The sequence below is a fragment of the Dermacentor albipictus genome, chromosome 1, assembly GCF_038994185.2.
Source record: "Dermacentor albipictus isolate Rhodes 1998 colony chromosome 1, USDA_Dalb.pri_finalv2, whole genome shotgun sequence".
Taxonomy (NCBI): Eukaryota; Metazoa; Arthropoda; class Arachnida; order Ixodida; family Ixodidae; genus Dermacentor; species Dermacentor albipictus.
In genome coordinates this window covers 451,066,665-451,210,843 of record NC_091821.1, presented here as the reverse complement: position 1 = coordinate 451,210,843, position 144,179 = coordinate 451,066,665, and the positions used below count along the sequence as shown (strand labels likewise).

At 45.7% G+C, this 144,179-nt stretch overlaps 1 protein-coding gene across 1 annotated transcript; it reads left to right on the top strand.

Moving 5' to 3' along the window:
• Positions 1-52,890: 52,890 nt before the first annotated feature.
• Positions 52,891-140,311, top strand: LOC135911074 (uncharacterized). The gene is made up of 8 exons (XM_070532355.1): positions 52,891-53,107; positions 54,227-54,397; positions 63,468-63,594; positions 80,798-80,937; positions 100,547-100,715; positions 122,420-122,559; positions 136,978-137,098; positions 138,936-140,311. Exons 2-8 carry the CDS (start codon positions 54,229-54,231, stop codon positions 139,291-139,293), a joined length of 1,224 nt encoding a protein of 407 aa, XP_070388456.1. The 5' UTR covers positions 52,891-53,107; positions 54,227-54,228; the 3' UTR covers positions 139,294-140,311.
• Positions 140,312-144,179: the final 3,868 nt, after the last annotated feature.

Sequence of the window (144,179 nt, the reverse complement as noted above, 5' to 3'; positions counted from 1 at the left end):
AAAGTTCAAAAGGATTCAGCAGACTCTCATTAAATCAAGAGAAAAAATGTATATATAATATAAATGAGGCAATAAAGGAGAAATGAAATTAATAATACCGCCAACAATCAAATCGGTTTGATTCAATGATGAATTTTTCTAAGGCGATGCGCACATTTCAACTTCCCGCTCGCTCGCGCCCACCGCTTCGTTTTTCTCTTCCGCCAACCCTCGTGTCCTCTTATTTCCCATGTCGTACCGCATCCTCCATCATCGTATTTCACCACACCTTGTCTTATCAGCCCTGTCGTATTTTTCGTCCCAATAACGCACGTAATTTCTGTGCTGTGGACAAATATCCGCATGCAAATTTCTGGTGGGCGACCTGCACTGCTATGTGGTGGGTGTTTTCACCAACATCCATGTAGTGATAGGCAAATGTCTATTCCAATGCAGAAGATTGAGCTTGATTGAGCTTGATTGAGATTGAGTTCAAATTTCTAAGACATTTCCAGCGCTTGTAGAAATAAAAGGCCCTTGGGAAGAAAAAAAAGTAAAAATTCTCAAAGGTCTCTTACGAGCGCAAAGCGGGAATGTATATCCTGTAGGTGTTGTGTGAAACGAAAGAATAACGACTCGGGTTTCCCGAAGTAAAATTGCTGAAAAAACAGTTCTTCTGGGTGTTGGTCGTAGAGAATTCTCGTGGGTTTGTTGCGTTCTCCGGGTGCGTTCGCGATTTATCTACATTTATCCAATGCGACGGTCTGCTGATGTAGACTTATGGATATGACGGCGTGTACGGGGTCAGAGATGTCGGTGCAGTGGGCAAGTGTTTCAATTTCGTTGAGGTCGAATTGGTTTTCATTCTCGTGTTCTTTTTTTTTGCTGGTCATAGTACATATTTAGAACCGTTTCGTCCAGTTTGGTATTGTCGCGACTTCGGAAACTCAGGGCCAAACGCACCGATCAAGTGGAACACCATCCTTTAACACCGTTCGCCACGACGTTATCTTTTTCATTGTTTTTTTGTTTAAGTGCTAAGATCGTATTATTGTCATCGTCCTGATGTGCAACTTCAGCTTGAGAGTGGGCTCTACTCATCAAGACTCCCACGGACACACAAAACTATAAAACGTAAGTCACTTGCACAGGCACGCCTTCATTGCGCTCCCCATGCGCCACTAGGAGAGGGGCGTGGGTAACATGATCGAACCCGGGCTCGACAAATATCAGCGTGCTGCAGCTTGAACCCTTTCACTAATTCAGACACTGAGACTGGTCGGATCGGACAGCCTGCACTTTTAGAAAAACTTGACACAGCTTTTGCACCACATCGTGGAGATTGAACTTGATTTTTGTCTACCAGTCACGCCATAGAGTCGGGGGCATGCGAGGGGGCAACGATCCATAGTTTGCAATAACTAACGGAAAGGATTGGTTTAGTTTCTGCAGCTCCTATGCACCTGCGCATCTCCTCTTGTGGTGATGACCTTGCCATCACACGCGTCGAGCTTCACTAACGCCTTGCTGTACGTCACTTTTGGGAATGTTAAGTGAAATCTATTTCCTTCATGAGTGTTACCGAGACTTAGGCGCCTGATTCCACAGAATTTTTTTTTTTTGCTGTAAAGTATTACCTTTAAGCTTACGAGTGATGGGCTTCCTATTTGCGCTGTTTCGTCCGACAAATATTTGGCGGGTACTATTTGATTGCCTTTTCCTCGAGTATGTGTGCGGCCCTCCTCCTTTCCATAATTTCGTGACATGCGTGAACTTAAAACGCATGAAACAAGTACTGTTCAAACGCGAGCATTTCTCGGAAAGATGCACTGCACCACGTTTCTAACAAGTGTGAACAGTCGTGTGTCCCTTTTGTCTTCGAAGGCACAAGTTCATATTTTGAACATGTGCCCTCGTTGATGGCTATCGTTACCCTGGCGCCGTGCTATCTGCTGAACTTGTCGGCACCCCTTCGCTGATGCACGTCCATAGTGCCATCTACAAACACGCCCTGGGTGTCTCTTTGCACATAGTCCATAGCAGCGGCAAACTTGCAGACTTGCTACCAGGTGACTTATCACTGTCTCATATGGCTTGAAGGAAGCAGCAAATCATGTCCATCCTAAGGCAAGCAATATGGCGATCCCTTCGCACCTCTTTTAAATTTACTAACATGCATATGGATACCAGGTCTTCAGAGCGACAAGGATTTGTGCGATGCTTTAATTTTTTTTTTGGTTCCGATGATAGAATTGTTATCAATCTGTGACGGCTAACAAATTTGGAGCTTAATGCTACTGCGGAATGCTACTGTGTTGCCGCTTCTTCCTACTTTATGTCGGTGCGCTTCTTCGGCAGCAAGAGGTTACACAGTGTGTCGTAAGGCATTTGCCCCACTACGGTGACAAAATCTAGAATTTGTTACTTGCCTCTATTATATTTGCCACTGTGAAATGGTCGAACCTTTGAACATACACATCAACACTGCCGCTCACCTGCCAGAAGTTAGGCAGCTTTCTAAGTATGGAGGGCACAGCCCATGATTATGATGTCCCCGTCACCGATGAGGCTGTTCAGCCGTTTATTTGAGCTGAGCACAAAACTACACGTGGAAAATCTGCCGGAGCACTCAAGGAGTAGCGCAGTTTGTAGGAGACAAGACACACGGACCTTAAGATACTTGAACGCCACTCAAACGCAGAATGAGCCACAACGATGCCAAGGTGACTTGCGCTTATACAATAGACATTAAAAGCAATTTTTCTACTGCGTCATGTAGCTGCGGCGCTTGGCAATCTGTGTGGGATGTCGCACTCCACAGAAGGTGAAGGCGTCCATGTATGTTTTCCAGAAGCCAGAGCACACAACATTGCAAGGGGCATAGATGACATTGTGTACATCACAAAGTTGTCTTTTCTGTGATCAAGGCCTGTGTCCGCTGTGAGAGCCTGCTGCATGCTCTCGCAGTAAATTGGCCTGGAGGCAAATGAATCATTGAAGCCTGCCGACGTCTTCCGCTGAATAAGAAAGAGTTTCTTCTGCAATGTTTGCTGTGTTTACTGTCTGTGACATACATATATATAGTTGCTCATAAAACCGAGGCCCTCGGTATTCCTGATTGTCTTCGGTGATACGATAGGAGTGTACTGCAGTATACTGAAGTGAACACTTGTCCTCTTTTGCGTTTACTTTAGCTTTGCGATTCCCCATAAAACGCGAAAGTACCTGAAAGTGACAAATGAAATTAGGGCCACCAAAATATTTTATAGAAATATTGAAGTGGTACAGATTTATTCAGAATGAAAAATGCCAGAAAAGGCATTTCCTGATAGCTATCACAAAGCTGGCGATTTCAACAGCAGTGACTGTCTTATGTACAGGGCCTTTTTCAACGTGACCAGCGGTGCGAAAATTACTCTCACTATTCAGCACTAATTTAGAAATGTTCATTTATGGAGTTGTGTGCCGCAGCAGCCAATCGAACTAGTCTTAATTCAAGCATTGAGGTTCCTTCTCCAATGTACAGAAGAGGCCCCATGGCGTATCGAAATTCCTGATTACGCCAAGTTCCACGTGGCTACTTTTCAATACAGTGGTGCAAAATTATCCTGCAACGTAACTTTTGTATGCCGTGGAGACACAACGAATTAACGCGGGCGAAGTCTAACTCTGTTAGTTCTAGAAATACTGCGATCGGTATTGGCCTTGATATTATTACGAGAAATAATATATACAGGGAATAAATATATCTATAGTGATAATGCGTATGCTTCAAACCACAGGGTAGTGCGATACCCCTGAAGGATGTGAGCGTCGCCTCATATTCCTCTTCTCATAACGTAGTGACATAGCGGCAGAAACTACTATGTAACAATATGTGTTTGCTTATGGAATATAATTTCGTTAATGCAAAAAAGGCATAATATCAATAAATATGTGTATTTGCGTCTCCAGAAATGCATGCACACAGGCTAACACGCTCTAAAGGTAGACATGTTGAGTAAGAGTGGATTCTGTTTTGTATAAAGTGGCTGTTTTTTCGACTCCTTTTATACACTCTGAAAACAGGAAGATTGAAATACTCAACGGACATAATTCAGAATCACTAAGGTAATTAGTAAATGTAATGTGTTTGTCATTTTAATTATCGGAGAAATGTTGATCCGAAGGTGGAAAGCAAAAAAAAAATATTCACCTGTTACGGTACTCCCGAATGCAAAATTTGAGCGCACCGTTGGCGAGGACAGCCCACGGATAGAACTATTATTAACCGTCGAGAAACTTCTCATACATGCAGGCGCGTCGTGCGTCGAGGAATAATGTACAATATTTCGTAGCCGATGAGAAACAGTGACCGCGGAGGGATAAAGAAGTGTGCGCGTCAATATTTTGTAATATAATTCAATACGTACACGGTTTAACGTAGAAGTTCTGCGGAAACCCGCAAGGTGGAGAGAAGTAATGAAGGGAAAAAGAGACACCCACCCGTTCGTAGCAATTGCTACAAAGGAAACCCATACGGGTTCCTCGAAAGAAAAGCCTCATAGTTGAAGAAAAATTCGTCCTGGTCCGGGACTCGAACCCGGGACCACCGCCTTTCCGGGGCAGCCGCTCTACCATCTGAGCTAACCAGGCGGCTAGCAGATGGCAGGGCGAAGTCGAATTTGTCGACAACACGAAGCAAATGCAAGAGTTTGACGTAGTAGTTCTGCGGAAACCCGCAAGGTGGAGAGAAGTAATGAAAGGAAATGTACACGGTTTACATTAGGAAGAACGCTGTAGATTGCGTAGCTGTCACGGACATTCTGTCTCATGCGGCACGTTGCAAAAGGAGCGAAGTGGAGCGGGGCTGCCTCGCTAATCGGGAGATTTCGATAGGCAGCACGTGGGTGACGCGCGTGCGCGATTCATAGCAACCACCGCTTATGCAGCGCTTTGTTTTCATATATGGCACCGGTGTACGCGATCGCCGCATGCCATCGGTAAACAGACGACGGCGCGCTAATCTGGCGCCATATTGTAGCCATCGTCGCCGCAGAGCCCGTCTTGCATGTGACTACGCTTTTCTTATCACGCTTTCGCCATACCTTTCTCCTCTGCTGTCCACCTCGTGGTTCCACAGCATGTTCCTCCTTAGCTTTGCTCTTCGCGCTCTCTTCGTTATCGCCGTCGTTGATCCCAGGCTGCGCCCCGCGTTCACTCCTTCATCCTTCGCTGTGCTCGTTCTCTCGCTTACGCTGACGTCGACGCTCAACGCAGCTACGGGCGCCTATGATATCCGCTCTAAAAGATTACAGAGTAATTATGAATTAGGATTACCGTGGGAACCTTGATACTTCTATCAGAAGGTCTTGGTTTTTTGTACTTTGAATTGTTATGCTGCTAATGCTACCAACGATATGCGAAATACTGAGAATAGCAAATGCTTTTGAGGCCCCGCGTATTCGGCGTTGTATACGTTGTTTGATACTAACGTTTACGTAGATGGTTTGTTCCTTCCTTTGATGGTAGTTTACAAATGCAGCTAGGACTAGACCAGGAAGGCTATGTAATCGTACTGCTTATTTAATAACTGGATGTTGCGGAACAAAAATTATTTCTTGCTCGCCGCTTGCGAATTTCGCTCACTTTGGCTGCTGAAGCATCACCGACACTGTAGAGCCTATGCGTTTTTATAGCGAAGTTTTCTTTGCATCTCACCGCCGCTCTTAGGGCCATGAAAGCTGGTGGTCTTATATCATTAAGAAGTACGTGATATAGTACAAACAAACACACGGTTTTGCTAATACCGTGGCATATGATGTGAGCGAGCGTATGCGTACCATGGATGGTCATCCTGTCTAAGATATGAAGCGGAACGTCAAGACCATCATATATAAAAAAAGAAATGGCGAATTAAGTCGCCAACCACAATTTACACGAACTTTACGTGTAGTGGTCCAAGATTAGTGAGGCTGCGAAATAAAATACACATCAAGCATTAAGGGACTACCAATTGTCGCTTGAGTATATACGCATATCCACACGCACACGTCCGTGCACACACACACACACATATATATATATATATATATGTATATATATATATTGTCACTAAGCTATGGCAACGAAAACAGTTTACCACCGACAGATTGGGAAAAAACGTCTGCCTTTAGCGCTGGCTGGTCCTCGGAGGGAAGAAGAAGAAGACGCCGTTCGAAACGGCTGCGCTCACATCGGGCTACGCATGTTTGGTTTTTCGGGTGGACCACCTTCTGGGTCCGGCCCGAAACGATCACCACCATCTCCAAGAAGTAGTGCGGCGCCTGTGGAGACCAACTGCAGGTCAGTCGGACCATATTTCGGCATCTTACGGCCGATTTTCCACCTTCAGAACGTGGCGAGCTACCTTCAGTTAAAGAGCGGCGCCGGCGGGCGCGCGCGCATTTGAACATGGCGGCCTTAAGAACTCCGGCTGCGACATCGAACCCGCGACTTATTACAACGTCGCGCCTTGAAGAACAGATGGATTTCACTGCATCTCAGGTGGGTGTTGCTACACCGCACCACGAATGCAATGAGGCAGCCACGATCAACAACAACAAGCAAAGCGCTACCGTGGTCAACGAAACGAACGCAGAAGCCGGATGGGAGCGCGTTCTTTCCCTGAAGGAAAAGAAAAATCTCGCTCAGCAGCGCCGCTCCGTGCAAGGAAGCGCACTGCCATCAGGTCCGACTACCAACTAGTCTAAACTCATGGCGCATCGCGGGCACCCACGACTCAAGCGTCTTCCGCCGCTACCGAAGAGTGACCTGAAGGTGGTCATCAGACCACACCAAGGGCTACCACTCAAGAATGTTACCAGTCAGGCACTGGCAAGAGCCGTCATGGAGGCGTGCAAGGACAGAACCACTGACAACGATTTTATTCTAAGAATCAAGTCAGGCTCGAACATTGCAGTGATATCCACCCCGAATCGGGATACGGCCAAGATCATGCAAGCCATCAAATCCTTCAACATCAACGGACGACAACACCCGGTCAATGCGTACGTTACGGCAGGAGAAGACACGACGCGGGGAGTAATCCACGGGATAGAAGCACACACCCCTTCTGACGTGCTGCGATCGAACCTACGTATCCGAACGCAGGGACTGGAGTTGATCGACGCAAGAATGATGGGCGACTCACAAAGCGCCTTGCTCACCTTCTACGGCAGCCGAGTGCCAAGGTGTGTTTATTACTTCGGGGGAGAGAAACTCTGCACACCCTACCGAAATGCGGTACAATTCTGCCGTACCTGTGGCACCGTGGGACACCGCACCGACGTATGTCCACAGCCCGACACGCAGGTGTGCCGCTCGTGCGGGGTGCGGGAGCCTGCCGATGGACACACGTGTACCCCCAAATGCGCCATTTGTGGGAGTGAACATCCAACGGGTGACCGCCGATGTCCCAAAAGACTAAAGCCAGTCAGGCAGATATCAAGACCACGGCCGAAGAAACCAACGAAGACCCAGCTACGGTGGTTCGCCACCGAAGACGAGGACTCCGAGCTGGAGTTCCTTCCGGCCATGGATCGTCGCAGCCGCTCCAGAACCCGCTTGCCGTCGAGGAGCCGATCTTGTTCCGGGCAGCCGGGCCAGAGGAGACGTTCGGCATCCCGACCCAAGGTGCCTCAGCAGCAAGATCAGACGAAAAAGAAAGAGGCCCCAAGAAGCAAGTCACCAGGGATCCTACTGGCATGCAGCACCCCACAAAATAATCAGGTGAGCTGGGCGCAAGTCGCATCTCCCACTGCCAATCCTAAGAATACACCTACACCAATCACACAAAACCCAGAGTACAAGAAAATAGTAGAAGAAAACAAAATACTTCGAAACAGTTTAGCCGAGCTACGAGCCGAGTTTGAAGCTTTTAAGCGCATGGCAAACAACAGCACATCACAGCAACCAAAACCAATTGCGGACCACACTTCCAAATCACCACCGCAGACATCACTGCAACAAAGTACCGCCTCCAGCGCTCATTCGTTAACGCTGGAACAGTTAGCACAAAACATGCAACTAATGTTTGCAGAGCTACACAAACTCAAACGAATGGTAGAGGATGTGCAAACAAAAGCCGCGGCTGTCCCCCGAAAGAGGGTCAGTCAAAGTCCGGGAGCTCCTACCAGGACACCGAAAGCTATAGAGCACACTGATAGCGACAGTAATATCCATGGATAATATGGCAAACAACACAAAGACCGGACACATTGAAATCTGGCAATGGAATTGCTGCACGCTACGGACTAAATTGGCTAATTTCACGCACTACATAGAATCGGCGCCAATCCCTCCCGACGTTATCTGTATTCAGGAAATAGGGAAACAAAATCCAAAACTCAAAGGGTACGAGCTTTATGCTCACCCTGACTACCCTCAAGTAGCCACCTTTGCCAAGAAGGATGTCACGATTAGCGTAAATTATTCTTTTCGGGAACCTATTCAGCACCAGATAATCAAGATTTGGCCGCAGAAAAGGGGCAAACCTAAAACAATTATTGTCAACGTTTACAGTTCTCCCAGAGAAAAACAGGCGGATTTTGAAAACGTGGTGGCCACCGCGGTGCGACTCGCTCAAGGTAGGGGCAAATTAATATTGTTAGGCGACTTTAACGCACAACACTCAAACTGGGGCTACAATAGAGACAATCCCAAGGGCATATTGTTAGCAGACGTTGTAGAGCGCTACGGACTTTTCCAGCTAACTCAACCAGATCTCCCAACGCGAATCGGGAACAGCGTGTCCCACGACACTTCCCCCGACCTCACGTTCACCAACAACGAAAGTGAGACGCGATGGACGAACCTAGGTGAAAACCTAGGAAGCGATCACTATATCTTAAGCATAGCGGTTAGTGCAGCCAGGATTCGAAGAGCTATTGGCAAGGCAAGGCTATCCGACTGGACCAAATTTCGGGAAAAACAGGAAACAATCGGCAGCATAACAGACGTAGGAGAATGGGCAGAGCGGATCCGAGTTATTCACTCTAGGGTCACAAAAACAATTGAAACGACAACGGAGGCTCCAGCCGTGGATCGTCACCTCTTGCATCTCTGGGAAGCCCGGAGAGGCCTCACAAAAAGGTGGAAAAGGCAGAAGCTTAATCGCAAACTCCGGACACGGATAGCTCAGCTAGCGCAGGAAGCTAACGAATACGCACAAACGTTAAGCGACAGCAATTGGCGTCAGTTCAGTGACTCGCTTCGGGGCACGTTGACTACAAAGAAAACATGGCGCATTCTTCGAAGTATGATTGACCCGGGAGGAACAAAAACAGTCGCGAATCGCACACTCAAGCAACTTGAAAACGAGTTTGAAGGTCGGGAAGCTGACATGATAGACAAAATTAAAGAGATATACGTAGGAACTGTACCGACCGGGCAATCCACCAAACCCGTTTACGAAGGTCAGGACCAACCGGAACTGGACGCCCCCATAACCTTTGAAGAGGTTTACGCAGCGGCACACTCCTTCAAGAAAAACACGACCCCAGGGGTGATAAGGTCACGACCCCAATGATTCGCAATCTAAGTGATGACACGCTAAAGAGCTTGACCAAATTCTTTAACGACACGGTCTGGACAGAGGACGGCGTCCTTCCAAAAGAATGGAAGGAAGCAAAAATTATTCTTATTCCAAAACCAGGTAAGCCTCGTAACATCAACAACCTTCGACCCATCTCCCTAACGTCGTGCGCGGGGAAACTCTTTGAAAAGGTTGTGCAGGTCCGGCTCTCGAACCACATAGAGCTAAACAACATGTTCCCCTCCAACATGTTCGGTTTCCGACCCCACGTGTCAGCGCAGGACGTTTTTCTACTACTAAAACACGAGGTCCTGCACCCCAACAGAGGGTCGGAAGATAAATTTGTATTGGCATTGGACATCAAAAAGGCCTTCGACAGCATCTCCCACCACGCTATTCTGGAGGGACTGGAAGCGGTGAACTGCGGAACGCGAATTTACAACTACGTGCGCTCGTTCCTCAGCCACCGCACGGCCACAATCGGATTAGGCTCCACGAGGTCCGACACCTTCAACTGTCCCGACAGAGGTACCCCTCAGGGAGCTATACTCTCTCCACTGCTTTGCAATGTAGGGATGAGAAAGCTAGCCCTGGAGCTAGATAAACACCCGAATCTCGGTTGTGCGATATATGCCGATGATATTACGTTCTGGGCTCACCAGGGGTCCTACGGGGACAAGCAAGAAACCCTTCAAAAGGCCATAGACGCAGTCGTGGAATACGCGAGGGCGGCGGACATGGTATGCGCACCCGAAAAATCGGAATTCATTCGGGTGCGTGCGAAATACGCAAGAAAGAAGGACTGGGTGCCGGTCACTCTGACTCTCGACGGGGCGCCAATTCGTGAAGTGGATACACTCCAAATATTGGGGATGTGGATACAGCAGAATGCTGGAACATCTCACACCCTACAAAAACTAAAGGCGGTCACAGGAAACGTGGCCAGAATGATACGGAGAGTGGCAAAAAGCAGAGACAGCCTAACTGAGGGAGAGACCATCAGCCTGGTTCACGCATTCGTAATTAGCCGACTCACATACGCCCTTCCATATCAGGCCTTGACAAACCAAGAGAATAAACAGGCAAACGCAATAATAAGAAAAGCCTTCAAAGCCGCCCTTGGTCTTCCCGAATGCGCTAGCACAGAGAGATTCGAGGGACTGGGCCTGCACAATACTTTTGACGAGTACGCAGTCGCGAAGTTATATGCCCAGAAAGAACGACTTTGTTCTTCAACTCAGGGCAGGGAAGTATTGGCGAGGTTAGGCTTTCCCCTGAGACCCCAGTATTGCGGAGAGGAAACGGCACAGATAGACCGTAATGTTGGATCGCACATCGCGGTGGCCCCAATTCCCAATAACATGCACCCCAAGTACCATCCCGGACGACGCAGAGCAAGGGCAAAGACCCTTCACAAACGTTTCGGCATGGGACCGGGGGTGTATTATACGGATGCCAGTCGAGCCAGCTCAGACACTTTCACCATAGTTTCTACATGCAACAACAACATAAAAACGGCATCCTTCAAAACCGCCTCGGCATGCGTGGCAGAGGCTGCAGCCATCGCCTTGGCCATTCAGGACGCCGAGCGCCAAACCAATTCGGCTGTCATATTATCCGACTCACAAGCGGCTTGCCGCCTGTTTTTGCAAGGAACGGCACCCAAATCAGTAATCAAAATTTTAGGCACTCAACTGGAGGGGCACCACACTATCGTCTGGTGTCCGGCACACGAGCGACTGGAAGGAAACGCTAGGGCAGACCGTATTGCTCGAGGTTTGAACGTCCGAGCAACGGCATGGCCTAGCGATGACCTTCCACCGAATTCTCGTGACATCCTCCTACAGCAAAGGCAGGAGCGGAGACGTTTTGGACATCCTCACTCCGATTTAAACAGCCAACAGGAGAGGGACCGGCGTCGTATTCAGACGAATACATACCCCAACCTGCACCACTTACACAGAATACACCCCACGAGGTTCACTGACGAGTGCCCGTGGTGCACAGACACACCCACACTAAAACACATCACATGGGAGTGTCCCAGGAGGCCTCCGCACATAGACAGTCCCATATTACACGAACATCCACTAATGAGGAATAGGCAGTGGGAGGCATGCCTTGCGGACGAGGGTCGGGAGAGCCAGTTGGCTCTTCTGGACCAAGCCCAGCGAGCCGCTCGTGCCAGTGGGGCCCTGGAATAGGGGCTCCAACCATCGTGCCTTGTTTTATTTATATTAATAAAGTTTTACTCTCTCTCTCTGGTCCTCGGAGAGCCCGCGCGCAACCCCGAACTTCGTCGTTCTCGCCTTAAGGGTCCCGTGTCAACACGTGCAAACTTATTTAGCGTCATTGCTCCCCTCTCAAAGGCGACCGGCCCGGTCGCTTCAAGGGCAGCGGGCGCGCACTATGGGCGAGAATGGCAACATGAAAAGACAAAAAAAACATACAGGAATGTACACAATGCTAAAGCGGTTTGTGAGGGTTGCTTAGCCCTGGCGTGCGTAGTACGGCTTCATCCGTACTACGTGGTTAATTTCAGCACGGGGACGGCGTCGGTTCGCATCAGGTTCAGAGCTTTGAGTCACCACCTCGTAGTTCACATCACTGAGGCGGCGTACAACTTCGTAGGGGCCGAAGTAGCGGCGCAACAATTTCTCTGAGAGCCCACGGTGTCGGATAGGTGTCCACACCCATACGCGGTCACCTGGTAAGTACTGGACATTCCGTCGGGTCCGGTTGTAACGGTAGGCGTCGGTATTCTGCTGGGTGCGGATGCGATTCCAATCATGCTGGCGAGCTTCCTCGGCTTTCTCGACGAAATCTTCAGTGGCGTCATTCCTTGTGGTTCCGTGGTCTACCGGGAGAGGCGTCTAAAGGGGTGGTAACGCGACGTCCGTAAACAAGCTCGAATGGTGTAAACTCGGTGGTCTCCTGCACAGCGGTATTGAAAGCAAACGTGACGTATGGCAAAATTTCATCCCATGTTTTGTGTTCCACATCAATGTACATGGAGAGCATGTCGGCTAATGTTCTGTTTAGGCGCTCTGTTAAGCCGTTAGTTTGGGGATGATAGGCTGTGGTCTTTCGGTGGTCGGTGTGCGTCAGGGTGACGACTTGTTGCAATAACTCCGCTGTAAACGCTGCACCGCGGTCAGTGATGAGTACAGCGGGTGCACCGTGGCGAAGCGCGGTGTTGTGGACGAAAAAGCGGGCGACTTCAGCAGCAGTTCCCCGCGGCACAGCTTTCGTCTCCGCATAGCGAGTTAAATAGTTAGTTGTCACGATTATCCACTTATTTTGCAAAGATTACATGGGGAACGGCCCAAGAAGGTCCATTCCCACTTGCTGGAACGGCGCCGGAGGGGGATCCAAAGGCTGAAGGAGGCCGGCAGGCTTGACGGGTGGAATTTTATGCCTCTGACAATCACGGCACATTCGCACATAGCGCTGAACCGACGAAAATAGGTGCGGTCAATAGTATTTTCGCCTTATGCGCGCTAATGTCCTCGCGAAGCCTAAGTGGCCGGCACAGGAATCGTCGTGACACGCCTGTAAAACTTCCCCGCGCAGTGCCGTCGGAACGCCGAGAAGGAACGTTTCCTGGCTGTTCTCGAAATTTTTCATGTACAGGACATCATTTCGTAGGCAGTACGACGTCAATCCTCGTGAAAGTGGGCGTGGGACAACGTCAGCTCCCTCGAGATATCGGATGACTGGAAGCAGCTCAGAGTCTGCACGTTGATAGTCAGCCATGCGCACCACGTCGACGACACCAAGAAACGGCAAATCTAGCTCCAAGTCGGAGGATGTCAAGGAAATAGGAGAACGGGACAAGCAGTCAGCGTCGCTATGCTTATGACTGGATCTGTAGACAACAGTTATGTCGTATTCTTGAAGGTGGAGGCTACAACGAGCGAGGCGACCTGACGGGTCTCGTAGATTGGCAAGCCAGCAGAGCTAGTGGTGATCACTGACCACTCGAAATGGCCGGCCGTATAATTAGGGTCGGAACTTGCTGATTGCCCACACGACTGCTAAGCATTCTTTTGAATAATTAAGGCCGCTGCTAAGGCCGTTTAATAATTAGCTTCTGCTTTTGTCAGACTACGACTCGCGTACGCAATCACACGTTCTGCGCCATCTTGCCATTGAACGAGAATGGCCGGGAGTCGTACGTTACTGGCGTTGGTGTGTATTTCAGTTGCCGCGGTGTCATCAAAATGCGCTAGCACTGGAGCGGATTGAAGGCGTTTACACAATTCGGTGAAGGCCTGCCCTTGTTCTTCCGTCCATGCAAAGGGCACATCTTGTCGCGTCAGTCTCGTGAGTGGTTCAGCAATCCTTGAGAAGCCTTCAACGAAAAAGCGCAGAGGCCCAGGAACCGCTGAACAGACTTTTTGTCTTTAGGGCGAGGAAACTCGGCAACGGCAGCGAGTTTCTGGGTCTGGTCGTACTCCTTGGGAGCTGACCACGTGGCCTAGAAACTTCAGTTCCTGGAAACCAAATTAACATTTTTCAGGTTTGATGGCAAGGTTGGCCTTGCGTATTGCGGCAAGAACACTTCGTAGCCGGGCGAGATGTTCATCGAACGTGCTGGAAAACACAACGTCGTCTAGCTACACTAGACACGTCTGCCACTTTCGCCCAACGAGTACAGTGTCCATCATTCTTTGGAACGTAGCAGGAGCGGAATAGAGACCGAAAGGCAGCACTTTAAGTTCGTACAGCCCATCGGGAGTCACGAAGGCGGTTTTTTCATGGTCACGCTCGTCCACTTCGATTTGCCAGTAGCCTGACTTTAGGTCTAATGAAGTAAAGAACTGAGCATGGCGCAGACGGTCCAAAGCGTCATCGATCCGTGGCAGCGGATAAACGTCGCGTTTAGTGACTCGGTTAAGCCGTTTGTAGTCAACGCAGAAGCGGAGTGTGTTGTCTTTCTTTTTTACTAGTACGACAGGCGATGCCCACGGACTTGTCGATGGCTGGACGACGTCATCATTTAGCATTTCTTGACCTTGACGCTTAATCGCTTCTCGCTCCATAGGTGACACGCGATAGGGATGCTGATGAACAGGCCGCGCCAACTCCTCTGTAACGATCCGATGTTGCGTAACAGAAGTGCGCTGTACTTTGGATTCCGTGGAGAAACAGCCGGAGAATTCTGTCAGTAGACCCAGCAGCTGATCCTTCTGTACATCTGCCAAGTCAGCATTAATGTGGACGCGGGTATTCAGGCTGGCGTGAGTTGTTGCATCCGGTGTAGTCACTTGTAACGTGCCGATGTCGGAGAAGTCAGCAATGTCGTTCAGGAATGCCACAGCAGTACCTTCAGGGACGTGCTGATACTGATGGCTGAAGTTTGTCAACAAACCTTGCGAGCACTTATGCTGTACTCGAACAAGGCCCCGGGCGATGCAGATGTGTCTTTCGAGCAGCAGCGGGATATTAGCCTCGGCAATACCCTCATAGCCGTCGAATGCGTCGCAGGTGACAAGGGTCACTACGCTGCTCCGTGGCGGCACCGTGAGGTTCTCGTCAACAAACCTCAAGGCGTTAACATACATGTCGTCAGTGCTGCTCCCAGCTAAGGCCTGCGCCATCGAAAATGTTACCCGCGACTTTTGTAAGTTAATCACAGCTCGATTAGCCTGCAGAAAGTCCATTCCCAGAATTAGGTCCCTCGAACAGCTTGGGAGGATAACGAAATCTCCGAGGTACGTAAACCCACGAATGCTCACGCGCGCTGTGCATCTTCCTACTGGGGTTAGCAATGGCCTCCTGCAGTGCGAATCTGCGACCCAGTCCACTTGGTAGAAACTTTCTTCAGCTTGCAGGCAAGGTCCATGCGCATAACTGAGGTGTCCGCTCCAGTGTCGATTAACGCCGTTATTTCTTCGTCGTCTGCGGTGACGGGAATGTTCGACGTTACTATCTCTCGTAAGGTGTTTGACTTCGTCTGTACGTCTGCGTCTTTCTGTTTTCGTCGTTGCCGTCGTTGTGAAGGATCTTGCGTACGGTCGTCGTCAGCGGCCTCACCTCCGAAGGTCGCTGAACTCAGTTTTCCCGACCCGCCGGGCTAGGCGAGCGGCGTCTCAGAGCGTCGCGAGTAAAGGCTTGGCTTGGTGATGGTGACCTGTAACGAGCAGGAGACGACGAACGGGGCTCCTGCCATCGCTGATCAACATTGCGACGATTCGCGACAAAACCCTCTATTTCCGGCGGCCGCTCACCAGTTCGTGGACGAGGTGCATTCGGCGAGAATCCACGGAGCCCCACATGATGACAAGGACACATTCTGTAGATGTGTCCGGCTTCGCCACAATGAAAACAAAGGGGCTTGTAGTCTGTTGTGTGGCAGACATCGCTCTTCCTAGTCCTTGCTTCGGCGATGTGCGGTGGGCTGCGAGGCAGCCTGAAGCTTACGTCCATTTGTCGAGTGGGGTGTACCATGCTGCACGCACTTGAGGATGACGGACGGCGTACTGCTTCAGCGTAACTCATTTGGGCGTGCGGTCCTTGCTGTGGTGCCTCGTACTGTCCAGGAATATGGACGGCCTGCCGTACTTCGGCGCGCACCATTTCCGCAATGGAAAGTTGTCCCACCGGGGCAGTGGTCGTCTGCATTTCTGCAGTTCCTCCTTGACGACAGCGCTGATGAGTTCTCGCAAGGCGCCAACATCGTTACCGAGGGTAACGGCAGAGAGCTCTCCTGAAATCATGGCGTCGCGGTTGGTTTGCCTGGCCCGCTGTTGAAGGGCCTTTTCCATAGTAGTGGCTTTGTCATGGAACTCTGCAAGTGTCGCCAGCGGATTTCGAATGAGGCCAGCAACGATTTCCCCTTTGACGCCGCGCATGAAATGGCGCACCCTTGTTTCAGTCATCAAAGGGTCCGCACGTCTGAAAAGCCGATTCATGTCTTCTACGTACGCAGCCACTCGCTCATTCGGGCCTTGAATTCTTGCCCCCAACGCTAACTTCGCTCTCTCCTTCCTGTCCGCCCTGGCGAAGGCATTGAGGAACTGCCTACGAAATTCTTCCCATGACGTCGGTGTCGCCTCGTGGTTGTCAAACCATGTTTTCGCGGAATCCTCAAGAGCGAAGTACACGTAACGTAGCTTACGCTCGTGGTTGCAGTCGTTGAGGTTTGCAACCCGGTCAAAATGGTCAAGCCAGTCATCAGTGTCCTCTGAAGCACTTCCGTGGAACAGATTCGGCGTCGGAATGTGATTGACGACAACGTGCGATGCTGCAGCAGTGGCAGGAGGTGGTTGGGTCGTCATTCTAGTTCGTTCAGGTAGCAGACCGTCCTGTGGCTGGAGTCCCTGGAAGCGTCGGCTGGCATGTACGTGCACAGGGGTAAGCTCGGTTGAACTGCTCGCCGGGCTTAGGTCTGGGGTATGCTCCGGAGATCTTAACATCGACCGTACCCCGCACCTCCACCAGAAATGTCACCCGGCACTGGCCACTAAAACAGTTTACCACCGACAGATTGAGAAAAAACGTCTGCCTTTAGCGATGGCCGGTCCTCGGAGAGCCCGCGCGCCACCACGAACTTCGTAGTTCTTGCCTTAAGGGCCCCGTGTCAACACGTGCAAACTTATTTCGCGTCAATGTCTATATATCTATATATGCTGACAAGTATCAATGAAGACACTCGATTTTTGGTAAAAGCGTGCCACATAACGCTCATAAAGACACCACAAAGCCAGGCAACAGGCCGAGAGAAGAGCAGACGACACGAAAAGCCACAGCAGAGGATAGGCATGGTCGTTTTATGATTGGCTCTAGACCCTTATTCTAAACCCCCAACCAACACATGTCGTGGGCGAAGTCACGTCACTCACGTCTTTCAGTAGCTTCGTGTGATGTTATTTCTATACTTTCCTCCTCTCACTTAAGAAAGTCGTCGTAGGCATTTGTGAATTCATCGCAAGGATTTTCTGGCAGCTGGTGACATTCGTATGATGCTACGCGCCTGCAGCGCAGTAGTCAGGTCAACATTGCGGCATAAAAAAGCTGGTCACACTGGCTTGGTATCAGGAAAGGAGCATTGTGAAACGCGAGCGCGGTTACTAGAACGCATTGTATCAGCAAGATCAGCATCTACGTCGCTCGAATTATGTGGTCTTTTCCAATATCCCGGCGGCGCACAGCTCGATCATTTAATTTAGTGCGTTGGAGGAAGCTCGGACATCTGTGTGTAATTAGCAGTGTAAGTGTATATCGTATGGATTTTACTGAAGGACTGACCGCCTTTGACATCAAGGCCGTGGTGGTCTTACGCACATGCATGGCTGAAAACTCTATAATTATTTCATTTATGTTTAACTTACATAATTACGTTCAGCCACAGCGCACATATTCGCAACTTCTCAGGCTTCGACTCTATCTCAGTGTTAGTTCCGGCTTCACATGTTTTAATATGCGCAAGAAATGTGGAAAAGCATTGATCGAGAAAGCAGTCAGTCACGGAGACTCAATCATTTCAAATATATTCACTGCATGCTTCGAAAAAGTATTCAGGCAATTAGGCTCGGAATGATGAAGAGCGATCATTAATGACGAATATGTCAATAGCCTTAAGCTTGTCGATGTCATTGTCCTGTTAATGAGTCCGGGGCAAATTGCAAGAATTGTTTGAGGACTTTCACCGCAAGAGTGCAAATTAGGCTGAAAAATAATATGCAGAAGATAAAGGTAATGTTGAATTAGCTGTGAAGTAAACAATAATTCAAGATTGGCAGTCAAACTCAAGAGTGTGTACAGTAGTAAGATTGCCTAGGTAAATTATTTGGAGGGGACCCTGAACACGAGCAGAAAAGTTACAAGATAAAAATGGGCCGGAAGTCCATACAGCCGGCAATACCAAATCGTGAGTGGGAGCTCAACGCTGTTGTTGAGATTGAAAGTGTACGATCATTTCTTTCTTGAATTACTGCCATATGGAAATGAAACTTTGAGGTTAACGATGAAGCTTTAGAATTAATTAAGATCATCTTAAACAAGCAATGGAAGGATGAATGGTAGGCCTAAAGATAAGAGGGAGGAAGAGAGCAATGTGGATCAGAGAGCAAACGAGGCTAGTGGTTGTCGAAATTAAAAGGAAAAATAGTAGCTCGGCAGGCCGCGTAATTCAGAGAGCGGATAATCAGTGGTTCTTTAGAAATGCAGAATAAGTGCTACGGGAAAGGAAGCACTGTCGAGGACGACAGAAAATTAGGTGGGCTAATGAAATCAGGAAATTTGCAGGCTTAATTTCGAATCAGCTAGTGCAGGTCAGGGGTAATCAGAGTTCGCTGGGAGAGGCCTTCGTCCGGCAGTGAAGATAAAATACGCTGATGACGCTACACAACATCCGAAATTTGTCCGGAATTTTAACGGACTGTTGTTCTTGAGCTTCGTGCTATGAGGCCGCATTCGCATGTTTACAGAAAGGCGTCGGACACCGCTTGCATACCACCACCGCCACCTTGGCCTCGTATTAAATGTCAAGTGACTGCTTTGAACAATGTACGTCAGTATTTCCTAGGTATACGTTGTGGCGCAAAATACGATTTTTGAAGAAGGTTAGAAGAAAGGAAGGCAGTGAAGCGCCCTTCTTCTGTCCCTTTTCAAGAAATGCATTTTTCACCACAACGTACACGTAGGAAATCTAAGCACCAACTTGTCCAAGAAGAAGTCCTTTTGGAATACCTCAGTGTTGCAAGATGGGAGAGTTGAACAGATTTGATCTGAAGCTAGCTATAATGTTGAACCGCTATGTGCTTCGTGTACGGAGCTGTTCAGTATTCTGATGTGCACTTTAAACGAGTGTTTTGATGAGGCTGATAAATTTGGGAAAACATTTGCGTTGCTCATTGTGGTGATGCATAATGATTATCTTTGACTTCTATGACTCCTACGACAAAATAGCGGTATTAGGGGACCCAGGCCCTGACATGGCGAACCTCTGATTTTTTACTGCTCTCCAAAATTGATGTCAACGCGCCATTCTGCATTTCCGCTCTGTTGGAAGGCGACCTAGTGAACCTGCAAAACAAATTATTTACCTTGTGCGAGGCCTCATCGTGTTTTATCAGATGAGGAGGAACCAAGAACAAGCGATGAACGCTGATACCATGTCAAAGTCTGATAGGCAGCGAAACTTAAAAGTGGAAAAATGATTATTGAAGTTTTCGGTCATAACAGGCGTTTGTTAGTAGCCATGGCTTCTTTCTGCGTTTCTTCTTTAGTGCAGCTTTCATAGCTCTCCGTGCACTCGACAGTGATCCTATGCGAAGGGAACCAGTGTTTCGTCGTCGGCTAGCGGTCGATGACATCGGTAACCAATGTAGCCGGTGCCGACTGCCGAAGGAGCTGATATTGAGCTTATGTGCGGCCTTAGAAGCGCGCCTGCCACCACATGCAGTGCGATCACATGCCGTACCGATAAACGTACGGGTACTTGGTCCATTGCCTTAAGGCCATGTGAACTACACACTATGGAGCTTCTTTTTCATTTCTGTATTTACTTTGCAAATGAACACATTCAGTCGCTTTGTAATACAGTGGAGATGGTGGTTTTGGAGATGTACGTACGGTGGTGTTAGGAGAGAACAGGCCGGTCATTCCTCCTACTCGGCGTCTCTTTCTAAGCCAAATATGTCACCATGTATCCATCAGTCCTGTCTCTTGCAGAAATGTGAGGAGAATGAGTAACACTTTCACTGCAGTTCTTTTGACAGCGGTGCGGTAAACGGGCAAGCACGGTTGCGCTTGTCGGCATTGCAGCAGACGCCCGGAAAAGGATGCTGTCGCATCGGGTTGTGTAGGGATATGCGGTAAAAACATAGCTTTAAGTACATCAGCACGATGTACCAATAAACTGAGCAGTTGACCGCCCTTCTTCAATTTTTTGTCGTTTAATCCGAGCTTTGTTTACTCCTCGCTCTTACACGACGCCGTAAGTTAAATGCGCTACCACTTCGGTTGCACCCTTATCTTCGCGTAAAAACTTTTTGGTTCAGAAATCGCGTGCAAACAGCGCAGCGTAGTCAGTTCCACCCATGCCTTATTACTACATTGCTTGACTGCAGTTCGCATTACTATCGACAGTCGTGATGAGACGAGTTCTTCCGTAATTGATTTTCTTGTTTCGCTACCGTTCTCAAACATAGCGCTCACGATCATGTCAGATACTCTTCCACCGGAAATACCTCGCTCAAAAGAAGCTTGTTTTTCTCTCCATAGAAAATCACACATGTTCCGCGATACATTTTCATTCCCTTGTCTATGCATGTAGGCGTCAATGAGCTTTGGCAACTTTCAAGTTAACCCCGTGTTAACGACAACAGCAAACGCGTACCCGTTGGCCATTTGCATTTAGTAAGATACCATTAAAGCAGGGCGTCATTAGCGATGCCGTGCCAGTGGAGGCGCTGCGGAAGTCACAGCGGTAATCTGTCCGTTATTTTCATCCCATGAGATCGCGGAGCACGTTATACGCATCCTCTGGGGGCTGGAAGTAGCAGCCGTACACATTCGATGCACGACAGCTTCCTGTGGGAATGCCTTGACAACGTTCAGCCCGATCATTACACGACGCAAAGCATTGCTTGCCTTTGTCGGACAAACGGTTCCCTTATGGTGTTAATTAGGCGTACGAACAACGGAATCCCAAGTTGATATAATATTTTATTTTATCAAGCTCAGTGAATATTGTTCCGTCCCTCCGTGTGCCCTCTTGCGGCTCCCCCTTCTTGAGCATCGCTTAAAAAGCAAAATAAAGGAATAATAAAATGAAGAATACGACATGTTTTTTTTTTTTTTTAGGTGACGGAAAGCTGACTAGTATAGAAATAACAAGAGTACAACGTTTACGGACTAATATTTACTTAGTATTGTCGTACTTTTGTTATTGCTTGCTTTTATATTTGTGAATATTTTCTAGGCTATGTAATAAACATAAGAATATAGTTTAAGGAAACAACAGTTTATTTTAATTAAAATGAGAAGCATTACTAATGAAAGTACTATGGATGAAATGAAAAGATTTATTGAGGCCATAGCCACGCAACTGCATAAAAGACATAAGCTTAGGAAAGAAAAATTCAGTTAAGGGATAGCTTCAAAATCAGTAATGGCGGTGGAAGAAATTACACTGGGTAGCTTTTACTTAGCATGCTAACGGGGCATTAGCAATTATAGAATATTCAGAAAAGTCAAGGGCAGTGCACGAACCACTCTACAAGTTACACGAAGGCAAGAAAGTTAAACTGATCCTGTTTTTAACTTTTATACCACTGTGCACTACTCCATCTGTCGGCCCCCTTGTTGAATTTGGGTTGCCAGGCTAGCTGGCCATGGCGGAACAGGGAAAACGCCCCTTGTTGCGATCGTAGAAATTCTGGGAGACCGCAATACAGGTACCTGAAGGAACACTTCCCGCCATTCCAACACGCGCCGTACATAAGGCATCTGAGTGCGGTCCAAACAAGTATTTTCCCACTGTTCTGTGATATACCTATTGACACCACACAGCTTATTAAGAAAGTGGGTACAGACGACTTCAACACACAGAACGCCACGGAGGCTATCGTGTATTTCAGCGACACAATACACATAATACAAGCCGCTCGCCCAAACTCATACATAACCGGGACAACTATTGCTCGTGGCTAGCAAAACAAACACAACGCACTAATCCGCCAACTTAACGCACTCATGAAATACAACGAAGAGATCAACGAACTTAAGTCATTAATCATCAACTTAGAACTTTCAAACTGCGCAACGCAGAAATATGCGAAGCAGCGCCCCAACATCTAGCTTGGGATAGTTTCCATCTAAACCGCAAATGAATACAGCTAGTTTCCCAGAGTATCCAATTCTTTATTCGGGACAAGTACAGAAAAACACCCTGTCTATCAACCTCAGAGACCACATCCACCGATTCCGGCGACCGTGTCACTCTGAAAAACACAACTCTAACAGTCACACGAGGGACACCCGGAACACACACATTGGAACGGAGACGAGCTACTGGCCGTACAGTACTCTAAAAACAAAATGAGGGGTTGTCCAAACAGATACAGCCATAACAGACGACGCAAAATCCACTATCGAAGTGTTCCCGCAGACATCAACACGCCCGCGTGCTCACGCACAAACTCAACGAGAAAGAAAGCTCGAATTAAGTTACGTGTACGGCAAGAAACCTGCCAAACAGAAACGCACTCCACGAAGATCTATCCACCTAAAGCAAAATGAACGACAGCCATTCAAAGTTAATAGCCCTTGCCTGCTACAAAGCTTCGAATTTCTACAGGCGAGAAAGCTCACCAAAAAAGGTACCAGCTACATCTTCCATCTCAAAACGTACACTGGCTGTACAACGAACATTATTATACCGAAAGAACTAACTCTGAAGGCTACTGCAGCTCTAGGCACAATCCTACCGCACCATCGTGCAAATTGGCAACGAACATTAAACAATGCCTCACTCTCACTTTTGAATATCCTCGTGGTATACTGCGAAGAACCACTGCAAATATTTCGCCACAAAGTCCGAGCATAGCGCTGGCACCGGATCAGAGGAACGATTTAGAGCATTACGACGCAGAACAGTCTAGAAAAATTTGTTAGAAAAGAATTGATCAAAGCTAACTTTAGTTACGAAGAAAGCAACCTTCCATCCAAACAACCACCTCACGCCAACAAGAGGGAACTCCAATCTAGAAACACGAGACAGGGCTGCAGTCTCCTCCAAATTAAACAATTGTAATGCTGCAGAAACTTCAAAAGTAGCAAGCCGGGAAGAAATTGCAGTGCTTAGCAAGGTCATAAACTTTTCGCCAAAGAACAATGCCATAGATGAATTCGAGAAATCCCGTCCACGGAGGCCGCATATTGATGGGTCGACATGCGGAAATACATGCGTACTTGTATTTAAATGCATGTTAATGGAACCCAGCTGGCCCAAATCATTCCAGAGCTCCCTACTACGGCGTGCCTCATAATCAAATTTTTGTTTTGGGATGTTAAGCCCCATAATTTAATTAATTAGCTCTGTCTCTAGGCAGCGACATTTTCTAGCTTCCTGCGCAGACAAGCCCCACACATACATAGGCTATATAGACGACGTAGTTATAACATGGGGACATGGTTAGGACAGTTTAGACAAATTTGAAACTTTGCAGAAAACAAGCAAGTTGAAAGCGTCCTCAGCGATACCCCTTAATATGTTAATACGTGAGTAGCTTTGTCTGTTTCAGACATCTTCTCGTCAACTTTGCGGCAAGGATCCAAGACGTTTTCTATGTATGAGACGTAGCGCTCTATGGGTCTCTGGGCATATTTCGCAAGAGCCTTCTTTGCTGCGACCGTGCGCCCGAAGGGGGCGCCGAACATTTTGTGCAGTTTTTCTTTTTGAAATGTTCCAGCTCGTTAATTCCTCTTCTTGGGTTCAGCATATAACACACGCGAGGGGTCGCCGGTCAGGTAAAAACGACGTTAGCGAGCCTGGTCAAAGGATGCCACCTATCATTAGTGCTGACATGTTCAAAGAGGTTGATTCATTCTTCTACGTCAGTGCCGTGAAAGACGGAAAACAGATCAGGGTCGCGAGAGAGGACAGCCGTCACAATTAAAGCAGTCTGACGAATTGCAGCCTACGATGAGGGGGTCTGATCTCCGGAAGACATAATATTGAGCTTAATATAGCCGCCGCTGCAGAGTTCCGTGGCGAGCACGGGGATCGCAAACCTTCAAGAAAATGTTACGTGCGGAAAGGCACAGACAAAAGAGACTCTTTGCACTTGTTTACCAGAGTAGCAGAGCCAAAAACCGAGATGGTAATCAGCTAGTGTCATGCCCAGATGGCCGTCTTCGTCTTCCTTTCGGTCATGTGTCATAAGCACCTGCTGTCAGACTAAGGAAAAATACGAAGTAGAGAACCTGTCCCTGTCGCCAACCCAGGTGCTCTACATGCAAGCATATACATTTTGCTGCTACAGTAAAAAGTATAGCATCGGATCACCTTCTAAAGATAACTCCGTATTTCAACTCAATGTCAAGCAAAGTAGTCTAATTTCTAGAATGTGCCACTTCTAACAAACAACACGTAGCTGAGACAGGACTATAAAATTATACAAGGCTCAACAGCCGTCGCATAGATACAAAACGCAATTTACCTGAAGCAACAGCGATCCACTAAAATGAACACGGCCGTATACCATACAAAGCAAGCTTCTATATACTAGGAATAAATTTGCTTTGACCTCGTGAGAGGAAATATACGGAATCATACCTTATACACATGTTCAAATGCCTACACCCGACAGCAACCTATTTGGCTCGTGGCAACAGAGAATGGCTAAAAGCTGTAATTTAAACCTAAATTTCTCATATAATAACCAACGGCACAAAAACGCGTTATGCCACGAGGTAACCGAATTTGTCAAGTTCCCCAATTACTTCGTTTTTAGCTCTTCTCTGCCTCTCCACTATCACTGAATTTCATAATTTTCGTCCACGCTATTTGCATATATCAATCACATGAGCCCTTTTCCTATGTACACCTGCACTCTGCAGCTTTTTCTGCTGTCATCCTACTATTTGTCCTTCCTTTTTTTCTGTTTTCTTTCCTATCATTCTTTTTTTCTTTTGTTTTTTCATTTCTCTCTTCTTTAACAAACCACCGATGACGCAGTAGAAAGTCTCAGACGTCAGCATATCAATTTCGAAGCCCCCACCACTTCTGGATACCGCAGTGACAACGCCTACGCCGAGCTACAGTGGGGGAAGGCACTTGAAAGACCAGGCCGCTCCCTTCGAACTACCCTCATCCATTGTCCTCCACAGTCCATGTCGCCCTCTTAACACGTTCAAAAATTACCCGACGCACTGCTGCTGCGCTGCTCAAGCCGTTCTTTCAGCTCATGTCCTTTTGTTACTCCCACACTGAGTGGTTGAACCGGCTCTTCTAAAACAACAAATTCACGCCGCCTACGATGCCCACAGTTTTTGTTCAGTTCTCTCCAGTCTAAGTTGTACCTCCCTTAGGGCACTCCTATGTCCTTCTCTTTCTATTTTTTTTTCTGTCGCCTTGCCACTTTCCCGCTCTGGTCTCCTCGTCTCCACGCCTAGAAACACCAAGCGACAGCGCAAATTTTCTAATCAGTCTCTCCTTTTACAGGGAGCCGCCACCGACAACAACCGAACGTGACGTCACCCTGCTAACCTATTAAAACTAACCTGCCGACGATGGCATGGCCGCCTTTGACGAAGATAAGTCGTCTTATCAAAACGTTGACCAGCCTTTCTGAAGCACCTTATCCCAGTTTGTAACTATTGTACAAAAGTGTGCTGCTCCGTCTGCCTGCCCCTTTCTTGATTATCAAGGCGAGAAGCCGTGCAACTCAACGCTGCTTTCATTGCATCATGAGTGAGGCCAGCACAAGTGCGGGTTGAGGCGCTCTTTAAGGCACATATCAGTACGGTTGCTTTTCGTTGTTGTTGTTTCTTAAAGAGCTTCCTTAAACTTTTTATTACGTACTTTTTTCATTGATCACAGCCCAACAATGCACTCTTAACCGGCCAAAGACGCCCACAAGAGGTATCGTGAATAAAGGCACAGGGGCTCCTCTTTGTTGCTTCCGCCATTGTACCGCAAAATGCCCTTGTAGCCTACTCGTGGGTCGTGAAGAATTTAAAAAATGATAAAATCGTCTGCATTTTGCTAACTAATTTGAATGCATTAACAGAAACCAGCCTCACCCCTGTATTCTCGCCTGAACATCGACTCCAAGCTCTTCTGCCACTCCACTGAGTTGATACAGCGCCGCGCCTCGACTGGAAGGGACGCTAATCTTCTCAAGCATTGGGGTGACTTGTCAATGAAGCGCAGTGACAACTTCGTTCCAATGGTGCTGCCACACAATTGCTATATATTTGTCGACTTCGAGATCCTCTTCGCCCGCCGCTCTGAACATGGTGACGACAGCCGCGCCGTCTGCTTTAGCGTCTGTCATGTTAGTCTGCACGCCGCGGTAGTGCACGGTTGATGCGCGGATGTAAATACCTATAACTGGAATAATAGCGCTTCGTGCATAATATAATGCGCATGAAAAAAGGATAAAGTGTTACCAGTGAAGTGGCTCCATTGCTACTAAATTTACAATTTTATGAAATTGCAAAAAAAAAGACTGTTACAACACTTCTTTTTCTTTCACGCCTCCGTGAAATCTGCGCCCTCACAGACCAACTTCCCCCCATTTTCAAGTTTTAGTTCATTAATGTGTGAAAGCAAAGCAATGCTGCCCAGTAATTGTATTCTTCACAATATCCTAAACAATACTTCCAGATATTAAAGAAATGTCTTACTATCATTTCCTGTGGTGGCACAATGTGGTGGCGTTGGCACCTTGTGTACATTCGCTGAATAAATGTTTCAATCTTTAAGAGGAAGCTTTAACTCGGGTGCTCCTATGTAAATACATGTAAAAGGAAAATTTGTTTTTCTCGGCAACCACTGCACCAAATGTGGCGAGGTTTGTTGCATTTAAAAGAAAAACTTAATATCTGGTGACTGTGGGTTTCGAATTTGTGAATTAGGTTGTAAATTTTTTCTTAAAAATTGGCGAAAATCTAAAATTTTTAAAAAACAACACTATCACGTTTACAACTCTGTAACTCCACAACGAAAAATGACAATACAAGTTTGCGAATTGGATCTAATAGCACATCTAAAGCGGACGAAATTGATATGTTACACATGAATATGAAAAAATTTAGTAATATGGAAATAGAGCTGTTGCAGAATCCTTGTAACCAACGTAACAAATTCACGAAAGATGTACAATGACATATCGGATTTGTCCGCTTTGAATGATCTAATGGGTGCCGTTTGCAGAACCGCGCCATCTGGTAATGATGCAGAGCTATGAATTCGTAAACTTTGTGCTTCTATATTTTGCAAACTGTTGAATATTTGAAAATCGTTTTAACAAAATGCCGGCCAGAAATCGAAATTTCGTTTCCAACAGTCACTAGAATTTGATTTTCTTTATGAAATGCGACAAACTTCATTAACATCGGTCCAGGAGTGGTCTCAGAAAAACGTTTTTGCATTTTACATGTATTTGGATAGGCCGCGTCGGAGTTGGGCACGAGCTAAAGCTTCCTCTTAAAGGGCCCCTGAAATGGTTCGGACAAATTTTATAGAGGCGTAGGGTACAGCTTAAGTAGAACATTCGCACCACAATTTAAGTGAGGCGTTACGTATTAATGGAGCTACAAGCGATTAGAAGTTACACTCCTCCCCAGCCATGATTTTCCTCCTCAACTCGTTCGCCCAGCGAGCGGGGCTAAGCTCCGCCTTCACTGGTCCTGCGTCACGATGCGATGTCACATCGTCAACTTCCGGTTGTTTTGAAGCCCGCCCCGACCCGCGCGAAACCTCTCCGCTAGCCGCTTGGCTGTCGACCCCAAGCGAGAGCTATCGAAGCAGCGTGCGTTGCGAGCATTCTGTCGTAGCGCCGAACGTGTCTGGTATTCCGTTAGCCACAGGCAAGCTGGTCATTTCTGCAAATGACTGGAGGCATAAACTCAAGCTGATGAAGGAACTTTGGCGCAGACGTACGTGAGCGGCCTGATCGGTCTGCACGGTCCAGACACTTGTTGGCGCAGCGCTTAACCAGCCAAACAAAGCGCTAATATTGCTCTAGCCAAGTGTAAAACATTTTAAACATTTATAAAAACAATGTGTTGATGATTACACTCCTGCGAAAAATACGCACGAGCAGCAAAAAAGAATACGCTTCGTTGCTGCTACTGTGTATGGTTGAGCTCTATGCCACCAGGTGGCTGCACCATGCAGACCATTCACCTTTGCCCTTCTGCTCATCTCGGCTCATCCCGTTACGGCACAGTCAAGTGGCCAGACCCTGTTCCCTTGCGCTTACGTTTGCCCTAATACGGGACTCGCGAAACGCTAGTGCGTTAGTAATCTTCCGGTGTAAAGTGACGGCCACAAACGTGCAGATCCTGGCGCCGATCGGATAGCGGCAGTCCGATGCGCAGCAGCCAGTTCGCTCGTACGCTGCCCAGCAGAGGGACACGATGTCACAGCTTGACTTATTGCCAGTCGCTACGTTTCAAAGTCGAATCATAGTGCTCGCGAAAAGACTGAGACCAACTCTGACCGCGGAGCTCTTGTCGAAATGGAGTACGTTATAACACAGGGAGACGACACTTGCTTTGTGCCGGAAGTGCTTAAGTGTACTGAAAAATTGTTCTTGTGCATTCTCTTTCTGCTATTTTCTCTTTATAAAAAGAAATTAACTAACATTACAACTATTACGAAGATCATTTGTTTACCATAAAGTTGGAAAAATTATCGATCACGCGCCCTGGTCAGCCAATCGGATAGCTCGCCCCACTCACGCCATATGGGTTATTTCGGTCATATGGGTAGGGGCAGCTTAAAATTCCGCTGAGCAGTGCGCTGCAATCGGCAGCGATGTGCATTTTTAAAACCTCATAATAAATTACACGCTTTACGCAGAGCACTTAGATGTGTCAATTAATGATCAGAAGGACCTACTCTAACGACTCAGTACGTTTGTAGAAAATCGTCAAAAGCGTTTCAGGGTCCCTTTAAGGGAACATGTGGGAAATGAATTTACTTTGCTACATAGTGTGCCGAGAAAAATTCAAACACTTAAATTCTGCGATTTTACGTACCAAAAACCACCAATAAATATAAGAATGCCGTAGTAGGTGACCCCGGAATAATGTCAGGTAATTATGTTTGTTTAAAACGCACCTCAGTTTATGCACGCCAGTGTTTTTGCATTTCCCGCCAACTCCAGCCACAGGGTCCGGAATTGAACCCGCGACCTCAGAAGCGCAGCGCTTAGGCACTGGGATAGCGCTGCGGGTTAGTTTCACGAACATCGTAATGGTTATTTAAGTGCTTCAGATAAAATTTCGTAAGAGATGACACAGCGTAAGCAATCTGGCAGCGCTCTCATCAAATCACATCATTTGTTTCAACGAAGGTTGATAGTGTCTTGTGCTAATAAACAGGTCCGTTTCACCATGGCCTGCCGACTCTGCAAAAGTTCGACAATGGTGAATGTTATTGAATGGGAACAATGGATTCCCTCTCGACGAGCAGGCACCTGTGATATGACATTTCCTGAATTTCGGGACCATGATTGATAAATGGTCCTGAACAGAACTCTCATACAAATGCACAAAAGCTTTTTTGCGCGTAGGATAGCCTTGCAGTGTAGTCAACTTAAGAATTTGCAAATGGTTTTTTGCAAGGAGTCCTTATAGCATTCAATAAACATGCTAGATACCGCGCACAATGAGAAGAGAATAGAATAAACTTTATTCTCCAACGGATCTCCAAGGTGATCTACCCAGCCCCCGACACATGTGGCTCTTCCTGCACTCGTGGTGCTAAGTCTCTCAATTTGAGAGGTTCGCACCACTTGCGCCAGTTCTGCCCATGTGTTCTGCACCCCTAGAGCCATCAGCCTCCCTGTGGTTGTGCACATGGGCAGTCCCAGTGCTCTTTTTACGCATTTTCTCATTAAAGAATCAATCTTTTCTCTTTCCACCGCTTTCAAATCGAGATATGGCGTTGCGCAGCTCACCCGGCTGAAGATGTACGCCTGTATTAGTTTACTCAAGTGTTTATCCTTTAACCTTCGGTCTTTGCTCGCCACCCTCCTAATTAGGCTCAGGCTCTGCATCGCATAATTTTGCAGCCTCTTGACGGTCTCGCCACTATGGCCATGTGACTGGAGAATCAGGCCCAAGATTCTGATATGCTCAACTATTGGTACTTGCTTACCCGACATTTTCATTTTGCTCTCCGACACAGCCTTGCACCTAAAGCGCTTCGGATTGTATATAAACAATTCTGATTTCTGCGGCGAGCACGCTAGGCCTCTCTCGGCCGCGTAATCGACTATGATGTCGGTGGCGCCCTGGAGCAGGCTATCGTCGGCCGAATCACTTCCCCGGTTGACCCAGAAGGTGATATCGTCGTCATGTGTACTAAATTTTAATCCCTGGAGCGTTGAACAGTAGGGGAGACAGCACTGATCCCTGGGGCATACCCTTACTCCCTAGCGCACTTGTGGGGGATTCCAGCATTTGGAAGGTAATGCAGGCAGTTCTGCCGGTCACGAAGTCCCTGAGGTACCAATATGCCCTCGTACGTGCATTAATCTTGTTCAGCCTTTCCAGTACCGCGTCATGCTTTTTGTTGTCGAAAGCCATCGTGAGGTCCAGCCCCAGTATTGCTTTGCATCTTTAGACCTTGAGTCTATTATATCATGTTCGAATTGGAGCATGACGTCCTGCGTACACAAGTGAGGTCGGAACTGGACCATCTCATCTGGTGACAGATCGCCTTGCTCCATGAAGCCCATCACTCTGGTCTGGACGACGCGCTCCATCAATTTCCCCATGTATGAAGTTAAGTAAATTGGCTGTAAGTTTGCCACTTGCGGATGCTTCCAGGGCTTCGGTATTAAAATAATGCTGGCCATCTTCCCCTGTTGTGACAGCTCGCATTTATCCCAATATTCCTGCATGTACTTGGTTAGGTACCTAATGGAGTCATCGTCAGAGTATCTGAGCATTTTGTTCGTTATCCCGTCAGGGCCCGGAGCCGGCTTCGTTTTAGGTCTTACAATCTCTGCCATCACTTCCGCTTCTGTGATGGGGGCGTCCAACGCCTCGTTAGGCACTCCACCATTGTCAGGAAATAGAGTTCGGGAATTGTAGAGGAGTTCTAAGAGGCCGAGCCAGTGCACTCAAAATAGATAATCAGATGATGAGAGGGTGGCCGGCGTCTGCGATTGATCTGTTTTACCTTACTTATCTTGAGGTGGCTTGTCCAAAGTGGCGATGGCTTGCGACTGAAAAATAAAAATGCCGCTAAAACGGATCATCAGCAAAAAAGAGTTGGCAGAACGATGTCGTATACGTGCCGAAAAGGCCGTATACGGCCACGTAATAGGGCCAAGCAAAATGTTTTGTTATGCACAAATAAACCCATGCTCTGCGGCAGGTGCGAGTAGCCAGAGCCTGAGCTATCGGTGGCAGCCACCTTCTATTCGTTTCAGAATGGGGTGGTCTCCAGCTATTCAGAAACGAATTCGGTTTTGTTCGGCTTATTAATGCATCTTTAGCGCGTACTCGTCAATTGGACGCGGTGAGTTTTCGCGGTTCTGTTACATCGAGTGAGAGAAAACTGAAGTCGGCGCGGCCAGGAACTTCTTCACCAATAGCATAGGGTAAATCGCGAATCGGCGCCAAATCAGAAATAATTATTTTCGTTTGTTCGTCCGAATTATCCATAATCAGTGTGTGCATGTCATGTCTAGTTGGGAACTATAAAGGTTTTCGTGAGGTTGCATAACAGACGGCCGAAGTGGCGGTGGTCCAAAAACGTTTCGCCAATCGCGGAGGTCTGATCGCAGAATCTGAATATAAAAGTTTACAATAGCTTTACGTTATAGCGCCCCAAATTTATTACTTGTGCACTCACATTGTGTATACCCAAGACGCCACTTGTCCCTCTTAATTTGGGAGGTCTTCTTCTGGGCTTTTTCGAAAATTCTCCAACAATTGTTGGCGCAGTTCGTGCGCTAGGGCACGTAACGTCCAGGCATCTTTATTGGATAGCAGAGACTGATCGACAGTGCGAGCTTGCTTTGGCCCGCGCACCATCCCCTACGTGGCAACCTCAATGATGAACGCGCTTGAATTCGGCGACACCTACCCCTTCGAAGAACGCCGCCACCTTGCACGGAGCGGCGAGCGAGGAGGACATCAAGGCACCCTACTTGATATACTGGAGGTAAAGCGTAGAGTACTAAAATGTTCCAGAATACAAGAGCCTGTGCTTGTCAGATGCAAGTTCGGATAGCTCTTTATCTAGGAAGTTTTGTGCCCCTGCGAATACGTTTGTCTTACTGAAGCGCACAGCCGAGAAAGAAATGAAGATGCAAAGCAATATAGCCATCCATCCGAATGTAACAGGAAGCTACAAAGGAAACACAAAAACAAATCTTTAAATAACTGCTAGGCTTTCTCTCTCAAATACCCCTATGGGTTTCTTTTGTAGCTCCATGCTGTAGATAGCAGCGTGGAGGAAATTTTCCCTTCCATGAGCCTTCCTCAACACCGATGGCTTCCGTAGAACTAAATGCCAAAGAGAGACAGAGAGTGAGAAGGCCAGACGACAGAAAGGAGGAAACCGAGAAGGTTAGCGACAATAAAAAATCCGGGTTTTTACCTTACACTGAGGAACTGTGTAGTGGTGGTAGAAACATATAAAGAAAAGAAGCAGAGGACAGTAATAGACAAATTAGGCAGCTTGTTTACCGCTCGCTGTGTTTGGAAACTGCGTTTCGGGTCGCAAGATTGTATCCGTGGCTCGGAAACCAATTAGAAGTTCGTGGGAGGAAATTATCGCCGTGGTTGCGACAGTAATTGGCCCTATAGCTTCTGCCATCAGGCGATCGGGAAGTAGGGCAGTAGGACGCTGCGGTATCAGGCTTTCTGCGTCCGTTTTCTCTCGCATCGCTAAATTCGTTAAAACGCAGTAGTCTCCTCTTGATGACGTTGATGCCGGCATTAAGTAAAGGTAAACGAAAATTGTTCAATGACTGTATGGTGACTTATTTCCTCTCGTGCAATGCTCTCGGCTTCTTAGCACGAGGGTCGTGGCTTGTGACTCGAAGCTTTCTTTGTGACCATAGATCACCTAGAAGCGTTTTACAGCGAATTTTTTAGTGTCAGTAGAAGCGCCGAAAAAACATCGGATATATTTTCTCTCAATTTTATAATAAGGATTAGTTCACGAAGTTTATCTTTCCAGGAAATGTGGGGACAGTCAGGAGTGACACACAAGCAAATTTTGAAGTGCGTATAGTGCACTTACGGGTAACTAAAAATAAATGAACACTAGTTATCGGCCTCCTCACACGCGTTTCATTAAACGCACATAAAGTTACACCGCTGACTAGGGAAGACCAAAATACAGCAGTAATTTCATATTTATAGAATGTGCAGGCCATGCTGCGGGTAACGCGTACGGAAAAATGCAAGTGTGTTGATTGAACATATGCTTTGTAAATATTTACTGCATACTCGCTTTTTAAAACTTTTTATGCGTTACACGACGCATGTAGTTGGTTATCTCGATGCTACCGCTTAACAATATGAGGCACATTGTTTATATGTCATTGACAGTCGAAGCATGGTGTCGGTGACATAGGATACGTGGTAACTGTGTAGGTTACTTACAGGCTTTGTTAAGATTACCTATTCAAGCGTTCCATAGTTTCATACTGTCGATATTCGTAATGTTTTTCTGAGTCATTAAAAATGTACACGACAGAAGGTTCAAATAGGTTTAAATAGGAGACCTCAGGTGCAATGTGTGTTATGTGGCATGCCTTTATTTTTGCAACCTAACTAGAAGTTTTGCAAATAATTGCGGAGTCGTTGTTTCTTTTGCTCTTTCTTAGGTCTTATTCTTATTTCGTAGCTTGTGAGGTTAGGTTACGCTAGGTTAACTTTTCACGCGTGTGGATCTAACGATCCCTTTGTAAATAGTTGTTTAGAAAGTGGTTGAAAGCCTGATACGGACATTTTACGCTGTTTCCAGCGCCCTAAAAGAACGTTACGTCTCACTGAGCTTACATCAAGTGGGAATGGGGGAATCAAAATGCAATAATTATGCGCCCGAATCTAGCATTTCCAGCCTAAGGAGCAGCGTTGGAAGTGAGAATATGTCGTGATTTTTCTACAATTTCATGCGTTAAACGACGTTCCTGGTAGGTTTTTCTGGGTCTTCGGTGACCAATACAAGTAATTTTATTATATTTTGTGGAAATAAGGAGTGGATTATGATTGATATATAGGCAGAGTTTACATTGCGAGGTATAAATAGCCATTGCAGTAAATAACATACGCAGCCACTCTGGAGCACTGTAAGCGTGTTTAACGAACGGTGCAGATTTTGCCCCACTGAACGTAGGGGAACTACATACCGGGTGACCATATTCAAATTTTACGGAATTTTTGAAAACCACTCGTGGCAAAGCATGATTCTTGTCCTTCAGATTTATTATTTCAAGAAGCGGACATTCGTTATACGATAAATTGAAGCACATGTAGTACTAATTAACAGAAGTTCGCTAGTTAACTTCCCAATTAATATCGTTATGGCACATATGAAAATTTTTTATTTGTTTCATGAAGTATCCACTTTAAAGGATTTTAGAGGATTGTACTAGTTCGGAGATTTTCTTTCCGAAACTTTAAGACAAGTAACATGAGCGTTCCAATTACTTCTGCGTTTCAATGCGTAAAAAAGCGTTTTGTTACAATAGTGCGTGGAACAACTTTGTATTTTTACAGAAACTGGTGTCATTCTGGAAATTCATCTCAAGTGGATGCGCCATTTAAACGCACCGGCTACAGCTCGTTAATTGCAATATGTGGCATAAAATAATTAATTAGGAAGGTAATTCGCGAATGTTTCTTAATTAGTTCAATATGTGCTTAGATTTTTCGTGCAAGTAATGTCCACCTCTCTGAATAATCCCGCCTATGGACAACGATCACGTTATATGCGACAGCGTATCTTTTAAAATTCCGTAATAGCTGACAATGATCACCCTATATGTATAGAAGCCAGCAATATGAAATACAGTGAACATGGGGGGAACATAATAAATATAATTCTTCTGAAGTAAAAATTTATTGATGAACTAATGGTTTTGTCAAATAATCGTAAATGAGAGCTCTCAAGCTGTGTATTCTGGCAATGTTTCAAACAAGCGGGTTAATTCCGGTCAACGTATTAAAATGTGTGGTTTAATTACAGAAAGTAGTGCGGTTTATGAAAATTTATTTTGCAACTGCTGCAAAAAGACAACTTGGATAACAATCGGGTTGGTATTCTGGAAAGTTCCACAAATAAGCGGTTCGGCCTTGCGGTAATTATAGGAAACAGGAAACTGATCCAACGCTTAATGGGTCTGCGCCGTATTGTTACTGTTGCCTTTCTATGAATGCGCTTGTCTCCTCTGTAAAATAATCCTCACTCCTAGCTGAGGCCTCAATAAAAAGCTTCCCGTACACTTAATACAAACATAGGTCGAATATTTTAAATCTCGAAAGAAACCCAGTTGGGTAGAAATAGCTGATAAATTAGGTAAGACTGAATTGAATGTGTTCCAGTTCAAAACTGTCATTGCTTTCCTGTGACAAATCGGTTATACGTTAACCCGTAAGTTACAAGCAGTATCGACAGTGGGTAAATTTTTCACTCACTTTACATACTAGGATCCACCACAACAGGATAAATATTTCAACTGTAAAGCTTTATTTCTGAGAAACCCGCATGGTTTACCCTTGTAGTTTTGTGCTACAAAGTCGGTATATGACGATTGTCCTTTTCGTGATTTTTTTCCACCTTGCTGGCTGCCGCAGAATTGATTTGAGATATGCAGTGGTCTTGTGTTTAAGGTGGACAATTAATTTGCCCTCACTCTGCAACTTGCTAGTTTTCGGGTTAGCTCGGATGTTACAGCAACCACCCCGCAAAAGCACTGGCCCCGTGTGCAATCTATAGACCATGAAGAACTTCCATTTAACCGCAAGAACTTCTTTTTGAAACAGTCCGTATGAGTTTCTGCTGCATATATTTTTTGGTGCGATTGTCAGATGGATGACAATTCTTCCTTTTTACGCTTTTCCTGTGCCTCTTCGTCTCCTGCTTTGCATCAACGCTGGAGTGCGTTTGCTAGAAGCTGCCAAATCTGCGAAATACGAAGTGCGGGTTTCTGCAGTGAAAATTATTTTGAGAGCTACAAACAACAGCCGGCTTCAGAGGTGCACCAATGTTACTACATGAGGAACTACATTAGGGGTGACGGTTTACAGGATTGGTTTCAGTTAACCCGAGATTCTGAGTGTTCACATGTTCAATACTGCGCTTTTTTTGTAAGCATGAAAATTTTCCTCCTTGAGGAAATTTATTCCCTAAGAAGTTACCTTACCAATACAGACAGGCAATGCTGACAACAGCAGCACTAATAGTTGAACAGATTGTTCTGATGGAGAATCAAACTGGCGCACTCAAGCTTGCCAAACTGTAATCATCGTTTGTATCCTTCGCACAAGCTGACGCTCCTATCCTACACAAACTGTCATATGCACTTCCCATAATTTTAAAAATCTACTACAATCCAGAGTTATAGCGTCAGCAGAATAACTTTCATAAAAATTGAATTTCAGTTGGGCACACACAGAACGGAAAACCACAACTGATAAGGAAAGCAAAACAGATATTACGGCCAAAATAAGGCACAGCAATAATCTTAAATTAAATCACCAGACGTATACAACTTTCTAGTGAGGCAATTACAGTTCGATACACGTATTGGAACATGCCTCTGTCTACATTGATTAGTCATAGCAACAGTTTATTCTAATGAGTGTAAATTTTTATTTCCCTACTCCCTTTGCAATATCTAATATTGCCAGGAAAGAAATTGTTCAATAGATATATTCTGCTGCAACGCAGGAGAGAATATATATGCAGCAGCCATCGCTTTATACGTCAAAGCATAGAACAATTTGTGGAAAATGTGGATAAAAACTGCTATTGCAGTTAAAGGCCACTTTTCGCTTTTTGTAATCAGGATAGTTTTAGCTGTGGCAGATTCGATGGCTAAATCAAGCTGCGATATATAATATCCCTTCCCGAAATCTGATGTTTTCCTTGACAATCCTCGTGCAAAAGTATGTGAACATCCGAGAGAAACTTGCATCACGCTCATACTGCTTTTGTATGTGAGCGTAGACGATATAGCAGTAGTTTGTGGATCACTACATATTTCCTGTTTTTTTCTTTGCAAAATCTAATCAGACACCCATTAGACTCACGTATATGTCCGCTACGACCATCATGGAGCTACCGCCCAAAGTATTCTATTAGCCTTGCAAGGAATAAAGGGACGACATTAACATAAGCTTTTATGTACACAACTACTTGTCATTCAACAATCGCTTCCCTAATATCGTCCCTATAAAGTGGGCCGTCGTTTTAATTTTTTTCCAACTTTTCTAGAATGTGTGGAATCTGGTAGGAATACATACTAAAAGAACCCAACTGATGAGGCGTCTTCTAGTGGTCCTTGTTTGGATGAGGCTACTCGCTAATGCACAGAAAAAGCTCGCTCTCAATTGGCGGGTATCTGTTCATCCAAACTTCTATTTTTATTATTGATGCGCAACTGGAGGAGAGGTTGATGCTTTTATTGGTGTGAGCTACTCCTCTTCAAACCCTAATTCTTCAAGCGTATAGGACGGACTTGTGGTTACGGGTCTACCTTTGGATCAAAGGCCTTAATGAACTAGCTTCCAAACATCAAAGAGAATTCTGCAAGAATATCTACAAGACACATCGCCCGCACTAGCCGCATAGTCGCAAGTTGTGGCAGTAGGCCGTTGTAGCAAGCCCGCTTATGATTATAGGCATTGTCATCACACCAGAAATAAAGTATAATTTTTGTAAAAGTGTCATTCCTTTCGTTCATTTTCAATAGCCTAATATTTCTGGGGCTGTCGTTACGCAAGGTGTGCAGGAAGCAACTGAAAAGAAAGTGCATAGCATGGGCAGTTTCTGTGTGGAAGAACATCCATGCTTGTGAGATGATCGGCCTTCATTTTTAGTTGTGCGTGGTTATATTACGGTGCAGAATCTAGCCCACCGTTCTAGAAGAACCTTTACAACTAGTGTGATCAAATTTAGCAAAAATAGGCAGATTCTGGCTCCCGGCCTTTTCTGAAAATTTTTTCAACAATTGTTCGAAGGAGTTATGTGTGGGCAACATAGCGCACGGCTGTATTATATGCTGGGAAGTGTTCTAAAGTGTGGTTTATTTACATACAAGTGAAATTCTTACTGCAACCGCTCAAAAGCAGTAGCTTCGCTGGGACTTAGGCTGTAGTTCCGTAATACCTCACAAATCTGGTATCTTATTTCGTTCGGCATCTCGGTTGTAGGAAAATAAAGGCAGACTTTTTTGTCCGCACTCACTATCGTCGTTCTCTTGATCGCGATGGTGATGGCCATTATGAATTGCCTGCCAAGTCCAGGTTCGGTGTTTCGAACAATTCAGACGCCCTGACACATTTTCTTTGTACAAATGGAAGATGTACTTTAATAGCAATGCACTTGAATACTTGCCTTTACGATGTAATAAAATTGAACTGCATTTCATAATATTCAACTTGACAGAGACGGTCGTTTTTAGTATAGACTTGCGTACGCAAAAGATATTTCATATTTACGCTTTAGTACATCAAACATGTTAAAAAAAAAATTGTTTTTGGTAGACATGTCACTTAGAACTACAAGTACTGTTTTTCAGATAATTCAGTCGGACTCGCTCATCATCGCTACTTATCGCAGACATGCCTGGCTGACCTGGTGATATTCTAGCGGAAGTACACAGTCTATCAGAAGTAAACAGGCCAGCGGCGCAAATACACCAGTAAAGAGAAACAGCCAGAAGTACGCCGTGACATAACCCTTTACAAGCTTGGAATCTCGGTATATGGAGCGCGCTTTAGATAAATGCACTGTTTATATGGGCTAAAATGCAAGCTTGGAGCCTGGTAACGAAAATGTGGGAGGAAACTGAACAATGAAGGCCATTTTGAAGTGAAATTCTGCAAGGCAATAGCACTGGTTCAGATTAAGTTTGCTGACACTTGAATATCCAGGCCAGGTTATTTAGGTTGTAAGGACAGTGCCATCAAAACTAGAAAGCTTCTATAGCTACGCAAAAGTTAATTTGCCTCGTTCTTGGATTTTAATACAGAAGAAGACTGGACGAAGGCCATCACAGACCCGAGACAGGACGTCCAGCTCCTGGCTGTCCAGAGGGCCCGTGAACGAGCGGAGAGGCATGGCCTCTCTGTTCCGACATGGGACTAGCCAGCGGCTGGGTAGGGACCTGCAGGCCCCCGCTTAGCTCCCCAGGACCCCAATAAAGTCGTTTGCTGCTGCTGCTGCTTCGTTCTTTCGGTAACCGCAGTTATGCGTCTTTGTCTCCTTCAAACCTTTATGATAATATGGCGAGTTCATTAACAAGATACTCGCACTATCTATGCATGGTGCATAGGCATAGTCAAGAAAAGGGAGTGTAAGTTGATTAAATTCAAAAAGTTTAAATAAATCTTAACTAGACAACCAATGCGGACGCTACGAAATTTCTCCCCGTAAAAACAAATAACACGCATTAATGCAAACCATTCCTTCATTACTTTCGTATAATGCGTCATCTGCATGTTCAATAAGACTACGGAGGGCTGTATAGCGTAAACGTATTCCAATCTGTTTTTGATCCAATCTCCTGACGTGAAATTTACGAAACCACCCACGCAAGCATCAGGCAGTAACCAGCAGCGTTGTTTAAATGCCCTATGAAACGGCGCTCCCGAATAATAGGAGGTCACTTTCGTTTATTTTGAAAGCGAACAGAACTGCGTACATTTAGCGGTTTTGCTTATCTTTGTGGCTGACAATAGGCGAGGAGCACGCTCAAATGATGAGGGTTGAGATGGGGCCGAGGAAGCACAGTGAAATTAGATAACCGTAAGAGGAGGGCATAACCAGCATCTGTGTCTGGTCCGCTGCCCCTTATTTAGCTTGCAGTGGCTGGCCAAAAATCGCGGTAGTATGCAACGGAATGTTAAAAATGTGGCTAAACCGGATCCTCAGCAAGCAATAGTACGCAGAGCAATGTCGTATACGAGCTGACAGGGCTCGATAACGTTATATTGCCACGCAAAACAGTTTATGACACGTAAATAACTTCATGATCATCGGCAACAGCGAGCAGCCAGTGCCGGAGCGATCGGTGGGCAGCCATCTTCTATTCAACGGTTATCTCACCTGCGCAATACAAGACCTGCCCGCGCATTTTTTTTTCTCTTAATGTCTAATATTATATTGTCTATACCCGTTTCCACTCTGATCCAAACCACCCTGTTTATGTTTCCTTAAATTGTTCCTAGCATTCTTCGTTCCATCGCTCTCTGCGTGGTCCTTAACTTGTACTCAAGCCCCATTGTCACTCTCCAAGTCTCTGCCCTATATGTCAGCATCAATGCAATGCACGGATTGTATATTTTCCTTTTCAATGATAGCAGTAAGGCCCCACTCAGGAGCACACAATGTCTGCCGTATGCGACCCCCAACCCATTTTTACTCTTCTGTGGATTTCCCGCTCATGATCAGGGTTCTCTGTGATTAGTTGACCTAGGTAAACGTACTCCTTCAGAGCCTCTAAGAGCCTGACTTGCGAGCTTGAACTCTTGTTCCCTTGCGCGGTTATTTACGGGTATTTATCATTATCTTTGTCTTCGGCATATTAATCTTCAGCCCCACTCTTACACTCTCCCTGTTAAGGTCCTCAACCATTTGTTGTAACTCGTCCGTAGTGTTGATGAATAGAACAATGTCATCGGCAAACCGAAGGTTACTAAGGTATTCGCCGTTGATCCTTACTCCTAAACCTTCCCAGTTTATTAGTTTGAATGCTTCTTCCAAGCACGCAGTGAATAGTATTGGAGAGACTGTGTCTCCTTGTTTGACCCCTTTCTTTATAGATATTTTCCGACTTTTCTTGTGTAGAATTAAGGTGGCTGTGGAATATCTGTAGATATTTTGCAGGGTATTCACGTGAGCGGTATGTACTCATTGATTACGCAATGCCTCCATGACTGCTGGTATCTCTACTGAATCAAATGATTTTTCATAATCTAAAAAAGCCATATACAGAGGCTTATTGTACTCTGCGGATTTCTCAATAACCTGATTAATGACATGGATGTGATCCATTGTAGAGTATCCTTTCCAGAAGCCAGCCTATTGCCTTGGTTGACTAAAGTCGAGTGTTGCCCTTATTCTATTGGGGATTGTTTTGGTAAATGTTTTATATTAAAATGTGAGTAAGCTATTGGGCCTATAATGTTTCAGTTCTTTAACGTCTCCCTTTTTGTGGATTAGTATAATGTTTGCATACTTCCCGTTTTCTGTCACCCGTACAGTCGATAGACACTTCGTATTAGTAGCCGCCAGTTTTCCTAGCATTATGACTGCTCCATCTTTGATTTAATCGACTGTTATTCCATCCTATCCTGCCGGTTTTCCCCTTTTCATGCCTTGCAAGGCCCGTCTGACCTCATCTTTAGATATAGGAAGAGTTTCTGTATAATGCTCATCATTGTTTCGAACAGAGTACTCCTGACTCGACTGGGTGCTGTGCAGGTGAGTAAAAAATTCTTCCACTGCTTTTATAATAGTTTATAGATTGCTGATGGCATTACCCTGCTTATCTTGCAGTGCATATATCTTGGTTTGTAACATTCCAAGTCTCCTTCTCACTGATTTCAGGCTGGGTCCATTTTTTTTGCGGCTTCTTCAGTCTGTCTCACGCTATAATGTATATTATCACTTATTTTTGCTTTGTTGATCAGTTTTGACAGTTCCGCGAATTCCATCTTATCTCTTGAGTAAAACACTTTCATTCTTTGTCGTTTCTTTATTAGGTCCTTTGTTACTGGGAGAGCTTGCCTACAGGTTGACTTCGTGCCTTGCCTTCCACTTCAGTTGCTGCTTCTCAAACCAGCGTCGTTACGGTTTCATTCATTGCCTCTACGTCATCATCATCATCATCATCTCTCTGTTCTAAGGCTGCATATTTGTTTGCAAGGTACCAGCCTAAATTTGTCTGCTTTTATCCTTATTGCCTCTAGGTTGACCTGTTTTAAAGCGAAAGCTTTACTGGCCGCGTACTTGCGTTTTCACCGTGGCGGTGCCCCGAGGGGGCACATGACGTCACAACGCGCACCTCGCTGCGGATACTTATCTCTCTCGCGCTCCCTAGTGACTACTGCACATGCGCCACTAGTAGCACCAAGCCACAGGTGTTCCGCCGCTGCACAGCGCCGGGCGTTTTGTCGCCGCCGTTTGGTATGAAATCACATCGCGTTCCTCGTCGTTGCGCTCGCCTCCGCTCACTTGGCCAGCTGCCTCGCATGCCTGATAACATGTCGGAGGATTGAAAAGGAGAGCTCGCGTGCGCCACAACCACAGTTGAGGCGGCAGTATGGACGGCGACAATTCTGATAAGCAGGAGGAGGCCTGTAATCGACATCGGAACGAGATTAAGAGGAAACGAATCACCCCGGAAACAGGCGAACAGCGCGCCCAACGACGGGCAAAACGCCGCAACAAAGCTAGACAACCAGACTAACCTGGACTTGCAATCAAAATTAACCAAGGCTAACCATGCTGTGCTTTAGCTTTCCCTACGTATATCCTGCCATAGACGAGCTAAGCCACTGCCAATTTTTGTTGACCAATTTTACTATTTCTCTGTTCAAATTAGGGCGAATTCTAGCCCGCACTAACCTATGTTCACTGTGCTTTACCCTACCTATCACTTCTACATCCAGCGCTATACTGGGATCGGCAGAAAGTATGAAACCTATTTCATTTCTTGTTTCACCATTAGGGCTTTTCAAGGTCCACTTTCTTTTGCTACGTTTCCTGAAAGAGGAGTTCATTATTCTTACTTCATTATTCATTATTCTTACATTATTCTACCGTCATCTCACCTCTAGCGTTTCTAGAATCGGCACCGTATTTTCCATTTCCCTGTTCACCCACCTGCTTTTTCCCAACTTTTGGATTCAAGTCACCCATTACTACTGTATACCGGGTTTGCACTTTTCTCATCGCTAATTCAACATCTTTTTTTATTTATTTAAAAATACCTTACAGACCTCAAAGTGAGTCATTGAGTAAGGGGGGCAGTACATAGAAAATATATTGAATACAAGACATCTATAAACCGTATGTGTTTATAACCTACAACCTAAGTACAACTGAGATGAAAAAAGAATTATTTAGATCACGATTCACTAGGGAAAAAGAAGAAACATAAAAAACATAATATAACAACACGGAATTTAGGTTTCAGGCTTCATAGAACTTATCTACTTCCTCATCGTCGTGACTGGATGTTGGAGCGTAGGATTGTACCATCTTTATTCTATACCTCTTATTAAGTTTGATTACCAATACTGCTACCCTCTCGTTAATGCTATATAATTCGTCAATGTTCCCGCTATGTCCTTATAGATTAGTCATTCTACCCCGCAGTGCTTCTTATCAAGGAGACCTCTATAGCCGAGGACATGGCCGTTATTTAGCAATGTGTAAGCCTCACCAGTTGTTCTAATCTCAATAAGGCGGATAGTATCCCAAACAATCTCTGATAATTCCTTAAAGAGTCCTGCTAAGCTAACCTCATTCCAGAGGGTTCGGGTGTTAAACGTTGCAAGGGCCAGTTTCCATTGGCAGCCTGTCCAGATCCTGAGATTCTTAGCACCATCTGCTGCGCTACAGGTCAGGTGCTCCGCAGCCGCTGTGGACTGAAGGCCATTGGTTAGTTGTAGATAACATCAGGTAGGTTGTGGCCGAGTACTGGACCACGGAAGCCAATTCCTGTTCTGGCGAGGGAGTGTCTTTGTACAAGCTTAGTGGGCCTTCCTAATTTGGTTGTACCTTGGATAGTATAGCCCCACTCGCTCTCGGTGTATTTCGCAGGTGTCAGGCGTCACTCCAAAACTGTAGATGTAGTGCAGGCTTTCAGACAACTTACGCTCCTATTACTGCACCGGACGTATCATGACCGCATACATATATATACCGATGGTTCGACCTCACCTACCAGCTCAACTGCCGCATTCGTCATTCCAGCCAAGAATGTTACAGTTAAATTGAAATTGTCGCACAGGACTACATCTACATCGGCAGAACTTGCAGCTCTCCATGCCGCTATGATGCACATCACCGAAGAGCCAACAGAGAAATGGGTCGTATTTTGTGACTCTAAGGCAGCCCTTCACAGCATCAAGTCCGCATTACGTCACAGAACTTACGAGCAAATAACATTTGACATCAGGGAACTGCACCACCATGCTCTGGGAAGAGGACACCACATTATATTTCAGTGGATTCCTGCTCACTGTGGCATCGTCGGCAACAACCTAGCTGACAAGACTGCCCGGTGTGCCCACGAAGATAGCAAGACGCGTCCAACACCTTGGCGAGGTCGGACGCTACCAGAGAACTTCGCACACTTGCACGCAAGAAGTCCCAAGATCTCTGGATTTCAAGTGCCTTCAATTGCAGATTACGTAAACTGGACCCCGCGCTACGGCTTCAACTGCCATCTAGCCTTTCCCGCGGCGAAACAACCTTGTTGTGTCGCCTGTGGCTGGGAGTGGCGTTTACGAACGCATACTCCTACCGTATGGTAATTTGCGAGCGACGGATGTGCGACTCCTGTGGGTGCGAGGGGACCATCGATCACCTATTGTGCACCTGCCCTCACTACGATGTCCAACGCCTCTGTCTGCGGGCAACTTTACGCCGACTGGACTCGAGACCGTTCACCGACTCAAAGATACTCGGGTGCCCTCACCCGTTACTGGCTCGAAAAGTGATTCGTGCACTAATGCAGTACATGAAGTGCACGGGCTTAAGAGATCGTTTATAGTGTCCTTGTGTATGGTGTCCTTTCCACACGTACTCAGTGCTTACTCTCTCCCTTTCTTCCTCTTTATATTCCCCTTTCTCCCACCCCCAGTGTAGGGTAGCAAACCGGAGGCTGTTCCGGTTGACCTCCCTGCCTTTCCTACCCTTGTTTTCTCTCTCTCTTTCTCCTCAGACAAAAAACTCAATTTTGTACGGCATAACAATGCATCTTTCAGGCGTACAAGTCACATTGACTCAGTGAGTTTTGGCGGATTTGTGGCATCACGTGTCAGACAGGTGAAGTGAACGAGGCCCGAAAACTTTCGACCATTAGGAGAGCGCTAATGGCTAAAAAGGCGTTGAATCAGAAGTGATATTTTTGTTCGCTCTACTCATGCATATTCAGTGTACATATATCATATCAGATTGAGCCTTTTCGCAGTTTTCGTGAAGTCCGCTGACAGATAAGCGAAGTGGGGGGGCCAGCAATTTTTTCAGCTATCGCGGAGGGCTTTTCTCAGAATTATTATAGAAAAATTTGGGATAGCTTTAGGTTATAGTGCTCCAGATTTCCCAATGATGACTCACTGTTTTGGGCGTAGTTCGAGTAACGACGGTTTAGATACGAAATAATCGCGTTTTATAAAGAATGTGCAAATTACATTACTTAAGCACGAATGAAGGCTGAAGGTAATGAAGGAATGAAGGTAAACAACCAGGAAAGAACAATGTAGCCGACTATTCATGTGGAGGTATGCGCGATGGTACTAAACTTGTAAAAATAATGACACCCGCTATATGGCGAGAGTTATTAGATATGCCCGGCTATCGAGTTCCGATACCGCGCCTTCAAATATTTACGCAGCACAATGTAACTATTGACTTACAGCACATTTAGCTTTATCATTCTCGCGTACGTTTATAGGTGACATAGTTGGACCTAAATGGTCTTCTAGATCCCTATATTGATTATTATTACGCTCACAATAGTCATTGCAACGACACCGAGTCTGTCGCACATAATTGAGAGCAACAAATGGGGGACATCATGCAGCCCAAACTATGTCCATTCAAAAGTGCGCCTTGTATCTTTTCTTACTTCTATTATTAGACAACTTATGCTCCAACCACCCAGAGGACTTACATTATTGTGTTACAGTGCTTCCCTGTTAACTATTAAAACAACGTAGTGGACAGAGGCCGCTGGTTTGTTGTTTATTAAGCGCGGCAGCTTGAGAAGCTTGGCTACAGAAGAGCGCGCCATTTAAGAATCCTAGCCAAGCACACATACATATGAAAGCATTAGATGATAGAGAAGAGAGTTGTGTACGCACCTATACAAACTACCATGGTCTGCTTCTTTTGCGCTTGAGACATGAAAAGTGGATGTTTCCTGACAGTTCCTTTATTAAACCTATTGGCAGTTTTTACTGAGGTATGGCTGGTACTGCCAGCGATGCGGGGCGCAGAGATACCAGCCGATATATGTGCGAGACTAATAAATAAAAAGGGGGACATTCCCGGAGGAACTGCTTTGGGGTACATGAATGGTAATCAGGGTGTCCGCGTATGGTCAGGGTGATCTCGAAAGCAAAGTTGAATCATTTGGGATTAAGTTCATTCCTCACTTCGGCTACACAACTGAGACGAAGAAACCACAACGTATGCCATAATGGCGAGCGCTGTACTTGTTAGAGTGCTTTCCGTCAGTCGCATTATTGTGGTCCGTCATGACTGTTTTTTTTTTGCCCCTAGTGCCACAGCATGTTCATTATCGCCATTCTACTTTCCTGTATGCGTTGTGTCACCCTTTTTCTTTGATCGTTTTCTCCTTTCCTCCACATACCTTTAGTTGCCATTCCGCTGTCTCTTCTTTTCGCCACACGCTAAGTAACAGCGCAACGATTACCTGTCCTGGCCTGCTTCAAGACAAGAGGGCAATGCGTTGTCGAGCTTTTACACATTCCCGATTTGTAATGCCAAATTAGCAACTCAAAGTGACACATATGACGAATATTATCTGGAAAACTTGCCTTTGGGCAAACAAAGACCAAAACAAAGATATGGTCGTCCTCGAGTTTCTTATGTCACAGTGCATTTTAAACACCAAAACAAACACATGGTAAGAAATGAATAGATTGAATCATACAATTTCTGACTAGAATTTCTTATTCAGAGGGTAGACGCCAAATATCCTAGACATATGAGAGTTTAATTTGCATTGCTCGGTAGCGTTTTTCATGAAATTACTGAACTTGTCAGCATAAATGCACACTGTAAGCAATACGCACGTGTGTGTGTGTGTGTGTGCGCGCGCGCGCGTGTGTGTGTGTGTGTGTGTGTGTGTGTGTGTGTGTGTGTGTGTGTGTGTGTGTGTGTGCGTGTGTGTGTGCGCGTGTGTGTGTGGGCGTGCGTGTGTGTGTGTATGTGTGCGTGTGCGTGTGTGCGTGTTTTCTGCACTTTGAGCGCTGTACACCGGTGGCGTATGCGGCTTCTGGAGGCGGCAAGAAAAAAAATTATTAAAACGCTTGTCGTTAAAACACCATTTTAATCGGTACGTAACGTAGACTAGAATACAAAAAATGTTCCTTGGGCCACGTAGGCGGCTGACGGCCTACTTCCAGTCACAAGCACTCTATGCACTGTAAATTGAGCACGAACCAGTTATTTCGTCCTAGCATATTAAACCACGGTTTTCAATGACGAAACTGTAGATCACATTATGGCAGAGCACATGGGAAGAATTAAAAGAAAGATTTCGCTTTTAAATGCATGAATGTCTGTGGGTGAAGTATCGTAAAGCAACGGGAACGTTGAGCTGAGCAGAAAGGTTGCAGGAATAGAAGAGTGGCGAGCTTGATAACTGAGGCGCTTTGTTATGGCTCTGTTCATTTCCTGTAAACTTCCCATGAGCGCCAAGTTCACATTGCATTACCAATTAGCCCATGAGTCACTGTAGTGCCACCACTGTTCTTGTAGGCGTGAGAGTATAGTATCGTAACCAAATAAAGCTTAAATAAGCCAGTATAATAAACTGAGAGTGTGATGTTAGACTGCTTCGCTTGTAACAGTATGGTGCGAAATAACAAAACAGTATTTCAATGCCCATCATTTCTTAGCGTGAGCCTAACAAGGGAAGACGCAAAGAAAAAGAAAGAAAAAGAAAGGGCTTGAAATAACCATCGATTGTTTCATTTGTCAGCGATGCTACGAAGATAACCAACATAATAAAAGCACGTCTGGACAGCTATAGCAGTCGTTGTCGTAGTGCGCCATCTAATTTAATGTTCCGAAGTCCATATTTCGCGTGAGACTTCGCTGCGAATATTCGTTCTATATACTATACTGTGTGCCAGAGGGTGTCGTCAGATAGTCAGGCACAAGTCGCGAGTTTTCCCGTGCTGCAGAACAAAGCTTATTGTGAGGATTTCAAACAAGGACAATTAGTAGTTTTTTCTCGTAATTATTAACAGTACCACTATAAGTTTTCCATGCGGTTAGCTCACCAGGCACGTGTGGTTGGAGGGCAGAAAGAATTGCACCTGACAGCCCATTATGTGGCAGAAAAGTTTTTTTTTTGTAACGAACCTGCAGTTTCGGCACTGCTATCATTTCGCATTACGGCGGTGATAAAGAATAGATCGGTTCCAACGCGCCATAATATTTCTTCGTTTCTGATCTAACCGATGGCATGAGAACCAAAAACAACAAGGTAAGGCTATGAAAGTAACATGGACTGCATCGCTGGAGATCACATGCGCCACCCTTGAGAAAAAAGTAGCAGATTCTTCGTAGAAGAAAAAGCTGTAGGCGTGGCAACATATCTTGCTCATTAAAATGTTCATTTTCGTTTACATAGCCGGCAAAAACGGCTTGTGCTCCTGCGGTGTCGATCATGCCTCCCATGATCGCCATTTTGGAAAATTGCGATCAATGGAATACTAGTGGTCTCCAGATTCTCGTACTAGTCATAAACATCCCATTCCATTCCATCCCATTACACTGCAGCAGGAAAACTTGTTTTGTATACCTCTGGAAGAAGTAATTTTCCAAGGACCACAAGCAAACAAAGAATAATGCTGCGTGCTTCGGGTGTATTTGCGTTAAGTTTCTCGGCTAGTATCGACACTGAAATATCTCTCACTTATTATGTTACTAAGGAGTCATAGAAAAATGTTGAAGCAGGCATGTTGGAAATTACCAATTGTAAGCAGCGTGTGAAAACAAGCGAGCGACTAGGGTAGTGCAAAGGCAGAGCTCCCTCTGTAGTCTTCCTGAATCGTCATCTTGCGTTCGCGCGCAGCTTACATGGGTACAATAAATTCACAAGACCTTCCTTCAGTTTTCGAAGGTCAACTTGTGTTTAATTTGCGTTCGGAACAGAAGATGCTTCGCGAAAGCATGACCTTACAGCTTTCTCTATCTTACTCACCCGCGCCGGTTCTGAGCGTTCTTTATTCGTATCCTGTCAGATTCGGAATAATCGCGTAACGCTGCGCATTGAAAGACGAAGGAACATCCCGTCACCAATCGACGATATCCGACGTTTGCTGGTAATTGATTGTGTACCCCCGCTCGCTTGGTCATGGAAACTCAACACTATTAAGAATTTTGCCTTTACCAATGAGGGATTTTTCCGTTGAAGCGCATTTTCGCATGCTTGAGCCGGCGGGCGATTTCAAGCATCACTTTCGGGCAATGTAATGTTCAGCATTGATGCCAATTCAATGGAGTGTGATTAAATAACTGTGAGCTATTGCTGCATTATTCGCTAATTTCCGAAAAATGGCACTTGGCATGGTGTATGGCAAACTGAGTATATCGACGGCTCAGAGCGAATATGGTTCCACATTGATATTTCTTGCTTCTATAAATTTATGGAACACCATTTCATGCTTTGTGACTGTCTATCCGGTGAGGAAAGTGTAAGTACATAGTAGATTTTATTGCAAATAGCATTGTACGTATTGTCTGACAAGGTTCTTACCGCCTATCTAGCTATCTCACCAGAAATGTTGGCCGATCGGTAAGACAGCTAATTCTAAAATGTGGGCTGGTTCAATAAGTAGTGCAGTCCAAAAAATGAGGGCCAAACCAAAAGGTGGTTCATTCGAAAATGTGGGCCATTTCATGAGTACGTGGTACTTGGCATGTGAAGAGAGAGAGAGAGAAGTTTAATGATACGAAATGCTGAGGGGATGGCCTGAGGTATATTCCTCTAGCCAGCTACTCGGCATTGTGGGAAAGGGAAGAGGGAAAGAAAGAGCGAAGAAAGAGGGGCATGATGGGTGACGATGACGATAGAAGGAAGATGTAGAACATATGGCAAGCAATTTAGCATGCTCAGAGTCTGCAATCCAGGCCCGTAATTTTTAAATAGTCAAAGAACCTCTATGCCGCGAACTTGGGTATGTGCCACTGTGTCCCTACAGCCACTCGGTGCGTGCCACTGGGTATGCGCAGGCTTTACGGTGGTGCCGCCAGCAGAAGGCACTACGTTTGCAGAGAGAAACGTGAGAGAAGAGCCCTGCACGCCTTATCCGTGACGTGCTCCGTCTATTCGCATAATTGGATACTCAATATAGATCATGAGCTCTACTCGAATATTATTATTACTATGCTCCGCCGCCACAGTTGGTGCTCTAGTTGGTATGGCAGCCCCAGTTAGTACATGACTGCTGGTGTGCAAGACATCAAAAAGACATCAAAAAGATGAAATGGCAAGTTTTGAAAGACGAAGTCTTTCACGGCAGGTTCCCCCCCCCCCCCCCCACCGCCTTCTCCGTATGGGGTACGCGCTTTTATTCAATCTTTCTTGGGCTAATCCCGTTGATAGGGTTGTGTAAATATCAATGCCACAGGGGTCACTGGGTATATGCCACTGCCAATGGGCGCAGGAAATGTGCCACAGAATACGCTGCCACGGGTCTACTTGGCATGCGCAGCCGGAACCGCTGGTCATGGCATGAGGGAAGCAATAGACCGCTGAACCACTAGGTGTGTGCCCCTGGGGCTACTCTATATGTGGTACCTGGGAACACTGGTTTGCCACTCGGTATGTCATGACTGTGACGAAGACGACGATGTTAATAATAATGATGATAGCTGATAACAAAATATTTTAAGGCGATTTCTCCTCTTGTTAACGCCGATTAAACGTTGCCGCTGCAGTGTGACTCTCATACTAAATCATATCGTTTATACACCACCATTGCCGCCCTCACCTTGCTATAGAACAATTTGTCGTTCAGATGCGTTGTAGGAGTTCAGGAGGACGTCGGGATGAAAAACTTGGGAGGTTCATTTACATTATTTACAGTGAGAGTCAATTAACAGTCTTAAAGTCATTACGGGCCGGCAGCGACTCGGACGCTGCGGCCCATGGCACGAAGTTCGAAAGAGATGAAGGAATGCTCTAGGAATGCCCTTGCTGCTCCCGGTCTGCGTCTTTTAAGCCCTTCGGTGCCTCGAAGACACGTCACGTTCGGCCAATGGGACTGCCCGCTCAGGTGACGCCATTTTCGGCCAATGGTAGGCGCCCGTGCGATGGAGTCACACCCGGCGAATAGAGTCGCTGCACGGGTGTTTGTCCGAGGGCTTTCTTCTCCCTGCGGTGTTGCCTTGCTGACTTGCAATGCGCCGTCAGCATAGAGGGTAGGGGGCGCACCGCCAGGTTGTCATGGCGCATTGCAGCCGTCTTTCTTCGGGACCCACTTTACCCGCAACAGTACCAGGACGGAAGAGTCCCTTCTCTTCACTTTCAGGGAGAGCCAAGCAGTCAATAGTTCAGCCGGCTGCACACGAAGTGGGGTCCGCCAACTTGCTTGCACGTGCCGTGCCTCAGAAATGTTGCATCCGTGTTTCTGCGCTCCTTAATTAGCTGTGGTGCGATTCGATGTGGTCTGGGGAACTCGAAGAGTAGGCCCAGGAAACGGCCCCGTATCTAACAGCGTCAACTAGAGGTTGAATCGCCTTCCAGTTCTAATTTTGTCAGAATGCGTACAGACGTGACTGTTTATATATAATGCGAATATCGCAGTAAAATTAAAGCAACAAATGCAAGAAAGTGAAGATGGAGGCTAAAAATCATCAGCACTTTCTCATGCCCGCTGCTGCTACTGGAACTGGGTGAAATAAATGTGAAAGTACTGATTAAACATCAAGTATTTCAGTAACTGATTGATGCTGTACCTAGAGCTCACGAACAATAAAGCATTTCTTTACACGAGGCATTGGCAAGCGCATCATTTCAGTACCATTTACTCGAACAATCGTGTTAATGCGGAAGAATTGCTGCAAAATGGAATTGACGTAGTCCGAGCCCCTCAATAGGTTCAAGTTCAAAGGTGCGAACTGACACTTTAAGAAAGGCACCATACCAAAGCATTGGACATTCTTTCGGTGTTTGTGTCACTTTCAGGTGCGCATAAATGCTTGCATATTCTGTATCTTAAGAAAAACATTTAGCGCACTCTCGGGAAATGGGCCTCACTGCCTCGAATGGAAGCCCCAGCTTCGCGGGATGCGGCATAACGTCATAACAGTGACGCCGCAACGGATGCATGGCAGGAAGCCAGCGAGATCGACACTTCCCCGCACAGTTTTTGCCTGATTACGACGATTCTAGCTCACAGGATGTGGCAATCTCGTAGAGTTCCGGTAGTTTCCGAGATCTTAGCACCAGCAACACACGGAAGTCGAGAGTTTGAAGCGTTGCCTCACCATTGTGCAAGTTCTAGCGGCAAAATATCGAGCCAGACGCGCATTCGACGCGCCATCCCTCTATCCCCTACGCTACGTGTGCCTGGTCGCGGCGTCTTCTTCGCACCGGCGACCAGAGCAAAGGACTGCTAGTAATATTTACCGTGCCATAAATGCCGAAGCATCCGCAAAGGAATTCGCCACGCACGGTAAGAAGCCAAGTTTTGGTGAGTTGAGCTGGAGACAGTAGGAAGCATGTGTGCCCACGTATGATAAATTAAACGAGTAGGTACGTCGTAAAGAGGATAGAGAAACTGACGCCGCAAACCAACATATTTTTTTACTTTAAACTCACGTATATCGTTCTTTCGAAAGTTGGAAATAGGCACGATTTTAAAGACGAGTGATTTGGCAAGGCCGTTTCACAATAATTATTCGTGTATAGTATAACGGCGCTGAACGATAGCTGTCACTCGGTTGTTGTTCTTGTTGTTTTTCTTCTTTGTTTAAGCCTTATGTAGTGTGAAATGGAGCAGCTTTCTTCCAAATAGGCTGTGGGAACGGCCGCGTGCTCAATTTGAAAGAGTGCTCACCATGGTTATATTTCTCACTCAGCGAAAACCTATGATAGCGATTTAGCTTCTCATTACGCGTTGCTTCCTGGGTCACAGGAGGACAACGTAGGCCTGCAACTTTCGAATGCTATCAACGCTGTCTGTAGCAATGCCGCTGGAACGATATTTGATAAGAGCTCTCTCTCGCATGCCCGGCAGCGTGCTTGGCACTGCTCAAAGAATGCTGTCACATGTGTGCGGTGGGCTAGTCACACTAGGACTTGTGGAGGTTTTTGTATCCCAGAATGTCAACGACCGATCAGACCACTGCAGCAACACGTGTAGTTGGCGTTCCTCTGCGGAAAATCACAAATAAATCAAGCGGAAGCCTATAATACCTCGAAAGGTGGTGGCTGAAAATGTAGCGGTCTCCGTTGTAGGTGTGAAGAGAGCTCTAGAAGCATGCAGGCACGCAATCGACAGGGACCGTCACATTAATTTTCTTCTTGAATGCACACAATCGTGTCCCCTGCTTTAATCTATCGCGACATCCTACTCTTACTGTTTGCTTAGCATGATCACTAATACCACCGGAAATTCAAAGCTCACCCTTACATTACGTAGCTGATAGCTTTCAAGCAATACTTGTGCATTAACATTAACCTTTGTCGAGAAAACGGCAGGTCAATATTGCCAAGATGTAAACGGAAACTGCACGTGCCAAGACTTAATCTCCTCTCGATGGAATATTCGTTAATATATCTATATATGTATATATATTTCTTGCTCTAGGCATGCATGACCGCCACATCACACGTTCATCCGATGCCATAAAGAAATTATTTCCTCACTGTGCCTGCGGTGTTCCCGTGTATCGTAAGGGTACAACATTCACCGTGAAAATGAAGAACCTGTGCAACGAATGGTGCCTGATAATTGCTGTGTTCGTCATCCATGGAGGAGGTAGGTCTAGAGTTTCTTTTTCGTTTTAACATTCAATATCCTCATGTATAGCTTTCATTGATGACGAGAAAGCATTTGATTCAGTCGAAACCTCTGCAGTCATGGAGGCATTACGGAATCAGGGTGTAGATGAGCCATATGTAAAAATACTGGACCCGCCGTGGTTGCTCAGGGGCTATGGTGTTGGGCTGCTGAGCACGAGGTCGCGGGATCGAATCCCGGCCACGGCGGCCGCATTTCGATGGGGGCGAAATGCGAAAACACCCGTGTACTTAGATTTAGGTGCACGTTAAAGAACCCCAGGTGGTCGAAATTTCCGGAGTCCTCCACTACGGCGTGTCTCATAATCAGAAAGTGGTTTTGGCACGTAAAACCCCATAATTTTTTTTCTAAAAATACTGGAAGATATCTATAGCGGCTCCACAGCCACCGTAGTCTTCCACAAAGAAAGCAACAAAATCCCGATAACGAAAGGCGTCAGACAGGGAGACACGATCTCTCCAATGTTACTCACAGCATGTTTACAGGAGGTATTCAGAGACCTGGAGTGGGAAGAATGGGGGACAAAAGTTGATGGAGAATACCTTAGCAACTTGCGATTCGCTGATGATATTGCCTTGCTTAGTAACTCAGGAGACCAATTGCAATGCATGCTCACTGACCTGGAGAGGCAAAGCAGAAGAGTGGGTCTGAAAATTAATCTGCAGAAAACTAAAGTAATGTTTAACAGTCTCGGAAGAGAACAGCAGTTTACGATAAGTAGCGAGGCACTGGAAGTGGTAAGGGAATACATCTACTTAGGGCAGGTAGTGACCACGGATCCGGATCATGAGACTGAAATAACCAGAAGAATAAGAATGGGCTGGGGTGCGTTTGGCAGGCATTCTCAAATCATGAACAGCAGGTTGCCACTATCCCTCAAAAGGAAAGTGTATAACAGCTGTGAGTTACCAGTACTCACTTACGGGGCAGAAACCAGGAGGTTTAAGAAAAAGGTTCTGCTGAAATTGAGGACGACGCAACGAGCTATGGAAAGAAGAATGTGTAACCTTAAGGGATAAGAAAAGAGCAGATTGGGTGAGGCAACAAACGCGGGTAAATGACATCTTAGTTGAAATCAAGAAAAAGAAATGGGCATGGGCCGGACATATAATGAGGAGGGAAGATAACCGATAGTCATTATGGGTTACGGACTGGATTCGAAGGGAAGGGAAGCGTAGCAGGGGGCGGCAGAAAGTTAGGTGGGCGGATGACATTAAGACGTTTGCAGGGACAACATGGCCACAATTAGTACATGACTGGGGTAGTTGGAGAAGTATGGGAGAGGCCTTTGCCCTGCAGTGGGCGTAACTAGGCGGATGATGATGATGATGATGATGATGATAGTAGATTTGCGATGGGCAAAAAATGTTTATCACGAGTAAATTCCAATAAATTGAATATACAGGTCGTGTCTGGCCAATTTATTAACTGTGGAGTGGAGGGAAAAAGAAGCATAACGGGCATTTATGCAGGAAATAACACGATGAGTTAAGCTGATGGAATCGCGCATGGAATAGTAGCATTGGTCACCTTGAGCTTGTAATAGATGGCCTTGATGTGTGCCCGTATTTCTGCGCGAGTGATGGTGGTGCTCAGAGGTCAGATCACGCAGTCATCTCACTTTCCGAACGTTCGTTTCCACTTTGGGGATTCGCTGATGCCGCGCTTTCGTCAGAAGGCGTCAGCGCACCGAGGCAAGAGCGCCAACTGAACAACGACTACTTCTTAACGTAGCAATTGAACTGATCGTGCAGAAAGCGAGATGCTTGGACAATATCGTCCAAAGTGCATTCCTCATATGCGCTGCAAAGAAAGGCTTGCGTGTCGCAGTGCTGCTTGCCATCTGCCCGTGCTCTTTTCGCATGAGTTCTTTATTACCGAGGATGCGGTTCATATTGCCACGCAGTAGATGGTCAATAATACAGCTGTAGAACTGTGAATGACAAAACGAAATTTTCATTGGGCGAACGTGTGCCCAGAAAAGCAAGTTACACTCAAAGCACAGCAATAGCGGTGAGCGTGGCCGGTGATTGTCGAAATCTGGTCTGCGGTCCAATTGCGTCTGCTTTTATAGACGAGTCATAGAAGGTTTGAGACTAATCGGTGGTGCCCGCGTGCCTTCCAGAAAGTTGTACACAATTCGTGTCACACATGCATTCAGTATACACAAGCTTCGGCGACGACAGAAGCATCAATAACATTCGAGAAATGTCCGATACGTGCGGGCGCATCCTGCACTGAGCGATAACATTTGTTAGGAGGTGAAAATCTCTTCCCCGAAAAGGATAAACAAGTTCACGTGTCAATATAAAAGGGGATTGGAGGGGAGGGGCTTGCCATGTCAATTGGCGGAGCACGTGGCAAGAACGATCACAGCAGTTATCGATGAACTTAGCAGCCAAGTCAATATTTCAGCATACTCAGAGGCTACCATTTTACTAGTACCCATGTTTACTGCTTACTCGGTTCCTGGCCATTAGATGCTGTCCATGCCACTATTTCTTAGTTTTGTTGTGTAGGTTGCATACAATCTGCAGTTCTAAAAAAAAACTGTCCAGGCCGAAAGCAGACGGAAGTTTCCGCAATAGTATTCCTTCAATTACGCTCTCGTCTCGTGTAGTTTCATACTTCTATGCGTAGATGCCATATCTAGGTTTTACTTTAGGAAAGAGAGAGAAAGTAATGGCAGGAAAGTTAGGGAGATCAATGAGTCGACCGTCTTGTCTGCATTACTACATAAAAGGTGGGGGAAATTAGAATCAAAATAATGAAGAGTAGCAAGGACTGGGCACGGTGCGCAAGCAGCAAGACACACAACAAGACCACAGCCGGTCACTAAGGCCAGCGTTATTCAAGAACGGCATTTTGTTGGAGAAGCACGCTGTTATGCACAAAGCCAGAACTGGATGGAGCACGCCACGCCGAGCGCTCTGTGCACAAGATAGAGCGCAAAATGTTCGCGCTCTATTCAGTGTTAACTACGTTTCAAAGTCTACTCCCGATTAAGTGGGTACTTGTGCACGTTGGAGCAACAGGAAAACTGATGACCAGGCAGCGAGACCCGTTTGCCTCTTGGACAAGAACCCGCACGGTACACAAAAGACGTACCCTGCCCACCTTCACCCAACGGCATTAAATCCGTCCGCCAATTCGCTCTTCGCCAATCGAAAGGAGAGAGAATCGCCGTGCTATATTCCTTTCATAGAAGTGCCGGCCACGAGGGACCAAAGTACTCTTGTTAACGCTGGCCACCATTGCAAAGATGCTAACTCACAAGACATACTTCCTCTTTCGTGATGAGCCCAACGAAGTAATGTGCACAACGCGCCATCAGCAAGCCACTGCAAACTTCAGTTTATTCACGCATAAAACATACGTACTATCGGCCAAAGTAGTAAACGCACCACGGCTTAGGTGGCCGGAGCGGCTGCGGGGCCACACCGGGGCGCTGCTATCTGGCTCCGCGCGCTGACAACGAGGGTGCCCCGAGTGACGCCAGACTTCGCCCTCAATCTCGCACGGGGCCTCGTCACGCTTGATAAATTTCTAGTGCACCGTTCAGTTGCTCTGCTGCTGATGGTCGCGACGAAGGGCACTGTTCATCGCCTGTAGTCCAGCACACGGCGCCGTCGTGCAGTAATGGGCGGCCGCAGGGCATCAAACCGCGGCACTGAGAAGGAACGAAAACCCGTTCTCATTGTTGTTTTGCTTATATTCACTTTATCTTTCATAATAGTGCACGTAGCCGGCGTCCACCGCTGCTCGATTTTAGGCAACGTCGCGCAAGTATCCGCAACGGCGGCTACGGTGACGCGCGCTCTTTCACGTCGGCGCGATGAGTCAGAGAGCGGGAAGCGCTTCGCGGACGTCCGATGCTGCAGCGGCGGCGGTCTCGATGTCAAGGCGAGTGAGCCATGCCAGCGCGGTCAACAGCAACTTTTCATCGCACTGAGTACCCCTTCAAGCCGTGGTTGCTCAGTGGCTACGGTGTTGGGCTGCTGAGCACGATGTCAGGGTATCGAACCCCGGCCATGGCAGTCGCATTTAGATGGGGATTAAAATGCGAAAGCACCCGTGTACTTCGATTTAGACGCACGTTAATGCACCCCAGGTGGTCAGAATTTCCAGAGTCCACTACGGCGTGCCTCCTAATCAAAAAGTGGTATTGGCACGTAAAAATACATAATAATAATAATAATAATAATAAGAAGAAGAAGAAGAAGAAGAAGAAGATGAAGAAGAAGAAGAAGATGAAGAAGAAGAAGAAGATGAAGAAGAAGAAGAAGAAGAAGAATAGCAAATTCCGCGGCGTCGGACTTAGCAGCCGAAAACCATAAACACCAAGAAACCAAGGCGCGTCATCCAATTTCCATTAAGATATCTCTTGAGCAACGAAGGATGCTAGAATACTCTTTTACTTCCGACATCGGGTTATCTCACTCTGCAAGGAAGCCGAGACAAATAAGTAACGTAATGCTAACACAGACAGAAATGTATGTCCTTACAATGATCTTTTTTCGTAAAACTGAGCAATTGCTGTGAGTTCTTGGTAAATTAGTACAAAATAAATGCATTTGGAAGATCTGGGCGCTTCCCTCCTTCCCCTTGGCTGTGAAAATTTTCCGCAAAACTCCAAAGGAGAGCCAATGAGCACCCTTGGATCTCGTGCGGTCTGCCTTCTAGCGCGGCCTCCGCTGACACCGTACGCTTCGGCCAACAGCGCCCTCTCGGGGTAGGCCGGCACGCACGCCGCATTGGAAGCTGCGCCCCATGGGAGGCCATGCTCTGACATAGCACTACTTCCATTACTCTAAATTCATAAAGCATTGCATACCATCCTCAGCAGTTGTAGTGGTGGTTTTTCAACAGCCTCGCTGGTCATCCACCTTCACAAAGTGAAATGGCTCATTCATTTTTTAGGTTTTTCAGTATTCTCCAAGAATGCTGCTTCGTAGTAGCGCCTTTGGGCTTCTTGGAGAGTCCTGCTAAGAACGTTGCTGTATTTCTTGCACCGATTTCGCACACAGTTGAACGGGTGTCTTTATTTTTGTTATAGAAATTATCTCTTTTTCCGCAAGCTCTCTAACAGACCATCTGTCACCCATGAATCTATGGGGCGCGTAACTCGATTTTTACATCGCATAATTTCGCAGCAAGTACTGATTGCTTTAGTAAATTATTTGCAGATGAAGCAGTCTCTATTGGGACTTCAATAAAACTGAGCTCTGCCCAGTCAGTGGAGATAGTGGTAGCAGTGAATCTACCTGTGTCGAATAGTTATGTAAAGGCAACAATGTTAGCGAAAGAAGCTTCGGAGACTGAAAAAAATCGGAAAGCGATACGTGAAATAAGGGTTAACAGCGTCCGTGTAAACCACCTAAATTGGAACGTCTGCGTTCGTCAAAGCATGATCGATGAGAGAATGGCACCCCTCACCAACGCATGTTGCAGGCAATGTGATGAGGCACTAGCCACTGAAGCAGTCCGTGTAGGCTGTATACAAGCTGGAGTTAACATCCAGCAGGTAGATGTTTACATCTCCTACTATCACTACACTCTGAGTTGCAGACAGTAATAATTTAAGTACTTTATCAAAAGCGTGGAGGCAATCAGAAATGTTAGAAGCTGGAGGCCTATAAACCCAACCCACAACAAAAATTTGTTGCATGCCTCGAGGGGTTCGTTAGTTTGCACCCATACCGTTTCGCAGAAGTCGACGTGGATAAGGCTCAAGATTTCGGCGAGTCTAACTGATGCGGGGAGAAAGTAAGAGAGCAACATCACCATACCTACGCTTGAATGGTGACAATATTACGCACTGTAAGAACGGAACCTATACATGTTACCCTAATCGCTTGAAATGTATGCTTCAGAAACACAAATAAAGGAGAAATAATGCTCAAGCGAAGATAACAAATTATTTATCCCCTCGTGCTTCTTTCGTACAATGCGTGCATTAAATTATATCTATGAAGCATGACTATGATAAAGTACTCAAGGAAGTTCCCAAGAACACCTAAAGGACACTGCGAGGACAAAAGCGAACCGGCACGTGTAATTAGCACAATAGGCGTTCTGACGTGAATATGCGGAGATCCGCTTCGGATGAAGTTCGCAACTCGCTGCCATCACTTGTTTTGAGCTTTTTGATCTGGCAACTCTCAGTCCAAAGGTACATACATTTTTTTGCGTTCTTTAGGGCAAGTGCGTCCGCAAACAACATTTTATTACTGATTGTCAGATGCTCGTTCACGGAAACGCCCGAGTCGTTTGTGCAAGAAAGCTCAAGGTGAATCGTCTAGCGGGGCCTTGCGGGCCCTTTCTAGAAATTCATTTTCTTGCCTCTCGAAACAAAGCGAGCCATTAAATATTGATCAGATGATTCAGGTCGAACATGATGAACTCTCTCAACATCGGATTTCAACACAGGGCACTCGACACTCGATGGCATTGCCCAAATATGCTTCGATATGGCTGTGAGATCTCCTCAATTTATCGTAGGAACTCCTATAACGTGAATGTTGTTTAGTCTAGAATATTCTTCCAAACCAGTAACACCTTTCTGGAGGATTTAATTTTGGGCAAATAACGCCTTTTTCGAAGCCATAAATTCATCCTGCCCGATTTTGAGCTCATAGAGAGGTTACTCATAAGGTCAGTCTTTCAGCGAAGAGAGGCATTTTCAGACAGACGAAAGTCATTAAATTTCACTTACATTTTAGAGCCTATTTCTAGCATCCGAGATTCCATCTTGTCCGCGAAATGCTCTTCTAGCTGTTCAATGCTTATGGCAAGTTCCTGACACGTAGGCATGGCGAAATGTGTGGACAAGCGTGAAAAAATAAACTAAGAGAGGCATAAAAATGTGCAGCATTTGCGGCTAACTAAAGTAAAAGCAGCTAAATCGAAAGTGCAAATGACCACCCTGAAAATACAAGCGCACATGTTGCGTTGCGCATCTGCCCCAAGTGCCCGCTGCTAAATCATTCGATACTCTGCTGAGAGAGAGAAGTCATAAGAAGGAAGGGAGGTTAACGAGACTGAGCCGTATTGGCTACCCTGCAATGGGAAGGGGGGATTGAAAGATGAGAAGGAATAGAGAAGTTCACACTTTGCAAGTACATAGACCCGAATTCATCGCTGAGTCAATCACAGGAGGTCATACAGGCTGGTACAGTAAAAAAAAACGCAGAAGCGCCTTTGTAGCCGTTCACATAGCAGATGCATGAGGGCACGGGTCCAGATCTCCTTTGTAAAGGACCTGTCATATGAGTGTCCCGAACCTGTCTCAACAGCACTCTTCTTATCGTCGTATGTGGGGAAGTCACGTAAGAGATGTTTGATGGTTTCCTCAACACCACATGCGCTGCAACTGGCACTCTCCGCTATTTCAATTAGGAATGAGTATGCATTTGCAAAAGAAACTCCTATTTGCAGGCAGCACAGTAATGTTTCTTGCCGTTAGGTAAAACTGGGTAAAAGTTGTAATTTCAAATGTGCGTTCGTGGCATAAAGGCACCATTTGTTCAACACCGGTCTCTCCTTTCAGTTATAATATGAGCAAGACCGCTGAGATGACGTGATGCATCCTTTCTCGACAATGGTATCGAGGTTCATTAACATTATCCATGTACCTCAATGGCAGCTTTGATGGCACATGCCATGTCGGTGATGTTGCAGTGCCCAGGGAGCCACTGAAATATAATGTCATGGCTCTGTCCAGTGCTTGATGGTAGCGTAAGCGTATTTCTGCTACCAATGGTGAATGTGGACCGCGACGCAGAACTGATAAGGGTAACTGCAGGGCTACCTTTCTATCACAAAATATAGCCCATTGATTTCGCGACTGTTGGTGCACATACGTAACTAAAGCTTCCTTAAATGCCTTTCGGGGCAGATCGCAGCCTTATGCCAGGCAGTCACAGCCATAACCGTCGACAAAGTTGCAGCACGTGCTTAGTCCCTACTAGCTCGCCCGTCGAGCCCGCAAATCAGCCAAGACATGTGATGTAAGATTGTTTGAGACCCGAGGCCATCCGCAACCGCTCCACGAATGATGTACCTCGAAGTTTCCAGTTAGCGAAATTGGATGATTGCATTCGACTTCTACAAATCAATCAGGAAGATGTTTTCCATCTGAGGGCAAAGCTTGCTGACTTCGTCTGCTATCAAAACTGAAGAGGTGATCTTCTCTATGGGAACTTCCCACCCAGACAAGAAGAGGCAAGGCCCATCAACGAACGCCTATAATGCTTAAAGCAATTGGGGCTTCATTGTCTTTCTATAATAAAGACGTAAACATAAAAATCAAGCTTGTGTGGTTTGTTTCGTCGACTTCTGTCCCTGTGCATAACAGCGAATTCTTTTTTCAAGAAAATGTGTGACAACTAGCCTCAACTGGAGCTCTACTTTCTAAATATGCAGAAGCGCAAGAATAGCTTTGAGCGCCATGGAATGATGTTGCCAGGGTACCAGAAACCCCCTTTTTTTTCCGAAAATGTTCTGCAGTGAATTCGCCTTAATGGAGATCTGTAAAAGGTTGCGCAGAAAATCGTATTGAGGGCAAGAGCTCATCAGGTTGTTGACAGCTCGTCCAGATACACAGGGCCTGAACAAACTATCAAACGTGCTATCAAACCATCAATTACGCACATATGCGTATCCGCCAGCGAAGGATAAAGAACTAGCTGGACGCCTATAGAAAGGCAAGCACGTCTTTGATCTACTTGTGTATCCTCAGGATGACTCTAGCAAATCTGGTGGGTTTGTTTTCTTTTTTTTTCGGTACATGCCTGCATATATGTTATGTGCGCTTACTCCCCCCCCCCTTAAAAAACAAAAACGGCAAAAATTTGGAAGGACGCATTTGTTCTTCCGCCGCATAATCTTTCATCTCATGCATACGAATCACAAGAGTACCTATATATACAGAAATATGTCCGTGGATGAACCTCTTTCTGAGGCATGCATAATACATAGCTCAACAAATGTAGTTTCTACATCACAAGATTTCCCATGAATTTCACAGTGCTGGTTTTCGCCGAAGATTGCAACGTGACGCAAGTTCTTGAGTGCTATGGCGACATCTCCGACAACGTTTCTGATGTGTCTGACCAACGCACACTGAACAAGAGCCGCCTCGAAAACCTCTGCAGGTAGGTGACATTACCTTACAGGGTTTTATTTATGTGAGAGTTTGCATTATCCAACTGTTGCTTTTTTTAAAAATGGCGTATGGTTAAGCGATCTCGCACTGCACCGTGAGCTCAGATTCAAAATATTTCTCAGTGGGGGTTGCGCGTTCATTTACCGTCAAAAGTAGTGAAGGACTGAAAATGAACGGCAGCACCAGTCGTCTATGGGTGCCGCTACATAGGTTAGAGAGGCGTGACCGCAAACGTCTCGGCAAAACGCAAATGCAGTGATTGCTGAGTAAATGGAGAATGGGTCCAGAGAAAGAAATAAACGATTAGCAACTCGAGCGGCAGCGCTCTCGTTGTGTCGGTAGCATTAAAAAAAGCAAAATAACAATTTCATGCACACTATCAGACAAATCCTAGATAACATTATGCATATAACCAGTACTTGTTCGTTCCATCAGAAAAAAAATAATAAATTGCCGGCCCTAAAAAGGGGCATTAACCATGACCGATCGTTAAGCGGCCCACTAGGCCGGGATCAGAAGGACCATGCATGCAAAATCGTATATGTTCAGCACTATAAAAATGGCACCACAAATTTTTGCAACTGCATCTCATGTTTGTTGCTCCCCCCTCCCATCACCATTATCACCTCACCTCGATGATGGTGAAGATAACTTATTGGTCTCTCTTTCGAAATGGTACAGCGACAAATAGTCACCTAGTCACCAAGCCTGGTTGAGTTGATAATGTATACTATACCTGCGTTCTATTCCAAAATTTTTGCATACGTCTCCATGATCTTTTTTCATCACCTGAAGACTTGTGTAGCTTCTACTGCTACCTATGCCTTTGACGGATCCGGCCACATCAATTCCTTTCCTGCTTTATTTCAACCAATACTCTAAACGTCTCTTGCTTATCTCGACTTCTGGCCGGTTGATACTGCCGTTCCCAGCAAACACAAGCGCGGAAAGTGTACGTTACCTACGTGTTTCAATCACTGAATACATTCGCCTTCTATTAGTATGTGGTGAATGATCTCTGAATTTTGGATGCAACATGCACTTGCGTAACGTTGTCGCGAATGTTTGCTCCGGCATGTTTTTTTTTTTTGACCCACCGAGCTTTAGCCTCAAATAGCAAGGCACTGCACTTTGTGTTAGCATACTTATATACCATTCTATTTTATTTTTTAAGTATACTGTCTTTCCTCTAAATCTGCACGGTCTTTTTGTTTACAGTCCTTGAGTCCAATTTACTGTCTTTGTTTCACTCACTTTTTATTGAAGAACCTCGGTTTCCTATTTCCGCTTTCGGTTACCCTATATTTGGCTGCCAACTTTCTTGATCTCCTCCTCCATTCTGTGCCCACGCTTTTAGGTACAGGCTGTAGTGAAGTTTAGCCAGCCCTTTATTTTTATCCATGTTCCTGAGACATGCTTCAGAACTAATTTTACTCTGCGCCTCTCTTACTTCAAAAGAGGCCCAACGAATGAAACCCTACACTGCCTGATTTGTGATTTTACCTTGGGCTCCCAAAGCCAACCGGTCTACCAATGTACCGATCTTTGGTTACCTTCCAACGCCGGCAAGATATCCAATTTGAAGCAAAGAATGATATTCGCGAACGTTAGCGCTAGTATCATTACTCCTTTCCAGATTCCACGCACCACCTCGTATTACGGCGGAGCTGTATATGGCTAGGATTCCGTGCATTTTTGTTCTCCGTGAATAAAAGCTATCATAATCAATGGCTCATACCAGTAAGCATTTATGCTTCCTTAAGCAAGCAACGAATGAAATAGCTCATAGTCCCTTAAAGCAGAGTCTACCAGCGCTTAGCAAAGAGAAGCGAACAGTGTTTAAATTCTTTCTAATCACACAAGATACAAAACAGCATGTCCAAAAGTGTCATCATCAGTGGTCCATACCCCCGTAAGCAAGCAAGAAATGCAATGACTCATAGTCCCGTAAGCTTCATGGCTACACACTTGGCGTGACCTAGTTGCGATGACGCTACACATCACACAAGATACAAAACAGCATGTCGAAATGTGTCATCATGAGTGGTCCATACCCCCGTAAACAAGCAAGAAATGCAATGACTCATAGTCCCGTAAGCTTCATGGCTACACACTAGGCGTGACCTAGTTGCGATGACGCTACACATCACACAAGATACAAAACAGCATGTCGAAATGTGTCATCATCAGTGGTCCATACCCCCGTAAACAAGCAAGAAATGCAATGACTCATAGTCCCGTAAGCTTCATGGCTACACACTAGGCGTGACGTAGTTGCGATGACGCTACACCTGTTGTCGTTGTCGGGGCCTTCAATGTGGATGTGTCGGTACCGAAAAGGGAGTGGCTTAGGCGTCCCGTGTTGCAGAGATGTCCCTTGCGTTACCACACCGATCAGGCTCAACCGACCATCGAGTGATGAACTTGCATCGATTTGACATTATTGAGTAAGGTGATTACAGTTGCGAGTGAAATAATGACCACCGATCAAGACAATAAATAAGTGTGCGTACCTTTCGCCACAATAACCACCCGTCAACACAATAAATGAGTTCGTAGTTTTTTTTCAAAATAATGTTAATCCTCCATGTCGTATGCTGAACGCCTTCGCTGGTCAATCAACCACCTTCATAGAGTCGAATGGCTCATGATTTTTTGTTGTAGCCCCTAAGTGCTCTCTGTTTCATAATTGCTGCATTGCGCTGCCCCTTTATTTTCGGAATATATTGATCCGTGTTTCAGAAAGTGTTTCCTTCGTTTATGTACATTCCAAGATAATTATATTGTTTGACTATAGGTGGGACTTCATGTTGAATGGATAGCACGTAATCACTCGTCCCTCTATTAAATATCATAATTCCACATTTGTCTGTGCTGCAACTTAAGGCCTAGGTTTTTCGCTGCGTTTTGACACATGTTCACAAGTATTTCTACATTTCATTTATTGTGCGCTGGTAGCATTACGGCATCGGCATATATCAGGAAAGAGATCTGTTATACGATTTGCTCATTACGAACGATAAGATAAATAAAACCCTACTTCACTGTTTTCCTATCGTCTTTCCATGCCCTTAACAAAAAACGTGAACAAAACTGTAGGCAGAGGACACCTTTGCTTCAGTCCTTTATGAATTTCCACCATATCATTGCATTTCCGGCCATGCCATAGTAGTTGTTCTCGGTTGTCTAATTATATGTCCCTCAGGATCTCCACAAAATGGTCACCTATGCCTTACTGCTCGACAATACATCATAAATCTGTGTCTACTTTTTCGTAGGCTTCCTTAATATCTAGAAATGCTATCTATAACGGTATATTTTGAGTCATCTAGTTAATAGCGAGTCTTGGCTATGCACTGAGTTAGTAAATTATATTCTCTCAGAGTCGGCCTTGTCTAAAAGTGTTCTGTAGTTCCCCCAGTATATAATTTTTCTTCACCCACTGCGACATTCTACTTTATGGCTTTGATTGCAGTTATATACATGACTAAAGCCTGCTTTACTAATACGTTACTGCCCGTTACACTCATAGCCATTTCCGCGGCCACCGTAACTTCACCGCCGTCACCGTGGTCACCTCTTTCTCTTATTTGCCAGTGCCACAGTGCATGTAGCAACACCACTGCGAACAAGTAGAAAAGGCGAGATGGAAATGTGAGAGCGTTACAACATAATGCGAGAGTAAATACAAAACAAAATGAATTTGGAAAGGAAATGGTATGGTTAAGGAAGTGGAGCAAGGTCTGGTGCGCGTTCAGGTCTGGTGCGGCGTTGTTGCACTTTCGCGTTCTTGCGAATCCATGTCAAAAAACTTGCACGTTCTTTTGATACCATGTGAGGGAATCTTGTGAAATGCAGGCACTTCCAATAGAATACTTTATTGATTCAACCGACAAGGTAATTAGATACACGCAACACATATTCGCGACCCAAAATGAAACGCATATGGTTGAGCATTAACATATGGAACAGTGCGGTTACTCCAATTTTGGCTGGATGTATTCCCCATCAGCGCTAGCGAATAAGTTTCGTACGCAAACTGTTCAAAGTATATTGCTGTTCGTTTTTAGCAACTTTCGCTACAAACAATTGGCATTTTTGGGCTTAACATCAGCGATACTATGAAGCTTGGCTTTGTGTTGACTTCAAATGAAAATGTACTTGGTGCCGCGGAGGGCAAGTAACCAGCACACGCACGCGCGGTTGATGCGCTGTTTTGTATAAGACTATGTTAAAATGCGTTATTGCGCAATAACAAATGGAATAACAGCTTCATACATGCTCGCATATATACTATAAGCAATCTATGTGCGGCCATACGTATGGAGATGACAATTCCTTTAATGCAGGAAGGCTTTGTATACAAAGAAGCGAAGAAGCCTTTGTGCAAAGAAGCTTTCGTGTACATTGTTTCTAAAGTAACTTTGTATGAAGGTTTCATCTACACCGCGAGGCGCTCAAGGCTTCAACGCCTACGCAGAATGTTACGTATGACGCAATAAAATTATTTGCGGAAATCTAAAAAACCGCTACTGTGTAAGGTATTTCTTTTAGACTGCGAATTAAATGTGTTTTTTATACCTAACGAGGGGTTTTAGTGGATTTTCCCGAGTGGAAGCCGTATTGCTGATCACTGATACTATTCGTTGACGGATAAAGGAACTATGCACAAAGGCTTCTTGGCTTCTTTGTATACAAAGCCTTCCTGCATTAAAGGAATTGTCATCTCCATACGTATGGCCGCGCATACATTGCTTATAGTATATATGCGAGCATGTATGAAGCTGTTATTCCATTTGTTATTGCGCAATAACACATTTTAACATAGTCAGGAAACATTTATGTATAACCATTTCGGTTACCCTAGAAAAAAAGTGGAAAAGATAGATACGTCGGTCTGTAATTATTAATGTCACATTTCTTTTCACTTATAAAAATGACGATAACGGGTGCTATGCTTAGTATACGGGCGACCTAATCAATAACTGGTATCTGGTTACCAACATTTCCCAGTGAGGTTAGGACCCTTCTAGCAGCTCTTCTGGCCGGCGCTACTGCAATATCGTCGTCTCCAGGCGAAGACGCATTTCTAGGAGACGCTACAATAGCAGGAATTTGTTCTGAAATTGACGTTAGGGAAAAACAATCTGGATTAGATAGCGAAATGTGAAAATGAAAGCGTTAAGCGTCTATGTAATTGCCTGCGTTTACAAAATGTCTGTTGAAATCAATTTCAAGGCAGCCACCAGTATGAACAGCCCCATTAATATCCATATCAAATATAAGGCCTATCGTATTTTGTTCGATTAGATTTTTAGTACCTGCCCATAGGAAACGAAAATTTTACGCAACTGATAATTTAAATTGACAGAAGGACGGCTTTATCTTTCTTACAGCGGAGCTGTATATGGCTAGGGTACCACAGAATTTTTGTGTCCGCACACAAGAACTATCATCATCAACGGCTAATACCCATGTAAACAATCATACGCCCGTAAGCAAGCAAGAAATGCGATGGCCAATAGCCCTGTCATGAGTGACAACCACGCCATGCGCATCTTCTGTGAATAAGATCACTTGCCGACTGCGAGAGAGGCGTCTCTCTTTATGCTTCGAGAGCCACATTCACTCGCACTCGTGGCGGTGAATATTCGTTCCCAGGCCGTCAGGGTGTCGATCTCACGCACGATGCCGTTCTCAGGGAGATACCAGTGTTGTGCCTATTGGAAACGTGGTCGGATAAGTTGTATCAGGTGGACGAGTACAGCGGAATTCTTTGTGGCAGGCCTGTAAAGTGGCGCGCGTGCGGCGCTGCTTCATACGAAAGGGAGAAAACACGCATGCGAACGTAGATCCTGGACTCCCAGGATGAAGACGCTGATGTGTGTGGTGACGTGTGTGTCATACCGGAGGGTAAATGGGATCGTGGTACCTATCGTGTATATATCGCCGAGTGCATTTCCCTGCAATGTTGATAGGTTCACGGCTATACCGCGTGCTTTAGTGGCGATAACACTACCACTGTGGTCGTTGTCGGTGATTTCAACGGGGATGTGTCGGGACCAAAGAGGGACTGGTTTACGCGTTTCGTGTAGGAGACATCTCGCTTTCGGTGCCACATCGATCCGGCCCAACCGACCACCCAGCAGCGTACAGAAATTGATTAGGCATTATTTATTTATTTATTTATTTATTTATTTATTTATTTATTTACTTAGTACATACTGCAGACCACATTGTGGTCCTTGCAGTACGGGCAGACATTGAATACAAGACATATACAAGATATGTTCATATACATTCATAAAATATATAGAATTTACAATGATATGTTGCTCACAGAAACACTTCTTGAAAAGATCAAAACACAATACCTTAATCAATTCATGGTGCAAACAGAACAATGTAAAAAAAGGCAAGGGAGTTTGAGAGTCCAGTACTTGCCTTGCTCATTCAACAGCAAGGAGAACGCATTCTATGCAAAGTCAAAAAACACAATAATAACTTACATAAAACGCATTCACATGCTTTAAGAGTCCACCAGCTAATTCCATTCAGAAATAGTTCGGGAGAGAAGAACTTATAGCTGTCTGTCCTAGCATAGATAGGTGTCAGTGTATCTGGACGATGGTGTCGTGTATACCTCGTGGAGAGATGACTTACATTTAGTGAAGGGTCCAGAGCCAATTTGTGATTAATTAGATTATGTAAAAAATCTAGCCTGTATTTCAGTCTTCTTTGCTCAAGCGAAGGAATGTCGTTAGCCAACATCAACTCTGACGGCGAATCCGAACTTTTGAACTTGGAATAAATAAAACGAACATATCTTCTCTGTATTCTCTCAAGTTTGTTAACATTGACTTTAGTATAGAGATCCGATGCAACGCAAGCATATTCAAGTTTTGGCCGAATATAGGTTCGGTAAGTGAGTACCTTAACGTTTGAGAGGGTATTTCTTAGTTTGTGTCGCAGACAGGTTAGCTTCTGAAAGGCAGGAGAACACGGGGTGTCAATGTGAAGGTTCCAAGAAAAAATATTAGTGAACGTTAAGCCAAGGTACTTCTAACTCTCAACTTGCTTTAAAGGAAAAGATCCCATTTGATACGCGTACTCCAGGGGATTCCCTTTATGCGTTATGCCAAGAAAGACACTTTTATCTATGTTTGCAGCCATGCCCCATTATTCGCACCACAAAAATATATTATTCAAGCTAGAGTTGAGGTCATCCACGGACTTAATCACTATCAATCAGGTGATAGAGAAATGTGCGGAATATAACCAACCCTTATATGTACCTTTCATTGATTACGAGAAAGCGTTTGATTCTGTCAAAACCGCAGCAGTCATAGAGGCATTGCGGAATCAGGGTGTAGACGAGCCGTATGTAAAAATATTGAAAGATATCTATAGCGGCTCCACAGCCACCGTAGTCCTTCATGAAGAAAGCAACAAAATCCCAATAAAGCAAGGCGTCAGGCAGGGAAATATGATCTCTCCAATGCTATTCAAAGCGTGTTTACAGGAGGTATTCAGAGAGCTGGATTGGGAAGAATTGGGGATAAAAGTTAATAGAGAATACCTTAGTAAATTGCGATTCGCTGATGATATTGCCTTGCTTAGTAACTCAGCGGACCAATTGCAATGCATGGTCACTGACCTGGAGAGGCAAAGCAGAAGAGTGGGTCTAAAAATAAATCTGCAGAAAACTAAAGGAATGTTTAACAGCCTCGGAAGAGAACAGCAATTTACAATAGGTAGCGAGGCACTGGAAGTGGTAATGGAATACATCTACTTAGGGCAGGTAGTGACGGCGGATCCGGATCATGAGTCGGAAATAATCAGAAGGATAAGAATGGGCTGGGGTGCGTTTGGAAGGCATTCTCAGATCATGAACAGCAGATTGCAATTATCCCTCAAGAGAAAAGTGTATAACAGCTGTGTGTTACCAGTACTCACATATGCGGCAGAAACCTGGAGGCTTACGAAAAGGGTTTATTTATTTATTTATTTGTGATACCCTCAAGGTACATAATTGTACATTGCAGAGGGGAGGGGTGAGAATACATTCGAAGAGTAAAAAATGCAGGATTAGTTCAAGGAATTTCCAACGAACAAAAGCAATATGAAAAAAGTAGTAACACATTCATAACAAATCTAAGAGGCTTACATAACATGAAAAAACACAAAGAATACACTTTAACAAGCAGACAATGTTGACGGATAAGTACATAACCATGCCGTTTGCTGCCATACATTATTTTGTGTTGGTTAGTGCACTCTTAAAACGAGTGGGGTCACTGATGCTTACTAATGACGTTGGTAGGTTATTCCAGTCGACTGAAGTCCTAGGAAGGAATGATTGTGAGCACGCAACGGTGTTATGACGGGGTACGTTGACTTTATGTAAGTGGTCACGACAAGCCGAATAATAAGGTGCAGGTTGGATCCAAAGAGGGCGAAGAGATGCGTTGTGGTAGTAGATTTTATGAAAAAGGGAAATGCGTGATTCTTTTCTTCGAAGAGATAATAATGGAATTTGAAGGGTTCTCTTCATTAATGTAACACTAGCAGTGCGATGGTAGTTAGCTAAGATGAAACGAACCGAGCGATTTTGCACCGATTCAATTTCGTTAATTAATGTGATCTGATGAGGATCCCAAGCGGATGAGGCATATTCTAATTGGGGGCGGACGTATGTCGTGTAAAACAGCCGTTTTAATGAAACTGGCGCAAGCGAAAAATTTCTCTTCAAATATCCTAAGGAGCGGTCAGCTTTAGATATTACATACTGTACATGCTGCTTGCTGTACTGTACATACTGTACATGCTGCTTGCTACTGACCTTGCTGAAATTGAGCTCGACGCAACGAGCTATGGAAAGAAGAATGATGGGTGTAACGTTAAGGGATAAAAAAAGAGCAGATTGGGTGAGGCAACAAACGCGGGTAAACGACATCTTAGTTGAAATCAAGAAAAAGAAATGGACATGGGCCGGACATGTATTGAGGAGGGAAGATAACCGATGGTCATTAAGGGTTACGGACTGGATTCCAAGGGAAGGGAAGCGCAGCAGGGGGCGGCAGAAAGTTAGGTGGGCGGATGAGATTATGAAGTTTGCAGGGACGGCATGGCCACAATTAGTACATGACTGGTGTTGTTGGAGAAGTATGGGAGAGGTCTTTGCCCTGCAGTGGGCGTAACCAGGCCGATGATGATGATGATGATGATGATGATGATGATGACGACGGACTTAACAGTACGAAATACAACGCAGACATCTCCAAACAGCCTTATTCCTGTTCCAGGTTTGACCACAGTAACAATGTCATTAATATATAAAAGAATGAGCAATGGACCCAGGACACTGCTCCGGGGAACACCTGAAGTGGCCGGCAGATATCCCGAGTTCTGATCGTCAAGTGAAACATACTGTTGTCGATTATCCAGATAGTCTGTAATCCAGGTAATTATGATGTCCAGAAGGTTAATGTTCCTTAATTTTAGAATTAGGTTTTTGTGAATTACCATATCGAAAGCGTTACTGAAGTCCAAAAACACTGCATCAATTTGACCGTTGGCATCCAAAGTTTTGGCAACTGAATCAGTTATTGTTACTAATCCTGTGGTAGTGGAAAAACCTTTTCTGAAGCCAAGTTGAGCCCTTGTTAGTATGGAGTGTTCATCTCAGAATTAATTAATGCGAGTTACGATTATGTGCTCGAAAGGTTTGCAGCAAGGTGACGTTAATGATGTGGGGACACACTCTTTGATATTGAATTATCAAAAAATGTGTCCACCATTGCGAGTATGCCGATCAGTGTATATCATAGCGACCACAAGGCCATTCTTAGAGTTGTTACTAAGTGACAATGAGTGATCCGATAAAGTCTTTACTACAAGTTTTCTTACCACGACGTGCACAGCTGCGCTGGTCATTCACCTTCGCAGGGCGGAATGGCCTTAATCTCTTATATATGATTTTCATTTATGACGCAATTTTTATAAGCATCTAAATTTGCATCCAAATTATATGCATGTATTTTTCAAACAGTATGAAAACAACATTTTTTTTTTGTTTTACACGTTTGTACAATGTGCGGTGACGCATTCTCTTCTTGTGCTTTTATGCTTTCTAAGGTGACCAGTGGCAATGCATTGTTAAAAATTAAAAGGTTTTACGTGCCAAAACCACTTCCTGATTATGAAGCACGCCGTAGTGGGGGACTCCGGAAATTTCGACCACCTGGGGTTCTTTAACGTGCACCTAAATCTAAGTACACGGGTGTTTTCGCATTTTGCCCCCATTGAAATGCGGCCGCCGTGGCCGGTATTCGATCCCGCGACCTCGTGCTTAGCAGCCCGACACCATAGCCACTAAGCAACCACGTCGGGTGGCAATGCATTGTTGTACTACCTTGTAATTTTACAATGACAATATATGTTTCGTGTGGGTTTGCTGCATTACCTACCTCATTCTAGTTAGTATCTGCCATTGAAGATAAAAGGTAGCGATATACTTGAATTGTTAGTCTTGGGCACATTAAACAGTAGCCCGGCATCTTTATCTCTAATAAATTATGAAAACAATCGCAAATGATCACTGCTTCCAGATGTTAAAACTCTAGGAAGAAAACCGTATCAGAAGGAAAACTTGAGTAACAAAGGTCAATGAATCCTTATGAGAAGTTTCTCACCCTAGTCGCGAATCAATTGTATTCATACAGCCTTGAAGTAACCTAGTTACGGTTACTCTAATCTACATCGCAGAAGTCATACAGATGTTGGCATTAAAGCCTCCAAGTGAAACAATGCGCGAGGTGTGGGAATGCACGAAATATAATATGGTTCGACAAGCTGGAAAAGAAAGTTGTTTCTGTGTGGAGGGTGGTAAGCATTTATAATAAAGGTATTCCAGTGAAGTATAGTAACATCTCCGTAGCCTTCAGTAACAAGCGTGCATTCCGTCATGATATCAAAATGAAGCATTTCCGTCGTATGCGGTGACAACCCCTCGCTCTTATCACCATTGCTGTGTCATGAAATGTTTGTATAACTTTGTAAGTGACCACTATCTCAGGTCTATACCACGTTTTTGTCAAGACCAGAACGTCCAAGCAGACGTTATGCTTTTGTGTTTCTGATTGAATTTCTTGAATTTTATTTCTTAAGCTGAGCGATTTTAAGTGATGAAAAGGGGCGCTTTCTTCAAATAGAAAGAACTTGATTTTAGTGATTCAGTTACTTTCAGATACATAAAACATCTAAAGTAACTGTCCCACCCATACTCGTCACAAATGCGCGCGTTTGTGGTGTACATGCGAGGTTAACTCACTGCAATTAATGCCATAGAAGAGAAAAAACTTGGTAGTGGGAAATTGTGATATAGATGTTACACCAGTTTTTCTTTACATTCTTGAACAAATTTACCAATTGCGCAGAATATTTTAATTGTGCTACTAGGTTGATGTACTGAAGATTATGAACAAACTCGGCCAAGTGGAGCCATTTTAAACGCATTGTAGAAACGTGGAACGTTTTACTAGATGCTGCAACGCTTCGTGGTGAAGTGATGAGGGCTCATCAGTCACGCGCCGTTGCTTGGTTCAAATGTTGCACTATGTTGTGCTTATGTTCTGTGGATATGTTCTGTGAAATACAACCGAGTGCAGTGTGACGAAATTTATTGATTCGTCATAGCGTGAATTGGATCAATAGAAGAATACATTGTCGCACACTTGTGTTTTTAAGAGAGCCACTTGCACTATGGTGTCATGTATTTTAGTCGGGCAGTAATCGTCGTTATTATAAATTTTCTACCTCATAAAAAGTACCATTTAGACGTTCAATCACTTGATACGTTTCTATTTTAAAACTTTTGTAGGTCTTAATATATTCGGCTAGCAGAACTGACTCCGCATTTTAGGGGCACGTAACTAGGCTCGCGTTATATTTTAAGCGGCATACACTCGGGCCGCATGGTAAGCGTAGTTCTCTTGAATTTTCGCCTAGACGACACCCTCAAGAGGAAACTTTAGCTCGGGTGCTCCTATCAAAATACATGTAAAAGGAAAATTCGTTTGTCTCGGCAAGCACTGCACCGAATTTGACCACATTTATTGTATTTAAAAGAAAAACTTCAAATCTAGTGACTGTTGGTTTCGAATCTTTTATTTAGGTCCTTAATGTTTTTATTAAAAATCGGCAAACATCGAAAAGGTTCAAAAAAAGAAACTATGAAGTTTACAACTCTGTGAGTAAGAAACGAAAAACGATAATACAATTTTGTAATTAGCATCTAATAGTACATCTAAAGCGGACAAAATTGATATGCTATACATGAATGTCAAAACATTTAGTAATATGGAAATGCAGCTTTTGCAGAACCTTTGTAAACAACGTAACAAATTCACGTAAGATATAAAATGACATAACAAATTTGTCCACTTTCAATGGTCTAATGGATGCCGTTTACAGAACTGCGATATCTGTTTTTGGTGCAGAGTTATGAATTCGTAAACTTTGTTCTTGTATATATTTCGAACTTCTGAATGTTAGAAAATTCTCTTAACGAAACCCAGGACCTAAATCGAAATTCCACTCTCAACAGTCGCTAGAATATAACTTTCCCTCTCAAATGCAACAAATTTTATTAAAATCTGTTCAGGGGTTATCTCAGAAAATCTTTTTGCGTTTTACATGTATTTGAATAGGCCGCGTCAGAGTTGCGCCCGAGTTAAAGCTTCCTCTTAAAAGCCGAACTTTGACTGAGATTGTAGGTAAGAGGTGACAGTGCAGAAGATCATGCCTTGGTGTGCTATTCTGGACATCGTCATATCCCGCCGCATTATCAACTTCTGCAAGTGTGCACATTTAAGACAATGAGAGACGCCATAGCAGCCTTCTGGTCCAATCAGATCTGTCAAGATGGTGGACGACATGGCGGAAGTAATGAACCGAAATATTCTCTCTGGCGTTGTTTTTAAATGTGTACAAGGCAGCCTTCAAGCCTGCGTCTTGTAGCTTGTGCGAAGTATTAAAATTGAAATCATGAACTTGTAAAAGTCTTCCTAACTTATAAAAATTTTCTTGCTCCATGCGTATGGCCATAAATATATTGTTTATAGCGTATAAGCGAACATCTACCAAACAACGATTCCTTTGATATTGCGGAAGAACATAATTTAGGCATATGCTGGTGCAAGAGAGAGAGAGAGAAACCACTTTATTGATCCATAATGAAACGGAGCAGATTAAGCACCTGATGGGGTGGCTCCCACTTCACGGGTTCCATATGTTTCCAGGGCCGCCTAGCCCCTTTGGATCAGTCGGAGCTGGTCTAGCAGGGCGAAACTGGATAGCATGATCTGCCATCACTCGTAAAGGGTGGGATAGTAGGGGGGTTAGTTATGGGTATAGATGGGGAGTGGTCTTTGGAAAAATTGCACTCTCCTATGACGTGCTGAAGGGTGCCTAGTGAAATGCAGTGAGGACATGCGTTCTTGTATCCCTCTGGGCATATTTTGTCCTAGAGCCAGGGGTGGGGAAAGGATTCTGCGTGGATTAGCCTGTATATTGTCTGTTTGGCTCTGCTCAAGGAGTGGTGGGGGTGCGGAAATATCTTGCTACTGTCCCTATAATACTTGACTATATCTACAAACGAGAAGAAAGGGGGTTAGCGAAGGGGGCCGATTTTTATTACTCATTTCGTAAGAAACCAACTCTGACACCAAGACCAACATAGGGAAGTTACTTGTGCTTACTGAATAAAATCAAGAAGCGAAAAATAATGGAAATTAAAGTGGATGAAAAAACAACTTGCCGCAGGTGGGGAATGATTTCACAACCTTCGCATTTCGCGTGTGGTACTCTACCAATTGAGCTGCCGCGGCGCCGTTTCCCCATTCACTTTTTAGGGTATTTATGTTTCCTAGTAGAACCGTGGGAGTGTTTGCCAGCGCCACCACTCACAAACCTTGGTGGTGGATGTGGAACATCCTTTCTGAGAGCGCGAGAGCGTGATCACGAGAGCCTTATCTTCTTGAGTGAAAGCAACTGGTCAATAAACCCACACATGCTACCTCAAGGCATCAATGAAGGCACCGTTTCCCCATCGACAAGTGGATGGGGAAAGGGGGCCGCGGTAGTTCTAGTGGTAGAGCAGCGCACGCGAAACGCGAAGGTTGGGAAAAGTGGTTCTTTCATCCACTTTCATTTACATTAATTGATCGTTTCTTTTTTTATTTATTAACCACAAGTATTTACGCTACTGTTGGCTTTCGTGCCAGTGTTGGCTTCTCATGATTTGACTATATCTATGTAACTGGTGATGGGTTACCATCCACTTGTCACCTCCTCGGTGGCCCGGTAGTTGAGCGGTCGGGCCTGTTGATGAGCATATTTGTTTCCCTCAACTGAGGAGTGGGCCGGGACCCAAACTAGTTCGCTTGTTTGTATAGGAGGCGTAGCTTTTCCGAGGATTTTTAGTGCCGTAAGGGAGACCCAGCAAAATCTTTAGTTCTTGTATGCAGCTTGTGAGTCCGTGAAGATGTTGGTGACCTTAGGTCGCAGGAGTGCGAGGGCTATCGCCGCTTCATCCGAAGACGGGGTGTTGATTGATGCGCAGGTGACCAGCTTGTGTTGCGCAGTGGCCACCGCTGTTGCTGTCGGGGAGCGTTTGGGCGGAGAGGCGTCTCTATATAGGACAGTGTCGTCGTCCTGTAAGGTGCTGGAGATGGCTTTTGCCCGGGCGTCACATCGCTCAGCGTGCCTTGTGGGGTTCATGTTGCGTGGTAGTGGTTTGCATTCCAGCTTCTCAGTCCATTTTCTGGTAATTGGCCGTGACGGGTGTAGTGTGGTTCTTGCCATCCGATCTTGTGGACGACGCTTTTGCCAGCTTTGGTCTGGCTAAGGCGTGCTCTTTGATTGGATAGGTGGGCTTCTACGAGCTCGGCTACTGTGTTGTGGACTGCCATTTGAAGTAATTTTGCCGTGGATGAATTTATGGGAATACCCAGGGCCTGCTTCGTGGCTTTCCTGATTATTGCGTCAAGTTGTAAGACGTCCTTCTTGAGGAGTTGCAGGTACGGCGCTGCGTAGACGATTCGTGAGATAACAAAGGCCTGAACGAGGCGCGAGGTGTACGATTCTTTCAGATCCCTCCACCTGTTTCAGACTCCTCTGATCATGTTCAAGATCCGCCAGCAGCCTGGTTCTCTTGGAGCAAAAGTTGTAGCCCTATATATTCAGCGAGGCGCATTGCAATCTCCTAATATCAATAGGGGTCGGCTGCCCGCCTCTTCCTTGCTGGCGAGTAATGTTCCATCTATGCGCAGGTCCTTCTTGGAGGGCCGACATTATGCGCTGAGTATAAAGATGTTGTTTTTGCTTGCTATGCCTCTGTTGTGAATTTCCAAGAGAACGTGTTCACACCCTCTCTGGCTGCTCATGTGCTGCGTCGCATCTATGTTGCTTCGGACTAGGACTAGGACCGACTAGGACTAGGACTAGGACTAGTTTGGATCGTGAGTTCGCTTCCTGTATTGCAAGGATATCCGGTTCGTTTTCCGGTTCATTGTCTATGTCTTGCTGTTGTTCCCCTATTGTGTCCTTGATTCCTCGACAGTTCCATTGGGCTAAGGCCATTGTATCTTCCTTCCTATTTTTACGCCTGTCCGCCATATTGGCTCCGGTTTGTAGTCGGGAGGCTACTTCCCATACATGGTTTTCCATATGAAGCTCCCTTTTTGGCTTTCTGAAACAACATATAGATTCGCTTTGTGTGTCTACTCATCACCTGCCGACCCCGGCTCCAAGCACGTATGAACGTGAGTTGAGCGTAATACCGTGCCCTTCACAGTACGATCAGTTTTGAGCCTTCAAATGCCCATAGTATTCAGCCAAGGTGGCACAAAACTTGCAACTATATATTTTTAACGATTCGCATATACCGCTTATTCCTTAGCCTTGATGGAGAATAAATTGAGCCTAATGGCAGCAAGTACCCTATTCCATATAATAACCTGCCTAGCTAATTTATTCCCCTTCGTGTTACAAGTAGTTGTTGCGTATATCCCATCTGTCCGTTAAAATTTTAAAAGGATCTATTCAAAATATCCGCCTTTCACAAAATGCCTTTTCATGGTATGAAAAGAACGTGCGAACACAACAAAGCGCAACCGAGTGCATCAGGCATGAATGCTGTCTCTTGCTACATTTGCTCCCACTTGCCGATTCCCTGAACAAGTTCTTTTATTTTCTCTCTCTCGCATCATGTTCTAACGCACTCACATTTTTCTCTCGCATTTGCTACTTGTTCTTGGTGGTGTTGCTCCGTGCCCTGCCGCGCTGATAACATTGAGGAGAGGAGATTACAGCAGGGGTAACGTGATGGGGGCCGTGGAAGTTGCGATAAATGTGGCGGGGAAAAAGGAACTGGTCCGATGATAGCAACGCGTGTGGGAGGGTGGAGGAGAGCGAGAATTGTGATATGCTGTGATAAACTTTGTTGGTGCCATTTTTGACAGCGATTCTGACAGGTTAGGCGGCTCATGAGGCCGCTTAACCATCGGTCACGATTAACACCGCGTTTAAGGGCCGTCTATATGAGAATGTTTTTGCTGATATGAAGTGATGGTTACATGCAGGGTGTTATCTAAGACTTTCTTGAGAGTGTAGGCCCCCCTTTGGCTCGAGGCATGCAATTAGGGTGGACTGAACAGTGCTGATTGTACGCCTAACTAAATACAATGGTTTTCAGTCGCTTCAGTTTCGCTGTTCCTCATAGTGGCCGTTGTGGAACTAATTAGTGAAGTGGAAAACAAAGACATTACTGCATCAGTGGCTCTGATTCTCACTACAGCTACATAAGTGATACTGCGGATAATTATACAGGTGTTGCACAATCATCCTTTTGATATCAAGAGTGGGAGCTTCAGGGACATATTCAGTGAAATTTGAGGATATTGCCTTATACACATCACTATAGACTTCTGGGATGGAAATTTCAACTCTATGTTTTTACCAAAAGGAATGCATTGGTATAGCACGAGGATTTGAGATGAAGTAAAGAACCATTAGTTAAATGTCACTGCAACAACGCATGCGTACATCAGACAAGACATCTATAGTGCTATAGACAATTATTCATTCGGATGTATCAGTTACAAAACAGACCTATTATTCCTCACATTTAGGGAAAGTGACGCTGTGGAACGCTGCGAAGAGGACCTAGCTAGTTGCATAAACTCTGATCCATCTCTGAAAGCCATACAGACGCAATATACTACAATCCGCCGAGAAGCCTGCGGGAACAGTACCTTCAATCTGTCCAAAAGTAAGTCGATGTTGTATCCTCGAGATCACGTTGTCAAGTACACCGGGACGTGACTTTAAAATTGCTAGGCAGACAGTGGCATGCAGGCAGACAGTGGGGCACGTCATGAGACAGGCATTTGAGGAATACCCTGACGTTTGTACGAAGGAACGAGTAAAAGCGGGTGCGAGAGATAAAATATGGGGGCTTTTGCTACTTGAATATGTGACTTTGCCTAAGCACTACGGTAATTTTTTGGTCATTTTGTATCCGTTTTTCTCTAGGCGTTCTGGCATCGCGCAGTGAAGTTGAGTTTGTTTAGGCTTGGAACGTGGGAGGAACGTGAAGCCCAGCAGATAAATATACCTCGGACCGTCTCTGTCGCGCCTGAAGTGCTCGTGCTGAGTGAGTCATGTCGGAATATACATTTCTCGTGGGTTACGGCACTCTACCTCCAAAATAACATCACTAATCTTCCAGGGTAAGCAGTAAAGGGCCGTAGAAGAGACCGGCCCTGCCCTCCTGGAGCAGTATGTGCGCTCGCGACAGGCGTTTCGTATGCTGGTCTCTGAGACCATTCAAAAGCATTTTAATGGTCCACTTTACGTGACATAAAAGTTCTACTGCAAATAGATTAGCAACGATCAGTAGCAAGAATCCGCGGAGCAAGCGAAACGGCAGCAAAGCAGGTACGTCCGACGTCTCTTTAGCCTGGCACGAGCAAAGGTTCTGCTCCAGGAGAGTACAGCCGGTCTCTGCTACGACCCTTACTGCTCCCCCAGGAAAATCAGTGATGTTATTGTCAAGGTAGAGCGGTGTAAGGCACGAGAAAGGTGTAATCCGGCGTACGAGAAATGTGTAATCCGGCATGACTCACTCAGGACGAGCGGCGCAGGCGCGAGAAGGTCTGTCTGACGAGATTACCTTCTGAGATTTGCGAACGTCAGACGTATCTTTAGTCAGAGGCATCATCAAATGGTGCGTCAGTGGCCACTGCTTCACCTGGTTCACCGCGCCAGCAGTCAGCGTCGGTGCATAAACGAACTCGCGCATGGGCATGGCCAGCGCACGACCCCACTCCGTAATGCCGGTACACGTAAGGACAAACGCATACAAAACGAGAACAGAAACATGCCCTCCATGGTACCTAGGAAAAATCAGGTATTCTAGGAGTGAAAGCCCTCATATTTTCGCGCTAGCACCCCATCTTTCGCGCGCCTGAGCACAAACATTTGTCTATTCCTGAAATGGCACGCCCCTTGGAGCTGCCTAGCAATTTTAAACTCACCATGGGATACCTGATTCCTCCGTGCTATAATATAACATAGCACTGTGCTTTTCTTTTAAGCACATGTTTAATAACGCAAGGACCTGTGACGAATGAATTCTTTCACAGCTTGCGTATTCTGAAGTCGATTTCTCCAAAATTCTCTAAATGCATTAAATGAAAAAATCAAGACGAACATATTACTGCTTAATATTTTGCTAGAGATTTCGCTCCGCAATTTCAAAAGTGATACTCTGCAGTAATAAATACATGACCGCTTAACAGAAATTCACGAACTAGTGACACTACTGCCTTGCAAAATTTTATTATTTTCTGGAGGCATCGTGCGAGACTGCACACAAGACGCAAGCTTTTAATAAACTGGTAACTTTAATATCAATCTATTTTTAGCACATTTTCAGCGGGACATCACGAATGTGGTTTCAAATTTTTGCTGCCAACATAAGTCTGCTCCAATGCTCGGCTCTTTACGTAACGATTGCGCCACGTGCCATAAGGCGAGCAGCAAAACAATTATTGAAGAAATAATAATTAGTTCAGTGGATATTGTACTCCGGAGTGCAAGTATTGCGCGCCTTTTCAGGTATTAGACTGCTCTTGTACATGTCGAATGGCGCTATGTGCTCCAAGCAACTTAAAAGTATTATGACGGAACTAAAACAAAAAAAAGAAAACAATTGCCCAGAACCCGTTTCACGATGACTGTCCGCGGCACTACGTTTGGCATTGAATCAATATAGCGACGTAACGTATCGCTACCATTGAAATTAGTTATGTATGAGGCGTGTACTACAGCGCAACTTTGCGGCCAACTTAGGTCACTGTGTATATGACAGTAGGTGTCTTCCACAGTTCAATTAAAGTCTTTGATGCCAACTTCAGCACACATTGTTGCGTATTCTTAAAAACGGCCGTCTACCCGTATTGAAAAGCGTTTACGTGCTATTAATACTCGGTGCGATCTGGCACCACCGCTACGAAGCCTGTGCGTGGCCTCAGAAATGCATTGCGCTCTGGTGCGTGCGAACGCTTACAAACGCGGCAGGCGCCAACCGGACCAACCAGCAACCTCTCGTGCTTCTTTCTGGACACACTGCACCGTCTAGCGGAACCGCCGCGAAATCCGCGCTCAGCCTGCAAGACGCGAAGCGTGGCCTGGCCCACCGCTGTCTGAGAGCGCAGAGAATTGTTCCTTCGCTTGTCGCACACCCGATGGATGGACGGATGGATGGACGGATGGATGGACGGACGGATGGACGGACGGACGGATGGACGGACGGACGGACGGACGGACGGACGGACGGACGGACGGACGGACGGACGGACGGACGGACGGACGGACGGACGGACGGACGGACGGACGGAAAACTTTATTGGTTCTTTAAGATATTAGCGAGTTGAGGACGAAGCCTTCATTCTTGAAAACTTTGGGTCCTCTTCAGCCTTGGGTGGGCCCCTAGTCCAGGGCACAACTGAGTCGGGCCACCTCGCTTGCGTGCGCTATGAGGGTCCTTTGGACCCCTAGCTCGCAGCTGGTGAGCCGGCTCTCCCATTGCTCCGCACTTGGTGTTGTATTTTTGTGGAATGTCTTGTTTCTCTCGCATTCCCATGTGATGTGACATAATGTTGGCCTTGCTCCGCACCACGGGCATACGTAAAAGAATGCCAGCTCAAAGCACAAGCGCGAAGGCTCAGTAACACCCGGTGGAACATACCCAGTGGCCCAAGTTTGCGAGGTTCACTGAAGAGTGGCACATACCCAGTGCATTGATGGCTCACCTCGGTAATGCGCAAACGTAAAAGACGTTCATTGAAAAGCGGAATATACCCAATGCATCTGTAGCACAGCCTGCTGAAGTGTCGGGCTGCTGTGCTTTAAGGACCTTTGTGATGTGGGTTCGATTTCGTTAGGCATAGCAGAATTTTAAGGATCTTTTTCTTCATTGTAGACCGGCAGATTCATAGTGGCTCATAACTATTTACAGAAACTGGATTCAGATATCTCATTGAAGAGCGGAACACTCTTACTGTCACATACGCAATAATCGAACTTCGACTCAAAGAAATTGACTGAAGACCAACCCAGACATAGTGGCATATGCCCAGGGCTCCGAGTCGGCGTGAAAGATTTGCTTCGAAACAGCAGCACATACCCAGTCCCACATTATTGCGATTCATGTCGGCACGAAAGTGGTTCGTTGAAGAGCGGCACAAATACACTCATTGTCACATACTCAATGACCAAACTTGTTCGGACGGTTCGTTGAAAACCTTGCTCACCCACCTCTCCAGCCAGATGCCAAGTGCCACCAGTAGTCCACCAGTAGTCATCTGCCAGCAGCCAGATGACTACCAAGTGACTCAGGTAGGCGGGAAAGCGGCTAGATAGAAGCACAGATACAAACATAGGCCTTAGAAAGTGTGTGATGCACCCGAGGAATACTAACCCATTAAAAGGGGACACGTAAACACTTTTCAATACGGGTACAACGGCCGTTTTTATGAACACGCTGTATCGTAGTGCCAAGGAAGACGAACATGCTGGGCCAGGGCAGTGGGGGAAAGAACCCCGATTTATTGAACATGTGTACATATATAGGTTTTAGGAAGGGGTGTGCCTATTTATCAATAACAGATAAGTTGTTTGCACAGCATGCACATGGTGCATGCGTAGTGACATACAATGCGCTTGCGCGGAACACGTGTGGCGCTCGGCGCCCAAGATACGATACATCTTCCTTTGTACGAAAAACAAAACAAGAAATGGGAAAATAACATTAATGAAAATTGTCAGGCACTTTAGTTCAAGGCACGTGAGCGAAGTTCTCGTCGTAGGTCAGTCGTTGAGGCGGTCGACGTTGTCTGAGCGACCTCCTTGGGGCTGGTGTGGATGAGACACTAATTGGGGCACAGGGCTCAGAGGGAACAGACGGGGCTGTACATTCTGTGTAGCTAGGTGCCGACCCATTTCTTTGGCCCGAGTTTCCCTCGAAGTCATCGTCGTCGTCTTCCTGTACGCTGCGTCGGAAGGGCTCCCGGGTCAGTAGCAGGTGCTGCCGGTTGCGCCTCAACACCGTGCCGTTTTCAGTGACCAGCCGGCTTGAGAACCTTTGCTTTCGTGTCCCATGCACCGTTCTTGATCCGGACCGTATCTCCAGGGCTCAGGCGTGCCGCTGATCCCCTAGAGTGGTCTGTCTGAAGGCGCCGGATCACCTCGTTACTGGGGTTGCCTTGAACGTCAGGGATTGTTGTGCGAAGCCTTCGCCCCATCAGCAGCTCAGCGGGCGATGCGCCGCACTCGAGTGGAGTTGTCCTGAAAGCGAGCAGTCCCAACCAGAAATTTTGTTTCGCTTCCGTCATTTTCTTGAGGATACGCTTAGTTATTTGAACGCCTTTTTCTGCCAACCCATTAGAACGTGGGTATCCCGGGCTAGACGTGACATGCCTAAAATCGTACAATTGTGAGAATAACGCGAATTCGCGACATGAAAATTGAGGGCCATTGTCAGAACAAACTTCTATGGGAATGCCGTGTCTTGCGAAGATCGAACTTGTTGCGTCAACTACTGTCTTGGCCGTGGTGTCTTTGAGTAGTTCCACTTCGGGAAAGTTGGACAGGGCGTCGTAAACGCACAGGTACGACGTCCCACCGTATTCAAAAATGTCAATGCCGACTTGGTACCACGGTTGGTCCGGCACCGGGCGCATCAGTAGAGGCTCTCGAGGTTGGCTATATGCATACTTTTTGCAGATAGAACATGCCTGCACGAAAGATTCTATGTCCGAGTTCATTCCTGGCCAAAAAACTAACTTTCTTGCCCTGGCTTTGCACTTGTTGATTCCCAAGTGCCCTTAATGAATTCTTTCCAGTGTCTCTCTTTTCATGCTAGCCGGAATAACCACTTTGCAGTCTTTGAGCAACACTCCTTTCACGTGTGATAACTCGCCTGCGAATCGTTTCCACAGCCCGTCCAGGCATTTTCCAGCTTCTAGATCTCGCAGCACGTTTCTTAGCTGTTCCTCACGCGCCGTTTCCGCAGCCAGCCGCCTCCATGTGTTCTCGCTAACAAGTGAGGAAACCGTACTCACGGCGTGCACCTCTACATCGTTGCTGTCGAGGTCGCAGGCCGTTGTCTTGGTTGTGGCACGCGACAGCATGTCGGCCAGGAGGAGCTGCTTACCTGGAACAAATTTTAATTGAACGTCATAACGCAGCAATCTCAGAAAAAATCTTTGCAACCTCGGCGGCATATCACCAATCGCCTTCTTCGAGATAGCGATCAAAGGGCGGTGGTCTGTTTCAGCAGTAAATTGTCGACCATAGACGAAATGATTAAATCTTTCGCAGCCAAAGACCACGGCGATAGCTTCTTTCTCAATTTGAGAATAACGCTGTTGCGTTTCGGTATGCGCTCGCGGTGCATATGCCACGGGCTTCCATGTGTCGTTGTGACACTGTAACAAAGCGGCTCCGATTCCGTCTCGGGATGCATCGCATGACACTTTTGTTTCTTTGGCCGGATCGAATACCGACAACATGGGCTGTGTGCTGAGGTAGTCACATAGTTCTCGCCATTCCTTTTCGTGGTTATTGGTCCATTCAAAGACAACGTCTTGTCTGATCAAGCTCCTGAGAAGCGCTGTTCTTTGAGCTAAACATGGAAGAAACTTGCCGAAATAATTGACGACACCTAGCATCCTTTGCACCGCGAGCTTGTCTTCTGGGGCCGGCATGTGCAGCATGCAATTAATTAGCGCCGGGCTCGGCCTGATGCCTGCTTTATCGAGGACATCTCCAAGAAACTCGATTTCATGGACGCCGATACTGCACTTATCAGGATTGAAGGTTAAGCCGGCGCGTGTTGCTGCTAGCAGCACAGATTTCAGACGTTCATTGTGCTCTTCTACGGACGAGCCCATACCAGAATGTCGTCCACGTATATTTTCACGCCGGGAAGGCCTTCGAAAATTTCATTCAGCGTTTTTTGGAACACCTCAGGGGCTCGCGATATGCCGAAGGGTAATCGTAAAAAGCGGTAACGCCCAAATGGGGTTGAGAACGTGCAAATGCGCGATGTCGAGTCATCCAAGGGGATTTGGTGGAATCCAGAGTTAGTGTCTAAGCGGGAAAATACAGTTGCAGCAGCTAACTCAGCTTCTATATCTTCTCGTCGTGGCATCATGTAGTGCTCCCTCTTTATGCACTCATTGATTTTACGAGGGTCAATGCAGAGACGAATTTTCCCATTCTTTTTTCTAGCAATCACCAAGGGACTCACCCAGTCAGTAGGTTCGGTGACTTTTGTGATGATTCCGGCGTGCTCCATCCTCTCAAGTTCACCCCGAAATGGTTCTGTCAGGGCCAACGGTACGCGTTGAACTGGTTGAATGACTGGCTCGGCGTTGTCTCGAAGAACCATGCGATACACTTTGTTCACGCAGCCTGTCCCTGTGAAAATGTGACAAAATTCTTTCACGATTTCTTCACAGTCGTCCTGTGATACGCTGTGGACGCGCGAGAGCAGTCCAAGTCGCTCGGTTGCTTGTAGGCCTAGGATTGCGCGACCTCTGCGCACCATAAAAAATTCGAGAGGAACAGTTCGGTCACTCAGCGTTACTTCCGTTTGGATGACTCCAAGATGTTTGATCGTGTCTCCACCGTACGAATGTAGCACTACGCTACTTTGCTTCATTTCAGGGCTTGGGCGCATCCTTTTGTATATTCCAACGGGCATCAAATTGACCCGAGACCCTGTATCGACTTTTAGTTCGACTGAAACGTTATTGACGTTCTTTCAAACCATCCAGTCGCGTTCGCTTATGACGGCTCTTGTAGACACCTCTAAGACGCTGAAGTAATCTTCATGATCTTGAATTTCACCGACCAGCTTGGTGGCTCTGCAGCAAATCGCAAAGTGATTTCTCCTTTGGCATTTTCTGCACGTTCGCCCGTACGCGGGACAGTCTCTAGGCTGATGCGTGCGTCCGCACTTGAAGCATTTGTACATCTTGGCTTGCGCCATTTTTGGATACGAGCATGCATTGCGAATGGTGTCTACTTGCTTTTGACCTCGTTCCCAGGTTTCTTGGCGGAGAGCCGATGTTTCGGCTGCCTTGCAGACGTGCTCAGCCTTCTGCAATGTCAACTCACAGTCCCTGAGAAGCTTTTCTCTCACCTTGTCGTCGTTGGTTCCGTACACAATCTGGTCTCGGACCATAGAATCCTGAAGCGCGCCGAAATTGCAAGCCCATGCTTGTTGCTTCAGGTCCCGCAGGAAGTGTTCAAATGGCTCACCTTGGCTTTGAACTCTCTTCCGAAATATGTAGCGTTCATGTACTTCGTTGGTCTGCAGCTTGAAGTAATCGTCAAATTTCTTGATGACCGTCGCGTAGTCGGCCTTGTCTTCGCCTTCTGCGAAGCTCAGCGTATTAAATATCTCGATGGCGTCCTCACCTGCGACACTGAGAAACAGCGCTGTCTTCGACGACACTGATCTCTTCTTGTCATCCGGCTCTGATGCCGCAAGGAAGAGTTCGAATCTCTGCTTGAACGTCTGCCAATTCTTGCTCGCTTCTCCCGTCATGTTTAACGGACCAGGCGCTCTCAATGAATCCATCGCGTAGTCCCTACGGTGCTGCCCGTTGAAGATCAAAGCCGTGCTTGACTACGCATCCCACTTCTGACACCATGTATCGTAGTGCCTAAGAAGACGAACATGCTGGGCCGGGGCAGTGGGGGAAAGAACCCCGATTTATTGAACATGTGTACATATATAGGTTTTAGGAAGGGGTGTGCCTATTTATCAATAACAGATAAGTTGTTTGCACAGCATGCACATGGTGCATGCGTAGTGACATACAATGCGCTTGCGCGGAACACGTGTGGCGCTCGGCGCCCAAGATACGATACACACGCAACAATGTGTGTTGAAGTTGGCGTCAAAAACGTTCATTGAAGAGTGGAAGACACCTGCCATATACACAGTGACCTAAGTTGAAATCAAAGTGTTTCAGGGAAGACCACCATCTACCGACTGGGACATACCCAGAGATCCAGACACGCTTCCCTTCATGGTAATGAACGCGCTAATGCGGTAGCCCGAGAGGTCGATAACCGGGTGCCACTGCAAGAGATGTCCAACGCAGACGACGCACCGACAGAACCACTGAAATACACTGAAACTCTACAATATTACAGAGGTAGCAGGATACATTTCCCTCCACGACATAATTCCCATAACCGAGATGATGGCGTAGCGTGGCAGCTGCTTCACACAATTCATTTCCCTCCAACGTTTATCTTCACCTCTTCCACCCCACACAATATCCCTCATACTGTCTCTATTGTGAAGCAAAGCCCACAGTATATCATGGCACCTGGCAGTACCCACACCTTCCGGGTAGCTGCCCTATTCCCTCACCTCCACCTTCCTCTTGGGAGACTGCACTGACAAGCTTACACCCGCAAGAGCAGCGACGGCTGATCCGGCGGGCATGCGGAGTGGCGCGAAGCAATGGTGCCCTGGACTAAGGGCTCCACCCTACTGGGAAGTCACCTCATGTCATTGCAAATAAAAGTTTTCTCTTTCGCTCTCTCTCTCTCTGTCTCTTCAAGAATTTCTGCAAGCACCGGTACCCGCAGTGACCCATGTCTGCGTGGAAGAGGTTTGTTAAAGAGCGGCATGTTTGAACACATTGCCTTATATTCACTGCCAGTAGTTGGTGCTATGGTTGCTTTCGAACCCTTTTCCCTCAACATTGCAGCCCGATGCGCTAGTGATTCGAGCACGGAATTTACAGCGATCCACATAGGAAAAAAGGACAGGTAGAAGCATATAAACATAGGTCGATTGTTGGCCTGCCGAGAGAGCGTGAACTACCCGAAAAAGCAACCTTACGTGCAAGTGATCAACTTGAGCTAGTTTCTGTGAAAAAATTAGTTGCTTCACATATTTTATCTATCTATCTATCTATCTATCTATCTATCTATCTATCTATCTATCTATCTATCTATCTATCTATCTATCTATCTATCTATCTATCTATCTATCTATCTATCTATCTATCTATCTATCTATCTATCTATCTATCTATCTATCTATCTATCTATCTATCTATCCTCTTACATCAACCTAGTGGCTCAAGTAATCTAAGAGCTCGGACTACTAAGTACTCGTGGATCAGATACGATCATTGTCATGCTTTCTATGCCGAGATTGTCGAATAGTTGTCTAGTTGTATTGGTCACCAAGTATAGTGGTAGTCGCGATGCAGTCATCGCCACTGCATGGTCATTTCAGGTTTGCATCAGACTCTCGTCATGCCCATGTCACGTTAACGTCGGCATACAGCCGCCATGCAATCGTTGTCACACCATCGTCGTGATACCGTTAGGGTAATTCCATCCTTGTCACCTTCGTCAACTTCGACATCTGACCATCATCATGCCGTCCTCGTCACATCATCGCCGTCACAAAGTCGTCGTCACACATTGTAGTCATGCCAGTCGTCTTCTCGCCGTCGTGTTACTATCGTCATCAATTCAGTAACGTCATCACATTGTCATGCCATGGTCGCCATACAACCTTCGTCATTTCACCGGTGTCAATCCTTCTTTATTCTACCGTAATTATCCTGTCAGCATTCAACCGTGATAGTGCCGCCGTTGCCAAGCAATTGTCTTCACGGAGTCGTCCTCAGACAGTGGCTATAATGCGTCTATTGAGACACCATCGTTATAGTCATGCCGTCGGGGTCGTGCCATCATCGTCATTCCAGCTTCATCATTCAGTTGTCACGATGTCAGCGTCACGCTGTAATCCTGACATCATCAGCATCATTTAGGAATTGCCATCTGATTCGCGTCATGCTATCGTCGTCATACAGGCTTTATGATACAGTTGTCGTCAAGTCATTAGCCCTCACGCACCTATTGTTATCCGATTGTCCTCACAGCATTGTCATGCCTTTGTCTTCATTCTTTCGTGCCATGGTCGTGCTGCTGTCGCGTTGGCTCCCTCGTCATCACTCTAATTCTAACCTCGACATCCGGCTCTCGTCATGCCATCGTCGTTACGCCATCTTCCTCACGCATTCATCTGATATACCATTTCATCATGCCAGTCGCCGTCACGCAGTCTTTGTACAGTCGCCATCACTTCAGTAACGTCATCGGATTGTGGTCGTGCCACATCATAGCTTGAGCTTCATCGTCTGACTGTCCTGATGTCCTGGTCGTCACGGTGGCGTCATTACACCATCGTTTCAAATCGTCGTCATATCCCCTTTGTCGTTCTACTCACATCATTCCTCATTCACCATTATATTGTCGTCACTTCGTCGGCAACATGGAGTCATCGTCATGCAACCATGCTTACGGGCGACCTTAGTAAGCGAGTGCCATAGCAAAGTGGGACGATGCGGAAGTATGTTGTATATAGTAGAATAAATTGCAATAACTGAAGCAACTGTGAATAAGCACTCAGATGGCGAATAAAGGTGACTTCAGAAATATGGCGTGTCGCTACATTGCTGGAATGCTAATCGCGTTGCCATCCACAGCCATCGTGAGATTGTTTCTGTTGTAATTTTATGCCATCAGCATCATTGCGTCGGTGTCATATAATTATCGCCATCCATTGCATTTCATACCATCGCCGTGATGCCATTGTGGTCATTCAATCGTCATTATTAGTAGCATAGTCATCGTGGCCCTGTGCTTGTCACGCCATCCACGTACGCTGTCTGGTCACCCCACCGTCGCGATGCACTCGATGTCATGCTGTCGTGATGCCACCGCTATCACTTCAGATGTGTCAGCCTATTGTCATCTTGACGTGGTCCTAGCGCCTTCGTCGTTTCATTTAAGTCATTTCTTCTTCATCAATAAATCATGATAACGCCGCAACAGTCATGTCTTCGTCATCAATGCGTCCCCGCCATCATATGATCTCATACCGTCGTTCTGATGCCGTCTTAGTCATTCCAATTTTATCATTCCGATTTTGTCAGATTCTTTTCATACAACCGTGGTTGCACCATCGTCGTCATCACATTGCTCTCAGGCGGTCGTCGTCACGCTGTAACCATTATACCATCGTCAGTATTTCAGAGTTATCCGTCATCTCATTGTCATCATGCCATAATCGTTTATACCACCACGATCGTTCCATCGATGACATTTCTCTTTTGTCAATATTTCGTCCTCACTGCTTCTGTAGGAACTCTAGTGTCAAGCTTCAGAGTGTGCTACGTGAAGATAACGGACATGAGACGTCACATACAAGTAAATGCGCAAAACTTATCTTGTGAACTAAGAGCCAAAATACAAGCAAGAAAGATGACAAGAAGCATAGTTCGAAGAAAACAGAACATCTAATAGCTTATGTGTCATAACAACACGACAGGCATGAAGGAACTGCCCTAGAATATAGCAACGAGCTCACAGTTCCAGCGTTTTTCATGCAGCGATGTCGGTTCAGCAGTAAAGTTTGGCGCTGTGACTCCTGCGGATGTAGCGGTTTGGTCCATCGTGAGTGTCATCGGCAGCGGCTGCGACCACTGGAGATAGAGATTAGGGCAGAAGTTGGAGCCCCTGCGTCCCAGGGTCCAGTGTGTAAGGGATGTCACGAAGATGCGTGTTTTGTCCCCTCCCGCATTCCCGCATTCCGCATTCCGCTTCGCTTCTGCTTTGGGGGCTTAGGTTAATATCGGGTCATATTTTCTTTGTTGAGCTTGTTATTTTACGTTACTCCTTTTCTCTCTCTCTTTTTTTTCTTATGTGTTCTTAAGCAAGCCTTGCTTGATGTCTGTATCATCATCTGGCTACGGGGCTTCCTCTTGCTCAGCCTTGGTAGCTCCTGAGGAGCTGCCGCTTGACTTTTTTTTTCGAAGTGGATCTGTCAACGTTCATGTGGTCATGGTGCCTATCGACGGCGGTATGATCAGTATAAAAAACCCAAATACGATTCAGGTGGCATTTCAGAAGGCTTCAGCTCACTTCCGCCGTATCACTGAGCTCCACCAGCTCGGCAGAAGGGGTATATTACGCTGCTCACCAGACCAGACTTGTTTCAATGAACTTCTCAATTGTTCGATATTCACTTCTCATCCTGTGAGCTGTTTGGTACCACCAAATCTCGCATGCTTTAAAAGCATTCTACGAGGGGTGACGTCAGTTTAGCTCCTGAAAAGATTTTAGACATGTTCTTGGTGACTGGAGTCATCTCCGTTTAGCGGGGTAGCCGAGTCATTGACAATAAGCAGATTCCAACAGAGGCCGTCACAGTTACACTTGCTGGAACGATGCGGCTGAAAAAGATTAAGGTATGACCCCTAGTTTAGAAGGTGGAAGCTCTGGCTCCATGCATTCTACAATGTAACAAATGTTTGCGATTCGGTCACACCATCACGGGTTGCAGATCTGCTCCCCGCTTATCACAGATTTTTCAGGTGTGCACAATTATAGTGACTGTTCTTCCAATGAAAAGAAATGTCTCTGTGGTTGTGGTCACCCCACCAACTACTTGAATCGTTCTGCAAGATCACATGAAATTCAAGTTATAATAGTATAATCGAAAGCAGACGTTGCTCATGCCGGGATGCTGTTGCCGAGTTCCAGCTAGATCTAAGTAATATGCAGGAGTGACAGCCCGTGAGCAAGTGGTTGCAGCCTCTGCACTTTCCGACTCTATTGTGATAGCGGTCGAAAAGGCGTTGTCAAAAGCTATGCAACGACTAACGTCAAGCCTATCGGAGACTCTAGCACAAGTGTTGGCATCACAAATGATTCAGCTTTTCAGCTCTTTAACGAGGTCCAATGCTAGGTTGCAGATTCTTACTCATACCCTAACATCAAACGCTGAACAAGTAATGGTTACTTTATCAGTTATTGTAGAAAACGCAGAAAATGTGAGGCCATCAACTTCAACTGAGCATACCGACAACGGATGCTTCTCTTGATCAGTGTCGGAAAACCACCAGGATGTAGAAATAGATCTCCCGACGCTAAACGCACAAGATCACCTTACGATAATTCATCAATATCTGTCTCACACTAAAAAAATGAAAAACATTTGTGCAAGATGGTCTTTTCAAGTCAGATTCAAATCCCAATTCTACCAACTCAGTCCCTCAGTCAAAACCCACAAAGCACGGTAAAGGCAGCTTTTTGAAGTAAGGTTTTTAACGGACAGCATTTTAGAGCAAGCGGTTTTTAAAGTAAGTAATAATTCTTCATAGGTTATTTAAAGGTATCACAGTGGAAGTGCTGTTCCGTTATTTCTGCAGCTTCAGAACTAATTTATTTTCGTTCACAACTTTCTGCCGACATTATCCTTTTGCAGGAGACTTGGCTCTCCAATGGCCACAATTTTCATATCAGAAAACATCGTTTATTTCGATAAGACCGTCCATCGGGAGGTGGAGGACTTGCTTTCTTGATAATAACTAAAATATCCTACCAGTATATGTGTACTGGTAGGATATCACACACTAAGCCGTGTGAGATACTAGCAATAGACGTAACTATTCCTGATTAATCGCCATTTTTCTCATTTAATACATATTTTCCCGCAGGTGTTAAAATAATCGTTTCATTGATACCGTTGTCAAATCTTGTGCGAAATAAATTGTGATAGCGGGAGACTTTAGTTCCTATCACGTGTCTTGGGGCATCAAAACGGACTCATGTGGAAAGCGATGGTAGGACTGGGTAATCAATCAAAATATTTGTTCATTAAACACGAAAGTAGCTACGTAGTACCAAGTAGCTACGAAAGTAGCTAAGGGTGTTTTTAATTCAGCATTCGATTTCTGTAACCTTCAGGTCTACTGTCGACTCAGCCTCAAATGGTGACCATCTATCTATTAGATTTGATATTTTATGCCCTGTTCTTGCCCTAGGGTCTCGGGCGCGGATTTTTGTCAATTGCGAGGAGTTTCAGAGTGTCTTGAAAACGGTCTTCAACTCCCAGATGACGCTACTCAATGACATCAAAACCATGAGGATTTGCTCTGGGTTCAAAAGTTGCTTTAAAAAGTCTCAATTTAGCGCTAACGTTAGTAAAAGTACTACCTCTTGTCGGTGGAATTCGGAGTGCACGCGGTATTATAGACGACGGAAAGCCGCGTAGAAGAAATTACTTTACAATGACTGTCCGAGTAAGTGGAGCGATTATAAATTCACAGCTGCTGCGTTCAAGAGAACAGTATCGGACACCAAATACGAGTACGACGAAAAACATCATGACTTCCTCTCTAAGCCCCGCAACCAAAAATCTCTGCTCAGATTCCTCCGATACAGAAAATTCATAAGGACAGCAGCGAATAGTGAGTGGATAATTCTTCTTAGATATTTCATTCTTTAGAATTCATAGGAAAGGGCTTAGCGCAACACTTAACATCACGTTTGCCGAACAGACCATTAAGACCTCCCATCGCAGATGACTTTCTCGAAGTCACAGTGTCGGAGCTCTCTATGGTCCTCAGATTTCTGCCTGCCTCAGTTGCAGGTCCTGATGGTATTTCCAATGAAATGCGATAAATTTTATTTCCAATGTCTTCAGATGACTATCTCAACACAGGGAATTATGCTTTAAAAATGCTTGCATTTCGCCAGAATCGAGGACAACCAAAATTAATCCGCTGCTTAAAAAAGAAGGAGCTGGCTACAATCTTGGAAACATGAGACCTTTCTCTGTTACGTCAAATATAGTAAAACTAATTCAAATAGTTTTATATGAGCGCATCATGAATCATAAATATCAAAGTTCGTTACTGAGCCCAAGTCAAATAGGTTTTGGCCCGGTCTCTCCATTTGGTGTGCGCATGTAGATTTAGAAAGCCGCATCCAACTTGCTCAGCATAGAAAGAAGTTAGTGCTTTAGTGACTCTTGACATAGCGAAAGCTTATGACAGCGTTGAGTACTCTCTACTGATGGACAGATTACAATCCTACAATTTTCTGAGATATATACCGGCATGGATTTTTTATATCTAAGAAACAGAAAATTTCATTGTTTTCAAAACGGCTTTTCTTCAGGAAAGTTCGATCAGACAAGAGGGTTGCCCTAGGGGGCTGTTCTTTCTCTTGTACTCTTTAACCTATTAAGAAGTTCAGTACCACTGCACCAGTATGTGAATCTGTATGTCTATGCAGGTGATGTAGCATTTTTTTCGACAGCCAGATACATCAATTCTCATCACCTGTCTTTGCAAACTTACCTCTGTACTGTAGAGACGTGGCTTTACAATTTACATCTGTCACGAAACATAAACAAAAGTGCAGTCCTTGTTTTTCCGCTTTCTGGGCCGATACAGTTATGACTAGTATAGAATCAGAGAACCATTCTACATGTAGAGTTGCTTAAGTACTTGGGTATAACGTATGACGGAAAACTCAACTGGAATTCTCACGCAGAAAATATTGCGACGAAGGAGACACGAGCCATAGGTTTACTACGTAGAATAAGTAACAGGCATTCTGGCATGCGAAGTGGAAAACTAATTATGATTTATCGTATGTATATACGACCGATTCTAGATTTTGTGGTGTTTCGTTCTCCGGAAGTACAACATATTAAATAAGACCACTTGTTCTTTTAGAAAGAGAAGCTCTTCGACTATGTTGAGGTCTTCGTAAATTTGTTGCTTATGTATTATACCAGGAAGTGCACCTACCTGCTCTTCACACGTGATTCCGCATGCTTACGGTTCAAATCTACTGAAGAACTTATGAATCTTCTGTACGACGTGTACAAAATGCATTTATTAGGGAACCGAATTCATATTTTGAGAACATGTGGCCACGGTCGTATACCCCCACGTAGTATTTGTGCATACCCAGTTAGCACCTTTAAATGTTCACCTTAGGGAAATTATAGTCGATCGAAATAGAATTTGCAGACATTTTACCAAACAATGCAAAATTCCCTCCCCCAACAGATTTGAATGACCGTTTACAAGAATATTTACCCCTTTCCCAATAAATGTATTAGCGACAAATGCTTCTTCATGTGAAGAGAAGGCAGGCATGGGAATCTACTCACCATCGCCCCATTGCTCTTTTTCGGTTCGCCTACCAAATTATGCACCACTTTTTCAGGCCGAACTGTTGGCAATAGCTCTTGCGTTGTGGAAATTGCGCCGTCATACTACGAAAGTTATCGTCACAGATTCTCTATCTGTATGCAGCGCACTTAATGCGTCTACAAAGTCGACAGCATTGAACACATCTTATAGATTAGCTCCTCCTCACTTAAGTTTGTTCATTTAGTATGGGACCCAGGCCACCGAGACATTCATAATAATGAAATAGCCGATTCCTTAGCACGACCTTCTTCAACAGGTCCGGTGTGCTGCCCTTAACTGCGCACATACTGCAGCCAGATATAGACAGTTTTCTTTGACCGAAGACAAAAAAGCCCTGTCATTATCAAAATCTACACATTTTGTGCACCTAAATTATTCTTAGAACCGATAATGGTGTCCTAACCGGCAAATCAAAGTTTCATTTACGAGGCTGCGTTGCCGTATTCCAGCACTTAATTTTTACTTGCACAGATGTGGTCTGACGGTATCCCCTTTATGCCACTTCTGCAATGAGCCGGAATGCACCGATGATTTTGTATCACCATGTCGGCGGTTTTCTACTTATCGAAAACGATGTCTATAAATTCGGCTTCAAAATCTAGGATTCTCTTTACGCAGTACTGCTAACTCTCCCTTGGAGCAACGGTATTAGGATACGGCCACAAGAACGTTTGCCTAGCCATTTATAATTTATTATGTGACACAAAAAGACTGCCTTATTAATATTTTGTAGTTACCACAAATGATTTACTTCTACTTCAATTTTCAAAATTCAAAATTCAAAAGCACAAATTTGCAGTTAAAATCTTATCAATATTATTATTCAAAATTTATCTTGCTCATGTTTATGTACATCCTTTTCATCCTGGATTATTCATTTATTTTCCTTTTTTTGTTATTTCTTCATTATCTATTTATCTTATTTTTCAACCACATTACCACCAGATTCGAGGCGTATCCTCCATAATGGGTTTCTGACATTGATTGAGGCTTCATCATCGTCATCATCATCATCGACGGCACCTGGGCTCAATGAATGTTGCGGTCGGGCTTCCTTCCATCGGGCCTCTTAGCGCACACGCGATCCGAAGTCGAGTCCGTCTTTCCTCCAATTGCCATTCCTGGTGGGGGGGGGGATTCTGTAAGAGTCCAACTAGACAGTCTATTTCGGCCGCTGCTGATTGGATGCAGCTGCACGAGTGAAGAGGAGACGAGCGGCCCTAGCCAATCAGCAGCGGCTGAAATGGACAGTTCACTAGGTGGACTCTTATAGAATACGCTCTCCTGGACCCGCGGTCATCCGATACCGGCTGGAGTACGGTGTTTCTTTCTTTCGCATGTTTTCCGCCAGACGCTGCGAGCCGAAGTGCCTTTGTTGTTGTCTGTTCTTTGAGGTTTGGCTGTCTGGGGACAGTTTATAGTGTTCCGTCGGGTCACCCGATGTCTGGCTGCTGCTTCTCGGGTGCACTATCTAGCGTCTCGTGGGGCAATAACACTGTCACTACAGCGCCGTCACCAATCAGTCATCATGCCATCATGCTCACGGCGGACCTTGAGAAGCTAGTGTCAGAGGAATGTGGGCCGATACCGGAGCCAGTGCTTATCGCATGTAGCCGAAGCACTCAAAATCTCAGAATGATCACTATAGATTTACAACAACAATGTCTGTAGCAATACAATGTGCCATTATACTGCTTGAATGCTAATCGTGTTAACCTGGGCAGTCATCATGAGACTGTCATCAAAGGCAGCTGTATTAAACGCTGAGATTTTCTGACAACCTAAGGTTCTGCGTTTTATCAAACAGATCACGCGTGTCATAATTTGTGGTTTCTAAGTTGTCATATATGCTCTGCCAGCTAAAACCGGTTGAACTAAGTAGCTTTAGTACTCTGCCTATCTGGAGAGCTTTTAACAGTAAGCCTGAAGATAATTGCGAGGTGCGTTTGCTGTTAATAATTATTAACTTTGATTTAAATTGAATTCTAATCAATCAGTGACCTAGTCGGTCGGGAATATTTTTCAAGGATTCCTATGCATGAAATCCTGAATTTGGAAAAGCTCGGTACCTTCACGACCTAGTGAAGATGTCAAACAGCACGGTCCGCATGCTTTTGACAACTGGGCCACCTATGAATACGTCTTCGATAACGTGCTAAATTGCTTGCAATTCGCTACTGCTGAAATGTTACTGCTCGAGAAGTTTGTTCAAACAACCCGCGCACACTGTCATTCCAGCACACAAAAGCACAATGTGCTTCACTCGCGAAAATCAGCCGGTGTTCAATGGGTCATTCCACACACGTCAAATTAGAGCTGCAGCGATATTCTCGTCGCCACGAGCATACTGTTACGACTGAGCTACAAAGCGAAGCAACCACGTTACCGGGAATAATACCCAATCAGGAAAACGGCAAACTTCGGCATTCCGGCTTTGCTTGGTCATGCGGACGGTGGGCGGCGGCTTTTTGAGAGTGAGCTGATAAATGGTGACGTGTCCCTCTGCTAGGGTAAGCAGTGCCCCTGGCGTCTCCCGACAGACTTCAAGTAGCGATCCCTATAAGCGGCACTGACGCGTAACATTGCCCAGACTTGTGCGTTTGAAACGCAGAAGCGGCGTTTGCAGGCTGCGCTCCGCGCTGGCATACGTGGCTTTACCTCGACATTTTATTGTCCACTGCTTCCGCGCATTCCGAGCTATTTTTGCTCTGAGTGTCGTCGCGCGAATTCAATCAGAGCTACAAACTCGGGAAATCCTGCACAGCACCCCTGGGCTGGGTGGCCAGTGATTCATTCCCGGGTTTCACAAATGTTCTTAAGGAAATATTTGGCGACATTTGTTTTTCGCCAAGCAACCTACAGGCAGGCACAAAGTTGCTCATGTCTGTTACTTAGGATACAAGGTTGGCAGTAGCGCCAGGATATGAAAACAAATTGAATGGAATAGAAACCCATTATGACCGAAACTGATTAAAAATATATGGTGGAAATCCAGTATATATCCTGTCGAAGGCTTGCCCTCATTGCCAGTGCAGTATTTCTGTTAATCACTGCCAGGGTAAGTTTATTGCCATTGTTGCATTGTCTCGACACAGGGGCGTACCGCGCTCTTTTTGTGTTTTCTTTGTTTCCATTCTGTTTGTTTTTACTGGGTGGTAATACGTCTTCTGTTGCCATCAATTGCGCTTTGGGTGTGACGCTTGCACAATAAATTATGTTTGGCTTTCTTTTATTTGCACACCTGCGCTCTAGCGGAAGAGGAAGACGACCCAATCAACGATGACAGTGATGAAAAGAAATGCTGGTACAGACAGTTGAAACGATGCCTCGAGAGGCAGATTAACAGAATACGGACCAGAATGACGAAGAATGTCGCAAAGGGGATTCCTCCCCATCCTGGCTTCTACGCGTGGGTATGCAGGTACGTAAGTTTTAATGGTCATCACGTGGCTACTGCACTATACGCGTAGGTCGCGCCGACGAATGCGCCACTGGTGGCGGCCTTCCTGACTGCACTAGAGAAAGCAGGTGGCCGCCCGCCATAGTTTTCTGGTTTGATCCGCGTTTTCGAAGCTAAGTAAGAAGCACCCGTCGCATATGTGTGGTAGCCACAGCTCCAAGACCTGCAGAAAAACTATTCTTGCGAGGCGGGTGCTCAAAAGCGTGCTCAAACTTGTCGGCAACATAGTTCTAATCATTCCCCCCGAGATGTTTGAGCAGGAGCAATAGCAGCGGTAGATCGCCGCCGTTAAGCGGGAAATTGTTTGTTTGCACACTTTATCATCTAGGTATTCGTTACATTCGATCGTGTTTACACGTGTAAGCAAAGAAGTTGATGATAGCCTACCTATCTTCTGCTTTAATTTGTCAGCATGCAGCAGACAAACAATCCTGCTTCTTGTTCTATGTGTCCTTCAGAACTTGCTAAAGCTACAGCTGTTGTGTGATTCTTCTTTGACGTTTTTCATGACACGTACTCTTTTGTTGTTTCGTAAGTTACAGTTTTACTTATCTAGCTGCTTTGTGTTGTCATTTTAAACATCCTAATATTTTTTAGGGACCCAACAACTCCTTAAGGAGTTCTTTACCGCTCCTTTACCATGTTGCTCTGGCTAGGGTGCACGAATGCAGAAGTGCATCGTGTTGTATGTTAAACTTGGTACAGCTTGCGAGGTTTGACTTAGCTTTAGGTCTTCCGTTAAATTATTGCACCAGCTTGCGTGCAGTTCATATTCTTCGAGGTATGTTATTCGTGGCTTCGCAGTTGAATTGTTGCTGAGCTGCTGCTCATGCAGTTCTGCAGCACATTTGTTGATATGCTTTATGTAGGGGGTTACTGCCTCGCCTCGCTTGTTAAGGCTTAAATCACACTGTGTTTCAAGTAATCATTACAGAGAAGTGCTTCTTTAACAGCTTTATTTGTTGCCCCGAAATCATATTCGATATTGTGCGTGCTTGTGAAATGAGTTAAGTAGCTCAGGGCAAAAAATGCTGTTAGCTGCAATATTGGGTATTGTTGTTCAATTTTTGCACAAAATTTCTATTAATATTTCTGAAGGCATTGCACCTTGATGCTGCCGGAGCACACCCGCTATGCATAGCGAATTTTTTTGCATTTGGATATTGTACTCAACCAAATTGTGTCTTTTTATCGTTGTCAACGTAGCTGTACAATGCCTACGCCGCAAAGAATTAAACAATCCTTTGCCGTCAGCGTCCGTCTACGTTGGCCTGCGCTAGATAGCCTTTAAGTTTATCGCGTGGCTTCTGGATTCCGTAACATTCGAAAAAAAGGAAAATACTGAAAAGATAGTGAGACTTCTGGTTTGTAGATTTTCAAGCAGGTCTCTAAGCGTATTCCAGATTGCGAAGACTTTAGCGAGGAGAGGAGTTCGTTGACGTACGCAGCGGAAATGCATCGGTGGGGCGGCGGCAACTAGCACTCGTATTCAGCTGTAATTTTCGTGACTACGATAGCGCCGGTGCGCGTTTCCATTAGTGATTTCACATTTCCTTTTCATGATGCGACGTTTAAGGCGGTTATTCGGCGATGTCACATCATTGAGCCGTATCCAGATCACAACAATGTGTGCCGACATCGCACCGTGTGGAATTGATTGTGAACTAGGCCTGCACCAACGGCGTGGGCTAATTATTCAGACACACAAGTTGTAACGCATGTATGCGGGCGGGCTTTTCGAAAACTCTGGTAACATAGCGTATAAGCCCGCTCTTATACAGACCCTTGCCTTCCCTGCAGCTGTCACCGCTGAACTAGCAGTCTGACACGCGAATAAGAGGAACATCGCATCCGCGAACTTTAGCCATCCTCGCTGCGAAGTGTTGACGTCTGCTACTGCATCCCGAGCGTACTTTCGAAAGCACCCGCTAGGTGGCCATCAGTGCCCCCTCCATAGGTGGTGCCCTAAGCGTATAGTCAGGGAATATGGGATTATTGCCGTTTGAATGTTGCACGCGCAATGGCGAGGCTTGTTGCGCCTCAAAGATTGGAGCACTCTTCCTTCGCCAGATAAGCTCCGGTAAATATATTTTTTTTTATCTTGGCCACCATTGCTATGATATAGAACAGCGTCTGGTGCAAACTGCAAAAACGTTTTTATTTATATTATACAAGGAGATGTTGACGCACAATTTATGGCGCCGGCTACTCCTCAGCTCCTTACTGGATGTAGCTTACTGCATAAAGGGTTCAAGAATAAATGTCATCTAACCTTTTCATACAAGCACCAGGACTTGTCAAGCAACGTTTTCACAGTAGCACTATGACGTATGAAACCCATGGTACATACAATATACAAGATAAATGACTCCAGAGTTTGGTAGAAAAAAGTCTCAAAAATACAAATGATACTGTCGCCTAATAACACATTCTCTTGTCAGCGGGCGGTACATACATGGTGTAAATGCATTATCACATATAGTCACAACAGAACAGTCAACATGCCATAATCCACAAACACATACGTGCATACAGCGACACTGAAATCAAAGGAACAATGAAAGCGTTAAAAAAATTATGGGGTTTAACGTGCCAAAACCACTTTCTGATTAAGAGGTGCGCCGTAGTGAAGGGCTCCGGAAATTCCGACCACCTGGGGTTCTTTAACATGCACTTAAATCTAAGCACACGGGTGTTTTCGCATTTGGCCCCATCGAAATGCGGCCGCTGTGGCCGGGATTCGATCCCGCGACTCCGTACTCAGCAGCCCAACACCGTAGCTGATGAGCAACCATGGCGGGTAATGAAAGCGTTCCTAACCGCCAACAATGCCGCTGTCTTCAAGAAAAGGCTTCAGTGCTTTTAAAGCGCTCTTCCGCAAGGACGTTGTTGGCCAAGGACCCCAAAATTTCTTTAAAGTAAAAGGTCTGAGGTCTAATGTAATTAGGGTTGATATAAGTCGGTGTCTTGGTGGTGTCGTGATATGGGTAATCTAGAACGAGGTAGTGTATATCTTCGTCTACAAATCCACAATCCCATTCGGGGGTTGTGGATTTGCACAGGATGGAGGATGGAGGATGGAGCACAGGAGCTATCAGCTGTCTTGATCTGGCGCTGTGCACTCCATCTCTGTTGATAGATTTTAAATGGAGTGTTATTAACAATCCTTATGGTAGCGATCATATGCCCGGCATTATTAAAAGAACATCTCCTTTCCCTACAGTACCATTAGGATCACTCCATTGGAAACTCCATCTAGCAGACTGGCCCCTCTTCAGCGAGAAGGCCAGTCTCGATGACATATCAGATGATCAAACAATAGACTAAATGAATGAAAAGATTATTGCCTCCATACTTGTTGCAGCAGAACAGACGATCCCGCGATCCTCCGGTTTCTTAAGGAAAAAACTAAAACCCTGGTGGACGAATGAATGTACACAAACTAAAAAAGAACAAAACAAAGCGTGGGGTACCTTTCGGCGATACCCAACACAAGATAACCTCCTGTATTTCAAAAAAGCAAATACGAAAGCCAGGTACACGCGTAGGCAAGCCGAAAGACAGTCATAGCAAACATATGTATCCTCCATCAATAGCTCAATACCATCCAAAAGAATGTGGGATCAGCTTCGTAAATTTAGAAGCGAGTACGCTCCTTATACAATCCCCATACTCTCGCCTCCATGTACACAGATGAACTTAAAAGAACAAGCAGACATATTAGGGCAGCACTTCCAGTACATATCAAGCTCACTAAACTACTCCACTGAATTTCAAAAGTACAAACAATCAGCAGAAAAACAAAAGGTTCCGACAGCAGGAAGTTCCCAGAAACCATATAATGCCCCCCTAACACTTTCCGAAATTAACAGAGTACTCACTACTGGCAAAAAAACAGCGCCAAGTCCGGACAGAATACATTACACAATGCTCGTACACCTATCTTCAAAAGCAGTTAAGACATTGCTCCGCTTTTTTAACATAATCTGGGAAACAGGAAAAATGCCGAATGCGTGGAAAAAAGCCATTATAATCCCTTTCTTGAAAGCTGGAAAGCATCCTACAACAGCTACCAGCTACCGACCTATAGCACTCACAAGCTGTCTCGCCAAGTCATATGAATCCATTATAAACATCAGATTGGCATACGTCCTAGAAACTGAGAACCTGCTCGATAATCATCAGTGTGGGTACAAGAAAGGCTGCTCCACAACAGATCATCTAGTTCGGTTAGAACACGAGATACGTGTGGCCTTTCTACAAAAGCAATTTTGTCTCACAGTTTTCTTTGATCTTAAAAAAGCGTATGACACAACATGGATGTTCGGTATTTTAAGGAATTTAGCGGATTTAGGGATCCGCGGCAGAATGCTTAAATGTCTAGCTGATTTCATGTCCGATCGAACATTCCAGGTGCGTTTAGGAACGGTGCTGTCCCGCGTATTTATTCAGGAAAACGGAGTACCTCAGGGATGCGTATTGAGCACAACACCGTTTGTTGTAAAAATGAACTCGCTCAATAATGTAATTCCATCTTCTATAATACATTCACTATATGTGGATGATCTTCAAATTGCATGTCGTGCATCGAACATGGCAACCTGCGAACGACAAATTCAAATTACACTAAACAAACTAACGCAGTGGGCATCTGAAAACGGCTTTCGCTTCTCAAGTGAAAAAACGATTAGTGTTGTCTTCACACAAAAAAGAGGCGTACAACCAGATCCCATCCTTAAACTACAGGATGCCACACTACCCGTGAAACAAGAACACAAGTTTCTGGGTGTTCTGTTTGATAAAAAGCTGAACTTTCTCGCACACATCAATAGTATTAAAATGAAAGCGAACAATGCACTTAACATTCTAAAAATCCTCTCCCGGAAATGGTGGGGCTGTGACCGTAAATGCCTGCTACACATCTACCGCACTTTGGCGCGTAGCATATTAGACTATGGTAGCATTACACATGGTTCAGCCAGACTATCTTACGTCCGACGACATTATCCAGTCCACAACTTAGGACTACGACTAGCATGCGGTGCTTACAGAATATCACCTATACAGAGCTTACATATTGAATGTAATGTACCTCCTTTACAGTATCGCAGAGCGCTACTAACTTTTTCCTACATACTCAGAATCCAATCCTCACCACAACACATATGCTACAACATCGTCACAAAGTGTAGCTCACGCTTACATTACACAAATAAACCAAACATGATTAGGCCGCTTATCTCGCGATACGAGGAATACTGTCGGGATTATGACATCCCTCGGGAAGTCCTCCAGGTTGCCAGAAAGCCGGAACGTTTACCCCGGTGGTGTGATTTCACAGCGTCATGTGGTTGGACACTAACACATCTAAAGAAAAGATACACACCATATCAACACATTATACAAGAATTCCGCTCTCTTCAAGACAAGTACATAAACTACATAGAATTTTATACTGATGGCTCTAAAACGGAAAAACACGTGGGTGTAGGGGCTGTAACAGAAAATTGGGAAACATGTATTCGATTACCTCAGCATGCCTCTGTCTACACAGCCGAAGTGTACGCGATATGGACGGTAGTTCAAAAGATCATTGCTGACAAACTTGAAAACACTGTCATATACACAGATTGATTAGGCGTACTGAAGGCTCTACACATGGAATCCCAAAGTGAACCCTTGTTAGGCGATATTTTGAATGCATTAACGTCAAACAAATATGGCAGATCAATTAAGTTATGCTCGGTACCAAGCCATGTTGGAATATTGGGTAACGAAGCGGCGGATAGATGCGCATCAATGGCAGCGTACAAAAACATTCAAAATACAGCACTTCCATATAAAGACAGTGTCAATGCGATTCGGAAGGCCTTGACGTCAAAATGGCAACGCGATTGGGACACTTGTTTAAGCAACAAGCTTCATCTAAGTAAACCTGTCATTGGAGAGTGGAAATCATGCAGTCACCAGCAACGATTCTACGAGGTGATCTTGTGTCGACTTCGAATTGGACACACACATCTGACGCACAATTTCCTTCTCCGAAAAGAAAACCCGCCAACTTGCGAAAAATGTAATGAAGCTCTTACAGTCATGCACATCTTAATAACATGTCCACACATCGATACACCGAGACGGAGGTTTTTACACAGCCTGTATAAATTGTACATCCCATTACACCCTACCCTAATACTAGCAGATGACCCCCTAGTGCCATTTCCTAACGTCTTCGACTTTTTAGAAAGAACTGGTTATTTACACCAACTATAATGTATTGCAGGTTTACCTGCCCTAACGGTCCTTTTTATTTTGTCTTGTGACTGGCGCAGCTGTCAGTTGCCTTTGTGCCACTAAACCCAAACTAACTAACTAACTTTTCTGAATATGCCGTCTACTGACAATGCGATTTTTGGACGTGCAAGCAACCCTGGAGATACTTCTTATTTCTTGGCAATATATGAAGATTTTCTCGAATTTCTTCATGTACATAACTTCTATCTCGTTTCATTATTTTTAGAGCCAATGGCGGCCTTTATGTTGTGTTTGAAGAGAAAAATAATGGCATGTTTCCGTATACCTTATAACTGGAAAGGGTGATTAGTGAGCCTCATCTATTACAAGACAGCTAAAAAAGTCACTCGTGGAACTCCTAGACATGCGTAATACTCTAGCTAAAAGTGTTTGAAGTCACTCTTCTGGCGTGTGGGAAAGTCTGTGTAAAATGGGCGCGGAATACGCAATTTTTTTCGTATTAATGCGTTGTAAACAGTCAGCATGGGCGATACTCATCCGCCCCATATAGTGCCTGCAAGTCTGCGAAGTACAGTCACTAGCGCATTGACCTCGTCTTCTAATCCAGGATAGCTACCTGTCAAGTATTATGCCAAATCGATGCTGTGTGACAATCATTAGAGGGCGTCCTTCCACATTAAGAGATAAATTTTTTAACTGCCTCCGAGTTAAGGGCAATACAGCTGTATGTGTGTGATGGCACCGCTCCTCTCTCTATCAAGAATTGGTTAATGATGTTTATGCCGTCTTGCAATGTCATCTGATGTAATAGAGCATTAGACCCAGATGTCGAAATACACACATCACATGCATACAGTGAAAACTTTAACTTTGATGGCGGCCTTGTTTATTCAGCCATGACAAAGTTAAAAAGGAAAGGGCTGAGTACGCTTCCCTGTGGTACTGCCTGTTTGACATGCTCATCATTCTTTCCTTCACCCGTTTGAACATACATGTTGCGCCCTGATACAAATTCGGAAATGCATCGCAAGGACCTGTCAGTGAGTGAGTGAGTGAGTGAGTGAGTGAGTGAGTGAGTGAGTGAGTGAGTGAGTGAGTGAGTGAGTGAGTGAGTGAGTGAGTGAGTGAGTGAGTGAGTGAGTGAGTGAGTGAGTGAGTGAGTGAGTGAGTGAGTGAGTGAGTGAGTGAGTGAGTGAGTGAGTGAGTGAGTAAAAACTTTATTGAATATAAATAAATTCAGGCACGATGGCTGGGGCCCCACAGGCACGAGCGACTCACTGGGCTTTGTCCAGCTGAGCCAAATGGCTCTCCCGAGCCTCGTCCCCAAGCCATGCCTCCCACTTCCTATTCCTCATTAGCGGATGTTGGTGAAATATGGGGCTGTCTATGTGCGGAGGTCTCCTGGGGCCCTCCCATGTAATGCGTTTTAGTATGGGCGCGCCTGTGCACCATGGAGACTCGTGAGTGAACCTCGTGGGCTGTATTCTGCGTAGGTGGTGCAGGTTGAGGTATGTATTCGTCTGAACACGACGCCAGTACCTCTCCTGTTGGCTGTTTAAATAGGAGTGAGGATGTCCAAAACGTATCCGCTCCTGCCTTTGCTGTAAAAGGATGTCACAAGAATTCGGTGGAATGTCGTCACCAGGCCATGCCGTTGTTCGAACGTTTAATCCTCGACCAGTACGGTCTGCCCTCGCATTTCCTGCCAGTCGCTCGTGTGCCGGACACCACATGATAGTGTTGTGCCCTTCTCGTTGATTGCCTAAAATTTTGAGTATTGATCGGGGTGCCGTTCCATTTAAACACAGGCAGCAGGCCGCTTGTGAGTCAGATAATATGGCAGCCGAATCGGCTTGGCGCTCGGCGTCCTGAATGCCCAAGGCGATGGCTGCAGCCTCTACCACGCATGCCGAGGTGGTTTCGAAGGATGCTGCTGTTATGTTGCTCTTACATGTAGAGACTACGGTGAAGGTGTCTGAGCTGGCTCGACTGGCTCTGCGTCGTCCGGAATGGTACATGGGATGCATATTTTTCGGAACTGGGGCCACGCGATGGGCGATCGAACGTCGCAGTCTATCTGTGCTGTTTCCTCTCCGCAATACTGGGGTCCCAGGGGAAAGCCTCACCTTGCCAATATTCCCTGCCCTGAGTTGAAGAACAAAGTCGTTCTTTCTGAACATATAACGTCGCGACTGCGTACTCGTCAAAAGTATTGTGCAGACCCAGTCTCGAATCTCTCTGTGCTAGCGCATTTGGGGAGACCAATGGCGGCTTTGAAGGCTTTTCTTATTATTGTGTTTGCCTATGTGATATCATGGTTTGTCAAGGCCTGATACGGAAGGGCCGTATGTGATGCGGCTAATTAGGAATGTGTGAACCAGGCTGATGGTCTCTCCCTCAGTTAGGCCGTCTCTACTTCTTGCCTCTCTCCGTATCATTCTGGCCACAGGCATTCCGAGTTCCAACATACTTAGCAGAACATGAACGGGAGTAACAGTGTCAAATGCCCTTTTGAGGTCTAGGAATACGGCTATCGTCATGTTCCACGTGCACGCTCGGGTTCCACACAGGTTACTATAGCTAATATTGCATCCATTGTGCACCTCTGTTTTATTCCACCACCACTGAAGTCGCGTCTCAATCATTTTCTCCATCACCTTGCATAAAGAACATATCAAACAAACTAGGCGGAAAGATTAAAGGCACAAGGGCGTCTCATCCGGTGTTAAAATTAGAATTATTCAAACGTCTTTCCAAAAGTCAGGTACAGTTTCTTCAATCCATAGATGATTATAGATGTCTTAGAGAGCCCTTGTACCTGTCGGCCCGAGGTTTCTTAGCATATTGTACGTAATGCCGTCCGACCCTGGAGCAGGCTTTTGGCGAGATGTTGAAATTGCACATTGAAGCTCGCTTATTGTGAATGCGTGATCTCATTTAGGATGTTGTGCCCAATAGCAAGCAGTAAATTTCTGCCTAGCAAACATTACGGAATTATCAAATTGTGCATGTTGTGAAGAAAAAGCAGGTCTGGAACTAAGCTAGCCAAATCCATCTGCTACTATTATCTCACACATTTCGCGATGTACAGCAAGAGCACGAAATGGGAAGCTCTCTGTTACAGGTCCGCTTAAAGAACGAATTACTAGAAAAAATCGTGGGACAGACATGTGAGGAGACGGCGTGCCACAGAAATCGCGCCAGCGCCGTTTGCCTAAATTTTCCATGCGTCTGCGCATCACATTGCGTATTTTCTGAGCCTTTTTGCATACTTCTAAACTTCCGCGCCGTCGGTAAACTCTTTCTGATCGGCGTCTGATGCCTCTTATGTGTTCATACTCTCCGCCAAGTGCACCATAATCTTTTGTAATTGAGACCCTCCTTGTGCATATGCTCACATTACCCTGCAAAAATTCAGTAAATCTTTCCACTGTTGTATGTTGATAATTTCATGCGGTACCGAAAAGTTTCCAGTTGGTTCGTCTCCTGTAACGCCTGATATCATAGTGCCTGCTAGGTTAATTTACAAGGATGGGAAAGTGATCACTTCCGCGTGTTTCCGTATTTGTTGTCCATACCATACCGTTCACTAGATCATGAACACACACCGTAACATCTATGCAGCTTGAATAATTTTATCCACGAATAAATGTTGGGCGTCCGGTCAATTACGACAGTCAAGGTGCATTTATCTATCGCGCAATCAATAATGTTATCACGTGCATCACAATTATCACTGCCCCAGATAATGTTGTGTGCATTGAAGTCTCCACATATAGATACATTAGATTGAGCTATTTTGAAAATATTTACTAGCGCTTCTACTGAAATCCGGTTTGAAGGTTGTAGATATAAATTATTCACTGTCATGCAGAGCTTACCAAAGGGTACGTTACATGCGACGAATCGCGGAAAATCTGAATCACTGGACTGAATTTGATAAGATGGTGAGTCCTTTCTGACCCACAGGTGCACTCTGCTAACAGCACCTTGTCGAGACGTCTTGTATAACATATAATTCTAGGTGCGAAAATCGTCACTGATTCCCGACACTTGAATGCAAGGTAATGGAAATTTATATTGTACAAGCAGTTCTCGAAAGCCAGCACACTTCCTTCAAAGACTGTTGGCATTCCACTGAAATGTGGAGACATTTTTCTAGCGGTCATTCACGTACTACTTGCCGCAGTTTTGTCGCAAATTGTTGACACAGTAGTTCTCCCAGAGGAAACAAGGCTTTCACTTCTGGTAGGTTGTTTGCTTACGGCAGAGCAGATAGGATTGCCTTAAGAGCTGCGAAAATCATTGGCAAGATCAGTTGCGTTACCGATGCGGTGGTATGGCCGCTATTAACTGGCACTACGTCTGCAGTAGGTGCGTAACGTCCCTGAGAACTTTTACACCCTTTGGGGGGGGAGCGGGGAGGCATATTGTGCCCAAGGATTATCACCATTGTATCGCTTGCATTTCCTCATTTTTTTACACTATGTTACGCCGATAACGCGCATGTCGTTCGTAAGGTGGAGGTACCAGGAGATAAGCGCTTAACGAATGCAGGCGCGCGATATAGATGAGGCTGATTGCTTAAAATTAAGACAAGCCCTAAACAGCGCAAACGGTTTCTTAGAGTGCCTTTATGTACGCTTGTCTCACACACCTTTTTTAACCTTTCCTGTATTACTATTGAATAGTGGAACCCCTTAGAGAATGTAGACAGTGCCAATCGCATGGCGAAAGGAAATACATTGAAGGTAATTGTTATGTTGCTGCGTGGGTCGTATCGCGAGGCACCATCGCGCCAAGGCGTATCGGCAATAACCTTTTATTGCCGTCACGAAACAAATACAGAACAGTGGGAACTTGATAACTGCTACAATATATACATTCTTGAGGCCGGGAGAGGGCGCTCTTCAACACAGGGTTAACTGATGCAGATACGTCATCCGCTGAACTCAGCGGCCAGAATCAGTACACAACGCTCCTTCCCCCTTAGTTGGTACTCAACAGTCAGCCAATGCCAGCACAAAGTCCCGAAGATGTTGTGGTGTCTTCCGGGAACGCTGCGAACGGCGTGGGCCCGGCAATTCTACACTTTGCTCTGTTGGTGCTGGCTGAGGTGCTGCTATGTCGTCCGAAGGAAGCATGACTGTTGGTTGCGCCTCGGGAGGTAGCATGGCTGTCGGGTGCTCCTCGGTTTCACCGGGATCTGGTGTCTTGCTGCTGCTCATTCCGCCAGGTGAAGGGCTTAACGAAGGCTGAACCTCAGGCTGTCCTTCAGGTACAGTTTCGGCTAACCTCATGGGAATGCTGCTCCGCCGACGAAGCTGGTCCACGTGCCGGCGACACACACGACCATCCGGAAGAGCAACCTCATAAGAGATCGGGCCAGTTGCTCTGGAAATCACAGCAGATACCCATGGTGGGCCCTGGCCGTAGTTACGTGCAAATACAGGGTCGTCGGGCTGGAATATGCGTGGTGTCGGCAGAACTTCTGCCAACCGGGAGGACTTGTCAGGGGCCCGGTCTGGATGCAGCCGATCCAGCATGGTAGACAGTCGGCGGCCCATCAACAACTCGCACGGGGCGCGCCCCGTGACTGTGTGCGGAGTTACATGCCGCTGTAGAGTGAAGTCTACCAAGCGCTTTGCCCAGCGTCCTCGGATTATTCGAGCTAATGCCTCTTTGGTGGTCCGTACCATCCTTTCGGCCTGCCCGTTCGTGGATGGATGGAACGGTGCAGATGTCACTTGGCGGATGAGGTTGGCATCCAGGAACCCTCGAAATTCTGTGGATGTGAATTGCGGGCCGTTGTCTGAAACAAGGGTATCTGGCAGGCCATGAGTTGCGAACAATCTTTGTAAGGTAGTGATTACAGCACTCGATGTCATTGACGACATTAGTATGACCTCCAGCCATTTGGAATAAGAGTCCACCACAATCAAGAAGGTCTGTCCTTGGAAGGGACCAGCGAAATCAATGTGCAGGCGTGACCATGGTGTCCGGGTCGTCTCCCATGGGTGCACAGGTGCCCGAGGCATCTCAGGCCGTGTTTCCTGGCAAGGAAAACATCGCCGGACCCATTCCTCAATGGCCGCATCCATGCCGGGCCACCATACATAACTGCGGGCAAGCGCTTTCATTCTGACGATGCCAGGGTGTCCGACATGCAGAGCATCGAGGACCCGGAAACGCAACTTCTGTGGAATCACCACACGGTCACCCCACAGTAAGCATCCCTTGTGGGCGGACAGTTCATGTTGCCTGGACATGAAAGGTGTGAACTCGGAACTCGGAGCGCACCTTGGCCACCCCTTCCACACCCAGTTGAGGACACGGGAGAGGATAGCATCCTTGGCGGAGTACTTAGCTACATCGCCTGCATGGACTGGAGATTCTGGAAGTACGTCCAGAAGCATGACGACCTCTGCTGGCGAAGGGTCATCCTGGCACTGGTCCGCTTGAGGCAGTCTGCTGAGACCATCTGCGTGGCCTAACTGTTTTCCTGGTCGGTGGTGGAGAGTATGCTGGTATCCATTAAGAAAAATGGACCAACGCAACATTCGTGGTGAAAGCATCTGTGGCTTTTGCCGGTCTGATGTGAAGAGCCCCAGGAGCGGCTTGTGGTCTGTATGGATCTGAAATGGGCGGCCGAAAACGTAGTCATGGAACTTCTTTACTCCGGCAACCACAGCGAGTGCCTCCTTATCAATCTGGGCGTAATTACGCTCCGTAGAGGACAAGGTTCTTTAATAAAAAGCGATTGGTGCTTCCGTGTCATCCGGCATTCTGTGACTCAACACTGCTCCTATTCCGTACGGGGACGCATCGCATGCAAGGATCACCGGCTTCTTCTCGTCGGAATGTGTCAGCACCTGGTTGGATGCCAGTAGCTTCTTCACATTGTCGAATGCAGTTTGTTGTAGGTTTCCCCACAGCCAGGGGACCTTCTTGTCCAACAAACGGTGCAGGGGTTCAGCGACAGTGGCCTTGTGTGGAAGGAAGGCATGATAGAAATTGAGAAGACCCAGGAAGGCCTGCAGCTCGGCTCTGTTCAACGGCCGCGGTGCATTAAGGATGGCTTGCGTCTTGGCCAGTGTGGGGTGGATTCCCTCAGCATCGACTCGGAAACCCAAAAATTCCACTTGAGTCACTCCTAGCTGGCATTTCTCCTTCTTGACCTTAAGCCCTGCATCTTGGAACCGCTGAAGGACCTCTCGAAGGCGACTAAGTAGTTCTTGGTGCGATGCACCTGAAATGAGGACATCATCAAAATATGGAATGACGCCTGGTACTCCGCGCAATAGGTTCTCCATTAAACTCTGAAAAATGCCAGGTGCGACGCTGACACCGAACTGTAATCGTCGAACGCGGAAAGCACCCCGATGCGTCACAATGGTCTGCGCCTCTGCAGATTCATCAGTCACTGGGAGCTGTTGGTAGGCCTGTGCTAAGTCTAGCTTCGCAAAGACAGTTCCACCAGAGAGGGATGCCAGCAGGTGGTTGACAGCTGGTACCGGATACGAGTGCTGCTGCAAGGCTTTGTTGATGGTGCACTTGTAGTCTGCACAGATGCGGACGTCCCCATTTGCCTTCAGTGGCGTAACAATAGGGGTTTCCCAACGAGCGTGGTCAACCGGCTCAAGGATTCCTTGTGTTATCAGCTTGTCCAGTTCGGCGTCGATTTTCGGTCGCAGTGCGAAAGGAACCCTTCTTGCTTTCAGGCGGATAGGCACAACCTCAGGGTCAAGTGCAAACTGAACGGGCGGTCCCTTGTAGCAGCCTAGCGTCCCGTCGAACACAGAGGCAAAATCCCGGAATATGTTATCAAGTGAGGATGGTTGCTGATCGATGCGTTGCACTCCCGTGATATTGATACCGAGTGCCGGAAACCAATCCAGCCCGAGAAGACTTGGGCGCTCGCCCTTGACAATGACCAGGCGCAATGGGCCGTCAAAATCTTTGAACTGCACTCGGACGGTACCAACTCCTCGTACAGCGATACGGTTTGCTTGATAGTCCCTCATGACAACATCAAGTGGCTGTAGGTTTCTGACACGCCCCTTTGGAAAAATGCGTCTGGCTGTGGCGTCGGAGATAATGGAAAAAGTTGATCCCGAATCCACCTCCATCTGACACTGTGTGCCTTCGATTTTTACACTCACATGTATCTTCCTCTTGGCGGGTTTAGACACTTCGTTGATAGCAGTAACTGCCAAGTCGTCGCAGTATGAAATGTTTGTGCGAGGAGCGGTCTTGAATTGTTGCATCCGGGCTTGATCTTTGGCATTTCGACGTGGGCTAAGCTGCCTCCGGGACCGGCAGACCTTAGCAATATGACCGGTTTTTCCACATTCCCTGCACTGGGCACCACGGAACCGACACAGGCGGCGTTCGTGCGGGCCTCCACAGCTGGCGCAGGGGCCCCCCACCAATCTCTCGGTGTCCCGTCGCTGAGTGAAGCTCGCACGTAACCGAAGAACATCCTCGGCGGTGTCTTGCTCGCCATCATCGCCCGTCGTCGTCCCTTGATGCACGGGCTCGAAACGTGGCGCGTTGGTGGTTTGAAACGAGGCTAGGCTGGGTTCCCGGGCAATGGCCTCAGCGGCGACTACTTCCTCAACAGCACTAGTGAAAGACACCTCTTTTTTCGCCAGTAGTCGCCGCTTCACCGTGTCGTTCTGCAGTCCGAACACGAATCGATCCCGTAGCACGGTGTCGAGGTCGTTGAAGTTGCAGTGTTGTGCCGTCGTTCGAAGAGCAGCGAGGTAGGCGGCGGCAGTCTCACTTGGTGCCTGGTCGCGGCGATGGAATTCATATCGTCTGGCAAGCTCCGGTGGTTTCGGCGCTAGGTGGTCACGCAGAACGGCGAGGATTGTTTCGAACGGTGTATCCTTCAGCTGGGCCGGTGCTACGAGCGCCCTGGTTAATTGAAAAATGGCGGGACCGCAGCGGCTGAGGAATATCGATCTCTTCTTGCTGGCGTCCGTAACGTCCTGCGCCTCGAGGAAGAACTGGAAACGTTCTGCATAGTCCTCCCACTCTTCAGGGTGGGTGATGTCGAAAGGCTCGAGCCCCTCCGTTGTGGTGGCCGTCATTGTGAACGAGTACGGACAGGAACTAGCTTCCTATTGCGGCGGTCTCATTCAATCCCATCCTCGTCGCCAGTGTTATGTTGCTGCGTGGGTCGTATCGCGAGGCACCATCGCGCCAAGGCGTATCGGCAATAACCTTTTATTGCCGTCACGAAACAAATACAGAACAGTGGGAACTTGATAACTGCTACAATATATACATTCTTGAGGCCGGGAGAGGGCGCTCTTCAACACAGGGTTAACTGATGCAGATACGTCATCCGCTGAACTCAGCGGCCAGAATCAGTACACAACAGTAATGGAGCCCATATTCAGAAAAGTTCAGTTCCTTAAGAGGAAGCTTTAGCTCAGGTGCTCCCATCTAAATGCATGTAAAAGGAGAATCCGTTTTCCTCGACAACCAATGCACTATATATGACGAGGTTTGTTGTATTTAAAAGAAAAACCTAAAATGTTGTGACTGTTGGTGTTGGATTTTTATTTAGGTCGTCAACTTTTTATTAAAAATTGGCAAAAATGGCAAATTTTAAGAAACCGAAATTATCAAGTGTACAACTCTGTCCCTCAGCAATGAAAAATGATATCACAATTCTGTGACTTGCATGTAATAGTACATCTAAAGCGGACAACGCTGATATGTCACACATAAGTCCTAAACGATTTAGTAATGTGTAAATGCAGCCTTTGAAGAACCCTTGTACATAACGTAACAAATCCACGTGTTATACAAATTCCCATCAAATTTGTCCGCGTTGAATGATATAATGGATGCCGTTTACACAACTGCGATATCTGTGCTCGATCCAGAGCTGTTAATTTGTTAACTTCGTGCTTCTATTCTTTTGGAACGTGCGATTTTTTGAAAATTATTTGCATGTAATTCAGGCCCTGAATCGAGATTCCGCTTGGAATACATTTGTAGCCCCGCTTTAAGTATAAGTACCGCACACGCTGGCTGCTCGCGCCGTTTGAACAAGACTTGGGAAGCTCTGAAAGCGCTTATGTGTCCTTTGAAGCTGTGTCTGAAACTTGGTGCAGTCCCCACAATCACCGCCCACGATAGACACCGAAATTGAGGTTTGCTGAGCCGTACCGGGCGTCATGCCCTTCCATCGAAAAATGGAGCCAACTGTGGCAAGCAATGAACGCGTCACCACGTGATCAAACTTGGCGGTGCCCATGATATCAGCGCTAAAAGGGCGTATGCGGTGTGTCACTGCAATGTGTCAGTGCTAATTGCATTAACGTCGACATTTTCCATGGGATAGATTCTAGCTGATTCCTTCCGCCTCTTATTTGTGGTAATGTTCGATCATACCTTACTGTTATTCTTTTCATTTTCAGTTACTCATTATGAAAGAGAAAATAGACGTTTCAAATATTTTTCTTTGAATATGTTGGTTTCTTCTGCTGCGCTCAACAGCGAATTTTCACGTTTGCTCGTACGTTCAATAGCGTATTTTCAAGGTAATAAATTGTTCAGAAATGCTTCATTTCAATGCATTATCCCATCGCTTTTTTGTCCTGTAGAGATGGTCGAGAAAAGGTCTACCGTATTTCTTAACCAAAAGAATACGCAGACCCAGCGCACATGTTCAAATCGTTGCTTTGGAAAGCGGCACGTGCATGCGTCATTTCCTGGCCCGAGCCTGGTCTCGCACCCATCTGCTACGCCACACGAGGCATGCGCCTATTGGGCAGGACAGAAGCAGTGCTGAAACGTATCCTGGAGGTTTCGCTGAGGAAGCTTCGTGTTAATAAGTGAAATAGGGTAGCCCGAGGCTCACCGCTTTCAACCTCTCCTGCACTCTAAAAAGTAGTTCCACCCGTTGGGAGTTGATGTTTGTCACACAACGATAATTGTCATCTGCCTTGCCCACGTTTCCTTTCTTTAACACTGTGAGCCCGGGTACTTCCTAGTCCCGAACGGCATGCGCGTTATCGGCATGAGGGAGTATTCTAGACCGGAAAGTAGACAGCGCAGTGTTTTCAGGAAAGTAAACTCAAGCAAGACAGGTGACGGTTATTGTTGGGCGGCAAATATAGACCCCAAGGGGCTCAACTGTTTCTGGAGTGCATTCGACCACAATTCACGCTACCTCCGTTTTCGCGATACCAGAACACTATTCATTAAACACTGTAAAAAATTTATCAGGTGGTTGAACATATTAGGATGCTTAACATCGACGCGTTTACACTGTTACTGTAAAGCGAGGGTCAAGAAGCTCATACATTGCCAGAAAGTGTGAAAATGAAATCGGGCTCATCATTAGGCAAACTTAGAAGCAGACCAAAAAAGATGACGAAAATGAGACCCCGAAGGTAGTTGCCCAGGTAAAATTGCGCGGGTAAGGACCATCCGCTCTTGAAAGGGGCGTTACCATATATTCTCGAATGAAGAAACGTTATTTCTCCAGTGAAGTTGAGATTTTTCAGCTCTGTTGACGTAGCGTGTGTTCCTAATTTCGATTCGCATGACTATCTCGCTGCAGAATACGCCAAAGCATCCAAGGAATTCCAGACACTTCGACTGTGACTTGCGCCAAGCGTAGAGTGATATGATGAAAGCGCCAAGGACAATAAGTTATCAAATTGCCCGATGCATATAGTCAAAAAATTATTTCCTGTGCTATCAGAAAACAAAGCCGCCAAAAATTTAACAACTCCGACTGGTTCGCATGGCAGGTACCGGAACATTGTTTAGTTAAGAATGCAATAACAGTGAAAGACCTATGTGGCACCTTTTCTTATTTAGATATCGGGAAATTTGTAGTGGTCCAAATTCTTGCTCCAATGAACTTCAGTGAATGTGTCGATAAAATATAGCCAAAGTTATTAACTTAAAAATACGGAAAATGCGCGCCTTGTTTGAAAAGACGCAAACCATTCGTTATCTCTAAAGAAATTTGATACCAACAATACATACTAAAGCAAAAGCTGTAAAATATTTTTTTGAGATGAACGACAATATGGAGGTCTACGTTCAAACGATTATTTCACATGAGTGGAATTAAGGACAAAGTGTTCTTAGGCTGCTTGTTTGCTTCTGTAAGCGCGGCAGCAGTGCTAGACCATGCGTGGAATGTGCCCAATCACTTTTACTTAAAGTGAATGAAAAACAAGCAAATTAGGAACGCGCTACACACTTATCCAGAAACCAAAAAAATAAAACAGCGAAACTCATGGTCACACTGTTCCTAAAGCGTTAGTTGATGTGACCTGACGAAGTATTCTAACATAAAGATCTTCGGGAAGCTACAGTAATTTTGGTGGTGAAAATGTGTCTGTGTGTTCCTAACAACCGCCCGCATGTCAAAACTGCATGGCGCATCAAAAAAAAAAGAAGAAACATAGCACAACTGATGGCAAAACATGTTAAGAAGCATTACCGGGCAACACATTTTGCATCTGCCAGAACTGATAGAAAGTGTAAAGGGCGTTTGCACCATCACTAGGAAAACAGGAAACCGACACACGTAGGTAGCTTGTATGGAGACTATCAATAAGAGTAGGGGATGGCAGGAGGCAGGGGTAGAGGAAGGAGGGAGTAGCCGGTTTTCATGGTGCAAGTGAGCTGTCGTAGCGGCGTGCGTGAGCAGGAAAGAAAATTAAATTCGCTTCTTTCGAAGAAATCTATGCTGCATTTGCGTCTGACTACGAAAATATTGTGGCCGGCTAGGATTGGAGCCTAGGATATATTACGCTGGACACCACACAATACAGAAATACACGACGTGATTACAATCGCAATGATGACAAGGTTATATTCCTTAACTAACACGACAATCACTGTATACAGATGCTTACCAATGACGACAACAAAAACAGGGACGGTAACGTCAGCGGGCTCGCGTTTATCGGACGTTGGCCCCTGTAGACGAACGGTGAAAAACTTCCGAGCGCTCCAGTGCGCCTGGTGTGGATTCGCACTTCTGCAAAGAAACATGAACATTATTCTGGAACAAGAAACCAAATACGGCTAGAAATGAGCCCTTAGTAGATGTTTATATTATATAAATATTTTATTACGGGAAGCAAACTGTCTTTTAATAATGTATAGGTTCCGTATTTCCGGAAATACCACACATATCTTCTTCGTGTCGCCATCAATTTCTTTTTCTTCCCGCAATATGAAAAATACGCACACGGTTCTCAGCAATGCCGCAAGACGTGTAATGGGATCTGCCCCGAGAATGAATCCTTAGATCATCACTTTAAATCTAAGGATCGAGCAACAAGAATAAAGAGAACCGATGATCTCGAGTTTATCTAAATAGCAACCAGACAAAGGCAATAGGCAACGCAGCCAAGAAAATCCTTGTTCGAAATAGACTGTTTATTGACAAGTGGAAATTATAAAAAAAGAAAATGATTGCAGATTAGAAGAAAACATGCTGTAGTTGGCACCCGAATTACGTGCCTCCGCGCTCAATGTGTGAAATGTGCAATGTTCTCAACAAATGTGCAGTAGTGGCGGCTGTCCCTTAGTCAACACTTGGCGCTTTTATATGGGGGCGAAACACGGTTGCCAGAATGTTCACCTGCGCGACTTGTGGACATGGATATGGTGGCTAGAGGAGTAGGTATATCCATCAAGCATACTTTGCCACTTCTTCGTATCATGACGCGAAATGACGCTGCAGTCAGTGGAACAGTGTTGGAGCGCGCGTCGTACGTCCGCACGCGTCGAAGGCTGTGGCATAGACAAGAGCAGTGTTTGAGGATATTGCTGCCGCTGATCTAAGCTATGATGTATGCTTCAGATAACATTGTGAAAAGTAGAAGCAAAGCTGTACCGGTAATTGTTCAATTGTAGGAAAATACCAAGGGGCTGGAAATATTTTTCCAGTTTCTATGCAAGAACATCGCACTACAGTTCTAGTGGTTTTCAATAAGTGCGAATTTATTTTGGAATTTTAGGCTGTGAGCTAGTACGTGGTTTTTCCGTATATTTGGTGCAGCCAGTACCGCTTGGATCAAATAAGTAGCAAGGCTCAAGGTCCACAAGCACACGGGCTGTGAGAGATGCCGCAGTGGGGAATTCTGGGATACTTTTTACACCACCTGAGAGTCATTAGCGTGGGACTAAACATAAGCATACGAACGTTCTGTATCCCGACTCAATAATATCGCGGCCGCTGCGGTCGCATTCTCGAGCCATCACGAGCCGTCACGGCAGGTAAGAATTCCATTTGGACTCCGAACCAAAAATGTTCACCTGGTGTTGAGATAACAGATTGCGTGCAATCAAGTCTTGTTTTCGCTCGTCTTTTCTGAATCTTAGTGAAAAAGCCTTGCCACCATTTACGCTGCAGCTGTCAATGTTTTGTTTACGACAGCAACAAGCGAACGTAACTTTTATTGTAGATTTACAGGGTGCAGCTGTCGGTTTCTAGCATAGAAACTCACACGCTTCCAATCGAACTTTATTCATCGAGATGTTGCAAACTAATTTTGCACAAAAAGAAAATGTTCCAGCCGCGTAACCTTCGACTTCCAGATCAAGTGACGCAGCGCGCTACAACCCGTACGCGACGACAAGCTCGGCAAGCGTCGGCACGGAAAACTTGACGTAGTAATTTGCGCGGACGTCATTCGCAGCTTGTTGCTGTGATCGGTCCTAGTGTTTGCTGTCATAATCACGTTATGCGATCCCAAATAATCTTCGCACTTATTTTGTCCGACATGATCACAGAGAAGTGAGTGGAAACACCATAGTACTACATCTTTGGCAAACTTCTCTTATTCGACAACATGTGTGAAATCGACCTCGAAAAATGTTTCCTGACAGAATCCTTCGCCATTAAGTGGAGTGAGCTGCTGCTCTTGTCCGCACTGAGAACAATGCTGTTGCCCCCCCCCCCCCTTGACCCTCCCCTTCGTCTTCTAATTTACAGCTCAGAGCGAAAAATGTGCATGTTGATGTGCGCTCAAGCAGAAACACCACCGTGTCTTCTTGCGGACTCCGCTTATTCTGCTTCGCAAATTACCTTCTATTAACCATGTCGCTAACCTTTCCCTCGTAGACGGTTCAAGATATTATAGCATCTTACAAACATGCAATAACCGACATGATACGGGGAAGTGGAGGACTACGCTCCAGACACGTCGGTTGGCACACCTGTCCTCTAGCCACTATAACAATATGATGAATGCGAAACCTCTTTTCAGCGCCACGTTCTACTGAGTAAGGGTCTTATGAGCACACAACTAGCCATAAAATCGCTAAACAATCTCATTTGTAGCGTTGTAATCCTGAATGCGCGTGCCATTATTATGAAACGATTCCTGCACCTATGCTCCTCACTTTGCCGCATTCAGGTTCAAGCGAGAAGGCTGCCATCAAAAGAGCACGTTACACGCCTGCCCACCGCTCCAACAGGACGCCATAAGACGGATGGAGGAATCGATGAACGACGCGCAACGGCTGCTATGCAAAGACGACGAGGCTCTGCTTAAAAGTGAGTATAAATATCTGTAACCTCCGCTATGCCATCATTTGTCTTATCTTTCTTGAGAGAACTAGCGGCTATTTCAAACTGAACGTAGTCCACACCCGCGTAGCATATACAGCCTGAAATCAACACAATTGATCCCCAATACTGTTTGACTACAGTGCTTCTTCATCATGTATTGCGGAAGCATCTGTGTAAAGCACTTCGTATCATCAGTTTCAGTGACCGATAGTAGTTCTTTCCTGCTTCCTGCTGTACGCGGGCACTGCTCTCTCTCTCTCTCTCTAGTCATTCTATTGCAACATTTTCTCATCGCCAGTGCAGAGAAGAAAACCAGACGCTTGCCTGGTTGACTATCCTACCTTTGCTCTAGTCGTTTTTTTCTTGCTCTCTCTCATTTGAGACCATCTGTCTCAATAAGCTATTGCAAATTTTTTGAACTGGTAAGATCATTTTTTTTTTCAGAAGGCTTGTGTTTTGCCGAAGTCCGGAAGACCTTTAAAAAAGATCATGCAGATCGCACGCACTGTGGGAATTGATGAAAGTGAAGCTTTCTGTGCTGGTTGCTTTGATTGACGATAATTAGAGGTGATGTTGACGGCGAAAGCTTAATTTCTTCGCTGTTTAGTCTAACACTACAGTGGTCAGGTAAATATTAGCATGAGCACACCACTGCTGTTTGTCTGCATAGTACACAGAACACACAGGGAGATGTACTTTTTTTATTTTGAGGCGTTGTTGTGGGTCATATTTCATAACCTCGGAGAGGAGTGAGCATCGTGGTAGAAGTATTAAACTTGAGTAGGAGCGTGGGGCTGTACGTACCAAAAGCACAATCGGATTATGAGGCACGCCGTAGTGACGGACTGTGGATTAATTTTGACACAGTTACGTTCTGCAAGGAGCCCAGAAATCGAAGTGCACGCGCGTTTTCTATTTCACGCCCGCCGCAATGCGGCTGCCGCAGTCGTGATCAGATCCGCGACATCTAGCAGTCCCATAGCGGCCAAGCTACCGTGGTGGACAAATAAGTGTTAGTTTGACGATCGACCATTTCCGCGGTGTCTCCTGGACCCTGCGGTGCACTTTTATTAATGCGGCTCAGCGTCTCGACGCCCTGCATAATTTGTCCGCTTGGCATATTCGCGTGGTGTTCATTTTTCAGAAAAAGCAGGAACGTACTGTTACGTACCTTGAACTTAAGCTTATCCAGTTTCTCTGCAACCGCTGTCGTATAGTAGTAGGATTTCGTTGCCTTCGCACGTGACCTTAACTACCCCCCCCCCGCCCATGTATTGGAACTGCCTCTTCTCCTCGATCCTCTCTGCAGCTCTATCTACGTCCCCACTGGACTCGCACGTTAGTAGAAAGGGAAGTGCTGCAGTTTCCGCAATGCTTTTGAGGCGGGTCACGGATAATTACAGCTGTCAAGAGAATTATGTGGCGGCGTCCAGGGAGCTCCAGGAGGAATTGTGTAGATTTCACGCAGTGGGGTCAAAAAGAGTTTCTCGCGTCGCCTTTCCTCTCTATTTCCCTCCTCTCATGCTCTGAACCACTCCTCCGACGTGGTGTGCCAGACTGCAGCAGCCACAGCAGCAGCAGTGGGACAGTCGAAGGAAGAGGCAAAGAAAGCTTCGCTTTAAAAAACATTAATGCTAGGCGAAGGCACAAATGTGAAAACCATAAAGAAGTTAGACACAAAGGTAACAAACACCATGAGATTGATCAAACGAATTACTAACAAGCACTAAGGTATGAAGGAAGACAGTATCATATGGCTGATATAATCATTCCTAACCAGTCAAATCACAAACGTAGCAGCCTGCCACAATTGGTTTGCAGCTGAAAAGACTAAAATTACCAACCTTACAGGAAAGACAAACAAACTAGCACTAGGGATTATTATCAGTACGAGCACAGATCTCTTGCTAAAGTTAAGACTCCACAACAAACTGGATGAACTCATAGGAGCACAACAAACGTCTGAGGTAGAACGACTAACCGAAACCAAGACTGGACGGCATATACTAGGCAAGCTAGGAATTAACTACGACAACCTATATGAAGAAAAGAGGACGATAACAAGAGAAATACATGACAAACTCCTAGTAGCAAATATACCCAAGAACGTGCATCCACGTTACAACGAGGACAGACGCAAGAGTAGAGCAGAAAAAATGATCCGAAGTTTTGGGTCAGACGACAAAGCAACCTTCGTAGACACGGCTGAATGTCCGCGCAGAAATAGCAGTAGTTGTAGATCACACTCAATAACCCTTCCCAAGAGTGTCAGTTAATGCCAAATATTCCAAGAGAGCAGAAGAGGTAGCCATTGCACTAGCATTGGTCTCCACGACGAATGCTCCATACATCAATAGCGACTCTCAGGCAGCCGTTAGAAATTACGGAAAATGTAGTATTTCTCCTGAGGAATGGCACATCAGAGTCAATGAAGTAAAATTCTCCAACGCAGAGAAGAACGGCGGGCAATCGCACTGATTCCCACCGCATACGACTCCAGGCATTCCCGCAATCAACCCCAACGAGATAGCACACCGCGTAGCTCGATCTCTTACTCGCCGAGCTGAGCAAAGAGTGACTTCTATCGGTCAGGATAACGCGAAGGAGGATATCTGCAGAGAAAAAGACAAATTAACAAGATTTAGCAATATTACCAAATTCTATAAAACTCGGAGGCGACTCTTACCACCGCCTGGCACTAAACTGAACAGAGCTGAGTCCGTTACTTGGAGGTGATTACAAACATAAACTTATACGAGTCCAGTTCAATGAAAAACTTTTTACCCCGATATATACGAGGGCGACATATGCAAGCCATGCATGTCTGCTAGAGCTGGAGTTCACACATATTGTGGGGATGTAAAATATATCAAGATAAAATGGCAGTCTCCGCAGAAAATCTACGCGCGGTGGTCGTCCGCGCTGCTCAGCTCAGAACTTCAAGACCAACTTTGGGCCGTCCAGCGAGCCGTGGAGGCCGCACGGGAGCCGCAGCTCCAGTGGCCACCTAGGCGGCCCCAGGCCCGGGCCTCCAATTCACCGTATTCCCAATAAAATTATCTCGCTCGATCGCAATTCGCATGATGCCGGCTTGTGGGGTGGCCTCACAAGTGGTGAGTTATGGATAGAAAAAACACACAATTACCAAATCAAAATTAATAAATGTATTCGTGTCATATAGAAACCCGTCCACTGCGCCCATCAGGAACAACGAACATGTAAGTAGGAGCGCTGAAAGAGCATTGATATTGTACGGGTAACCAATAACGCCACAAGTGAAAGAAGAAAAGAACAAGCAGGTTACAGTACTAGTGGGTCAGGGAAATTGTTGGATTTCGGAACAGCTGAGATTTCAATGTGTCGTGTACCGCATGCAACCCGCTCAAAGCACCGCACTCTCGTTACATTTTGGTGGCAGTGGTCATGTTAACCCGCAGCAAGGCGTACCCCAGAAAGGCGCCTTCGCTCGCACCGAAGTGGCAATCTATGCTGGTACCGTCATCGGAAACTCAACTGAACTGCGCCCTTTCTGAGAGCGACACCCCACCACCACGCAACCGTCGCCGCAATCTCGTGCTTCACATTCTGGTACGATACCTTCAAACATTGCCCCTGCCGACTCGAATTGCACTCGCCATCAGCCTGCGCGGTGTGGCTCTCCTGGACTCTTTTGAAGCACACCATGTCCTGCGACTGCTCTTCGTTGAGAGCTGTTTAGTCCACGGTATGTCTTCCGCGGAGCGTCACATCGCCGACCTCACGACACGTGTTTTAAGCCTCGTGTCGCCTACTTCCGCTGATGAAGCTGCACCTGTCTCTGCACCCTAATCTCCCTTTTACAACTCCGTCACGTAGCAGTGTAAAGAACACTTCCAAAGTCCAACTACCTTTTACGGTACCACGTCAAGGTCTGCTTTTCGTATGCAATTCGAGTCTGTCGCTGCTCCCCACTCCTGGTTACCTGACCACAAAGCTAAAATCCTGGTGGCTCAGCTTTGTTCTGGTGCCACTGAATTTCTCTTGTTCCTGCCGGCATCCGACCGTTCCAGTTACGGAAGTATTATCTTTGCATTCGAGTCCCGCTATGGTGATGCCCATCTTCAGCGCTTATACCTTAGAGAATTACAGCTTGTGGAATGGGGCCACTGCAGCTTGCAATATCTCGCTGCTCATGTCGAGCGTTCGTCGTGGAAGGCCCTGGCTGGTTACACTACACCACCGATTTCATTGCTACCAACGCCTTCTTCGACGCCATCACTGACTCCCGCGTTCAACGTTTCATCCCCCTCGTGCGCCCGTCTACACTTCACGCTGCCTTAGCTCTTGCCTTAGAGGCTCATACAGTGGAACACTCCACTGCAGTGCCCCGCCCCCACCCTTTGCCAAGTGAAGAAGCGTCCGAAGGCCAAGCCAGTCACTCCGACGCATACCGGCGGCGGATGACGGCGAAAATGCATACTGCTGGCCGAGCGCTGCCAATAAGAAAAAGAACGTCCTGCCACTTCCTCGTTGCCATTCATGATGCAGCCGATCTTGTTGACCGAACGCTTGCTTGAGCACAACACAATACAGTACTACTGTGTAAACGCTCCGTCACGTGGCTTTTTTTCATATATCGCGGGCCTTCTTTGCAACCCGGGAAAAAGGAGTACTTGTTACGTATCCTACAGCAAACAGCTCAAATGGTGGTTACTGAAGGTGCTCTACAAATATGGCTATCATACGTGAGGTCCTCAGCCAATAATTAAAGAGTTTGGTAATTAAACGTAATTAATTATTCAGTTATGGGGTAAGCAATAAAATTGCCTGAGTTACTTTGGGCTATTGAGAATAGTACGCGTTTGGTTGAATTCGCTTCAGACGCTCCTCTTATTTTTCGATTCTTGGCTCAAGTTATGTGGGACACCCTGTATATTTAAATATGCCAGCCACGCGGCCGCAAGAGCTTGCTCTTTCCGGTGCAATGACACTTCGTCGTTGCGTGAGAATTTATCTTACTTTGGTACAAGAGTAGGCTAACGACCATGCTTCTACCGAAAGCTAACAAAAATTAACATATTCTCCCACTACCGCATGTTTTTCCGGTACTGCCAACATCCACGGTAACTATACCCTTTTCTGCTGCATGGGTACCCGTTTGTTGCGACATGGAGGCATGCATAGATGTGGATGTCTTTGTTCACTGCACTATCTGCTCGCGACCGGGCGATGAATTTAGTAAGATCTTGGTGAGGGCTAGTAGGTTCATATCTATAACTGAGGCTAAACAGCGCGAATAAAACAAGGACACCGTAATAAAACAAGGAAACAAGGAAGTTACTGTCCAACGCATTTTAGTGAGCTCCTCCTCTTTTGAATTCGCTGTACTGGTGTTGAGCCTATCAGATAGCTCGCTGCGCTTACACTCTGGAACTGCGTTAACGTCCGGCGCAACGCTTAAACCCTGCTCCGTCCTCGTAAATGTGCAACACTGTACTGCTTCAGGGAGTGGTGATGCCTCCATTGAATAGAATGTGTTCCATTTTTCCCCAAACCTAATGTCATCCGAGAAGTCCGATATTCAAGCATCGGTGGCGAAATTTGCCAGGGGCTTGGCGTTATCCCCGAGAGAACTTCGCTGTACTACTCTTGTGCATCACAAAATCGGCACTGGCTCCCACGCACCCATTCGACACAGCCCACGTCGTGTTTCTGCTTCTCAATGCTCTGAAATTATAACTCAAACGGACGAAATGCTACAGCATGGCACTATATCTTCCTCGTTCCCTACTTGGTCGTCCCCATTAGTTCTCGTGAGAAAGTAGGACGGCACTACGTGATTTCGCGTACTTTATTGCCGCCTAGTCAGCCTTGCCAAGCCGGCTGTATGCCTTCTTTCCCACCTCAATGACGCCTTAGATCGCCTTAGAGGGGCGAGAATTCGCACTACTGCAGACCTACCCCAGGTCAGGCTTAACGAAAACGAAGCCGCGTTAAACAGACTGCTTTTATGCCACCGGACCACCTGCACCATTTTACCCGCCTTCCTTTCGGGCTCTCTAATACAGCTGCAATGTTCCAACGACTAATCAACCGAGTCCTTGGACATTTGAAGTGGTCGATGGCGTTCGTGTATTTGGATGACATCATCTTTTACGCTTCCGCGTCTTCCAGCCACCAACGGCGTTTGGTGCGCGTTGTGTGCGCTCTAGGTATGGTGGGCTCCACATAAAGCATTCAAAGTGTTCCATCAGCTAACCAGAACTTTCCTACTTGGGTCATGTTGTGCTCGCCTACGGCATCAACCCTCACCTTTCGAAGCTACAAGCTTTTGCTAGAATTCCCCCTCCTTCAACGGCCCAACAAGTTAAAAGTTTTCTGGGACTTCGCTTCCTACTTCCGTCGTTTCATCCCTGGCTTCACCGCTCGCGCTGCTCCCCTCAATGAACTTCTGAAGAAAAATCAGGAGTGGCGTTTGGGCCCCGACAACGAATAGGCCTTCCAGAAAATTAACGTGACCCTGACGACTCCACCGACACTCACACTATAAAGAGGGCGGCCCTGGATCACTTACACTGACGTGAGCGGTCTTGGTCTTGGATCTTGGCCTTCTACAATCCTTCTCCGAAGGGAACGAGAAGCATGTTGCCTAGGCCAGTCGCCGCCACAGTGAACCAGAGAGTCGGTACCACTCTTCACAATTGAATGCCTCGCGGTAGCCTGTGCCTTTGAGAAGTTTCAGCCTTATGTTTCAAGCAAGCATATTGCCATTGTTACTGACAACATTGCAGTAAAATGCATCTAAATGGCAAACTTGCCCGGTGAGTCCTCAACCTTCAAGACTAAGCTTCATGGTCGTTCATCACAGTGTTTCTTCTCACCAAGACGCCCACTACCTTTCACTCGATCCTCTTTTTACGAACTACTCGGTGGTGCATTTGCAGTACCAGATCTGTGAACTTCACAAACGAAGGATACCGAAATCTTCGACATCAACCGGCCCCGCTATGGTGATACCAGTACCCCTAAGCACCACCTCTAAATACTTTCATCAGCTTATACAGTCCGAGATGGCATCATTTATCATCGAAGTACAGGAAGAGAGTCGTACCTAAGCGTGGTGCCTGTGGCCCGCTACCATCCACGCTTTTCGTCTGTCAAGATGCCCCCTCTGCTGGCCACCATGTCAGCAGAAAACTCTGGTTCGCGTCAAGGCTAGCATGCGTGCCGATGTATAACATTACGTGCCATCCTGAACTATTTGTCAAGCTCCCAAGGTCGTCACAAACCCACAGCCTGCGTCCTTACAACCATTAGCCCCTTCTAAAGAACCGTTCAATATCGTGGGCATTGATCACATGGTCGGAGAAAAAGGGTGTATAGCGATTCGAAAGTCGCCGTCAGGGCATACCAGAAAGGCCGGCCGGGATTCCGAAAGCGGCCAAACACGGCGACACCTCCACAGACTCCATCCTTTGGTTCCCTGCCCACGTCGGGCCATTGAGTGGGTTCCTCTGAACCTCAACGAGTCTGCCCACGAGGCTGCGCGTGCCTTCACCGACCGCGCTTCCCTCGGATCGGGCGACTCTCTCCTCGGACACAGAGACGCTCCTATCACGCACAATGAACTTACTAAGTTCTTTTACTTAGAGAGAAGAGTTTTCTGGCCGCCTCACTCCAAGCTAAACAGGCCGCAGGCGGTCACGTTCAGACTGTTGCGAACGAACTCCTACCAAAATCCGGCGTCCCTTAACAGCATATATTCCGAGATTTAACCGAATCGTTCTTGCGTGACCTGTGCTGAGTGTGCTACTTTGCGTCATGTGCTCTGGGAGTGCGGGTAGCTGCGCCCGATGTTCACCAAGGAAGAGTGGGAGGCGCTCCCGCGATGTCCCGTCTTTGAGGACCAAATACTGGCCGGCCAGTGCGCCCGCGATCGGGCCTGCAGGCTAGATCTGTCAGTCCCGTCGTGGGATTAGCTGGGTGCGTGTTTTATCGCATTTTGCTGGACCCAATAAAACTTTATTCGCTCACTCACTCATTAATCCCATGGGCCCGTTTCTCCACAGCAAGCATGACAACAAATGTATGATTGTGTCCATAGACTACTTAACTAAGTGTGTAGAAGTTCAAGCTGTCCCTGATTCTGCATCCGCTCACGTCAAGAACTTCATTAAAGAGTGCCTCATATTCCGGCATTGCAAGCCAAAGTTGCTTATTTCCGACAGTGGTGCATCATTTATGTCGCATTCTTTCAAAACTTTCTTGTCTAAACGCAGAATACTACACGCTGCAGCGTCCCCTCAGATCGAGTGCAGCCGCCGCGCCATAAAAGACGTCATTTTGCCTATACATCCGTCCCACAAACGATGGCTGGGATGACTACGTTGCCACTGCGGTTTTCACTCTAAACACGTCCCAACATGAATTTACTCGTGCCAGGCCGTTTCAGCCACGCTGTTTTAGCTCTACGGGAGGACAACAAATTACCGCAAAAAACACGTTCTTGGCTTCGACAAGTCTCTGCGAGAACGCCCCGGGAAGGTGGACTCCAGCGAGACCCTGCACCGGGCTCGCCTCCGAGCTCGGTTATCAATACTGCTCCACCAAGCTAAGTTCAAGACGTTTTCTCAGCAAAGCCATGCTCAATCTTTCCAACCGGGCAATTTAGTCATTTAGTCATGGTTTGACGGGCACTGCGTTTGCCTTAGCGCTGCGAAAAGTTCTTACCCCGGCTTTCTCGCCCTTTCCGTGTTGTAGAAGCTCTGGGTCCTGTGATGTTTCGTTTAGCTGCGATTCCCGAGCTTGATGACAACCGTCGCAAACGCGCTTTGCCAGCTCATGTAAGCCAGATGAAACTTTACGCCCCTCATGAAATCTGCGCTGAACTCCTGTCTTACTCCTGTGTGAACTGGAGGGGAGAGCGGGTGACGAGTGTAACGGGGGTAACGAGGAACGTCCCAAGTGAAAGAAGAGCGAGAAAAGAGCAATCAAGAAGGATATAGAAGTGGTAAGCTCAGTGGGGATAGCTGTTTCTTTTTTACCAGCTGAGATTTGAGTATCTCGTGTAGCGATTGGACACCTTTCAAGGTGCCGGACTCCCATTACCATATTATACCTTATTAAGGTTTTGTATGTTTTATTGCAATAATATTGTCTTCTCGCTAGACGGGTTTCCCAGAGCCCTAAACTTTAATGTGAAAAACGCACACAATAAAGCGTATATGCTAGCCAACCGTCTCACAGCAACAGAAAATAACTCCGACATAGACGAATAATAAGACCCCTAAAAATACTGGTCCGAAATAATAAAGACTGAAATGGACATAAGCTCGCCTCGTCGAAACACTTTTTTGTGAACAAGGCTTCCGTACGGAAGCCCAAAACGTCTTGAAGTTCTTAAAAACCTTTTAATTTTTGGTTGGCGTCTCTCTGTTTTACCTTTTTATTATGGATGTATGATTCAGCGTAACTGGCGGCTGTGTGTATGAACTGTACCTGTATCTGAAGCGTTGATCTGGTCACATTAGATATAATTCACAAATTAATTTAACGAGGTTGTGAATAATGCGAAATAAAAAATTTGATCGGTCAAACTTTGTCCTTAGTTCTAAAGCTGAAAGGTTTGCAGGACTGCATAATTCAGTAACACGTTACAGGCGTTTATATTTATTAAATATAAATATGGAAGCCAGTCATTCAACTCTGTCCAATATATGGAGGTTTGTAGCAGTTTGTTGGTCCCACACGATCATTGCATATTCAATATTGGGCAGTATTATTCTGTTATACGCCATGGTTATCACTTCAGGAAGTTCGCTATACAATCTTTGCCAGAGGCCCCACAGAAGTGTATTTGAGCTTCTACATATTTCACTAATGTGCGTGTTGCACCTCAAGTCTGAGATAAATATTATTCTTAAGTATATATACGGTATGGTCTCTTGCAGTTCGTGTGGACCAATGCTATATTTATACCGTAGGGACGCCTTCTTCTTTCTTAGAGTCATACAAACTGTTTTACTGGGTTGAGTGACATTTGCCATTCATTACATGAATGTACGAGTTACATAAATATATTGTTTTTGAGCTCTAACTGGTCACAGCAAGATTAGATCCTATTATAGATGACGCAGATGTCTGCAAACAATCTTAGCGGGATGGATAAATCAGAAGGCAAATCAATAATAAAGATAAGAAATAAAACAGGCCCGAAAACACTGCCTTGAGGGGCTCCAGACAAAACCGGTTTGAACCTGTATATAATTTTATTTATTTCGACATACTCCTGCTCACGATAGCGGAGGCAGAATGTAAGCAACTTGGTAATATTTGCATTTCTAAATATTTCATTCATTTATAACTGAAGTTTAGAAGAATTTGGCGAAGTTTTAGAAAATTGGATCAATCTGTCCTCGGCTGCTTATTGTTTGCGAAAGATAGCGAACTGTCTGTAGAAGCTGCGTTATTGTAGGCAACCCCTTATGAAGACCATGTTTCACTGGTGATAATAAATTGTATGTTTCCAGAGAATTGGACACATAATTACAAACTATTTGCTCCAGCAGTTTAGAGCCGTTGAATGGAAGACAAATGAGCCTGTAGTTACCTACGTCTCATATGCTCCCGCCTCTGTAAACTAGAATTATTTTAGCCTGTTTATAGGCTATAGAAAATGTTCCCCGGATGCTGGAAGATTGAAAGATCATGGTGGGATATTTGGCGACCCACCAAGATACGAAGTCGTTCGGATCCTGTCGCGGCCAGTGCATTTCTTATTGTTAATGAGCAGAAGGTTTAGGACGCCTTGCTCGTTGATCAGAAGGTCAGACGCGTGACAAGAATTTTCATTAACGCTCAAGCAATTAATATCTAATGAGGAGCAGTGGGAGGTTGCCTTGCGCATCTCGAGGCCCGACCTTCAGGAGGCCATCCTAGAGTGAGCTGAGAGAATAGAGGAGGCCTGCTTCAAGTAGTTCCTCCCCCAACCCTCTATTCCGTTGCGCCCTTCCCTTTAAAGAGGGATAAATAAAGTTTTTCATCATCATCATCATCATTAACGGATACAAATGTAGAATCATCTTTAGAGAAAACATTCCTGGGTAATTCTTTCATAATCAGCTTTGTGTTGTTTCTTTGTAGGATTTACATGTGTCCAGAATTGACTAGGTGCTTGATGAAGGAAGTGCTTTAGAGTTACATTGCAGAATCTCTCCTTGCATTGCTTGAGAAGACGAGTCAAGTTTAGCTTATGTTATACAGTGAAGTGTTGTTCTGGGCACATGCATCTCTAGAGCAAGGTTTCTTTTTCATTTTAATACTCCGTTTGACATGATTATTGCCCTTGTAATGCAGAATATTTTTTTTTACTTTTTGAAATCGTTAGGGCTATATCTCATCATACAATGCATCGTAATCTTGGAAAACGTCCCACAGATCGTTAATGTCACTATTTGATTGATATATAGATAGGAAATTATAAAACCACCTTCGAAGGTATTCTAAAACAGCAACGTCATCAGTAGCCGGAAAGTTTAAATAAACGATGCTTGCTTTCTGGTGCAAGGGGTACGATGACAAGTTCAAGAACAAAATACCCTTATTGTGGTCGGATATAGTTAATTCCACAAGGCAATCATTCACATTCGTTGTCAGAGCACTGGGGAATAAGAAATAGACCAAGTAGACATCACCTTGTTGCACACACACAAATGTATTCATTAACTGAGTTATATTGTCATATAACATTAAATCCAAAACAACTTAGAAGAAGTACCTGTGTCTGCGGCCACCGATGAGTACCAATGAATAGCCGAGACATTAAAATCACCTATTAAAGGTATGCTGTCTTGCTCGTTCTTGTGCGTTTCCATCAATTGCCTTAGTAGCAAGATATGTTCTACTGGAGAGCTCGGAGCCCTGTATACACCGCCCCCCTCGATAAACACAGTGCGATTATTCAATTTTGTTCTAATCCACACAGCCTCAATACCACCTAGTACTTCTAAAGTGAAAAAAAAGATGTTTCGCTTGACCAGAAGAGCCATGCCTCCGCCTCTTCCATCTCGATCCCACCTAACCTACGTGTAAGCAGGTGGTGTGATTTGGCTACCAGGAATATTCTTATGCAACGAAGTTTCCGTAAATGGAGAAAGAATGGGTTCATGATCAATAACTATACCTTCCGTTGTGTGTGTTTTGTTTAATAGACTTCGCGCATTTACTTTGGTTATATTGAAGCCAACATGTTAACCCGACCCACGTCAATTTTCACTTCTTCCTGAACAACTTCCCAGCTTGCACCTTTCCTCGCGCTGTTAATGCCATTTGTACAGAGCGCTGTTTGCCTTCAACTTATCAAAATAAGCTTCACCTTCTTTCCCGCTTTCTTTTCCTCATTTTGCGAGCACCATAGCTTTTTTCTTATTCCATGTACTTCTTTAGAGAAATCCTCACTTATGCTGTAATCCATATTCCTCGGTTCTGAAGAATTCTGCAAAACTTCCATATTATCAATGTAGTCTGCCATCCTGAAGATGACTGCAAGGGTTCTATCAAGAATATATTCTTGAAACAGAAGTTATATGAACTTTTAGAGTAGCGCTAAAGATGTCAGCATTGCTTTGCGTACAAACATTTCTTCCTGTTCATTTGGATCTTCAACTATTCCTGTAAAGATAAGGTTATACCGTCGTGAACGATTGTCGATGTTATCCACATGTTTAGTCAGGCGATCTTTCAACACTGTGTCTAGGCACAATTGTTTCAAGAGTTGCTAGCTTGCTTCATGCCTCGTCTAAGCTTTGTACTTTAGTATCTATAAAAAGAAGCCAGTTCTGCATGTCAAGGATTTTGGCAATAAATGAGTCTTGCTTTTCTTGAACTGTAGCAAGTTTAGACAAAATTTCCTTCCGATTCTGGGGCAATTACAGCCCATAGCTTCGGTTATTGTCCTTGAATTCCGCTCCACATCCTCGGAGAAACTCAACAGTGAGCCCGAAATGGAAAAAGTAGTAGCATATGCACTGAACAAAATAACACGAACAACATCAATATGGAAGCCATTTTTTTCGGTCCCCAACCAACACGAACAATATCACGACGGTGCTGCCGTGAAGCTAAGCCGGCGGGCGATGGGCACGTTTAAATAGCAGAAATACCACCTGCACAGTAGTGTCGCGGTTGGCCGAAATCGTAGAGAAGCTTCGTGTGTCCAATGTCGAAAGGCCTCACTGCGCCTCCAGCGATGTATCATAGACACACGCAGACAACTTGCATGGACATTAGCACGTCAGGCGACATTGTACAGTCGAGCGCGATTTGAAGGTTATCGCGCGAGCGTCGACCGGGAACGCGAACAGCGCCATGGCCCAGAATTCTCTGCCGAGGCGAGGGACGTATCAGGCCTGCTTCCCTCACTCTTTTTGCTGTTCCGTCAGCAGCCGTCACTCCCTGCTGGGCTATCAGTTTCTTTCTTTTTCTTTTTTTTTTGGTTCTGTGAACAGGCAGTGATCGCAGTGCGCACGACGTATTCTTCGGTATTATCTGAAATTGGACGTTACGAAGCTGTATCTAGCCTACATAACGTCATTGCTCCTGAGCCAGGAAGAATGGGTGACCAAGAACATTAGCTTAAGCCCGCGAAGATACGAGGTAACCAAGTCCACACTTTATCGCAACAAATGGAAAGCGTAGAATAGAGAGAAAGGGCGGTGAGTTTGTCGCGGGGTGATGGTTGTTGTATGTAACAGCGAACGAGGGAGAGAAGAGTGCGAAATCATGATTTTTCCTGTCCCGAAACCGGCCGCCAGGTGCCTGGAGTGCTGTGCTGGTTGACGCTCGCGCGATAACCTTCAAATCGCGCTCGACTGTACACATTGCCACGTACTCAGATACCCAAGTTATCCGACAGTTGGTGTCGAACTCTGTTTCCTCGGGGTTCGGGGGAGAGTGTACTTGGACGTATTTTTATATTGGTGATCAGCCAAAATTCCATTTGAGATTTCTGGTCGATATCTCCGTGCGCACGCGTCATGTGTACTTGTGTGTGTCGCGAAATCTTCCTCAAAGAGCTAGTGAGACCTCACCTTTAGCTTTGCGTCCTTGTGTTAGACCAACCTTAATGACCTCCGGTCATGCACTATAGAACAATGTAGAAACACAAGGGAAGCGCGAAATGTCATCGATTCCTGTATTTGTTTCTGCAGCGCAGTTCAAATAAGAAATTCTAGTTACAAAATTGAGCAAATCCTACGCCTACGCCGAAATGTTGTTTCCCTATTCGCGAGCACCTTATCATCTATCATCTATTAATCAGGGCCAAGCTTACGGTGGGTAACTTTTTCTTGTGGACCCGGCTCAATGAATGAAGAGAACAGCTTTACTGACGTAAGGAAATGTCTTTGTTGTGCCTTTATTTTGCAGACTTGCTATTGAGCTACAAGTTCTGGGACATAAACCGCTTCGTGAGGTGCTCGAAGAAAGACCATTTGATGTTCATCACGGATTACCTTTTCGCGACAACGTGGCTCCAAAGGGAGTGCAGGTAACGCAAATCGTTTATTGCCGAGAAAGTTTCTAAAAAACGATTGTCGTGGCAGTAGTCATCACTTCAGTGGATGAAAGACTACACTGATGACACTGAGAAAGCAGTGAAAGACAGCTAAGGAGTATTCGAAATTGGTAGTCATCTGGCAAAGATGGCCGCGTCCACGATCTTCTCTGGGGTGTATTTTCGAAGCGCCTGCATGTTGTGGGGATCGGTGATCATCGACGGGTGACTATTCAGGACTCTAAAACACAATAGTCTTCTTCATCGCTCAGTGTTTAGGCTAAAGTCAACATCACTGCGCTCTCCCGTGTCATTGAAGCCAGGCCCGCTGGTTTTTACACTGGGGGCTATCCGTGCAGACGGCATTCTCAAGAATCCCACTGCTTTTAAACCGAAGCCTTTGCCAAGCTTTCTTTTCGCGGCGACCTCCTCTTCGAACCGTGTTTCGAACCTGAGCTATGTAACCTTGGCAATTGGTCTCACCCTTTTTAATTTCTTACTGAAGCCTTTAAAACAACCTTGCATTGCACGATAATTCCATGCACTTGTTGCGTTCGTTGCTCCGGTAGTAATCTTGTTAGTCGAAACTGATAATTATAATGCGCAGTGCCCTCACTCCAAAACCTGGAAAAAGAAAGTTGCACTCGTAGAGGGTCAACAGGCGTTATCGTTCTCAAACATGTATTCGTGCGCAAGAAGGCGTTACCCTTGAAGTTAGTTTCAACGAATCTGATGCGTTAAAGAGAACAGAAAAAGGCTTTCCTTTTTTTATGAGGGGTGGGAGGTTTTTTTTATGCACCGTCGCTGAAATACACGGGGTAATGAAATGGAGAGCGTCGTCTTTGTTAGCCGCTGTTTAGCATGCGTATTTAATTTTGTTCGTAGATTTTTTTTTGTCTACGGCCAAAAAAAGGAAGCTTAGCTCATTGCCTGAGTTGCCAGGAACCTCTTGCTTCGCATACAGCAACGAACAGGACTGGGAGCACGCCACACTACATGGGTGAAAGCAACAGTTATGCATGCCCCAGACAAGATGACGCATAGCAATGTGCTGCGAATCGATAACTTGCGCTTGACAGTTTGAATATTTCGACAATATTCGCGACTCAAAAGCGGACACACAGAATTGAGGAAGCGATGAAGAAGGTTACGAACCAAGTACATAGTGACTGAAAGTGTAATAGACATCCAGAAGTCATCAAAATGAAGTTGAGAGAAACAGAAGCAGAAAATTTGATGCGAGGGATAGATACAAATACTATGCCGATTTACAGGTTTCGCAAAAAATGAATCAGCAAGAATATCTGTGCAATAATGCAAACGGAAGTACCTTGCTATTTGAGGCCAGAAGCGGTTGTGTTAGGACAAAACCATACCGGACAATATTCGCAACAGTATGCGCAATGTGTCTGCTGCAGCAGAAATCTGCAGAGAGCTCACCACAAATAAATGGAAGGCGAAGGTATTCATCGAGCGAGACGTATAGGTATTCTTCGCTTTCCTGAAGTACTGGGATTTTCAGAAGCGCTAGAGAACAAAACAGAACTTGCTTTCGTAGAGAAACGCACACAATACAAGGGGTCTGCTGCAAACAAAAGTAATGCAACCTTCTGGTTCACCTTGCATTCAATAGATCAATGCATCGATGATGTTGGAGCCTGTTTGTGTAGCACCCGACTGGCTGGCACGAATCTTGTTCAAGGTTTTGTGAGCAAAAGCACTGGAAACGCTCAAACTTTGTGCCCCCTGCTGAAATGCGCTATACATTTTGATTCAGCTTATGTTTAAAAGCTTACTAACTGTGTTTTGTCGTTATTGCAATATTTTTCAGAGAAGTAAAATCTAGAATGCTTCGCTGCCTAAAAGAGAGTTACTCTGCTATCGACCACGCTCAGCCTAAGCCAGACGTGGATGGAGCCACCAAAGTGTTGACGGTCTTCTTAGACCGAATGCACTGCGTAGATGCCCTAAACGGGTCAGACACCAACTCCAACGGCAGAGACCAACGACCGCTACACGACAACGACTACACGGCAGGCCAGCCGGTCGCTACTGGAACCAAAGACAGCGGCTTTCCGAACCTTAAGCCATCTGAAGAATTGCAAGCAGGTGCTACTTCCCTGGACATAGCGTCTGCTCTAGTTGCTCTCGTCTCCGTCTGCTTTCTTTCTAGACAGTTCCTAGTGTAGTGGCGGTGCTTCGCGAAATGCACGTGGAAAATTTCCTGTACAGAGAATAAGCTAGGAGCGTTTCCAAACTTGTATATTTTGCCCTTCCTTTCTACAGCATTGCTAACAAAAATTGGTATTGTCCGAAAAATAACAGGAGGCAATGGCTGTCTGAAAAAATCCGCCTCCATTCCACCCTGTGAAAGTAGATGTACAGCGTACCTGCTGTGGACGTTAGTCAAACACCACGACCATAACTAACGTTAAATGATGTCAGTCACGCGTCACTACCACAAACGACATACGTCACGTGCTCATGCACGTGTGCGGAAGTGCAGCATAAATTATTCTAGCCACTCCAGCAAGCGCAAGTCTCTTATTTTACGAAATTGCTGTTCAAAAGTTCGTAAAGCACTTCGTAACTTACTTCGTACCGAAACTTCGTAAAGTACGACTTACACATAACCTACAGACATGATAGCATCGGGTTTTAATTCGAATAGACGAGAAAACATAATTCTGTTACGCGGAAAATTAACCACGAAGCCTTTTTCCTGCTTGCGTAAAGAACCCAAAGAGAACCCACATCACAAGTAATCCCGACCAACTAGGTAATTTACATAGAAGTACTTCACATCTTCGCTGTGAAATACTTAGCTGTATGTTTATACAAGATACTTTCACATATGAAAACAAGAAACAGATATGTGCGGTTTTTTGAAAGTGTTTCTTTTCGTGGTGATTCGGACGACATCGCCCTCCTACCAAGACCTCATTGTTGAAACGCCTTTGAATCCTGATACGCCGTTGTGCATTTCTTGCGCATAATACGGCTTCTATGTGAGCACCTAATCACAGCTCTACCAAAATTTTATGAAAACAGCAATGGAACCATAAAAAGAGGAGTGCGAACCATTTGTTTTTTTTTTCATTTTCACATTTCGATTACGACAACATTTCATTTCTTTTACGCTTCAGCTGGCTTCACTAAGCGTCTTCTTCTAGTGGTTATGAATAAAAAGAAAAGTTGAGTCCTTTGGATGCCAATATTATTTGCTGATTGTGGCGGCATCGCAACTAGAGCTGCTTTTTCTTTGAAAAAGCTACTCTACATTTCTCAACAAAATAAACAGGCGCAAGAAACGAAAAAACTGAAAAATAAAAGAAGTGAAAAATTCGCTGCAGGATAAGTAAAATTTCCGTTGCAACCTGTGTCTTCAAAAGTAGGAGCTATTATTGGGAAAATACCATATCGTCTTTGAATAGTCCTGAAAAACAGGCAGTACTAGTGGTAAACATTTTCAAGCAGTTTTCAAAACATAAATCGTAACTGGAGAAAGCCTGAAAACTGCGGAGTTAGCGACGTGATTGCTCCGAAAAAGTATATTCCAGCCCACGGCTGGACTAGCAGCGAAGCAACATCAACTAGGTTGAAAGGGGACATTCTGAATGGACATTGGACCATTCATTAAAGTTATTCAATCCAAATTCTAGTTCATGCCTCTTCTTCACCATGAATTGCCGCGAAGTCGCTGTTCCATCCCAATTTACTCTAGCTGGCTTCATTTACCCGCCAAATGAAGAAGGTAGAGTAACAGAACGCTGTGCCGGAGTAACGTTCTTACGTCTTCTGGAAGATATGGTAATACATTGCCGTAACTGTCTCATGGGAACACAAGAAGTTCGAAATACCCTGATAGGTAAGTCACACAAGCATCAATAAAACAAACGCTCTGCCCCATTAAAAGTGAACGAGCAAATGCAGCCGAAAAGAGTGATAGCTGGCTCGACGACGGCAGCTCTGAAGTTAACATAAGAATCGACGAGGTGTGAACCAGAATTCCAGGTGTGCACAAATGCTCTCCGCGTGTCAGCTTTCTCCCTTCATTTTTACTCATTGCTAATGGAAGTAGAGCAATGATGGAGATCTGCGATAAACTTGTCCGGTTTTCTCTGACACTGCATAATGTCAGCGTCATTTTGGTAAACACAGCAGCCAGGAACAGGAACAAGTATTGTGCCCCCTTCTCTGTTGTGGAACCGAAATGCTCTGCACACCTTGCGGTAATTATATTTCAAGTGGCTATGTCTTCAAGGATTGTCATGAATGCGCGGGAACGCTGGTAGATCGTTTAAAACGCGTTTTCCTTTCTTCAGCAACAGTTAGAGCCCAGACGCAGCAGGTGGCACAAGGCAATGATGTAAGCTAGGGTGAGCTACCATGAGGCGTCGTAAATGTGGGCCAAAAATAGGAGGGTAAGGCACGCACCATGCCATGAGCGGTACTATACAGGCATGACGCCAATTTTTCAATCGCGTTGCTGAACAAACGGTTATTCGCAGCAAGGCGCACATGAGTTCATTGTCGTATAACAAAACAACGCCTCTGCACGTAAACTCCTCTAGTCGAAATGCGCCTATTTACGCAAATCCCACAGGTAACGGCGGAAGAAGTAAACAAAGCATTGGGAGCTATGCAAAGGGGGAAGGTAGCTGGGGAGGATCAGATAACAGCAGACTTGTTGAAGGATGGTGGGCAGATTGTTCTGGAGAAACTGGCCACCCTGTATACGCAATGTCTCATGACCTCGAGCGTACCGGAATCTTGGAAGAACGCTAACATAATCCTAATCCATAAGAAAGGGGACGCCAAAGACTTGGAAAATTATAGACCGATCAGCTTACTGTCAGTTGCCTACAAACTATTTACTAAGATAATCGCAAGTAGAATCAGGGACGCCTTCGACTTCTGTCAAGCAAAGGACCAGGCAGCATTCCATAAAGGCTACTCAACAACAGACCATATTCACACTATCAATCACTTGATGGTGAAATGTGCGGAATATAGCTAACCCTTATATATAGCTTTCATTGATTACGAGAAAGTGTTTGATTCTGTCGAAACCTCAGCAGTCATGGAGGCATTACGGAAGCATGGTGTAGACGAGCCGTATGTAAAAATACTCAAATACATCTATAGCGGCTGCACAACCACCGTAGTCCTCCATAAAGAAAGCACCAAAATCCCAATAAAGGAAGGCGTCAGGCAGGGAGATACGATCTCTCCAATGGTATTCAGAGCGTCTTTACATGAGGTATTCAGAGACCTGGATTGGGAAGAATTGGGGATAAAAGTTAATGGAGAATACCTTAGTAACTTGAGCTTCGCTGATGATATTGCCTTGCTTAGTAACTCAGGGAACCAATTTCAATGCATGCTCACTCACCTGGAGAGGCAAAGCAGAAGAGTGGGTATAAAAATTAATCTGAAGAAAACTAAAGTAATGTTTAACAGTCTCGGAAGAGAACAGCAATTTGGAATAGTTAGTGAGGCACTGGAAGTGGTAAGGGAATACATCTACTTAGGGCAGGTAGTGACGGCCGATCCGAATCGTGAGACGGAAATAATCAGAATAATTAGAATGGGCTGGGGTGCATTTGACAGGCATTCTCAGTTCATGAACAGCAGGTTCCCATTATCCCTCAAGAGAAAAGTGTATAATGGCTGTGTCTTACCAGTACTCACGTACGGGGCAGAAACCTGGAGGCTTACGAAAAGGGTTCTACTTAAATTGAGGACAACGCAACGAGCTACGGAAAGAAGAATGATGGGTGTAACGTTAAGGGATACGAAAAGAGCAGATGGGGTGAGGGAACAAACGCGAGTTATTGACATCTTAGTTGAAATCAAGAAAAAGAATTGGGAATGGGCAGGACATGAATTGTGGAGGGAAGATAACCGATGGTCATTAAGGGTTACGGACTGGATTCCAACGGAAGGGAAGCGTAGCAGGGGGCGGCAGAAAGTTAGCTGGCGGATGAGATACAGAAGTTTGCAGGGACGACATGGTCACAATTAGTACATGACCGAGGTTGTTGGAGAAGTATGGAAAAGGCCTTTGGCCTGCAGTGGGCGTAACCAGGCTCCTGCTGCTGCTGCTGATGCTGCTGCTGCTGCTGATGATGATAAAACGCAAATCTCTTCCGAAAATTACGACGATGGAAAAGGTATTCGTGACAAAAATTCTACTGAAACGCGAATGGCACCTCCAGGCACTTATGCGCGTATTCGTGGGCTTCTTTTGCGCTCGAGAGAAAACACTTTTTTAGCGCGTATTGACAACAGAAACATTTATCAGGAGTTTTTCAAGTCACCCTACAGTTTTCTTATCGACACTTTCAATCAAATTATAAAAATTGAGAAGTTGAATAACTGAGACTAAGTATCTAATTAGGTGAAACGCAAAGAATAATCCGAGTATCTCCAAGCGACCGCGAACAACATTACCTCGGTTCTTTGCAGCTAGGTAGCATTTGTATATTTATTAAAGTTTTGCTCAAGTTAAGTGAAACACCCGGTAGAGGCGCAAAACCTACGTCGTGTAAATATACGTTGGTTTGTGTTGGGCGCCTTTTTATTTAATATGTTTCATACTGTAGGAAGCTTTTAGAACTTTGTACCAATGCAGTATTGCCGTCCTCCTTGCTCACTGTCTTTGTTACTAGCCAGCCGAGAAACCGAAAGTTCATTGGTGCTCCTTCTGTAATGTGTTATGTTCATTCCGAGTTCATTCTCTAGCTTCGGCCACACTGCACGAGGCTGTTGTAATGAAGCTGTGGTATCCAGATAACTGCTAAGCCAGAACTCGAAGGGTGCCGTCACACAACAAAATCCACCAAAATGAGGTCCGACCTATTGCTGCGTTTCAACTTCCTATGTCTGTCGCTCAAGGTTTAGTCGGGTGCCCTGCCTTGGAACAACTTAAAATGTGGCCCCCTAAGGTCGCCTATGGTCTATGGAGTTCCTCAGTAAACAAGTCGACATCGAAACATGCTTTAGAACTAGGGAAAAATCAAGCAGATCCTAGGCACTGTGTTAATCGATGTAAGCGAAGCTTTCTTTTCTG

Bases quoted from the DNA above. Each gene is read 5' to 3' on its own strand.
- LOC135911074 (XM_070532355.1), top strand. From the start codon at position 54,229: ATGCATGACCGCCACATCACACGTTCATCCGATGCCATAAAGAAATTA. The intron at 54,398-63,467 runs GTAGGTCTAGAG...TGAATTTCACAG, and splicing joins GTTCGTCATCCATGGAGGAG to TGCTGGTTTTCGCCGAAGAT. The intron at 137,099-138,935 runs GTAACGCAAATC...AATATTTTTCAG, and splicing joins TGGCTCCAAAGGGAGTGCAG to AGAAGTAAAATCTAGAATGC.